Raw genomic sequence first — 144,179 nt, 5'->3', positions numbered from 1 at the left:
TACCTCATTGTATATTCATTGATAACATGTAAACAAAGATTGTGTGGAAATAAGGGTTACTTGACTTCTTACACTTAAATTACAGAACATTTCTTTTGTTGAAAAGTGAGACCCCAGTATCTTCGGGGGGGGGGGGGTGTGGGGAGGGAGGGGAACCAGTTGGCGCTATCTACCGGTACTGTGCCGAGTGGATAAAGGGGGTGGCAATGAGGCTTAGCAATCAGGAGGTTCAGCGTTTGATCCCAGGCTTGGTCATACTCATAGTAAGGTAGGTTTTTCATCCAAGCACAATCTATGGTTTTCCCATCTGAAACAACTTTCTAAATTAAAAGATTCCAAATTTGAACTAAAATATTGATTGGAAACCACCTGATGTGAAAGTTGTAATCCATCAGCCCTTGCGGAATTCTCCCATATTCGCTTAAGCGTCTTAAAAATAACTGCCTAATTATTATATTGCCCAATCATATAGTATTTTCGGTGAAGAGTGAGACTCAAGTGTCAGGGGGGGGGGAGTAATGTACTAACAAGAGTGGTTGTCTAATGCCAAATTGATACCTTAATTCTACATTAATCAAAATATCTTGAGAAAATTGGGACAATGATAACTGACAGAAGTCTGTCAATTGCACTGGTCAGATTGCACTGGTCAGATTGCACTGGTCAGATTTCATTTTCAGATGTGTAGAGCTACAGTACTTTAAGCTACAGTTTTTATTTGGTACTTACTCAGTCTGTATGTTCTGTAGGTAGTAAGCCTAAGTTAGGCATAGTACCATGTTTCATCACGCATTTATCCATATGGGGGGCACTCGGTGCCCTGAATTCAAATTACTTGTTATTTGTGTAAATCCAGTAAGTTATAAAGGTGTTCAATCGTAAAATTCTCCTGCAAAAAAATCTGAAAGGTGTAGACCTCCAAATTCCATTTTATATTTATCAGTTAAATGCCAATGTATTCTGCTTTTTGCTAGAAGAACGAAACAAAGGCATAAGTTTGCCATTTTCAGCCAATAGACAATATAGGAACTTAAACAAATATGGTAGAGTCGGTTATCAATGGTCAATCAAAGAGTATTCGTGACTTCTGTACAGTAACTGGTGTGTTGTAATTCAGGATAATGCCTGTGAGCTCTTGCTTTTGCCCAATAGATTTTGAAACAAGGAGCTAAAATTTTGAAACTCTAGGCATGAGATGAAAATGCTTTTTGAAAAAAAAATATAAGTGTATTGAACACTGTTACTTGAAAGATACCTAGACAAATGCTGTTCAAGATGTCCTAAAGCATATCAGACTGTTTTGAAAGGTTTTCTAATTCAATGGCATTATTGAACTAGAGATACAGTATTCCTTTTCTACAAAGAATTAACTCCTTTTGCAAAGAATGAGCAGAGTGAAAAGTTGTTGTATAAATTTATAAACATTTTAAAATGAAAAATGGACACAGGCATGTTTGGAAACACCACTGGTTGGACAGTTAGGGTTTTAAAGCCTGTATGAATTGAAATAGCTCATTATTCAAAACTTTGCATAGAGTGTTGACAGGTCTACGTATACATGCAATATAATTGGCAATTTATGTATTAATCTTGATATTACATTTGCTGCAACAACACCTAGGAATTCAAAGCGAGAACAAAGTGTAAAGAAAAAGAGTGGAAAGAAATCTCAAATGGTTGGAAAAACTTGGCCATTTTCTCAAAAAATGTTTCACAGAATATAAAAAATGTCATGTACTAACTCTCAACTACTATTAAAAGGATTTGTAATAGCTCGAGCAGAATTGGTAAAATGTGTCTAGATTTCACACCTGTAGGAAAACTGTTCTTTCTGGATATATTGAAACATTTTGGTTTAAAATTAGAATAAATACTGTAAAATCCTTAGGAGTGACTCACATGGTAGATGCCCACATGTATGGGAGCACTACAAATCTCTTGTGGTTGTTCTCACTTAATTCTTGGACAAATTTAACTCACTTGCTCTACATTTATAGTCAGACAGACATTTTGAATATTGAGCAAATTGTATGGCAAGGAAGCTGACCGACTTCTGATCTGTAAATATTTGCTATTTAATGCTGGTTTTAATAAATTAAAAGGGGGTTCGATTTTAAAGTATGTTGTTTGTTTAAATTTCTACGTGTAAAATCAGAGTAAATGCAATTTATCACCATCATCCATCATTTGATATTTGAGATCTTTTTAATAAGGTTTACTCATATCATTGAATTAATTAACCAAACCCTAACATGTGATGGTTGTATCTCCCACAGGTCTTCATAGGTCTGCAAGTTTAAATTTTTATTAATTTTTTTTTTTATAATTAATACAAACATCATCAGTATTACAGTAGTCTACAGGACTGTATCACTTCCATTCATATTACTGTACATACTGTAGGTCTCCCTTACATAGCTGACAACAATGCACATTTATAAGATTTATGGGCTGAAAGCTGTTTTTAACTACAAACTGGTGAAGACAGAACAGTAACTTCTAGCGGGTATGTGAACATGAAATAAGGACACAAAACAAATAATTGATTTAAACAGAGCATATCAGAGCTTGATTGGTTAGATATCTAACTACTGAATACAATGAGTGCATGTGTCCGGGGGGGGGGGGGGAGCAGCAAGCGTGACTGAGCCGTGCAGGTTGAATCACCCCATACAATTGGTGAAAATTACACCTCATATACTATTTCACAATGGATTACAAAAGAAGGAACAGAAAGTTACCCTGCCCACATATCTTACCTTTCTCTTTAAACAGAGGTAACTAATCTTCTATGCTATTGAAATGACAACAATGCAGACAGATTGGGAATGACATCATGCTGAGGATTTACTTTCTTGGAAGAGATACATCTGAAATTAGGTGCACAGACAGGGGTGGGGTTTCTGTTGTATATATAGAGAGTTACTGTGGAAGCCTGGAAGGTCCAAGTAAATTTAAAGTGATCTATTAGGACTTAGAAGTTGGAAAGTATATTATTATGTTCATGGCTTATAAATAGAAACTGTGAGTAATCTTTCTGGAAAATGTGACGTAGCAGTCTATGATTAGTTGACCAGAGGTCCAGGAGTTTCAGGGACGGCCCCTGATTCCAATGTTTCGTCCCGGTTAACTTGTGTCCCTGAAACTGTCCCAGATATAATAAGACATCCCTGAAATTTTAACATACGACATTTCATTCACAACAGATTTAGAAATCTTCCTGTCTGTTATACTTGAATTACACGTCATTAATACACCATGCAGATGTACACAAATACCTCGCACAGACAATGGCATTGAAACAAGAGCTACTTTAATGTTGGCTATCGGCCTATCCTACTATATATACTCTGGATAATGTACTGTACAAGCGAGACATTGTTTGCTACGACATCGAAGTCTTTCTCCTGTGCTGACCTATACAGTAGGCCTACTCCTGATTAAATGTCATGTCTGCGCTCAATTAGATTAGCACATTCTTCTCAAAGAACCCTGTCCCCTTAGAGTCCTTCCCCATGCCGCACATTCAACCTTCAACATTCTGTCCCAGATTCCTATTTACAAAATATGGTTACCTTAGTCTAGGAGGACTTCATGTTTGTACTACAAGCTAAGAGATTGTAAAGGTGAACCTAGAGCTAGGGCAGGAGGAAAATAGTGGTAAAATGGTTATCAATGCTCTCTGTTATAGTACTGTAATATCATACAGTGGTGGGGGGGGGGGGCAAGAGAAAGGCAGGTACATACTTTGTTATGTGAGAGTGCACATGGTATTTATTTTATTCTTGTGCTGTTTCTACAGTAGCTCTTGTTATTTATATATTTGTTATACCTTTTGCTACGGTATTCCTTCGTGATAAAGTTTGCCATTGCAGTGTTTCATTTGAAATTGTTTTTACTGGTAATTTCTGGCATTAGGCATGCATGCAATTGCTAGGCACATACTGTATCTATGCTTCTCTGCCTTTTGGCTAAGATCATGTGTAGTATCTGTTCCCTTTCGAGGGGAATGGTGATGCACACCCGACGATGATCACACAGTCTCGATGCAAGGGGGCTGCCCAGGGTTGAGAGCGGATCAGTCGCTCGATAGTTTGGTTTTCGTGCCCAGGTTCTTTCTTGGGTGACTTTTCTTAAAAAGTACTGTATCAATGCAGTCGAATTTTTTCTCTTCCATTTAGGACGAAATAAATTTCTCGGACCACGTCCTGCAGGTGGTACGGAAGGTAGTTTATACAATACATCTTTAGTATCTTGAAGCCTCAACTTTATGGCCAAGGTCATATATAATTTCAGACTGGATTGATATAAACATACAGGATCAAAATAAACACATAAACTCAATGTTTATTACAGGTGTTAATACAGACTGACCTAAGATAAAACAGTTTTTCTCAGGTTTTTTGCAGAATTGTGTTCCATTCCATTTTTGTTTTGATACTTTATAGGTGACATAAATCAATCAAACCATAATTTTTGGCTTATAGGACAGATCTTTGTGAAAAACTATATATTCTACCTGACAGCCAAGAAAAATCTTGCTCTATTTTGGGAGATCTTAATACCACATTTAACGTAGACCAATAATGATGGTTGGGCTTGTGACTGCTCTAGTTTTGGTCTTTATTTTTCTTACATAGCAAGTACTCACTGTGAGGGTTGTCACTTTGGTGATATAATATCCTTTTTGTCAGAATTTGAGGGGGCATGAGGTGGAAATTGCCCCCCCCCCAAGATTTCCCTTGCCCCCAGTTATGCCCTCAATCAGATCTGCTACTTATCTTAAATATATAGAACTAAGCTAATCATTAGTATTAGAAATGTTCAGCTTTCAATTGATGCAATGCATTAATGTGAAAAATTGTCAAATGATAGCACCACTTTGTGTCTTAGTCACTTGACTTGTAAAGAAACTTCCCAAAGGGGAGAGGCAACCTCTCTCTCTCATATCAGTGAACTTATTTCCCCTCAAATATATGCCTTGCCCTTAGTTGCCCCCCCCCTCCCCCCGCCCAGATTGCCTTGGCCGGTGCCGCCAGTCCGCCACTGTCTACCACTATCTTCTATTCACAGGTACCCAGTAGTCTCGCAGTAGTGATGAAGTTTTTATTAATTGCCCTATACATCCATTCCCACTACTTCCCTCTCTATTGTATCATTGCCACATTTGGTTTTGTATTTGGCTTAAATAACAGACTAACAAAACAGAGTAAAGATTAGCAACAGATCGAAGAAATTTTTGGCTAAAGGGGGATTCCAACCAGAGACTTGTGGGGTAGAAAAAAAAAAGGCTTGGAGAACAGTGCAGCACATAAGTTGCTAAAACTTGCTCACATGGAAGACTAGTGAATAAAAGTATATAACAGTAGATGGAGTGGCATATACTTGCAAGAAAGCATCTTCTTCTGTGTGTTTTAGTTAACATTCTAACATTAATGTCCTAAGGATTGATCTCTATCTTTCTCTCTTTTCGTCCAGTTTCTCCTTGCATCGACAAAACTACCCCTAAAAAGCAGAACCGAATGGCTTTCCAAGCAGAGAGATTCAGTATCCTGGGCTTTGCCATCTTTGAGATTCTCCTCTTTGGTGGCATATTCTATGGATGGCCAGCGATGGGGTTTGTTCTGAAGACCAGCGGCTACTTCTTGCACCTATGCCCTCTCGTGGAGAACTCCACTTCATGGTCTGCATCGTCTTCTGAAGTCCTAGTGGAAGAAGCACAACGAGAATCGTGCGACGAGCAGGATGCGATGTTGTCCTTGGTCTTCACCGTCGGTCTGTGCGCGTTGCAATCTCTCGTGATCCTGGGAGGACTCATCCTTGATAACTATGGCACAAGAGTTCTCCGACTGATCGTCAAGTAAGCATGAGTAATTAATTACATTTAGGCATCATCAAGTGTCTCTCGTGAAGTAATAGATAAATCAATCCTTCAGTCAATAGGACGATTTGGTCAGAATAGAAATTTGATTCCATATTATATACCTATAGGAACCACTGGCATGTAGTGTTTCTCCAAGAATTAGATTTCTCTTTTACTTGCGTGTATCTCCTCAAGTCCATGTTCTGTATTGTGTTCAAATGTGCCATCTAAAATGAGACCAGTTTTTGCAAGTTAGATCTGATGAAAAAATGCAGGATTGGAGTGGAAGCAGGGATGTAAAGTACCATCACTCGTAAATATTACAAGGAAGTTTTATATGATTTCACACACAATACAAACAGTCTTGCACCTAAGACCAGTACTGAATTTCAACATACATGTTGATTCCATTGTTATCCTGTTAGGCTTGTTAGCCTAACCACATTTTCACCAATAAATCACATCAAAGTTGCATAATTAGCTGGCCACTGATAAGACTTCAAAATGGAGGACACACCAATGAACTGCTGTAGGACATGGCATGACAGCGTACTGCATTAACCTGGCATGGGTTGCTACAGTTGTTATAAGTGATGTTGTAAAGCTTGTGGGGAATTTATGCTGTAGTTGCATTTTCTTTTTCATTCCCATCGGAAATTTCTCTACTTGAAATTAGGTGCCATTCACACACTACCTGAGTTGATATTATTTCCTATCTTGCAGTCTAACATAATGTGAGAAAATTTTCCCTGGCTAACACTAAGTCGAAAAATGCAAACAATCATATTTCGTTTGTTTTTGTATGCTGGTTGGAACTTGATGAAGAAAAACAATGATAACAAAAGAACAAAAATATGATGGATTACTGTTTGGAAGTAAAAACCATAACATAGCGCTTTCAGAGTTTAAACTTTTATCGCATCATATTTCAGACTTTTAGGATTTATTTATATCAAGGGATGAGAGATTTAGAACTTCAAAGTCTTTGGATTGCTTTGAGTCTTTTCTGTGAGATTCCCTTAGGTCTGTAGAAAATTGGACATCAATGTATTTATAGGTTTGATTGGCTTCTGCTGGATAAGGTTTTTTGTTGTTGACACTTTTGTATTTCTTGTTTCTATTATCAGTTAGCTGGAGATCAAATAGTTGACCTTTGTACTTATCACATAATTCTAGCTAGTCTGGACTGAGAAATATTCTTGTTCATTGTTATTAATAAGAATCAAATTAGGTCAGAAAAGGAAGTTGAACCATTATGCAGCCTTGGATGTGTCTGGCTTGGCAATGAAAAAGAAATTACTATTCATTAAGGCAGAGTTGTTTTCATTGAAGTTGCCAATTATAACTTTTCTAACTGAATTCCTTATTTTTAGCAAACTTTGTGAGAATCACTGAAATATGGCAATGATGGGTGATGGAATGTGTTATGTGACACATTGTGTTGTTGTATTGAACTGTATGATAATCCCACCACATGTACAATACTGTAGCTTGCATGAACTCCTTACTCGTTATTGTACGTACAACAGATGCCCTGTACTGAGTTCTGGTAGTTACTATATTGCTTTTGTCGGAGTGTTGTCCTTCCTCTCAAAATGCTGCTCACTTTGAAAAGGAGAGGCCAAAAGACTTATATATATATCTCTGTAATGTTAGTAAGTCTCCAAAGACCTGGTCAAAGTCTTTCTTTGCAATATAATGGCCAATTTTAGGAGGTGGTTTTGGTTCATTCGTTAGCAAAATAAATATAAATAGTTCACTGTGAATGGAATATGAATGCCATGTTTATTGCATTCATCAAACACAATTGTTAAAGCCCGGGGTTATTGACAAAATTGCTTGAATTAACTCAATCGGGTTAAGAAAACGATGTCTGCACTTGGCAGTGCATGTACAGTAATATGTGACAAAATTCCACTATCAAAATAAAATAAAACTGTTAGCAAACTGCTTATCCACTAGAGAGCCTGTGTAGGAGAATGTGTAAAAGTAAGTTGACCTGACGTTTCCATCCTATCAGGATCTTCTTCAAAGGCTAAATGACAAGTAACAGTAACAGAAGGGACAAAAACATGCACAGAATACAGACAGGTTAATGAGCATGGTGTGCACAAAGAGATAGATAGATGTAAGGAGATTAGTAGACAAGGGATGGAGAGAAGAAAGAATTTACCAACAGGGGAAGAGGAGAGGTAGGAGATAAACAGTGGAGGGACAAAGAGAGGATTAAGGGAAGGGGGAAGGGAATAATCTGGTGAAGGACAAAGACAGAGAGGTGTGGAGCAAAAAAGGAGGACTTTTGTGCTGGACACTGCAAGATGTTCCTCACAAGAATGATCTTGTACTACTATCCTTCTTTACCCAGTGACTTTATTGGCTGGCTTTCACAAGTAAGAGTAAATAAATACTTATGCAATGGTGAAGAGAGCTGGGACTCTCTGATCTTTGAGTTATGACTTCACGTGTCTCCTATACGTACTGTACATGGACAAACATATCTGTACATAACACATTTATGTCTGAAGTCAGTGGTGTACACTGTACATGACATTTAAAGGGTGTGAAGACTCGCGGAAAAAGAAACGTCTAATGCCGGTAATCTGACCTACTGTAGTTTGGCAGCCAAATTAGTCAGCACTGACCAAGGAGCTTCTCACAATATTGACTGAAGTTAGGTTCATACTACAGAATATATGTCATACCAACCGTTATTATTCAACATAATATTGATTCAACTATTTAATGAGTAAAGAAAACATACGTGCAACTATTGAATACATATTGCTGGTATGAATTAGTCCAGTTTACATAATTACAACAAACATTTAAAACCTCTTTTCAAATTAGCTGCTGTACTACTGTAGCTGTCTGTTTAAAGTTCATAGATCTGTGGAGGAGACAAATATGTGAAACAGGTTTCAAGCTTTCCAAGTTCATTATATCCCTACCAGCCTTGAGCAATAAGGAATAGGGATTACATGTCATTAATTCCTTAGTGGTAGGTATACACAGTAGTTGCACAGCTTTATAGTAGCTACACAGTAACTGACATACTGTACTTTAAACATTACCAATGATCATTGTGTGTTAGCATTTTTTGGTATTTGTTTGGGTTGGGGGAGGGGGTAGGGGGAGATGTGATCGGATGGGATGGAGGAGAGGAATATATCTAATTAAATATATTCAAACTATGGAGAATGTGCTAGCGATAATTGCAAGTGGGTTGGAATCCAATTTTTGGTACACTAAGCTGTGTGGTAAAGAGAGGATATCGGAAATGAAGAACCAAGTCATTCCATCCATCACACGCTGCTGAATGTGATTGGCTAGGCTTTAACTTTGGTTTGCTAGTTTTCCATTGAAAGCCCATCCGTCTGTCACCTGTCCTTGGACTGAACAATGTTGCGGTACGGTTGCTATGGGATCATATCACCGTATCTTAGATGGGTAAATGATAAAACGGTACAGTATCATAGACATTGTACAGCTGGACATATTTGCCTAGAGATGTACAGTAGAATGATCCATCCACAGTCTTAACAGTATAGGATACACAGAATAGCCTAACACTGAAGCTTATTATATAAATATCTATGATAAAGTGTATTCAATTGTTTTTTTGTATTTTGTATTTGTTTTGTTAAGCGCATTGGACCCTGGGATTTTGCACTATATAAGCACAGGTGTTATAATAATAATAATAATAATAATATATGGTTCAATGTTCTGTAGTTCTGTACATATTCTGTTGTTTGCACTTCTGTACGGGCTGAACAGATGGCAATGGTCTATAATAGCTGGTACAGAGATCATCGTGTTTAGTGCTGGTAAAGACTAGCTGTAAAGCTGGACATATTTGCCTAAATGTACAGTAGAATGATCCTTCTACAGTATCAACAGTATAGGATACTCAGAGTGTGCTTGTGCTGGTAAAGACTGTGAAGCAATTAATGTTGAAACTGTCTTATACATATAATTTTTTTCTATTTAAAAGAGATGCAAATGTGTCGTGACGTAACAATTGTGTAGTAAATAATACATTTTTTATCATTGAAAGCCCATCCGTCTGTCATCTGTCCTTTGACTGAACAACGTTGCGGTACGGTTGCTATGGGATCATAGCACCGTACCTAGAGTGATGAAATATAAAACGGTATCATAGACACAGCTGGACATATTTGCCTAGAGATGTACAGTACAGTAGAATGATCCATCCACAGTATTAACAGTATAGGATACACAGAATAGCCTAACACTGAAGCTTATAATATAAATTGAGTACCATCATGGATACAGACGCATTAATACGGTTTCAATGTACATGTTTTGTTGTTTTACATTACTGTACAGGTTGAACAGATGGGAATGGTCTATAAAAGCTGGTATAGAGTTATATTATCATTGTGTTTAAAGTGCTGGTAAAGACTACAGTAGCTGTGAAACTGTCTTATAGATATAATATTAATAAAAATAAAGAGAAAAGAAATGCACTTGTGTGGTGACGTAACAATTGCGTAGTAAATAATACAATTTATACATCGTCACTGTTCAAATTTTCAAGAAAATTCATTCCTCCTCGTAGCAGTGGTTGCAAACCACAGGCAGATCAATAATCACTTTTGATCGTTATTTCTGTGTTTGTCGGGCTATATTTATTTTGCAGCTATCACCTTCGGTAAATAATGACATAGAATTCTCGTCGAGAGTGTAAACGACGATGTTTCATATTGTGATAAAAGAAGTGGTTGTGCCATTTCCCCTACAGTGTGTACAGGTCTACTGGGGTTCACACAGTCACAGGGGTCAAATCGAGATTATTGAAAATGGGTTGTACAGTACATAGGTGTCGCGTTATGTATACTTTAACCGTGTGCAAGTACTGTAGTGTACAGATTGCATAATTATATCCCACTACCTTATAACACACTCTAAATAGAGTCTCAAAGTTAAAGAAAGTTTTCTCTAATCTATAAAAGTTGTTGTTGGAAGTGGTCATTAATTAATTCCTCATTGTCTATGTGTTGAAATTTCTATTCAATCTGTTCTGTTTTCCAAAATTTAGGGAAGACTGTTCCATTTGTTTATTTATTAAAGTTATCTACAGTACTCTGTCATCAATCTGTGTCTTGAAGTAGGTCCTGCTAGGGTCAAAGATTCGGCCCTCATATCTATTGTGTAGGTCTGTAATCTAAGCAGGCTCTATGCTGTAAATTGGCAGTTTTATGTTAGATAAAGAGTAATTTTATTTGTACTTTAGATGTGATTTGGCTGACATGAGACTTCTCCTTAAACAGAGTGAGTAATAATAATTCTAATAATTATATAAACAGCCAATAAACAGCCATATATTTAAGTTCCCAAACAGACTGAAGATTTGTTGCATTTCATGAAGTCTTTAATTTTCATAGCAGCAAAAAAGCAATAACTTTATATATATATCTGGTTATCCCGAATCACAGAAACTGAATATAGTGCAAGGTCAAAATCAGTAGAGTTCACATTGAATACGTTGACTCAACGAGATCAATATACAGTATAAAAAAAAAAGCGTGTTGGATAAGTGATAACAGTATGCAGAAATGTGTTATATGGACGCATAATACATGTGAAGAAATGAATGCTCAAATTTCGTACAACACCTCCGTCAAAGGATGGTAGTTGTTTCTTTGGGACCGTACACCTTTCACCCTGTTTTTTTTTTTTATCCAAAAAAGAAAGTTGACCTTGAATGTGTTGAGATCATTCAGGCTGAAAACATGCCCTTTGTAATTTTGCAATCGAGTATATTATATACATGTCGTATAATCGTATATACAAAAGAAGCTGTGATTTTTGGTCCGACTCAAAAACTATCAGGAATCATAAAAAGTGCACGGTTAAACGCGTCCCTTTGTGCGTATTATTGTCAGTCAAGAGTTGTGTTACGAGGCATTGATTGATTTGGATTTCTCCATTGTGATTTTCCCCGCCTCCCTTACCTGTCCCCACTCAACAGAGTGTGTATGTCTGTACTACTTTTAATGCTACCAATGATACAGTAGCTGACACAACTGAAAAACAGAAAGAGGTCAAGGAAATTGTGTATGCAGCACTCGAGCGGTGTGTAGAGCAACCTGTTCAGTGTGAAAACAGCTGAAAACAGTCAAATGAAAAAAAGTGGTGATTCCTGACATTGCAATTTGGCTTCTTTACTTCACGCATGGTAGAAGGCAGAAGACCTTTGACCCAGAGGAAGGTCAGTGGGGATGCAATGCTAAACTGTTATGAGTTGTGACTGGTCACCCTCAGGTAGATCGGAAAGTGCAATAGTAGAGTGGTGCCAGATAAGGATCGTTGCTTGTAAATACCCCAAACAAGGGAGTCTTTGGGGTAACATTTCTAATGGGCTGTCCCATCTTGTCAATCACCACCCCTTCCTCTGAGATTTAAATTTAATAACATTCAGGAGTACTGTATTCATCTGTGTCCTGATGTGAAATTGTGTACACGTATATTCATTAATCTATTTGATTTTGGAAGTTTTTGAAGTCCTGTTTAAATACTGTTTATCATAAGGCAGGGAAACAACGTAGTGGGAACAAGTTACATCTACCAGCAGGTTTAAAACTTATCTTTACCACAAACCTTTGAACTACATTATCTTCTGGAAGTACCAGACGGCTTGTCTGTCTCAATCAAGCTGCTAGACAAGATTGTTAATTGCATAGTCAGTTTTGTAATGCTTTTCGCTACACAGTACTCTTGTTCAATTCTAGGTACTAAAAACCACTCAGCAAAGTGATTGTGGATGACGCTGAAGTATGTTATCATCAGCTGCCGATATATGTCAAGAGAGAAGATAATTATGAGTTACCATTCTTTGAAGTAGCTCTCGAGTTTTGAGTTTCAAATAACAAAGGGCAGGGTCAAACATTTGGCAAAACCCCAAATGTACTGTGTTTACAATATTTACAAACCTTTAAAATGAAATGAGTCTTGGTACCAACAAGTTTGAGAATCAAAATGGAATCATTATCAGGGGCGTATCCAGGATTTTCTAAACCGGGGGGCGCGAATTACTATCTAAGCGGAGCGCCACCATCGGTTGGCGCACAAGAAATTTCTGGTTTTGATACCCCCCAGATCACCGGAAATGGCACATCTTGGGCTTGAAAATGACCAACCAGATGTACACTTTTGCCTGAGAACCAAGTGTTTTCCCAATAGTTTTTTTTCTTCATCCATAACCTTTTGGAAGATTTGTCACCAGTCACACATCATGTTCGACCTCATCGCATCTCTCGTGGGTCATTGCTTTTGTAGGTGATTCTACGTCGCGGCCCACAATACCCGTTAGCCACACTTTTTAATGTTTTAAGCCATTTATTTGTTCAGAATTTGAAAATTCACATTTCTCGTGAAATAAATTTACTTTAAAACATACCCAAAATGTTGCACAAATTTTCATCTATGGACAACCAATATAAAAAAAACCTCCTTAAATCCCTAACAGACCGGTCAAAATTGCACGAGTAGAGGGAAGTATATATGTTTAAGAATGATAGGGAATTTTCGAAAATTCAGACACAGTTAATTTGTTGGTGCATGGGAGCTGATCAGTCTTGGATAATGGTGGGGACGCGTGTCTGTTCTCTGATACTATCTAAGCGGAGCGCGACCACGGGTTCGCGCGTAGCGTGCAAGATTTTTTTTGGCAAATATACCTCCCAGATCGCCGGAAATAACACTTCCCAGACCCAATGATGCTCCCAAACCTCCTTAAGTTTTAAATCTCATGGGTTAGAAATTTAGTTTGGGGAAATACATGGGCGTCTGCAGAAAAACAATCAGGGGACAAATAATGCAAGTAGACTTTTGTATACGATGGGTCTGGGGTCCTCTCCCAGAAAACGATTATAGACTGCCGCAAATGCGATTTCTGTCCTATATTTAACAACTGTGGATAAATATAATAAAATGAGAACTGGACATGAAGCTAGCTCAAATTGGCAACACACAGTGTGAGTTTTTAACGATTGTTTTGTTCGCACTCAGTCCGTTTTGCTGACCACAAAGGAAAAATGGAAACGTCAAAAATGGAGTTGTAGGTGTAAGGGGTAGGCTGAGGCGTACGACCCTTCCGAAATCCGAAATCCGCCACTGGCTACCCTATCAGCGCTGTAATAATTTCACTGTTCCTCTATCTCTTCCCGGTGTCTTGGCGTTTTTCTTCTACTCCCTCCTTTTCTCCTTTTTCTCTCATTCTTCTTTTTCTTTTCCCTTCCTTCCTCCTCTTTCCCCCCTCTTTTTCCCCTTTTTTCTTCTCTCTTTTTTTCTCTCCTCTTTTTCTTACCCGGGGGGCGCGCGCCCCCAACGCCCCCCCCCGGATACGCGCCTGATTATAATCTTGTCTAATTAAATTCTACATGGTGAAGGGATGTAGGAGGGGTAACTGTGTGGTTTGAATTAGTGAGCATATCTTACTGCACATAACTGCTTTATTAAAGTGGAACTAATGTAAGCACATAACTGCTTTATTAAAGTGACATACATACATACACCCATGCATACACACATACATGCGTGCATGCATGCATGAAAGTTTTACAAAATGTTAAGTTCCAAGTAATAAATCACAGTGATTTCTCTCTCCTGTCAGTTTTTGTATCACCCTTGGTTTCCTCTGCCTGTCGCTGAGCTCTCCTGAGAGGCCTTACCTTCTCTTCCCAGCATCAATCTTGATGTGTATGGGCGGTATCCAGGTCCTTCTGTGTAATCTTCAGGTATTTCATTGACTTTGATTTATTTTTGTTACTTGTTGAGCCTGTCGGTGATAATGTTCAGTTTATATTCATAATTTGTTCCTGAGATACATGGGAAAACCCTAATTTTGTTTATTACAGTATCTGTGAGAAGTTTCTGTGTGAGATCAGTAACATGAATTAACTGTTCATATCCATTATGTAATTATGTCGTGGGCACAGCTTATCCGAAGATACTCAGAATTGACTTTGCAGTGGTGCAATTTTGGACTGTTGCTAAGGAGATTGAAATGAACAGCATAATTTTTTGAAAGTTTAGGTTTGAAGATATGCGTATAGGAATTAAAAAATAACCTACATTCCCTACAAGATGATGAATTTTCTCTCAACAATAGTTATTTTAGTTTGTTCCCAGACCCCCTGGATGCCTTATTGTGCCCTAAATCTCTGCAGATATGTGTCGTAATCGTCAGGGACCCCCAAATCCGTGCTCACTCCCCCTACTCCCTGTGTACCCTGTAGCGCCCCTGAGACTTCCCAACGCCCACAGGGGGGGCGGCAGGGACCACTTTGAGAACCACTGTTCTATGGTTATGACCAATGTACACTTACAAAGTTATAATGACCGTCTCATAGGAGTACTTCAAGCAGATCATAACAACTGTTTGTTTTGTTGTTTCTCAAGGTTGGAAACCTATTTGGGCGCCGGAAAGGAACAGTGGTGACAATGCTGAGTGGTACTTTTGATTCATCAACGGTGGTAATGTTTGTCATCAAGGTACAGTTATGCCGTCTAGCTACACCAGTCAGAGAATTGGAGAATGCCATTGCGAGAGAGAGAGTTCGTCCTCACTGTATGGAATGAAGGGTGTGCTTACCTTAAGTACTGTATGTAGCATCTTCACTGTATGTAGTGTTACCACTATTATGTAGTTCTGTTTGTTTTATCAGCTAGTGTGTTGTTTCTTCACTACATCAATTAACTATGGTTACTGCCATACTGCCCTCTGCATGTTGACCCCCTCGTCTTGACTTCAGAGAGTAGTATCTACACTGTCCTTGTTCTGGGATGTGGTAGGTTTGCGGGTATCTCTGTGTTTGGTGGTGGACCATGTGCCCTAAGGATGAATGGTGACATGCCTTTAGTCCCTGCATCCTTCGTACACTGTATGTAGTGTTACCACTATTATGTAGTTCTGTATGTTCTATCAGCTAGTGGGGTGTTTCTTCACTGGATCAATTAACTATGGTTATTGTTGACATCAGAGGGTAGTACTGAATCTACACCGTCCTTGTTCTGGGATGGGGTAAGTGTGAGGGTATCTCTGTGTCCGGTGGTTGACCATGTGCCCTAACGATGAATGGTCACATGCCTAAGTTAGTGCTTGTCCGAATTCAACCTTTGTCCAATATCATGAAATATCCAGAGCGTGTTTACAATTTGGGAATTTTTCTCAAGACATTTGAAACGATTTGTGTACATTTCATGAAATCAGGGTACAAAGTGAGGGGATACATTCAATCTAGCAAGGATACCTACAATCCAGGGACTGTCCTCTGGGGTAATCTGGTGACCTCATCCTTTTATTCGTTCTCCCTAACAGATTCTGTACGATCAGGGTATCAATGTTGATATCCCTCTGTACATACTGACAGGGGCAACCCTACTGATGCTCATCAACACAATGTTCCTGATGCCTAAGGACCATATACCCTGGCCGCTCCCTCCAAACTACAGACCATCCAAGTACAAGCCGCTAAAGGGAGAGGAACCTCCCAGCGAGAAGGGAGAGGAACCTCCCAGCGAGAAAGAAGAGAAACCTCTCAGTGAGAAAGAAGAGATTGCAGAGGAAAACAAGGAAAAAGCTGAAAATAAGATGTTAGAAGCTAACCATGAAGGAAACAATACCAGTGGTGGGTAGTGCTGGGCACTATATAACTATCAGAATGTTGTTTAATTTGTTTGTTTGTATTAACAGATCTTGTGGTTTGCCTTTGAAGATTGTATTGAATCATGCATGGTATAGATATGATAAGCTATGACAATACCATGTTAGCTATGATAAGCTATGACAATACCATGAAGCATGATAGCGCTGAAACATGGGTCATACTTTCCTAGTTCAACACAGGATTCAACTTGCTGTTCAAGTGAAGGTTGAATATTAGCCCTGGTCTCACTGAAAATGCATTTCAGCACATGATTCAACCATCAGTAAAAAGTGACGATTGGAAACAGTCTAGTCCAACACAGGATTCAACTTGCTGTTCAAGTGAAGGTTGAATATTAGCCCTGGTCTCACTGAAAATGCATTTCAGCACATGATTCAACCATCAGTACAAAGTGACGATTGAAAACAGTCTAGTCCAACAAAGGATTCAACTTGCTGTTCAAGTGAAGGTTGAATTATAGCCCAGGTCACATTTTAGCATTTCAAATTGTGACTCAACCAGTCAGCGCAAGTATATTCCAATGCAGTTGTTGATTTGTTTACCGTCTCCTCTCGTACATACTTTGATTCTTTCTGCTCCACTCACATGTACCTCACCTTTGACCTCTATCACACCTTTCATCGTCTCCTCGTAGATTTTCATATGTTGGAGGATAACCCGCCAGAGAGTAACCAAGATGTCATTGAAAGAACAAAATGGGCCAACTTTCCGACAGCGAAGTCCTGTCTGTCTAATTGGATGTATCTCGCTTTCATATTCTGGCAGACGGTGTTAAACCTCCGCAACAGCTTCTTCCTCGCTCGATATGGCGCCTGGATGAATCAGATGGCTGACTATGATGAAGAAGTTGGTAAGTTTACAGTCTTGGGCTATGTAGAAAGTTCATCCCGGACGTTAGACTCTACTGCAGTTTGGTGAGCATTGTATCAAAAGTCAGATCGACACACGTATGTTTTTAAGAGCATTCTTCAACGGTCTGTGGTGGAACTTAAAGAAGTAAACCACCCGTAGCAAGTTTGAGCCTTTCTTTCAGAACAGCGCAGTTTCTGACTGCTAGGACAGAATTTACTTTGCTCCTCGCTTACCTGTCTCCTCACAACCTTTGCACCTCATTCTACCGTGCCTAGAATGCCTTGGTAACCTTTTATCACTGTGCACCCTCAACAACCGGCGCAGTTTCTGACTGCTAGGACAGATGCTGGTCTGCATATTCCAAGATAGATTGGTGCGTGTGTCTGTTGGTCTAGTTCAATGCCATGCAAGTTTTTGTGATTGCCTTTATCGTCAACGGTGACCATAAAATATCTTCTCGGGGAATGTCAATTATCTGTTGAGGTTGCCAGAAGGATTTAAACCTTAATAATTCACTTGGTCTTTTCATTATTGATTATTTACTCTGCTCTCCTCTTACCTATCTCCACTGAACAATGCACTCCAATCGTCCACAGTGAAGGCATGTTAGTGTTGTGACACCACTAGTTAAGCACTACTGCATCCTGCAGATTTAACAGTAGAGTAACGAAGAGCCAAACTCCCTCAAGTTAAACATTCTTTCATTTGTTTTACAATTAATTCTGTACAGCCCATTGTTTATTTTATAGAGCAACTTATTATAGTGCAGGGCCAACAAATATTAAAGTAAATGGATACATGATCAAAATGAGATGGAAATTTGAAGATGAAAAGAAATGGCAAAGAAGAAAGTAATGTGGAGGGAGGGGGGGGGGAGGAGCTGGAAGTTGATAAGATGCAGTATCTGTGCCCCCTCCCCCCCCCACCCCAGCAGAGGTTTTCTGTGCTGAGTTAGGGCTGATTCCATTTTCTAAAAACCTGTCTTTACTTTTGTGAGTGTGGTATTTGCCTTTGAGGATGTGGTGGATGGAAGTATCCTGGGTAGCATGCTTGGCTGCTGAAAGTTGCCTCAAGACAATGTCTGTTGCCAAATATCAATCAAAATTTGCATTGTGAAGTGATGTAACAAGGCGAGAACTTCATATGTTTGTAAATGAAATATTAAAATGAGTTTACATTCAACCTTTTGGGAACACAACATCGTCTGTATTGAGATAATCGTTTAGTGTAATACAGTAATAGCATAGACCTTTTACTAACATCAGTGTAAGTGTAAGTATTTCATGTCTCGGTCAAACTTACAAATCTAAAGCAAAATACAGCTATAAAATTATATCATATCTGGTTTGGATTCCAATTGCTGATGGTGATATCTTAAATTGTTTCACGCAAAATGATGTTTTTTTGTTGTTTTTATCTATTTATTTTTGGAACTTTTCTTTTCACTCAGTGAGCAGTTACACGACAGTGTTTTCTTTCATACAAATTTCGGGCATCCTCTTTGCACCTTTCAATGGTATGCTCTATGACAGGAACAAGAAGAAACGAAGCAGTGAGTAAATGTTTTCATCCCCTTTTGTTTTTTTTAGTTTTTTTAAATACAACAGTTATTAAAAGGGTTATTAAGAGGGATTAATACATTGCAGACACTTTCTTCTACAAGAAGTGATTACATCACGGTTTCATCTATATTTCAAAACCTCATTGTCGTAGCATTTTGTTTTGCGGAGACATGAATCTTTCAAATTTGGTGGTATTTTTTGTGAATGCATCTGGTAAGAACAATGATGTCATCAAGGTAATTCAGTTAAAATTTTTGTTTTTGGTTTTTGGTTCCTTGCTGGAATCAAAGGAAGCTATGCAGTCAGGTTGGCGTGTGTGTGTGTGTGTGTGTGCGTCTGTGACACTTGGGGGCCACAATAACTTAACAATGGAGTGATGGATATTTGTCATACTTGCTTATGTATAAGTAATTATATTGAGAAGTCGTAACCTATTGTTTCGGCGCTGACCTTATGAATATTAAGGAGTTCATGGGGTCACCGTAAAAACCTTTACATTGCAATAACTCTGCAACCATTCCGGGCCCATTTTTGGGCTGGGTGGGCCTAACTTTTATTTCTACCTCAAATGCATTTTGGGACACAATCTTTTGGCCCAAATTTGTGGGGCCCAATATTTTTAGGACCATTTGGGCTTAATATGTTTACAGGGGGTGTTAAATATTAAAATTGTAATAACTCAACAACCTTAAATCAGATTTGATCCAAACTTGGAAAACATGTTGTTGGTTAATAGCTGGTACATGTAGGCCTAAATATTATGGTATTGGATGATGACATACAACATTTTAATATTCCACTAAGCAAGGAACCATAGTTCCCATTGGGCTCTTGTTCTTTATAATATTCAACTCACCTACATTGGAAGAGAAAAATAACATTTGTACCAAAAAGGTTCATTTTGATGACAATTCTAGAAATAGAGACCCTTGAAAGGTATGTCAGCATTCCTAATTGATCAGGTTTCAATAATATATCAATAAGACCATTATGAAAGGAAAGTAAAGCTTTTTGAAGCAAATTTACCATTATGACTTCACAGGCCACACGACCACCCACTGTGACCCACTCCAGGGAATAATCTCAGGTTTTAGCCAGTCAAAATAGGTTACATTAGATCAAGTATATCTTGAGTTAGGAAGAAGATGTTCAGAAAATGGGCTTTTTCAGCTATTAGTCTGGAATACTTTTCTTTTCCATATCAATGGCACATTGTTTTCTCTGGAATGTTCCTTTGCTAGCATTGTTAGCTCTTTACTTGTGTTGTAGACCATTTGGCTCATATAAATGAAGTGAATTTGTGGGAGACCTGCGACCAAATAATCCATTTATGAACGATAAAATAAGTGGCTCTTTGGAGTCTTCTTGGATGTCTTAGTGCGTTGGCGTTGCTGAAAGTGACAAAGATGTTGAGTAAGTCCCGACTGTAAGGCATAGGTTCAATTTCCTCTTTGGAAAACACCTGCATATAAGCTCAATAACATATTTATAAATTATGACCTATTTTCACCTCATATACTCTCACTGTTTTTTAATCGTGGATAAGCCAACGTTAGAGAGCATATTTTAATATCAACAATCACATTATTTATGAGTTACATACCATGACGTAGTCTTTTAATGTAAACATTTTTATCACTCTAGTAAATATTTGTAACACTCACTTGAACCAGGGTCCCCCCTCCAATAGGTTTGCTTGTTCGAGTTGTTCCCCATTGTTGCTTAACAATCACAGTACATTCTTTGCTTAATTTATTGTGATCCCTGAATTTTAATTGGCACCCCATATCACCCCCCCCCCTCCCAGTCTTTGTAACCTTTACATTTACACTGTTAAACACAGAATAACAAGGGCAATAACAAACATGGCAAACTTGATCACAATGGAGTTAAACAACTTTGTGAACCACCAATTGTTCTTGACAACATCAAAATGTTTGGTTCAAATTTCAACTGTTACATTACAGATCCTGACTACTACTCAAAACAAAACAACGTTGGAATTTGATTAAAGAATGGCATCTTCTAAGAACTGTTTGTTTTTGTCAAACGAAGGTTAAAGGTCATTCAGTGATCTAATGAGAATCTGAAAAGAGTAGACATTTAATACTTCTAAAGTAAGAAGTATTGACAGTCTGACTGATGTACATTATTCAAACCTAACAAAACAACTGTGTATAGGATCAATATGTAGCATATGTGTGTAACCAAATATATCACACAAAATGATGCGCTGTAGTGAACCCTTGTATCAAATCAATTTTGTTCGTTGATCTTGATAAGTTTTTCAATTGGTATGGATACGGAACTCACATAAAATGCATAAGTAACAAGTTTGGCTAGTTTACTTTCGGTTCGATTGTGAAAGTGAAAATTATTTTTGAAATTTTCCAACTTGCTGTCTAGTGTTTTCGGTAACACTGTGAACAGTGACCACAGCGTTTAAATTTTGAGAGAATTTTGAGAATCATATTCGTTAATCACTTGCTCATTCATACTTAGTAAAGATTCCTAAATCCTATTGGTCCATTCAGGTCAGCTGACCGTGGTTAATCCTGTGAGTAACGCACGGTAAAAATACGGGGCATCACTTTAATAAATCTTTGGTTATATGTAACCAAAAATGTTTTGTTTTACGATTTTTCCCCCACACAAATGGTAGTGTATGAATGAACGGGGTTAATCAACGGTCTAGCGTGCGTTACTCACATGATTAATGCACTCCGGGTGTTAATGCTATCGCTGGATGCATTCGGTCTCCGCTACGCTCCGCCCTCGTGCATCGCTTGCATTATCCCCCGATCGTGCATTAATCCTGTGAGTAACGCACGCTAGACCGTTGATTAACCCCTTACTCATTAACCTGAGGTCATGTGCGGGATCCATTCCATTCCGTTAGGAATGACTAGTGATACTTACTTGATCTAACACTATCATGGTCATATGGTTAAGGGGACTGTGGCTGATAGTGCACTATCATGGTCATATGGTTAAGGTGACTGGGGCTGATAGGGCACTATGATGGTCATATGGTTAAGGGGACTGGGGCTGATAGTGCACTATCATGGTCATATGGTGAAGGGGACTGGGGCTGATAGTTTGCTATCATGGTCATATGGTTAAGGTGACTGGGGCTGATAGGGCACTATCATGGTCATATGGTGAAGGGGACTAGGGCTGATAGTGCACTATCATGGTCATATGGTGAAGGGGACTGGGGCTGATAGTGCACTATAATGGTCATATGGTTAAGGGGACTGGGGCTGATAGTGCAGCAAGAAGTTGTTTGGTTTTCATGCTCAGGCTCCATCTTAGGTGACTTATTTTTCTTGAAAAGGATGTTAAAGTAGTTGATATTTCTGTAGTTTGGTCAATTTTGTGTTCCCACTCAATAACATGATCCTAAAAAAGGCAAAATGCAGTTCAGGTAAACCATTGTGTGAGTGATGTTTCATATCAACTACATGAAGAAAAGATGTAAACAGTTGACTAAATCTGACCTGATTTATGCTGTAATTGTTTCTTTTCAGAGAAGTCTGTTATAGACCCTTATGCGGACATGAAGGATGCCTTGTTTCCGGTTACTCTGGTGGTTACAATGTGGTTAATCTTCTCCATAGAAGTTCTCATTCCTGTGCTACCTCTTCACTACTTCACGTTTGTTTTTCAAGTTATCATAAGAAGCTTTTTCTACGGATCATTCGCTCTCCTGCCATCTGTCATGTGAGTTTCTTTACTTACACTCTTTGAAAACAGCATTTTGAGTTTGGTCAGGAATTTTTTTTCCCAAACATATGAAAAGTATTTTTTTAAATAATATTGCAATATAAACCAAACTAAGACATTCTGCTGGATTGTTTATTTCCCCGTCACTATAATGATTGTCATTGAGTGAGTAAATTAATGAATTTCAATCCCAACTGGACACTTGTTATATAGACGTAGTTTTATAAAATACATCTAAACAAGCAAATTTTCAGTAGTTCTAAATTTTCGACTTTTCCTCGCAACTTTGAAATGATATTTGACAAAACAAGCTAAATGAGTTTATTTTGTTGTAGTATTTTACTTTGGACTAGTGACAAAATATTTGATTTGAAAGCTGCTGCCACATTAAAATAGCTGGTTGCATTGGGAGTGAATTTCCGGCACCATCAAATGCCCTTCAAAGATACTATTTTGTTGCTCACATCTTTGTCCTTATGTCACAACTGATTTGAAAATCTTCACAATTTTTGGGGCTTCACCTTTGAAAGTATAAGCATAAGCATGTAGGCCAGACCTACCACACTTTGATAGGAGATGTCTCTAGCCTAGCCTACTTTTGCGTGTTAAGGAAATAATTTTGTATGTTGTTATTGTTAATGAAACTGTTCCTGACAAAATACAATTTAATTGAATCTCTTGAGAAAAAATAGAAAAAAAGGTGAAATAATTTCAGAAGCCCTGAGGTACAGCTGTCCTTGACAGTCAGGCAGAGTTGTTCCCGAGGTTGGTAGCATCACTTGTGACGTGGTGTGTTGTAATAATAATTTCTGGATCATTCAGACCCACTCATTCTTGACAAAGTTTAAGTGATTTCTGACATTTGTTACATACCCATTGTTGATTTTGTGTTTCCCTTTTTTGCCATCTCTTTTTCCAGATGGCCCATAGAGTACATGGGTACAACATATGGCCTGTGTGCAACCATCGGTGGCATCTGTGTGGTGCTGCAATATCCTCTTGTTAAAATCGTCCAGGATGTGTTCAACAATAACCAAGTACCGGTAAGTTAATTTAGGAAGGAATTTATTTGTATTTCATATATATATATATAATATATATATTTTCAATATATCACTAAGTATGAATGGGAGACCAGTGTAGGGAAGGCCATACATCACAGAATGTAACCATGAGGACATTTGATCACCCAGCAAATGTGGTCTTTTGTCTGTAAGTTCATCATTTCTTCACCTAAAGTTGTGCTAAGGAACCTGACATATTGCGTAGTATAACCATCTGCCCATGTTGGAAGTGAGAGTTGGAATGTTGATCTCCAGGCCATTGAGAGGTACATAAAATGAAGAATCGGTGACAGGAGGAAATGCATGGCAGGGTCAACCGCAACTAGGAGACATCAATTGCATACTGCTGATGTTGACAGTAGAGATAGCTAAGCAAGTTGCAAAGGCTGACAGCATTTAGTATCCAGTGGCTAAGTAACCTAAGATGTCATCTTTGTGATGTTTTCATATTCCAGCTTTTGTTTGAAGTAATACAAAGAGAGAAACCAAAGTGTTGGTGTGTGGATTTTGCAAGCTCTTTAAGTACTCTACAGTTATAGCAGTGTACAAAATGTACTTCAGTCAACAATCACAATAAGAGAGATTGTTTGCAGGGCAAATTTTAAATGGTAGTCCAGTGGTCAGATATGACCAAATCGGACAACCAAAATCAACTGTGGAGGTTATCAGGTGGACGACCAGTTTACATCAAACTCAAATAACATTGTAACTAAATACCCACAAATAGGTAAACTGATAAACTGCTTTCTTCCATCCAACCCCCTACCCCCCTCCCCTTCCCAAACACTGGTAATTTTTATTCACCAACCGACAGTGTACATTCTACAGTGACATACTGGTCATTTAGCTAAACTTTTTGGGACAAAAACATTTGCAGTTGGGACAACCCAATGAAAGGCCTGGTTGTCAGAGGTACAACCAGAAAGAAAAAGATCCGATAAAATTGCCCTGGTTTGTGGTACAGGATGTATGATACTATCTATGAGATTATCAGAGAAGAAGGAGTCACATTCTCGAAACAAATTTTGATATCTCAGAGAAATGGCCAGGTCATGTGGAACTAGGAATCCACCCCCTCGTGATGCTTGGAGCATCTTAATGTGTATTAATGTGTATAACTAACGATACAGCTTTAAGTTCTCTAATTTGAATGCACTACTTCTCCTTTAAGTCAGCAATCTGCAAACGTTAGGCCCATGACTCGGTTTCTTCCACCGTGGACGGGATGTTAAAAAATAACTTAATCGATCTCCGAAAAACTACACCAATATTTCCCAACGTCTGGAAACATGCACCAAAATGATTTTTCATGACCCTCGTTTGGGCTCTGCCACATACGTTGTGGACTGTCACTCTAAGTGACAGTCAAAACATGACTTTAAATTTTTTTTTTCCCTTCCCCTCCAGGTCGACGTGGCCTTTGTAGTCCTGGTAGCTCTCACCTACACCTTTCCTCTTAGCATGTATCTCTTCATCCGAGGTAAAGAGAAAGCAGCAAAGAACGACAACACCATCCACTGATAACCTGGACGAGGCAGGCGGAAAAAGGATGTCATATTAATTGTAAAAAGTACTGATTGGGAAGTCAGGAAAACAGTATGGATAGAAAAGGTCTGCTAGGCTCCGTTACAGCCTCGGTTCATTTGGTGCTTAAAAACGAAATGCGTGCAAAATATAGGTTTGAACCTGCGATGTTCTGTTGTTACGTTGTGTCTGAGGTGTGGACATTGGTCAATTGCAATGCAAAATTTCCTTAATTTATGAATATACTAATCTTTGATTTATATGAAAGATAATCCTGCTATCAAAGAAGTCAAGATTACTTGGCCAAGAGAGCAAACTTGTCTGCCTCTTTCTACTTGACTGTGGCAAGTTCCAAGTCTCTACCGATCTTTGACCGTAAATTCGGTTTAAAAGAGACGGGAATCCATCCAAAATATCTGATGCTGTCTTTCGCAAGTGTCTGTTTTTCACTTCTTGAGAAGTTCATTCAATTTTGCTTTTTGCGTCTTCTTCGAAACAAGTTGGTTGTGAATTTATAGCATTCCTCGTAGCCTCGTATCAGAAGGACATGTATTCCTTACGTACTCATCCCGAGCGATGGATGGGACATTTGGGGAGTATTCACTATCTCATGTAGCAGTACCTCATCCCCATAATTGGAACTACAATTTCATGCTCCGCCAATTTCAAGGTTATTCAACCGTCGTAGCACCGATCGTTTGTTTTTCAAGGCCATCATGCTCGAGACTGTTCTGTGTAGATTGGTCTTGTTCCCTGTATTAGGACTTGTTCCCCTATTATGGGATAGGGCTTGTTGTATAGTTTCAATAACTTTTAGAAATTCACTTTCGAGAAACTCATGATCGTTAAAAGGTACTCTGACTGCTTTGAAAATTATTTATGGATTTTAACGAACCCATAAATAGTAAAAGCCACAATATCTTTTCTTTTTCTTTTCTTATTCTCTTATTTTTGATTGGTTCTTTTATTTTGCTCTCTGTGTTGACAGTAACCTGTACATAAATATGTCTTAAATACCATAGTTTGTTCGTCGATTCAATCAGGAAGACTTTGTCGGAGATGTCCCTCCAGATGGGTGAAGAGTCAATGTTAATTGTTGCTTTCTGATCCTGTTGTGGTATATTGTTAATATGGTATATTTTGCATTCATTTATTCTAATTTATTTATAGCTGGATCAGGAGCTTGTAATGTGATCATATCATATCCTATATTATTTAAGGTGTCACTGTAGCTAATTATCTAACAATTCTATTCTCTTCTATTCTCTCCACCCAAGGGTTAAAATGGGTACCTGTGAGGTAACTTGTCATTGGGCGCAGTATATAACTGCTGCCGACTGGAGAGATTGTCTCTGGGACAGGTTATCATTGACCAGGGGTAATATAACTTCTGTAAAGCGCTTTGAGACCTATCGCTGGTGTAAAGCGCTATATAAAAATCAAATATTATTATGATTATTATTATTATTATTTGATTTTTATTATTATTATTATTATTATTATGATTATTATTATTATAACAAGACACAACACCACTGACTCAATAGTAGCATTAATGGATCCCAATGCCTTGATGTCCAAAGTATGTAGCAGTATGCATTTGAAGTTTTCTTTATTTTTGCTTTTATTTATTTGCCTTTTGTATTGTTGCACCCAGATAGTGTGATTCTCATGCTGGTCTAAGAAACCCAACTCCTCCACCCCCCCCCCCCACCACTTGTGTCACAGGGATTAAGCATCTAGATGTACGAAAATGAAAGTAACACATTTGGTCACTTGCCTGAAATATACCGACAAGTATTAACTTTGTAAGAAAGTTAACTATCTTAACAATAATATATTATTCCATTGGTCTTTTAAAGGTTGTAAGAAAACATATTGTTTCAATCTTCTGTTTTCATTTGTTTGACAACTTAACTCGTACTTCAAAAATCACCATTTCAGGCACAAATATTTGCAATACTTTGAAGAGTATTTTAATATTTTTTTTTTATTATATTATTCAAATCACCTTGCCAACCAACAGCTTTTATTATTCAGTTGAACTTACTTTTTGTATGCAACATATTGGACAGAATATTTGCTTTGTTTAAATGAATTGTATTGCAGAGTTTTGTAAGCAATTAAAACTGTAATAATGGTGATTACATAATTAATTGTTCCTAGTACACTTTTGGCATCATATTTGTTTTCCCCCTGGAAACCTACCTCATCCCATCTAGCAGCAAATTCACAAAGAAATTAGAGATTGAAGTTAAAAGTTTTGTAGTTATTAAATGAATTTCCTGACAGTTAGTATTTCTTCCAAATTTTGAAGTATGGAATCATTTGATGAGAGATGAAGTTTCCTTTATCCTTGGACTTGAGTTTATTTGCTAAACCACAGGTGTAAATTTTGTGAAGATTGATATTTACTCCTGCCTTCACAAATATTTACTATTTCTACGATTGAAAAATTGAAACAATTAAATTTTATTTGTTGTTGTTTTATAGTCACAACAAATGTATTGTATGGTAAGATAGTTGGTCCGGAAAAAAAGAGGGAAAAAAAAGTTGGTCACTTTTCAGAACCAACAAAATCACTCTATGCTAGATTGTCAAGAGCTTTCTTAGCAGATATTTGGCTTGGGTTCAAAAAGTACACCCTTGTCGATTTTGGTGTGGTTTGGAAGGGATGAGAGCCAAGAGATTATCTCCACATTGAAAACATTTGGCTACTTATATATTTGTATGATGTATTGCAACCCTAGAGTGTATTTATTATCCTTTGGCTTCTGACATTGATGTGTTACCAGCTTCCTCCGAGCACTCAACAAAGTTACTGAGCGCTCACAAAAGTTGTTCCTATCGGCACAAGACAACAATGGATGGGACCAGATATGCTCTGTCAATCTCGCTACTAATTAATGAAGTCAGGTACATCATTGTATGTCTTTTGTACATTGTTTTTTTTTTCATGCAGTTAGTACAAATATTAATTATAATAATAAATAATCTTACAGGCTCTGCAAAGAAGATGAAGATTCTGTGTTAAAATTTTTGGTGTTTACTGCTGACGATGTGGATTTGAATGAAAAATGTCACCCTTGCCCCTCCCCAATTTCTTCGCTTCCTATACCCCTCCTCCCTCCCCTCTATTTCCAATATCCAATCTGTGTCTTCTGTCACCCGAATACTCTACTTCCGCTGTTGGCAATTGAAGAACCGGGAAATGAGAAAGAAAATAACACTTGATAGCTTTGTATAGTTTAACATCTCACCTCAATTCTCACCTCATAGAAAAATTCTGTTTTGCCCAAGGCAAGAAGAATCTATGCCATGGTGTGTGTGTGTGTGTGTCTGTTACATCCTCAATGTTTTGTCCAAAACAGCTGAGCCGAGTTACTTTGAACTTCGTAAGAAATGCACCATGATGGTGGGCTTCTGTCTTTCAAAGACTCTCAGAATGAAAGGTCAGATGGAGGTCAAATAAGTAAAAAAGTGATTTTTGTTGTTATTGTAACAACTCCAAGGGAAGAAGCCTTGAATTGATATGTAACCTTCACATGTATAATGGGTGTCTCAAGAACTATCAAACTATGTGGTTATAGTGGTAACAAGTAAAGTGTCAAATATATCATTTTAGTGATTGTTCATTGAATAAATCGTTTTAATTGCACGACTAATAGTCTTCTGAATATGGTGGGAAGTTGCCTTGTGATAGGGACTTCTGCCCCCGAAGACTTACAGCTTGAGAGGTCAAAGGTCGAATGAATCGAAAAGTGACTTGTTTGCTATCAATAGTATAAGATGGAATTGAGGAATATTTGTTTGTTCAAAGTTGACTGTTTTCGGAAGAACTGTTTTTAACTTTCACCAATATTGGGTCAAAGCCTCCCATACTGATTGGCTGATCAAATGTACTTCAACGAATAAATATATTGGTCATTGTGAGAGATGTAGTGCCCTTTCAAGTAGTTTATACCTTCAGGAGTATAGGTTATGCACTGTTATATAGGTTATACATTATATGACTTTACACATTTTCGTTTAGGTTATTGACCTCCATGATCATAAACGTTAATAAATATATAGGTTATGGACACGTGACGATATCACGGGGACACGCCAACGCGCTTGCGCCATTTGCGTACGCTCGCGATAGATGATCATTTCCTGTACAGTTATAAGAGATATTCCTATAACTGAAGTTGATTGCTGCATTAAAAAAAAGTGTCTGGAATTTGTCTGCATCTGTAAGTCCAATTGTTGAGCTACAGGTGCCATAGTCTACCACAATTAGAGAAGTGTGACTCCCGCCTGAAAAGTTAACCATTGTCGAGAAATATTCCTTAATGGACCTACTGACGTGACTTCTGTTGGCATTTTTTGTTAAGTCATCCGCATCATCTTTATGCTTGGACGAAATAAACTACTGATGGTTTAAATATCGGGAGGATTGAAGTTGATTTTAGGCATTTGGAAATTCCTGGGTGAAACAGTAGGATTCCACAGCGGGAGCTGGCAGATGGGTTGGGTATTACTATGCTTAAGATCTAAACGGTCTTGGTGGCAAAAATTGAATGTTCTATGATATGCCAAGGCATTTACTATCATATAGTCAGTCAATGGAACAATTAATTGTGGTACGACACATAGCAATCATATAAATTTCGGTCGAACGCCCTCAATTTGGTTGGGCTATATCGAAATTCACACGGTGTAGTTATGGTTTAGCTTGTACTGCAGTGTAAACATACTCATCAATTCTGAAAACACGTCGCCTCATTTTAACATTTACACCGAAAAACGACCACCATCTCTTCAACCAAAGCCATCACCGTCAGTCGTCCGGGGGGGGGGGGGGAGGGGGATGAAGACATATTTAACGGTCGACAAGATGAAGTTTGTAACACTGAAGCGTTTACTGTTGTTATTAGGCCAGAAGCCTCAACATCCCCCCCCCCCCCTAATCATATAGAGTACTGCCCAAAAGAACGTTACAATTGATCACTCTACGGAACACAAGTGGGTTTTTTCACCATACGGATGAGCGAACTATTAATGAATTTGAATCGGTTCTCAAGAGTTCGTCGCTCAGACATATTTCATAGTTGTAGTAAACACATTTTCGTACTTTTACCCTCTCTTCACTTTTGCAATTATGAACTGTATAGTAGCCGTTGTTATGGGATTTCAGTATCGAACAGCGTTCAAAATGTTACAAAAAATCAGCTCGCACAGATATTTTTTTAATAAGGCAATCCATTCACAGTCAAGGGCGGCGGAAGCACTTTTAATCTGGGGGGGGGGCACCAACGTCGAAGGGCACTTTGCAGAAATTCGATTGGACTGATGCAGCCTGATATTTAGTACCCTTTATAACTCTAATTGTATTATCTTATTTGCGTATACACATCACTCCATCAACGCCACCCCCACCCCCCCCCCCCTCAAGGAAACAATGCATACTAGCACTGCAATATCTAATGTGCAAATTGGGAAAAATATAAAATGAGGTGAAATCATTATAAAGTCCAAGTCCGTGCACACGCGATCGATACATGCATGAAAGCAAATGAAATATGTGAAAATACTGAAAGAAAAATAATTTTCTATGTGTTTTTCAATGGTTAAACTGATATTATTATGATGATTATTATTGTAACGACTTTGCCAATAATTCTAACCAATTTGGAAGGGTTATAACACGGCAAATGATTGTATGTTATTGGCATGCGATGTAATAACCTACGCATGCCAATATGATATGCACATTAGCATGTTGAACGCGCGCGTAGCGCGCGAAAAATTTTGGTAATATTTTTCGGGCAAGTCGTTACAGCCCCCCCCCCCCCAATCAAATTGGGCTCCTACGCCTGTGTTAGTAAACATTTAAAACTTCCCGAAATATTTCATTCGACGTGGGTTTCGCTTTGTAAACTCTTTTTTATTTACTAATTTTTATGTAGAAAAAGGGCACATTTTTAACCTGAGGAAAAGTGGGGGGGCACGTGCCCCCTGTGCCCCCCCCCGGTTCCGCCGCCCTTGTTCACAGTTGTATGATTTTGGTACTCGATTTGCTTTTGTATATTGCACCGAAAAGGACTCACGAGACAGGGTAGGGGGGGGGGGGTTGGCTGGGTTAGGAAAGGAATGGGTAGTCTGACTGCCAAAACTTTTCAGAACAAAGGGCAACCTTGGCCCCACTGAACATTGTACTGACACTGACTCCTACCCCCCTTCCCTCGCCCAAGGTTTCTCCCAAATGGCCAAACCTGTCTCGGGGTCCGAATAAGGATCTCAAAGTTGGTGACTACTGTTAAAGTTAGATTTACCCAACACGTCAGCATACAGAAACGTTGTGCTCAAAGCCGAAGCGAATTAAGCAGGTCAAACATCCGGAGTTTAAGCATCCTATGTTCTTCAATACCGCCCTCATTTACTTTCGGGGGAAACATTTCATACCTGTAGTTTAGGGTAATGGATGATAAAGGTTCATTTGAAGTTGCCATCTCTCTGCTCTGTCCAGTATTTCCTATTCCATATTTATCACTGGCCACTTATCTAAAATGCTTTATCACTTTATGGCGAGTCATCTACAAATGCTATATCAATGGGAGGCATCTAGTGTTGTGTAGAGGATTTCCAATGCCTCTCGGTAAATTCAATGATAATCTTCAGTATTTGTGATTGATTATTGATTCATAATTATGCAGTATTGTGTATGTCACGACTCCTGCAAGAGCCAGCAAAGGTCCTTCCAGAAGCTTCGATCTGGGTCTCTTGACCACATCACGTGACATACACAATAATCAATAATAATGAATCAATAACCAATCACAATACTGAAGATTATCTTTGATTTTACCAAGAGGCATTGAAATTCCTCTACACAATACTAGGATGCTATATCTATAGCGAGTCGTCTACGATGCTATTTCAATGGTGAGTCATCTACGATGCTTTATAATATGGGGGGGGGGTGGGGGGGTATCTAAGATGCTATCCAAGCCGTTAATAACATAGTGAACAACCAATCGGAAAGCAAAAAAAAAAGGACGATGACAAAAGAATATATTTCTATGCTGCATTGTAGTATATTTATTTCAGGTCTCTCAGATAACTCTCAAACCCGATATCTCTATCTTTCAAGTTCTTCTCTTATTCACACTCTGTCAGGATAACTTATATTAACGTAAACCAAATTAATTCTTAACAAAGAGTGACAAATGAAACATGCTTCTTAGCATCCTACACTAGAACTGTTAAATATCTTACTATACGATATAATTCTTGTTTACCTCTTTACTTTTTACTGTTGCCATTAACGGAACAACAAGCAAGCTTGGCGCCACTAAAGTATGAAAAGTTAAAACTCACAGAAAAACTCATCTTCAACTAAGTATACACATTCGAACCTCTGAAACAACATTATTCAGAGATAGGCAGGTTCAGCTAAATGGTTCTGTTTGATTCAACTTTAAAAACTAACACAAGACTAAAATTATTATTACCTTTTAAGAGACGTTTCAAACAAAGTTTAGAAAAATAAAAACTCTGACATCCTGAAACCCTTTCAAAGATGATTCAATTTTAAATAGACTTGTTTTTTAATGTTTAATACCGAAATACCAAACAGATCACACACATATTTTTTTATATTTTTTATTATTGTCATCTTTAATGAGGGTAGTCCTGCTCAGTGCAGAAGCACTGCTTTGCAGAGGAGACCTCATATCAAAGCAAAGGGATTTTATTTCATACAAACTTCATTACCTATAGTGAGGGAGGTATACCATTTTATCATAGGCTCTCCCTTTATTGTCCCCAGATATTTACGAAAGTCAAACAATGGTCGGTTATGTTACACATCATTCTTTCTCCATGAAACATTTATTTTGTGTGACTGAGAACTCTCTGACCTCATGATTAGAAACTTTTTGGAGATGATACCGGTGATCTTAAGTTTTAATTTTGAACATCTGCCGATTAAACTATATACTTAAACTTGCAACAATTAAAGGAAGCCATTCTTTTACGTAAATCTTAAAAGTTTTTGTTTTCTTTTTCTTTTATGACTCTTAAAGAAGAAACGATAAAAATAAAAGAATATATTGCACATATTTGTTTCTCTTTTTAAAGATTTAGGTAAATCTTCAGAAATTAAAGAGTTTTTTCCCTTATTGAAATGTTACAAACACTCCACTACATTAATACTGAAAAGCAAGGCATAAAGCAATGAGTTGTATAGGGTACATAGAGCACTAATAGAAAGCTGTTAATTTTGAAAATGATAATGTCCCAAAATATGAATATTTATAACTATTTTTAATTCCTGATGGTAAACTTCCATTGATTTGTGAAATAGTTATTTGGTTTAAGGAAAGAAACAAAGCTTTCAAAAAAAAAGGAGATTTCTTCATCATACTAATTTTGAAGCTTTTGGTTTCACTTTTTGGTTTCAATTTTAAAGCTTTTTGAAAGCAGCAAACTTGAACAAAGAAAATATTGACTATTCCAGATGCATCTGCCCAACTGACTTTGTAGGTTAAAACTGTTCCAAGATAAGAATTGTAACGTTCAATGAAATGAGCGATGAATGTTTCTAAAACCAAACACATCCAAATGATACTTGACAATGGTAAGGCCTTTTGTATCTTCACATCCACCCTATTCTTTCGGCCCTTTCACCCCTCATCGGAGGTCCTAATACCTCAGCTGATGAGTAATGCCCATCTGACATAGAACCACGACCACAGAACAAGTCAAGTTTACTGGCAAAGTCTGTCCAACTCTCTGATATTGCAATGTATTACTTCATTGAAATTAAAAGAACTGTACAATTTCAAATACATTTATGGTACAGCAAGTTATGAGTTATCAAATCAAGATTCAAAATCAAGCTATCCTGATCAACACCTGATTTAGGATATCCATAATAAGACTGTATTTATATATGATCAAACATATTCAAAATGCCTGTACCCATAATGCACACACTTTTCTGCTCTTCAGTATTAAACCACGAATCACACACTTTTTTTTCCCTCTCCAAACTAGTTGATGATGTATCATATTACCTTCTCCTGACAAAAAAATGCCACCAACCTTGACTTGCTTTCTCAAAATTTATCACAAAAGAAGTTGAAAAAAAAAGAAGAAGAAGTATTGTTTATATATACTGGGCCTTTAGAGCAACCCAGTTGTCACACATCTCAACAGAAGGCCACAAAATATTTGGACTACAATGCTAGACGGAATGTACTACGCTTTACTGCATCAAGCCACAAATAATATTAAAACCACTTTCTTGGCTTTATTTGAATGACTAAAAAACACATTCAACACATTTCCACGGGTGGCCACGGTCAGTCACCTTTTCTCTGACTAAGCTTTAAAGTTAAATCTGACTATGGCTAGACTTTTGTCTGTGATGAAACCCGCTAACATCAACCATGCACAGAATGTCAGACTGACAACGACTAGCTCATCGGTTCATTTTGGAAGCTAATGGCTAACCTGTCGATCATCTCATCGTCTCACCATTTGGATCGTTGAGTTTTTATCTTTCAGCGAGAAACGAGCTCATACAGAGTTGAAGCCACCATTAGGAGCAAACACGTCGTCTTCTGGAACCGACGTGAGCTGAGGTGCTATAATCTGTGACGGCCGGGAGAGCAGCGTCTGTTGGTCGGGTTCGTTCTCCTCTCGGATTTGGTCCCGCCTCATGTTACGACTTCTCGTGAACATGAAGATGGGGAGGGCGAAGCAGAAGATGGAGAGACCCAGTAGCACCAGATCCACCTGAAAAGACAAGATGAAGAGGAATAAAGAAAGTGTTATTCAAGAGGTCCTTCATTAAATTAATATCTGGCAGTGTTTTTGTTGCTATGGAGATTGGATTATATCAGAAAGCAATCCACTGATCTAGTGCACTGGGATTCAATCATAAACCTGAGTATAATAAAATAATTGTCACCTTATGACTTCCTACAAATTAATTTTTTATGTTTAAAAAAAAAGAAAAAGGAAAGTGAAACCTATTCTGTGTTTTTGTTCTTTCTTGCTTACTGGCATTTTAAACGAGAGAGGAAGAAGCATCAGATGACCTGTTACATATTGTCATCACATGATCAGCTGACCTGTTTTATCAACGGATACCATTAACGGTAATACTAAGGCTTCCTTTGTTTCTCTTAACTATCGAGTCGAGTGCTGCAGCTGCCGGGCATATACGGCAGAGAGCATACCATATAAGGAAGTCTTGCAACAAAAAACAACGAGTCACATGGTGAGGATCTGCCCACTCTTCGTCTTCCTGTTTTGAAAACTTTGCACTCTTAGTAGGAAATTGTTCCCATTCATCTCAATAAACATGCAGCAAGAACAATGAAGTTTGTTCCAAACTTCTCACTGATGACTTCCTGTTGATCTCTATTAACTACTATCTCACTTCCCGTGTCACGGGATACCAAATGACCTATCACTAGGAATGAATCACTTTTCCAGCTATGAGGCTAGTCGTGATGCCCGAGCATTGCATGTGAAAAAAATAACCATTTGACAGGCAAATCGATCGGTGACTTAAGTGGAAATCCGATTTAACGATTTAGGACAAAGATCATGGGTAATATAGTATTGTCCTGTCTTTGCACGATATTGACAATTATACAAGTTGCCATTTGCCCAGCTGCCAATTTCATGGCAACATCGGGAAACGGTACTTCTAACCACCAATGGAAGAAAGGTTAACACATCAAGACATTGCCCCAATGGCTCACGGGAGAAGCTCAAGCACTTCAAAGAGGAAATGATTTTGTGACGTACTCAAGTCAGAAGATAAGAGAGTGATAGAAAGTAGATACAAAGATCATATGACCACCAAAAGGTCAATATTTCTTGTCAATTTTCCAATACGACAAAAGGCTGGTTACTTACATAGAAGGGATCGTTCCCGAGCACTCTTTCTATGAGAACAAATATGGGGTACTGGAGGAGAGCTGTAACAGCTGCTGTTAACGACTGTAAACCGATTAGACTGCCAACTTGATTAGCAGGGTACCTGCACAAAAATGAAAAAGTAGTAATAGTTTCTTGGGTTACATGAAACACAATTCTCAATCCTATAATGTGACAAGACCACAGACAGGCACAACTGATGAGGTTCACTTGGGCCTTTTTTTTACTCTTTTTTTTCAGGTTTCTGGAAGAAATATCTTGACACCAGTGTATCATCTTTAGACAAATAACGTTCTCAGTGGGCTTTGATTTACCCACATTGGAAATCAATCCGACCGCACAAGCAATATGTATTTTCAAATAGGTTTGAGGTCAATATTTTTATGATCAGCATCAAATATTTATATTTACCAAGGGTCAAATCTTTTATATTACCACTTAAAGAAGTTAACCAATTCATTTGTAAACAATTTTTTTTTTTTTAAAACAAGTTTGTAAACAAGTTTACTTATTATATGACTCTTTCCTGATTAAATCCAAATTGATCATATATGCAAATGTATTCATTTAAAACACCTTATTCATACATTAATCATAATCATTAAATTTACAGATTGCAATGATCCCAAAGCAATGACATTCATCGGGATAAATAATTTACAGCAAACCATTTTTACGGCTCTTGATTTGGTTACAATTTTCCTACGTGCTCTTCGAGGGGTATTTACAAAAACTGCAAATCGTCATATACAATGGGAGTTGAGTGGACTTTGAGCCAAAGATGACGTGACTTACATGATAGCGTAGAGACCGCAGGCTGCAGCATTGACAAAGCCCCTGATAACACAGTAGAGGATAAACGTGACCAACTGCAGACATGAACAATGAAAAAAAAAATACATATATATATATATGCGTATACAATAGCGTGGATTAATTAATCTCATCACAATATTTATTGCTGATAATTTTATGCATTTACAAATATACATTCCATGCAATCTTGTTTCTACACTTTATTGACAAGTAAATAAAAGCCGATGTAGAGAGAGAGCCAAACTGCACGGTCTTATCAGCTCATTGTGAAACTAAAAAAGGTGTCTATTTCTCACTGATGTTTTTCATAATTCAGCAGTGCATTGATTGTACGGTTTTAATTGTGAATGACACCTTCATCCAATTTGTGACTGAAAGGGAAACCTGTGCCCAATGTGTGACCTTCAAGAACCCTTTAAAAGGTCATATCGCAAGACAAGTGCATATGATAACAATGATAGAAACAGACAGGCTTCTCTTTCACATATTCTGTGCAATTTTTCAAACCATCTGCAACTTTTTCAAACTCAAAATGCTTAAACGCTATACAGATTTGCAAATCCAAGTTGCAATGATTAGATCACCAACTGTCATGAAAAATTCCATGCGGTTTATAATCCTTAGTTTATTTTACCGTTTGTTTCTCCCTCAATTCTTTTTAATTTTTATAAAGTGCATCAAACTTTCCAAGCTAGTGAGTTCATTAACTAATCGAAGAAATTTTTGAAAATAAAATAGCCAAAAGAAGGGATGGAAACCAAAAAAATATTAAAGAGGAATATTAAAAAAAAGAGACTTCATTCTCACCTGAATTGTGAGGAAAGGGATGAGTGCAAATATACCAAAGAGTACTATAAGGACAGCATTGATCCCAAAGGCATAACTGGAATTCCTGAGTTTTCTGATCCTGAGACCCATGGGGGGTTTGCTCCCATCTGCGTCCGTGCTATCAGTACTGGTGGTGCTAGAGTGGCGACTCTTGTTGGAATCGCCGTTCGGAATGAGACCGTTGGTGGAACTCGACGAACCCTCCCGGCGGAAACCGTTGGCGGAACTGGTCTTACGATAGATGCTATTTTTACGATGTTGTTTGGTCTTTTGTATTATTTCTTTGATCTTGTAGTCCATGACCAGACCGATGATAGGGCAGGCTATGATACCCATCATCTGCATGTAGCCGAAGATGTTTGTGTACATGTCAACTGTACAGAAAAGAAAAAGTTCACACAATTTAGCAAAGCTGTAAAGGCAAAAAGAAGAAAGCTGGAAATAGGTTAGTACAAAGAACATGGCAGGGTAGATAGTGGAGAGAAACGGATCAAATTGTTTGTCATAAATACCTCCTCAGAATGGCATGGTTGGATGTATTGCACGACAGGAAAATTTGATAGGACATTTAGAGACAATTTTTAGATGGTAGAGTTGGATGGCCAAAACCTTAGAAGTATTTATCCTTGGTGCTACAGGGTGGTTTTACAAATGTTGCACATGACAGTCCTGGACTTCTTCGATACTTTTTTTGCAGTTAATAAAGGAACAAATTCTACTGGGTTCTGTAAGCGCTGTTTTTCATATTTGTTGTTTTGAAAAAAAGGAAGTTAGATGCTGGAAAAGGAAGCAGATTTACATACCTTGCTCTTCATCGTTGCCGGTGAGGTTGTTCAAAACCTGGTTTAGAGATCCGATAAAGATATTCAACCTCAACTGAGCGATGGAAAGGACAAATAAACTCAGGAGGTAGATAGGTGTAAAGATGGAGGACAATAATGTCGGACTCTTGGTTTTGGGCTTAAATTGAATTTCCAGATGAACCCTAAGGAGGAGATGAAAAGATGCAAATAAAACGACAAGGTTATTCATGGAAAATAGTATCATTTTAAAAATCATTTACATGCATCTCAAAACTAAAATTCATGTGATTTGCAGATATTATAACATATTATAACCTTGAAGTCTTAATGACATAAAGAACAAAACAGATACATATATTTGTATACGTGTGGAGACATACACGCTTAGACAATGACATTTTTCCTATTTGTAACAGAACAGAATAATTAGCAAGAAATTTAGATGTTCACAGATTTAATTCTGACAGGGCATGATGTAGCATTTAGTGTACTTGTATATTTAGTTCTGAAGAGTTTTCACAGACACTGCAGCAGTGTGGGATTTGGGTCTGTTAGGCTAGAGGTATAGTAAAAGGCATATCATGATAGTTATACAATGAACACACTATGTATGTGTGTGTTGAGGTGGGCATGGTGATCAGAGGTTCAGTGTGAGATGGGGCGTAGTATATGAGAACAGCTCTCAGTGAAAATCCACCCTACAAAGTAGGCTTAAGCATATTGATTCCAAGGAGAAGTAAAGAATTGGTATTTTAAGGAAATTTAGCAAACACTTACTGAGATGAATGGATTGTGCTGCCTTTCCTCATCATGGTTTGCTTAGCAACCTCTGCCTGCTCATCGGTAACACTGAGCTTCCTCCCAACGTGACTGACCATCTGGTAGAATTGTTTACCAGTCACTTTGTGTTGAGTTCGAAATATATTCCAGTGCATTCTGTGAAGAAACAATGATAATAAACATGAATAGGTTTATTAGTCGTAATACAAAACCTCAAAAGAAGTTAGCTTTTGCAAATGTACATGTATCTATAATAACATGTATGTATAACTATCAATATATACAGTTTGAGGGGTGGGATTGGGGGAAACTTCTAGTAAAATAAGACAAATTGTGATGAAGATATTAACATTATTGCTTTGTTAAAGGTTACAGTTTGAACTTGGATAATGGACATGATTATTACATCGAGAGAAGATTGAAACCACACTCGATCAATATTCATCAGTAGGTACAGGTATAACATAATGGCTCGGGAGGGCAGTTAACTTAACTGTCTTTTCTTTTTTTCTTCTTATTTTTGGTTTTACCGTCAGATTACTGGAGAATGAAGATCATATTATCATTACATTTCAGCATCCATTAGCCCACAAAACCACTACAGCTGTTCCCTTGATAGAACAGTTTCACATACTTCAGCGGGCGGGGAGACCGTATGGAGCACATTAACATCAGAGCAAAGGAGGTCTGCTATTACAAGACACCCCTGCACCCCTCGCATTGTTAACGATGGGAGTTTTACTATTCAGTTCAGACAAAACAAAACATATAAGACATATCCCAAATGAAAACAACTTTGCCATCCGTTCCGCATACCTAGGGCACCCTTGCGTGCAAACCAAATTGAAAACACAGCATGTGGAGGGGGAACAAGTTCTGACACCTGGCAGGGGGATAGATGATGGGGTCATGCGAGGTGTTAGGCACAATGGTAAGAGAATACATAGGGACCAAGCAGCAAGCAGTGGATCACATACATGTAGTAAAACCAGACAGGTGTGAGTCACCTGAAGGAATGCTGGGTCTTCAGTGGGATTTGAGGAGATGATAGGTCACAGGATCATCTAACGATTAGTCTTACTTTTAACTTCAAGTCACATAACGATGATACCATTGATTTGATTGACTATATTGTTAGGTTTCATTTCAAATACAGAAATTGTAAAAATTTGAAAGTTTTTATCTTTTTTGAAGAAGAAGTTTGTTGATTGGATGCTGCAAGCAATGTTCCTCAACAATTTCTGTCATGCTATGTATAAATTATACAATATCCTTACTTTTGGATTAAATTTTCAAACAATACTATCTAGTTTTTTTTCTGTTAATCACAAACAAACAATTACCAGATGATGTCCTTCCTGTTTTCACTGATACTTTAATACATATTAAGCAATAATGTAAACAGGGTTTAGAATTGACTGAGATAACTTTGAAGAGCTGCCAATTTACCTCAATTTTACTGCTTTAATGTCACAGACACATGAACATATCGGCCCAGTTTGACATGAGCTCAGGGGATTAAGTGAAATAATGGCTCCCTTGGTACCTTCGTAAACATAAACACAGGAATGCCCCATGTTCTCAATAAATTTCAGCGAATGTGAAAGCGATGTTTTTATTTGAAACGAAAATACCACATTGTCTCTTTCACAGCATGAGTGTGGCATCTCTGTGGTAACAGGATGGGGGGGGGGAGGGTCCCTTATGTTTACCAAGTACAGCAACAGAATGTTGCCATATTTATAAATGTGCTAGATTGGCAGATGTGTAGTGGAACATAAACAGCTAAGTCTGCCAAAAATGATAGCTTTATATTAGTATTGTTATTGTTTGTCCCCTGTTTTTGTATCTAATTAGACATTCAGGTATTGATTGACCATTTCAACTTTTAAAATCGAATCACAAATGTCAAACTTTCTCTTTATTAATCTGTCTCATGTAAATCTTTAAGTGTTTTTGGCTATATAAATATCATGATATTGATTACACATTTATATTGATATTTTAATGACCAGAATTGGGGGAGGGGGGGGGGGGGTTATCACTGTACTATACAATGAAACAGCATTTGGTTTGATTTTACTTGTGTATGTAATGTTTCATCTTACTTTTAAATTCCAACCAGAAATGTCCACAGAAATTGAGGTTACAGTTGCATTAAAAAAGTCTCATAATTTACTTAGCCAAACCTACCCACTGTGAGTCAAACGAATGTCCTATTTATAAGGAGGTTTATACATGAAGAAAATACAGAGAGGGCATGAATCCCAATCTACTCCCGTCTTTTAATTACTAATTAACGATTCTGCAATGTACTCACTCGTATTTGGAGTCTTCCGGGTCAGGGATGGGCTCAGTTGGGACATTAAAGAAACAGTTGATGATTACAAAGATTTCGAGAAGTCCAAGTACTAGAAATATAGTCTGTCTGCTAATGCCACTATCATAAAGAAGCTGAAAGACAAAGAGGAAAAAATATCAATGATAATTCAAACAACTTTCTCATTTTACTGTAACCTTAAAAAACCTCATTTCAGCATTAACTTTGATTTTTTAATTTGTCAGATTCAATTCCTCTCCAAAAGTCTTTCTTCCTAGAAAACTATATACTATCTATTTCATTTTTTTTTCATTTCAATTTGTCCAAAAGAACATTTATCATGGACCATGACATGGATTTGTTTTTCTTTTTTCTCAATAGTTTTAAGACAAACCTTGCATATGAGGAAAGACACGCCAGCAGATGCATAGGCACCGATGTTTATACTAATAACCGTCGATCGTTTCCCTGGAAAGAGATTGGCAATCTGGAAGAGAGAAAAATATTTATAAATGAAAATGAATTAATGAAAGCGAATGAAATGGAAAATGAAGTACCATTATGCAAATAAGTTATCATAACATTTATTTTTGAAAAAAGTTTTATTTATATGTAGAAACAAAGAAACCAAAAATAGAATGAAAATGTTGGTTAATATTAAAGTTGTATTATCAGTAGGCCATATGAGTGCACGACGTCGGGGCGACATTCTTCATTCCGATGCATTGCTTTCAAATTTTATGGGTGGTTTATAAATACTGCCAAAACATCATTAGATTGGATGCGGGATGCCTATGAAAAACCTTTTCCTAGAGCCTTTTAGAGTGTCAACTCGACTAAGAAGGATTACCCAGTGCTAAGAAGATAAGTACTTTGATTTGTGAAGAAACCGGCTGGAGAACAAACTTCACAATGAAGTGATAATTGATGACATTTCTAACTAAACTGTGTTTATGGAATCTCTAAGGAGTAGGACACTATATTTAACAAAATATGATCAATATTTGCCATATAGTTTTGACATTGCATAGCTGTAAAATGTACCTGAAAAGCTGTGAATGTGTGTAGAATTCCACCAACTCCATTTAAGGCTACTGCAGGAAATAGAAGCCAAGATTGCTCGACCGTAGTATAACCGAAGAGAAAGCAGGAACCCATGAACATTAGGCTGTGAGATGAGAAAAGAGAAGAAATCTGTGTCAAAATCAAATTAAACAACAGAGACAATTTTTTTTATAGTACTGTGCTTGTTACACGTACACAGAACTTGATATCACAACATTTTGATGCATGATAAAGGACCAAGGAATCTTAATGGTTACTTTGTTTGATCGACTAACAATAAAGATGGCATTTTGTGCTCTAGTACTACACTAGGTGTAAATACAAGTGTGGTGGATGTTGGCTGAATTATATCATTTGGTTCTCTCAAAAGTAATGGGATGTGAGTGGAGTCCAAAGACTATCCTTGTTATAACAAATCTTGGCTTCAAATGTAGACTTTTAAGTGAGGAGGGGGGGGGGGGGGAGGGGGAGACAGGCATAATGTGAGAAAGGGGAACAACACCACTCCATTAAAATGTGTTTCTCCCATACACCCACCCTACTGAATGGCTAGGTGAAACTTGATGTAAGTAGTACTGTCAATCAATAAACCATGATGACATTTCTGATGTTTGCTTTTATTTAAACAATGGCTTTGTTGCAAATACTCTTATCAGTTATCACTTTTATCTGTGATCTTTAACCAGGCTTTACTATCAACTTGTCTAACTACAAATAGGCCTACTACTACTATACACAAACAATGTTTGACTTTCATTCTGCATCAAGTTTTGTGTACTCCAACATACACTTAGGTTATAACACTTGACAGTTCTGCTTAAGTTAACTCGGTGTTACTGTCAGGCTGTTAGTTATATGACAGATGCCCATGTAGGCCTAGGCTAGGTTATGACAAGACATCATATTGCCTATGTTACTATGTAACCGATTTTGCAGCAAGGTTACTGCTCGGTCAGTACTACTAAAACTTAGTGTTTGCACATTTAAAAACGAATCACTTTTGAGCCAGTAATTTGAATTACTCACGCTCCGACCATGCGCAGCATTCTTGATCCAACTTTATCCATCAACATGCCAATTGGGAATGTAAGACCACTTAGCAAGAAAAGGCCAACAGTCAGCGCTAAGTTTAGCCTTTCTGCTTGCGCACTGCAAGTCTCATAAATCGGTCTCCCATTTTCATCCACGGACTCGATGATTGTGGTAACCAGATCACCCTCTGTGAAAGCTTGCTCGTCTTCATTGAAATCAATAGTACTGTTATCTGTTACAAGAAGAAAACAAATTTAAACGAATATTATCATTTCGATTTTCGACTGACTGTGTTTTCAAGACATGATTCTCAATACGAATATTACAGGAAGACACATAATCATAGAAGCACTAGTACGTACAAATAGCACTACACATGCACGGACGCAAGACCATGCGCGCTTTGTATTCACGCGTTGCATCAATCCGAAGCTATCATTCACACATACGTGATATCATACATACGTGATATGTATATTTAGAATGTCATTTAGTTTGCAATTACCCATATCGTGGTTTACGAACGTTTCGTCCCCCACCCTGTAACTCCCCCACCCACAAAGTCGATGATTCTTTCTTCGGAAATGTTTAGACCTACTACAGGTCAATTAAGCCTACCATCATTCTTTATTGGAGAACTACCTAATAAGTGCTTTATTAAATAATCACTGATTCAGTTTGATATCGTTACCAGGTGCGTATCCAGGGGGGGGGCGTTGGGGGCGCGCGCCCCCCGGGTAAGAAAAAGAGGAGAGGAAAAAAAGAGAAGAAAAAGGGAAAAAAGAGGGGAAAAGAGGAGGAGGAAGGAAGGGAAAAGAAAAAGAAGAAGGAGAGAAAAAGGAGGAGGGAGTAGAAGAAATACGCCAAGACACCGGGAAGAGAACGAGGAACAGTGACATCATTATAGCGCTGATCCCTATTATATACACAGGGTATGCCAGTGACGGATCGAGGATATCGGAAGGGGCGTGCGCCTCACCCTACCCCTTTCACCGACAACTCCATTTTTGACGTTTCCATTTTTCCTCTCTCACTAATGTATCTATATATATACTATATATGGTCTACCATAACGCGTGTGTGTGTATGGATGCCTTAAACAATTGTGCTATGAAACCAACTGTGGCTGGTCTCGAACTCGACCGAGTCGTCGGGGAACATGACGCATTTCTGGAAGGGGGCGATTTTTTTTTATGATATCGCTAGTAATTTCAAAATAGAAAATGCTTAAATGCAACTTACAAGGCAGTGGAAGTGTCATTTCCAGCGATCTGGGAGGCATTTTCGGCCAAAATTTTCTTGTACGCTTCGCGCCAACTCGTGGTGGCGCTACGCTTAGATAGTTTGCCTACAGGCTTCACCCCTCCCTTGGCAAAGTATTCGCTACGCGCCTGTTCGAATTTGTAAAGCAAACAGCAGATATCACATCATATCAGTGCGCATGAAAATCGAGGTTCCAGGATGAACAGCCTCAAAACTGTCGATGTGTGTAGTCATAGTAACCCATTTGATTTGGGGGCTGTAACGACTTACCCGAAAAATATAACCTAAATATTTCGCGCGCCGGCCCGCGCACGTTCAACATGTTAATGTCAATATCATATAGGTAAGCATCGGTTATTACATCGCATGCCATCGTGTACCGTACGGTTCGTGGAAATTGCGCAGTATACCGCGGGATGCTGTAAACCACGAAATGTCTTATGTAGATGGAGAAAAAGCATGGAGGTCCAATTATGTAAAATTATCTTTTACATTAGTAAGTCGAATTAGTCGGCCAAGCTTACAACTTTATTTTAATTATCAAGGAGATATTTTTTAAACTATTCATTTCCTTTAGCTACATCATTGCAATTTATTTTTCTTTCAGTAGGAGCCCCCGCCTCCTACGCCTATGTGTGTAGTGTTCGGTTGAAGGAAATATCTGCTATTTTTTCGTCTCCTTCAACCAAGTTTTATAATAGCCGTTATAAGAGGTTTTAATATTTGTACACCAATAAATTAGTGTGTCTGAATTTTCGAAAATTTCCTGACCAACATTCTTCATGATACTTCCCTCTACTCGTGTAATTGTGACCGGTCTGTTAGGGGTTCAAGGAGGTTTTTCTATATTGGTTGTCCATAGATGACAATTTTTTGCAACATTATAGGTATGTTTTGAAGTGAGTTTATTCACGAGAAATGTGAATTTTCAAATTCTGAACAAATAATGGGCTGAAAACTTTGAAAAGTGGGGCTGTCGGGTATTGTGGACCGCGACGTAGAATCACCTACAAAAGCAATGATCCACAGGAGATGCGATGAGGTCGAACATGATGTGTGACTGGTGAAAATCATCAAAAAGGTTATGGATGGAAAAAGAACTATTGGGAAATACTTGGTTCTCAGGTAAAAGTGTACATCTGGTTGGTCATTTTCAAGCCCGAGAAGTGCCATTTCCGGTGATCTGGGGGGTATCAAAACCAGAAATTTTCTTGTACGCTGCGCGCCAACCGATGGTGGCGCTCCGCTTAGATAGTAATTCGCGCCCCCCGGGTTAGAAAATCCTGGATACGCGCCTGGTTACAGTTAATTGTTTTCAACGGCACCTAACGCCGATTTTCCATACGTTCTGATTTTTTCAGCCCGGCCCATCCATATAGGGGTTTCGAATTAATTTTGTACTGAGGGCCACGGAATAAACAATACAACTAGAGTAAAGTGCCAGCAAAGTGACAATGTGCAGGGTAAGTCGGTAAGGTGTTCAAGCCGCGTATCCGATTAATGCAAGGTTGTGGGCAGACGTTTTATTTTGGTGGACCGGATTTGGCGGTCGGGCCGCCTGTTGAATAGAACATGGTTTATACGCATCACTGTCCGAGTTTAAAGCTTAATTCCCACAATCCTATGTAAAAGTATAGTACAAATTAGATTATGGTAATGTATTTCTCTTTTCTATAAGGCTGGGTTGACATTACACATGTTCTTCTTTATTGACTCTGTTGACATCACACCAGCGTTGTAATTTCTTGCCTACAACAATAGTGCTATGAGTTTTGTATGGTCCAATCAAATTAGGACTACGCAACACATTACATAATGAATTCTCGGACACGATAACCGTTATGTGTTCTCACTTCTGAGTCAATATTTTGTTATCAGTTCAAGCCAACGCACTGCAACTGATTGAGCCGGGTTTTAGCTTCCATGAACCATTAGCGTAAACGAAGCATAGTTATCAATAAAGCGCATGCGTCGAAAAGGCAAAGATTGGAGAAAAACACGTTGTCGGGTGGTATGATTTGAAACAGTGATGATAAGATAATGATATAACAAACTAATTGCGTTTCGATGGTGTTTTTAAACTACGACTGGTGAAAGGCAGGCCACAACATTATCAACAACAACAACAACAAAAGTATACGTCTCAATGACTCCGTAAACGTTTCATCAATGCAGTGGGAGTTACTAAAAGATCATATTATGAATGGGTCAGTGAAAAATGTCATGGGATAAGGGTGGAAAGGAGTAAAAGAGGTTCTAACAATGCGTTTTCTTTGTAAATTACCTTTTTAGTCCGCAATAATTAATATGTAGCTTAGTGAGACCATTTTAAAAGAGTTTCAAATTCATAAGTGACCTATCATACATCGGTTCTCAAATCAGTGTTTGATAATGGAAATGCCTAAAATAAATATTTTCATAGGTCAAAACTGAGCACGTAAATTAAACATTGTACCTGTTTAATTTGGTGAAATCTAGTCATTGATTGACTTGAAGCTACACGAATTTTGACCTATAGACCCTGGTGGTGGAAGAGGGTCAATCTCGGGGAGGGGGCAGCATGCCAAAACTTCACCCTCAAATGCCAAACAAATGGATCCCATGTGCTACAGTTCCAATGTCTTCATATGGTAGCAATAAAACAGCACTACGGTATTTGATTAGTTTAAAAATATATATATATGGAAAAGGCGTTTTCTAACTTTAATCAACAAAATGGAATTTTAACTAACCACACTCGATCCTTTCATTAACAAAATGAGAAAGGGTACGTTATTAACACGAAAGGGGCACTTACTACGGCATACGGTATATTGATTTTGCTTTCACAAAGCTGGGGTGTGTACCCCTCTATACTAACCCCCCCCCCCCCGGCAGTCATTGCTGTGCATGAGTTGGTGATTGGTATCAAGTACCGTCACAACAGCATATGTAAATGCACTTTGCTAGTGTATCCAATCTCTGCCAAGTCAATCACAATCAGCGTTCATGCTTCACTGAACGAAATCCGTCAACCAACTAAAATAGTAGAGATTAATATTTCAAACCTTAATATTATTTGGCGCGCTATCGTATTCATTTCGTCAGCAACGGATAGTCTTTAGAAAACCACAACCGACGCGCATGGCAACAGCTGTGTGTGGTACAACAACCGATTGTATGTAAATAACCACAAACCCATGGATACAGTGAAGCATTGGTTGGGAGTCATAAAGTATATAGCCATTCTATTGTAAAGCTATAGTTAAAACAACATGTGGGCTATTGTACCGAGTCTCGTGATTCCTGTAGGCAAATTGTTCTTTCCCCATTAAACTAACTATAAAATATTTACCAGCTCTGATATTTGTTATCTCCATATAAAGTGCTTAATATAGCACTATACCCTAGATTGTTTGTGGCTTGGACGCGAGAGAGATTGAATAGGGAAAGAAAGGGAATTAACTTAGGGTCGAATATATCTCCTAAAATGTCATCGTATAGCCTACGTGCTGTTTATTCCGAGAGAAAACAGTTTTAGCTTTCTATAGGTTGCGCAAGGAATACATGCTAAATTGAGATATATACTGTTTGCATAATATTGTCCTATCACTATAGAGTCGCCGTAGAGGGATCAAGGGAATAGGTAGGAGAAATGGAGAGGGTATGAGGGGTTGGGGGGGGGGGGGAAGACTTAGTGTCGAACGTGACGGTTTTGGTGGAAACGATCTAACCACTCCGGCATTCTTCCAGATTAGATTATACACATTCTCTCTCCTGCCCTGACCCACATGGAGTCGAAATAGCTACTAAAATACAAGGCGCATTATTCATCATTATTTCAAATGCCTTTGCGGAAAGTTTCGTATCAGAATTCAGAGATGAGGCCTATATCTGATTCGCAGCCTAACATAGATATAGAAATCATATTAACGATTTCAATTTTAAGTGGAAAAAGACATCATGAGATCATCAAAGACGTGTCTGATAGCCGTCATGCAGGTGATTCAATATTAGCAAAGCTTAGTGAATAAACTAGGATACCGGCAATACAATTATATGACCAAACAATCGATATTACAAGCGAAAGTCGCCCATATCTGAAAGTATTATTTCCGCCACATATATAGACAGGGGTCTGACGCAATGTGGGCGATGCACAATGGGTGTGATGCAATGTGGGCGTGATAGGCAAGTGCTCGGCGCCTCCGGATCGGTGCGTGTAAGCCTTTGTTAACACAGTGCAATTGAGTATAATATTAACTCAATATAGCCATTGACTTAGATGTAACAATGACTTTGTGTGCACATTCAAAGATATTAGTAAGTGGGGTTTCAAGACAGGGCCACAGATGGGTTTTTTTGGGGGGGGGGTAGGGCGGGGATGATAAGGGAAGGGGATTGATGTAGGATGTAATAACTTGTCATTTATTATATTTAAGGTTTCATTGATGTACCTATTTAAAATTAGAAAATTGCAAGAAATGAATAATTTAGGAAAATAGGCATATCAGAACGTTCAAAATGTGCCAGAAAGAAAGGGTATGGGGAATATGGTTGATAACAATTAAGACTTGTGTTAAGTATAAGGGTGTATTGAGGGGGATGGGGGAGGGGTGACTGAGTGGCAATTTTGAAAGAAAGTGGCTGTTGGCGGGAATATTCTGACAGAAAAACCCATATGTGCATATTGTGAATTCTTATCTTTACAATCCCTATATGGGCAAGACTCACCATAATCACAAAGGTTACTGAACAAACCCTCAGTCACAAGGATTGGTAGAAGTGAACTCCATCCAAATAATGCAGCAGAGAAAAACAAATTTTCAAGGACCATCGTCCCTAGCAACCAGAATCGCCTCTTCTCCGCTTGTTCCATTGACGGTGCCATATTTCTTGTGCTTTATGGATCCCTCCAAAAAGAGTTTACTTGAATTGAATTAAAATGGCAGCCTCTTGGGAATTCTGGAAGAAGAAAAAAATCATACCGTGACGAAATGATAGATTCCATCAGAATTTAATTCAAGCAAATCATGCATACACAATAGTATAGCATCTTCTCCTTTACAGGATTAATTGGGGTTTTCTTTTTGCCAACATCTAGGCACATAGAAAACAGTAAATTTTTGTGAAACACCCAAATCTTCTCTTAGGCATATACATATTTCATGACGTCAGAAATATAATAACTCAGAAAAAAATGTGAGTTTTGAAATAATGTTGAACCCATTGAACAATTAAGAGAAAAATACACCAGGAATACAAACCAATTATATTTCTTCTTAACAATGATTTACGTCACGTTTAATGATTGAAACTGAGCAAATAAATGATGAACTGTTTAAAACGCAGTGGTTAACATTGCTCGCTTTGACTATATATATATATGTTCTTCAAATCCTTTTTAAAATTATGCAGTATACTTACATATTCTCTCAACATTTATCCAAGTGTACACAATTAGATCATTTAGATATCACAATGAAAACCAACGGTAATTCTGCTGTACCTACATGTCCTTATGGTTCATTTTAATAATGGCATGTAAGCGGAATTTGATTATCTTCTACAATCTGCACATGTGCGTGTTGTAGAGTATAGGTACTAACATTTGCATACGTTATTGCATCATTACTTCGGCGTATAATAATGCGAAAAATCATGCTCAACCGGATCGCATTGTTAATCACGGAGACAGCATTGAGGACACGGATCGAACGATTTTGTAAACCGCAAACCACAGTGTCTATAGCGCTCAGCCGGTGTGTTATTTCGCAATATCGTTGCTCAGCATGTAAAATCGTATATTGCGCAATTTTTCGGTAAACGCCTTTTGTTCACGTGCAGTGCAAATGCATGTAGAATATATATATGCAAGTATTATCCTCCTAACACAATGCTCTAACAGTATCACACAGTAGAGCTACCGCTCAACAAAAAAAAAGTGAATTTTGACGGGCGAAAAAAATTGCGCTGATAAAGTATAAGAATAAATATCTGCTAGAACACTGGGTTAGTTAGAGAGCATAATTTGAATATAATAAGAGGTACTATATATAGAGTAGAAACATGCAAGTCTGTGTTGGGAGGCAGGGCGGCACGTTTTCAGTTTTTCAATTTATACTGGCAATTAACTGAGGGGAATTCAGAGAAAGTAAAAACTATATACTTATTTTTCCCGACACAAGAGTTAAGTGTGGAAACGTGCAAATCGAAAAATGATTGCGGTCAATAAGATAGCAACACATGTTAATTAGATGCACGGGGTGTAAAGCTGTTAGAAAACTATAGACGTTAATAAATAAAATAAATTGTAGTGAAAGAGACAGCAAAGAAAATTAAAAATAAATTAAAAGAAAGTAAGCTAATTTGAAACTTACGTTGGCCTATAATCGCTGCCTTCCTATGGCGCGAACAAGCTTGTGAAAGACGTTTGTATCTTGTGTGATCGCGATCGACAATGAGCATGCCAACTACAACATGTGTAGTAGAACGACCAGGAACTATGCAGGTATTCCCCACTCAAAGTATGACACATCAATTGCGTCATAATGCCATTGCGCAAGGAAACGTTCTTTCGATTTACGCAGGGTGTACTGAACAAAAATGATTGTATCGGTTAGTCATGCTTGGGCTGCATGAATAGAGGAATATTGAATTATATAGCCAAAGGCGTGGGTTGTTGCATAGTTCTATTAGGGTTAATGTCTGTAGGCTGTAGCAATATTTGCGTTACTGTTAAAAGTTAATACGTCTATTTGTATAAAGTGCATCGCTATCAAGTGATGTGATAAAGACATGTGTCAAACACCACGACAAGCAACAGTGAATGGTAGTCAACTAAACTTGAAAAAAAGATACGATGAACAAACTAGAAGTTAGTGTAAGGGCGTACAGCGGACGGACCAGGATGTTTCGCAGTAGCCAAAGGCCACCATAAAGTTGCTAGAAGTTTTCAAAATTGGTTTTCTAGAGGCGCTGATTTACCATTTTCCCCCTTCTTGTCCTTCTTCGTATTTCATTGGGCGAGGAGGGGGGGGGAGGGGAGGGGGCGAGTAAACGTCAAGAAGAGAATTAACTGTATGAAGGACTGCACCAGTATACCACTCGATCGCTGCTCGTCTGAAGTTTCACACCATTTGGCATTTTCTAGCCTAACATGTTATACTATTACAAGTAATGACTAATTGGTGTCATATAATCATTTCCCCAATACATTAATGTTGATAATGGATGGAAACAGCAAAGCTTTTCTCTCATGAATGCCAATATAATGAAATATATTTTCTAGGGTCATAAACTGCTATTGACGTCATACATCACAAGACGCACTCTAAAAGTGTTGCGTTCTCGATCGATGAATGTGTAATTTACAGATTTTACCATAATTTGTGCAATCATGAACTTAAACCAATTTACACTTTTGGAAGTCCGCTCGAAATATATTCACTCTAACTTTCATACCCCGAAACTATTGATCGCTGGCCTCCACACAAATCTTATGAATATAGGCCTATTGTCTTAAGTTTACGAAAGCCTGTATCACCTTGAAGTCTACACGAGGCGGCAACATGCTATTGACCGTATATGTTATGAAGTATACGTATGTCACAAATATAGAGTAGAGATCACGTCTCGCGGTATCAGTTTGTGATTGCATCACGTTGCTATCGCTCGATAATAATGTTTACAATGTGTCTGAAAAGTTGCATGAGTATGTCATTGTCATTTATGCTATATTATACGAATCGATAAAACATGTCAAATGCCATCCGCGGTTTGACATAGGCCTACTAAAAATGTGTGATTATTTATCGCATTTTGTTCATGTGCGGTATATGTTATTGTGTAGGGTAACACAATACTACCCTTGTGGCACTATATGTTACAATTTTAGCTTTTTACCATATAAATGTAAATTGGGCATTTATATTTGTCTATTAATCGTCCGCAACCCCCCCCCCCCCCTCTCCCAAGAAAATATGAAAATGATATATATATATAACATAAGAGGAGACGGCACCTTCCAATTAAAGATAAACTGCATATATATTCACTTATCATACATGGTCTTCAATCCTGTCGTCAGTGGGAAATGTTTAAGTATAGACAGGTCACAGATGGATGCGCACAACACAGCCTGAGTGGCCGCTGGGATATTTTATGTTGCTAAGGCATTATGTAACGCGCAGAATTCATTATCATATTGATGACATACCTTAAACATGTAATTTCCTATCTCGGGGAATAGATTACTTTTAACTTAATTATAATAAAACGAAACATCCTGTGTGATGGATACTTACATTACTAGGTGAATAATTTACGAAGATGATGCACATAGGCCCTATAAGAAGGTCTATATAATTACAGTTTTGTTTGTTAAGTATTCTGAATAATACCTATAGGTCTATACGGTATGTTATACTATAAATATACAATATAATACGGATTCTAGATCTGACGTCCCTGTCAGCTATAGGTGAGATTTCATCAGTGGTTTGAAACAAGGTCGTGGAACAGACTATGGAGTCATTATAAGTTATAGTTGTGGTTTGAAAGACGGCAGCCTGTCTGAAAGGAAAGGGAGAGGGGGGTCGGGGGGGTACAACCCGGTAGGGATAAGGGCAGTGGGGATAACTGCGGTACAAAGAATTGCATGCATGTATTCTCACTTCACTGGGTGACGTAAATGTCACTTAGGCAAAAATTGCTTGAAAGCAGTATAACACATGCATGCGACGTGTAATTTAATGCACAGGGTTATGAATTACAAAACTATATTTACATGGAGTATTTGTCCGGATATTATGTTCAGCAAATTCAGTGACATAGATATAAATTGCGTTTAGGCTAGCGATCTGCTATAATTTCTACTCACACTATAGAACAATTAGGGACCATATACAGTGTGGGCAGGCATAACAGAAAACGTATACATATAGGAACCGATTAATGTTATTCAGTGTTCGCCTTGTATTATACTATTATTATTTAATATATATCCCCTGCAACTTCAATTCACAGTAGACACTTGACAGGCTATACAGCTCATCAAGAGATGTAAAAGTCGTACTGCAGTGGCAGGTAAAGGGAACCACATAGAAAGAAAAACTATAATGATATTCCGTAGAGAATTGCCATTTGAGACCCCTAGCTGCATAACAGTGATCTGATGTTAATTGTAGCGGTTAATTGACAGGCACAGGGAACTATATAGAAAACCAGTAGATCATATTAAGCAAGTAACTCCATCCATGTTTTGAAACAAAAATACAAAGCGCTTCTTGTGAGGGTAACTTTAAAAGGTCATTTCGTGTGTATACCGTCTTTATGTAATATAAAATTTATTTGAATTATTATAATGTGACGTTTATTTCACAATGAACATGAATGTAGGAAAATAAATATTATTCGACATGTTTCATGCAGCCATGCATACGTGCCTGCAATATAGACCTAGTCAAACCTAAATGGATTATTATCACCGTACGTTAGGCCCATTATGGTTAAAGGACGAATTGTATCTACAGAGTTTAAACGGATATCATTGTCAAACAATGGCCTAATACTAGATAAAGCGCATACATCAATTTACCGAAAATACGGTAGGTCTAGCTTGCAGTATACCTCACATATGGATTCAGCCGCACTGTATCTTAGCATTCAGTAATCATCGCTATCGAGGAGTAAATACTCACAAAAATAGAAAGAAAAATTCTCTTACCTGTTAACTGGATCAACTGCTTAGCATGTATAGAAAATGCAGCCAAGGAATTGAAATTTATCCGATCAAGTTAGTCACTCGGCAGTGCATGTTCATACTCTCGTACTCAAAGAGGACAATGCTAACCAAGTAAAGATTTTATGATAATACTCAGTCATTTTAAACAGCTGATTGCCTTGTTTGTTCGGAAACCCTGGATTTCATGAATGATGCCGAGCAACTTTGATTTGTAAATTTTATCAAATAAAACATCTACATAATCATCAAAATAAATAATTCAATATGCATATGCTATAAAATAGTTGTATTTGATTTTAAAAATCCTTAAGTAGAACAAATTTTCCCATAAATATTATCAAGAAAATTAAACTAATTTATATGTCGGTTTTAAAATCATTTGGCAGCGCTATCACCATGCAGTCAGCTGGCTGTCAGCTGAAAGATCGCAACGCCTTCAGTGTATCCAATCAGAACAGAGAATACTTTGGTTAGTCCACTTGTCGTTAGGGGGACTATTTTGACATTACAGTACTTTTGGTACATTATTTATTGGCATAGTGGCCAAAAAGTAATGCGTTTGCTTCAAAAGTCTATAATTGTACTATTTCGGGCCTTGATGTGATAGTGCATCCTTTATGTTAAAGTTTACAGACGTTTTATTTCTTGATTAATTTTAAACCCTCTATTTTGAATGGAGGGAATTGCGGTTTCAAATCAGCGAACAATTGAGTTGCATACACAATTACACAGGTTATAATTGCTCAACTATATTAACAAAGTTACTATGAACAATTTTTGATGACAAATTTGGGCGTTAAAATATTATTAAAAGTAAACATAAAATGATTTAATTATGTTAATGGAACAATGAATGATTTCTGAACTACTTGCAATCGATTTACGAGATACTATAGCAAATATAATCCTCAATTATAGTGGTTGATTCCACTCAAGTCACCTGAGCTGAATCACTTGACAGGCAGCTAGAATAAACAGCTAGTTCTTTGTTGCACGGTATACGTACTATTCATTCATAATTTTTTTGGTGTGGAGTTACGCATACATGGATGGTTATCTTGAAGGGAAAGTCAAATTGCGCAATATCAAAAGTGAATACCTCTTACTTGGAAGATGTTTTCGGACGAACCTGATTAAACCAGTTGAGGCAAGCAAGCGCGCGATGAGGGAAAACAGTACACGGCAACCACACGGCAAAGGAGTGCCCAATCGAGAAACGAGTAGAGGGGGGAGGGGGGGGGGGGCGTGGGTAGGAGAACTAATAAATGAGGAGGGAGATGATGTACAAACTAAAGACAAATCAGGCATGAGATTTCTAAAATGGGTGCCCATATGCCTTTTGTTATTTGTCTTTTACCTCCTGCTTTAGCGAGACAATACCATGTTACTGCTTTTCCTTAAAGGCCCTTCCAAATACCAAGAAATTCTTAAGATTCACAAATGTACCCTGAAATATAGAAGATTAAACTATGCGGGGACGGAAGCAAAGGTCGTTCGTTGTACCATAAGTATATGTCGTTCGAGTTGTGTTAAAAAAATCAGTTCTTTACACTGACCGAAAATAATAATAACGATGATGATGACGACAACGATAATGATGATAAAAAAAATAATAATAATAATAATCATAATAATAATGATGATGATGATGGTGATTATAATAATAATAATAATAACTAATAATCTGTTTTTTAAGTTTTAAAAGTTTGTGGACTATGAATAACGAATACTCCGTAAGAAGTTATATCAGCTTTTGTGCTATCTAGCGGATACAGATATACATCCCAATTCCGGATTGGAAGTACTATCCTGACGTATATACACGGTCAGTCCCTTATGAGTGGGAATATACAAGAACTATAGCTAGAACGTTAACGTGTTCTGTAGCGTTGGAGGGGCCCGTCCGTCCCATCTTACTTCATTGCCGCAATGTAGGTCGAACCGCAACTATGTCGCGCCATATCTAACCGCAATATAAATTAAAAACAAAACCCACAATATTTGCCAGCATTACTCAATCTTATATGGACAATGTTTCTGCATGCACAGGAAGGTTGTGTACCAATATGTGTACAACCGCAAACATGTACACTCGAGCATTTAAAATACACAAAGGGGTTTATCCGTACGTGTGACTTCAAGGCTATACCACGATTACCCCCGTGCTGGATAAACTCACCCTTGGCAACCGGCTGCACACACGCCGAGCCAACTGTCATTCGTGACTATTCGTGCGTACAGAATAATCCGTTGTATGCAAATTACCGTTATAACTCTGTATACAATAACAAGGAACTATACATGATGTGAGGAGGAGAGTTCCGTGAATCATTGAAATAAAGATGATTGTGGATTATAGTGAAAGAAATACGCATTCATTTAGAACTTGTTAAACCTTTCGTCATCGATTTGTTAACGGTTAAATGGTATCAACATTTTAGGAGGCTTATACTGGACTAAACTGACATTAAAAGTTATAGTTTGAAAGTTCTCGTATTCTTTTGTAAATTATTGATAAGGTGAGCAATTAGTACTGAAACCACGTTCAAGGTGGGAGTCGATGGTCCCTGGAGCAGGCACGTACACACGGTTACTCTGGCTGCGGGCCTGTCCTTGAATACTATAAATAAGCCCCAACTTCCGTCCTAAATTTGCGACAACACAAGGGTGGTTCGTGCATGAGAGAGGGTTGGGGTGGGTTGGGGGGGGGTGTTGAGCGAGGGAATCAACTGACAAGGAGAAAACTGGAAGGTTGATATGCCATGGTATGTATATTGAATTTTGCAGGTTAACAGGGGACCGAGAGTGAGGCGGTATGGTCCGAGTTGGCAGGAACGGCTACCGTATAGCCCAAGTGTAAAAAGGGGGCTCGGGAATTTTGGGATAAATCATGCGCGTTCTAAGTTCAATATATATTATATATATATATATATATATATATATATATGGAGTATTAGAGAACTCAATTTAAGCGGTACGTCACGTGCTTAAAACAGCCTATAATTTGCATATAAGACTACATGCTATATATATATATATATATATATATATATATATAGGGGAAAGTATGTAGTCTTATATGCAAGTTATAGGCTGTTTTAAGCACGTGACGTATACTGATTAAATTGAGTTAATCCTCTAATACCACAGAGGCAAGTACACTGCCGCAACACAATCCTTTTAGATATACTTCACGTATAAACCATGCAACCAGTTGGCACAGATAGTGACGGTACCCAAACAGTCGAACATACGGTAACATACAAGTTTAGCCTACTTACTTTAAATACCGGTATACCAATTACAAAGTTCGATGACAAAAACACAGTAAACCATCAAACTTAACCGTGACTTTCAATGTGTATTGAAACCAGCATGAGTTTGCTGTTCGATGCGGTAAATCAACGGGGAACCTTAATGAGCATAAAATTGTTTCTCCGCATGGAACAGACAAACCCAGTACACACCCTCCATTCTGACACCGAACCAAGTTCAAAGGTCATTGCTTAATTAGGGCTCGAAATAACTTGTGATAATATGGTACAACACAAAGCAGGCACGCAACGACACGACTGGATACCATGTATTTTAGCCATATTTTCGTACAATGGATTTTCAGACCGAAAATAGCTCGAAAATGGAAATAAACACACTATGTGACAAAAGTAAATGAAACTGACTGTTGATACTATATTGTTATTGACATAAATTAATGTAACCTTGGCTCCACGAGTCATAACCTCATTCTTATAAATTTTGAAATCATGACACAATTCTCATGAAGAGTTGATAGTTTTTGCCTTGACATTGTTTACAGCCTATCGACTCCGAATATGGGCTACAGATGTATAGGTTTAAATCATCACGTATTTTACTTAGCCTAGCATTTGTTGTTGCGTTAATATGACATAGGGTATTGACGATGCATGGGGCGAGGAAGACTAGAAGTTAACTTTCTTAAAAATAAAGCTAAAACTTGTGATACATTCCTTCCGTCATCCGTAATAATTCGATGTAACATATAGTAATTGGTACCTAAAGACGCACCATCTTTACAAGAAGAATGCAAAATTTGGGTATCACAACATGATGGTAAGAATGCCAACTCCTTAAATACCTTTATACGTTTTATTCAGGACTTTTACTTTCTTATATGTTGTTATTTTCATTCATTGATTGTTCCATGTAATATTTTATGCCAATGTCAATTTTGTATGTACTTTTATCTTTTTTATTGCCGTCTGATTGGTAACGTTTGTATTATATATTACTTCTATGATAATTATATTGTTTTTAGTTTTTATATTTCAGGGCCTCGGCCGGGTTAGCTTTACGCTAGCCGAGTATACCCTTTAATGTAACCAAAATAGGACGACTCTATCAGCGTTTGGCGGTGAAGCCTGTGGAGAGGGGAAGAGGGGAAGGGGAGGTTGGGGTGGGGTCGAAGTATACAGCTCCGGGGTCAATAATGGGGCACGACAAAAAATTAAGGGGCCCCGGAGAATATAAGGAAAAGAAGTGTCTTCTCATTTTCATAATAAAATTAAGGCAATATGGAAAGTGTAAAGCATGGGTCCGATGACGTAATTGTTCCAGAGTCTGACCTGGCCTCCGACGACTCTGGTGGTTCCATCACTAACAACTTTGTTCAGAATTTGATGCTCCTCTTCGATTGGTGAAAGAAATTCCATATGTAGGCTACATGGCCTCACAAGTAAATGTATTTGAGTGAATTCAAAGAGATAGGAAACATACCGACGCTAGAAACCTCATAAGCTATAGCAGTGGCGGCGGAACCGGGGGGGCTTGGGGGGCTCAGCCACCAATGAAAAAGTTGAGGGGGCATGTGCATGATAAGCCCCCCCCAATATTTACATACGAAACGTGCATCTGTCCATTTTCAATGCATACTTGTCGATCTGTCCGATGCACACGTATACTATATAGGTGTAATAATTTTAGTAATTGCTGGGGGACCCTCGGCCCGTTCCCATGGCTATAGACCACATTGTCACCCCAACCGCGTCTTCACGCCCCGTGAAAAGTGGAAGCAGTGAGTGTGAGTATACCAGTAAGCGTAACACAACTTCGTCTTATAGGCCAATGACTTGCCTCATTTCAGCCAGTTCTCCAACATCCCCTTACTTAGTGGCGGAGCGTCCATATATACAGTCAGGGGGGGGATGCCCCCCCCCTGACAGACTCAAATGGACTGCTGGCGCCCTTTTCAGCTTTTCACTATACTTTTTACTTATTCGCTATTATTGACTAATTTATTGCGCTCTCATATACCTATTGACATTTGTCATATTCTGTTGGTGTAATTTTCCGACAAAATGGCGACGACACCTATTTATTCTCCGTTTATCTGCAAATTAGCAAGGCCCGGAAAGGGTCATTTCCTGCAATCTAGGGAGTATCTTTACTCAAAATTTTTCTGTACGCTCCGCGCCAACCTGTGGTGGCGCTCCGCTTAGATAGTGTCAAAAGCGCCCCTACAGACCATTCTTGCCCCCCCGACCAATACCCCTAGCTCCGCCACTGCCCTTACTACACTCAAAAACGTCTTTGCGAGTACACTACGAGTATAATAGCTACTCTCTTAAAACAACATCGAATATACAAATTACAATGTTTTTACAGACTTTTACGTGCAATCTGAGATTGCAGACTTGAGACCCATATTTTAGGGCTAGGTATTCGCAGCATAAAACACACGGGAAGTGCCGTTTCCGGCCATCTGGGGATTTGAAATAACCCAAAATTTTCTTGTACGCTCCGCGCCAACCGATGGTGGCGCTCCGCTTAGATAGTCTCCACACATTAGCCCCCCCCCAATAATTTTTCCGTTCCGCCGCGCCTGAGCTATAGAAACCTACAAAAGCTTACTGGAAACCCTATCTATCGTAGATGAGTCATCGGCTCATATCAAGCATTCTCTTTTAGATAAGTGCTGATCTGTAAGGTTCCTGATTCACGGAACTATACAAGTCATTTGAACACATGTACAACTGCAATCTAAATCTGTTCAAAACCGATACGAACAATCCACATCGCAGCAATTGGTTCCGCAATTTGTGTTTTGGTTGGAAGGGCGTACAGAGTTTTTCGTGTATTGCCCGTCGGTCCCCATGGTGGAAAAGTGGCGATACCAAATTTCGGTTAGAGGAGGGGAAACCTGTCCACGCAGGTTGGACTTTTTCTGACTTTTGTTGGAAAATCATTTGTGACAAAGTCAATGAGTTTGCCGAACAAATTGACGAAACGGCTTGTGAGTAGCGTCAACCTATATAGAGACGATTAACCTATGTAAGCGCTGAAGCCTATACCGAAGTTTTTGTCCTCGATCCTCCGGTAGAAGTGATAACGGCTTAAATCTATACTTTACCACATGATGCAACGGACACTATCGGAAAATGTTATCTGCTCTAATCGTTAACACGCACATGCATCGACTGATAGAGGAATCTCGTTTTGACAGTGTTTTGGATCATAACAAAATCACCCCGATTCACATATATAGTTTCGTACGATATAATATAAAACATCCACAATAATATGTTGCATATAGTATTACCCGTTTCACATAGTTGTCATAATAATGCAAGATAAAACATCGACAATAATATTGTTTGCATATAGTATTTCATGGTAGAATGATATATTATAATAACAATTAATTTGTTAATTTTTTTAATAGTACAGTACAATAGTATTGTATGGGCCTACTATGCATGTGAATCGGCTGACAAAGTACCGAACCTTGACTTTGACAGGGTTGAGTAAACCCGCAATGACATGTGATGAGTTTTAATTGGGACTTGGTTTGATAACAGTAACGACTGGAGAACTGTATGAGAAGGGTCACATTAAAACCTCTGGGGCCCATGCTGGCCCTCACCATTTTTAAGTTTGTTGGGAGAAGCTGAATTAAAAAGAAAGGGCTTGTATTGTCTGAATGGGTTTACGGAGGCCCAGAGACCTTTGGCGCCCCCAAGTTACTTGGAATATATGCCTACTGAATAATTCCCGTACTGGGAAGGGAAGGAAACCATCGGTGTTAACAAGGCTGCACTAGAGTGAAAAGAATGAAGGGAGAGGGAAGGGGTATTTGAGAGAATTGGCCAAGTTATACGTAAACAGGGATGCCCACATCTTCGTACATAACAACATTTTGACCTCTGTGGTAGGTAATCTTATGTATAATTTCATGAGATTAATAATAATAATAATGGAAACAGAAATCACTAGTATTGGTACCCCTCTTCTTGGTTCGAAATTAGGTGGCAGAAGAAATATTTGAATGCTGTAGTCTATAATACGAAGAAGCTGACACGTTACTAAATGAATCTAGTTATGATAGGGTTGTTATTTTCTTTACTTTTTTTCAGTGTCACTGTATGTGTGTCAAGTGTACATTTTTTTTTTCCAACAAAAGCCGCTAAAAGTAGATTTTATCATTTACCCAATCCAGGCATCAAGTGGTTGGAAGGTATGATTCACAGGTTATGTTATTTACATAATGTGTGGATATTAAAATAAATACGACCTTGTTATGAAACCCACTTCATATCAATGAAAGCAGTCTCTGTAGTTTGCCTATAAAGCGTTGAGGAGCAAAATTGCTTGTTTTAGACTGGGTGAACAAAACTATCCCATAGTTGTTATTTTCAAAATGAGAGAAAAACGAGAGAGAGAGAAGAAGGAACAACATCGAGAAGGAAACATGCAATCATCCTTCCTCCTCACCGACAAGAGTACGGACGGCAGCACCACCAGACACTACTTACTAGCATTCCATCAGGACAAACTTTGGGACATCAGCCAGAGTTGTGGATACTGTGCAGATACTTGCAGACATTGGAGTGGTGGTTTGGGGAAAGGCCGAGGCAGGGGAGGGGTAGAGCGGTGGGTGGTGAGGAATCAAGATATTGCTGATCACACTATGATGGATCAAGATATTGCCGATCACACTATGGCGGATCAAGATTTGCCGATCACACTATAATGAATCAAGATATTGCTGATCACACTATGATGGATCAAGATATTGCCGATCACACTATGAAGGATCAAGATTTTGCCAATCATACTATGACGGATCAAGATATTGCTGATCACACTATAACGAATCAAGATATTGCTGATCACACTATAACGGATTAAGATATTGCTGATCACACTATGACTGATCAAGATATTGCTGATCACACTATGACGGATCAAGATTTTGCCGCTCACATATGTATATTTTTCAATATCCAATAAACATGTGGGACATGACTAATAGATAACAAAAGAAGCGATACAGGGTTCACTGAAAATTACAAATTTTATTCGCCCTTTTCCATATCTGTACATGCAACTGAAGTAAATGCTACAATTCATTTTATTTCCACCACGTCAAGAGTAACTGACAAATCAAAATGTAATTATGGCACTCCATGTGCGGTGTTCTTAGACAAACGCTCTCCAATCCTGACTACAAAACTTGTACATTTCCTAAATAACATCAATTTTTCATGAGAAAGCTTTAAAGTATCTGGTTACATTTGTAGCTTTGTTTCTCTTGCCATCAAACATGATACAACATAAACCATGGAAGTACTACCTTTTCATGCATACAACTATCAGTTAAAATGCTGTATTATTAATGCCGAAAATGATGTTGAAAATCTTGAGAAAGTCTGTTTAAAGTATGATTGGGTAAAGTACAACAAGAGATAGCCTAGACCTACCACTCCTCCATAGCAGAAGTACCTCCTAGACTAGCCCACTTTGCATATAAGAATTGGGGCTGAAGCCATTATGGTCATTACCTGTTGAACTTGAGAGCAATAAACTGCAGACTGTCCTTTTTCAGACCCAAAGACATACTAAATTTATGAAATATAAAAGTATTACTATTTCATTGGGCTACTATTTCACTGAAGCCATTATGGTCATTAACTATTCAGAGAACATAACTGCTGATCGTCCCAATACTTCACAGGCTCATAGAGAGAATATTGCTCCAATATAACTTGAAGGTGCAACTTCAAAACTTAGTAGTTTGGATATTTACGAATGACGGTACTAACCAGTCTCCTATACATGCACACTCCGGTCTACACTACCTTTAAATACTGGTAATATTCTTGCACTGCTGCCCCCAATGACTTGAGGATTTTTCGCTTATAACTCGATTGTTGTAGGAAAGGTAATCCTGCTACTTTTAGCTGCATTCATGAAATACGAATACTCTCTGACCTTGACGTCAAAAGACATACAAAGGCTTGGGAAAATGTTAAAAGAGAGTGATGTATTTATTTAGATGAAGTTTTTGATGGTATTCAAAAACTGAAATCCTATCACGATGGATGTCATTACTTTGACTAGCACAGTTTCGCTACTTCTAGAATTATTTCAAAGTCGACAGTTATGACATTTCATACTGTGCCTTATCTCATTATAAAGAAAGTATCTGGGCAACGAAATTCTGAGAATCGAATCAGATTGGTTAATTACGTGCTTTGTTAATCTTCAATTAGTGGGATTTGAGCAATTGTGATTCTCCCTCTAAGTAATACTTAGTGGGTTTGGTAAAATTGTCGACCAAGGCCAAAGAAAAAAAAAATCCAAAAGCAATGCCTTGATCATTTGAAGGCTGACAGATCTCATCGTCAAGATACAGAAGTTTATCCTTTTGTCTTTGGCCTCATTAACCCCTTTTGAATATTTATTTACAAGGAATGAACAAGCTGGTTAAATCACCCCTGCAAGCCAAACCTATAAATCATCAATTCACACAATTCAAAGAGTTGCATAAATTGCTTTTGTAACTGGCTGATAATTTAACTTTTTATTGATAACTTTGTTTACTTCTCAAAGTTTTACTAAAAAATAGGTTACAAAAACAAATATGATGAGAGAGAAAGAAGGTCATATTTCTGTCACTATCTTGTTGTCCAGCTGTGTCACAGGTATTACGTTTTCGAATTTGATACTTTTGAAGAAAAGTCACCCAGGAAAGAGCCTGGGCACGAAAAACCAAACGACTCTCAACCCCAGTCCCCTTGCATCGAGACTGTGACTGTGTGATCATCGTCAGGTGTGAATCACAATTCCCCTCGAAAGGGGAACAGATACTACACATGATCTCAGCCGAAAGGCCGAGAAGCGATTCAAGTTTTCCAATTTGAAAGGATACAATGTGACTTTGAGTCACTGCATTCATTATGAGCAATACCGTATCCAGTTAAACATAGTCTTTGCAAAAAAAGTATGACTTTGTGAGCCACCTTAGGGATCACAGTATGCATTATCGACCTCAATTCAGTTGACGTCTCTTCCAAATATTTACACAGTATATTAATAATGACCAAGTTTGGTAGGAGGAAGTGCGCAGCAATCCAAAACAAGGACGAGGCCACAGTTATACAAAACTTTGCCGTTTGTTACTATGGTAACTTGGATTCTTTCCCCCTATGATCGTCCTAACGACAGAGTTGGTTATATTACAAAAAGATCAAATGTTTGATGCCATGTACTGGCGGAGTGATTTTTTTTACTTTAAATTAATTGATAGTTTGACCTGTGGTTGACCTGTAGTTGTAATTTGTTTTAATAATGATACCTTAATCTGCCTCTGTGGATCAGACAGACTGGGCTGGCTTGACAGTTTCAGAGAGGTGTTCCAAATAATAACAGTCATCAGGACAGGCCCCAATATATGCTAGATAATCAAAGAATGGTCACTCACGGTCAAACTTACACAAGAATGTTACCAATTTGTTCATTTAATTTCACCCTCTGTGAAACTTCCAACTACCGAATGAAACACTCTTTATTGTCTGGTGATAATTAGGAGGGCAACAAATTGAAAGGAAAGGAACGTCTGGAAACTTTGAGCGTTTTCTTGCAAAGCTGATATTTTGAAGCAATTTTGATGATCTTCGAAGGATGGTCCATCGAGCATCTCTACTCATCGTCATCATCGTCTTCTGCATCGGCATCAGCCTCTTCCTCCTCCTCCTCGTCCATCTCGACATCTTCTTCCTTTTCTTCTTTCTCGGAGGCCTCTGCTTCCTCTGAAACTTCCGATTTCTTCTCCTGAGAGAAACAAAATAAAAAGAGAAAGAAAGAAATATGAGGTTCACCTCTTTGTTTCTTTTGCAGATTATTAAATGACTAGTCTACAGGATTAATAAGGGTATCTTCATCAAAGGGTTAACAGGGCACTTATAATAATTTGATAAACGTGATAAACATTTGTCAATTTTATCCATGTCTTGAGAATCATCAAAATCGGCATAAAGTTCAGACCAAGCGAGACATTAATTATTCAATATCCATGAAGAGGAAGTTGAATAATCTAGCAAAGCATGAACGGCTTCAGTATTCAATGAGTACAGGCTAGCGTGTAAAGTAAAACAAACTTGAAAGGAAACCATAAACCAGACTAGAGACAAACTGACCATGTTAACAAAATCAATGGAAGCAGTTTATTGTCAGTATATATTTTTAACAGGCTTCATATTCCAATCTCCCTACCATTTTGTGGAGTTCATTTCAAAATTCAAAAGCAAAATAGTGATTTTTCACAGCTTTTACATATATGGGAATACGTTTTTTGGTAGTAAGTAGCTGCCGGAGGAGAAAAGACGTATGTATTTGCATATTTGCATAATATGAATACAGTATTCGTCGTTTTATCACTCTCAGGATGACAAATTCAAACAAACCCTTTTCACATGGTCGTGTAGCATATACTGCGATGATAGCACTAGTATACAACTGTATTGTAGATTGTACAATTGTTTTACAATGGTAAACCGTGTGTTCCCCTGGTTACACTTTCCTTTGTCAGGGAAACTTTAATGAGAATGGAAAGGCAATATATGCCTGGAGCTTTGCATTCAAGTTATGAGATTGATGACGAAAAAAAACAAACATTATGGTAATACTTTGGGGAAAGTCCGTGATAATGGAGAAGGAAGTTTGAAAGCTGACAGGCAAACCCATAAATCCTCAAGTTAATGCAAACATTTTTACCTCCCATTTCAAGTTTCAAATGTTTCATATGATTGACCACTACCTCAGTGCCTCTGTGAACTTTCACCCAGATTCTACAAAATGTTAAGTACTGCAGAATGATCACCATGGTTTTGGGATAACTCTATGACTATTAATATACTGTAAATACACTTTATAGGACACATAGAGCATCATCTTGTATATGGTGAACATGAAGTTATCATTAGCCATAGAATCCAACAGGTTGTAGTTTAGTAGTTCTTTGCCACATTTTATAAGAGAAAGTTTAATGTAACACTGTAGCTTTATAAGATGTGTCCATGTTTTGTTCGTTTTTGACTTCAAGAGCTCTGTAGAGGCTTTTGCAATCATATTGGCCAACAGTTGGTCCATATGGTGGTGTTTACATTGTCTTCTAAACTAAATGTTGACCTCTGTGAAGCTCAAATGACCTTGATCTCCACAGAAAATGACAAGGGAGATTGGAAAGACTGAGGTACAAAGTATGCAGTTTAACATTTAAAGTTAAACAAATATCTATGAGGATTTTTAAGGACTTGACCTGGGTTCACATCAAATGACCTTTGATCTAAGCACAAACAAAAAGCAAACGAGAATAACAAAGACAAAAAACCCCCCCCAAAACTAAAGGCTCTTGAATTCATAAAGGGTGGGGCGACATACAAGTATTACGTTTATCCGAGTTTTCTATTGAAGTTATAGTGTTCACAATGTTTTCAGACTTTAACCTCTATTATTTGACCTCAAAGTACCTTTGACCCGGACCAAAACAATATCCAAATGTCTTAATGTTGATGGGTTCGCATTGAAGAGATCTGCAACAATACACTGCACCAGTAATGGTTGGTATTTAATGCTCCCTAGTCACATGGTCACGGTTTCTTGCTGATTTTGAACTCACTCCGACCACTTTGTAAGGAATTTTGAGTTGTACTGATTAAAGAAAACAACACTGCTATTTCACAGATGACCCGAAGGTTCAATTGAATAGAAATGTAATAGCGATGCTTTCAGTGTCTGCGAGCGTGACCACCCTTACAGAGGGAACAGTCCGCAGACTGGGGAAAAAGTTGTAAACACTAGCTCAGTGATTAAACTGGCAGTATTGGAGCCTTGTAAAAAATAGTGGCAGAGCTAGCACTTTTCACCACCGAGATGGTATTAGCAAATCCAGTAATCCTGTACGTCAGTCCTTCCCAAAGGAGTGATACTCTAGTAACAAAACCAAGTTTATAGAGAGGGAGAACTTACTGAAGTACAGAGACTTACCAAGCAGGAAAAGCAAAGTCACGTTTCCTTTGACCTCCAATAGCTCAAAATATCAAAAGTTTTTATTTTCCTTTGTATCTTTTATCCATAATAAGCCCACTCATCCACCCCCCCCCCCTTTAGAATTTTTTGGGTCACCATGCCAATACCTTTAATACAGTAGGTTTAGAAAGTTAACAATATCAAGTTTTGAATACAGCAATCCTAAAAAATATAATCACTTTCATGTATGACCTTACTTTTGGAGAGGTTTGCTTGGTACATAATGTGAAAGTGAAATTTAAATATGACTCACATAAATAACAAATTGAAGCCTTGTTGCAAACAACCAAGACTACAATACTTGACAAATGGATGCCCATAGCAACAGGAACTAATTAAGTCGTAATTGATGACTTGTTGACCTACCTCAATACCGTAGTTTATATACTGCAGTGTTTTGAAAACAATCTCCTTAACCACTGCTACCAGCAACATGTCTCTTTTTCTATTTCTGGAGATGAATTTGAACACTCTACTTGAAGACTACTAGAATCTCACGATTTTAAGGAAAGAAAATATAAACAGGGAAAAACTGTAGGAAGCTAAAATTCATAGACATGTTGTCTAAATTAAATTGGTAGCAGCTGCACTGACTGATATCCATAGCATATCTAAGGGCCGATTGTCAATATGGAATATAATTTCTTCTAATATCTCCTAGAAACCGATTGGAATGTTGCTTTATTGGCAAAATTGATATAACATTACATCCTAACAGAGACGCTCAAGTAAACCTCTCCATTTGTTAGAATTACAGCATGAGTCATAGAAAAGAGATAAAAGACACATGCATCCAGGACGGCTACTGTACCGGCAAACTACATATTAACAATCTACAGTAGTTAAAGAATTACCAAGTTGACTAAGTTTACAGTTCCAACTAATTTTTACATTGGAAAACTATTTTCACTTTTAGCAGTCTTAAAGGGTGTGAAGACTCGCGCAAAAGGAAACGTCTAATGCCGGTTATCTGACCTAGTTTCGAATGAGGTGTCACAGAAGTGTTAGACACCATCATCGATCCCAGAAAATACACACACAGCTTGCTACCGTCGGTAATTAGACACTAGTGTACAGTCAGTACATACAGCTGCGGTCAATACCCACAGCACAGTGTACAAACGATACAGCGATGGACATCTCAGGTCCAGCTAAAGATAACAAGGTATCACGTTTCATTATTGTCTGCATTTTGTTGCAACAAGCAGTAAACTTCGTTTGCAAGCAACGGAAAGTTAACTTTTTCAGAGCGCGGCATGCGGTTTGGGGCGAGTCTTCAATGCCTTTAAAGCTTTTAAAATTTGTAAGGTATTTCTGTGGCTGTTATTTTCCCACAAGACTTACCGGCTTGGGGAGTTTACTGTATTATTTGTCTGATTGAATTTGGAGATGATTTATTTCACTGAGGACAAACGCTTGATGACACTTCTAAAATATTATTGCTTTAAAAGATATGTATGTTATACAGGAAACCTGTTTGTGTAATATTCCACCAGTGGCAGCAAAGGACAATTTTGATGGATTGAAAATATTTGGAAGATGACATTACGATGCACCCATGAAATGTTCCGGTCCTCCGGTGCAATCAATGCTTACATTTTTGGAGTCTAGAAAAGAAAAGGCCATTTTGGGTCGTTCTATCATCTTTTCAGTTCCAGCTTTCAGCTCATTAGTATTTCTTTCTTATTCAGCCTTGTAACTGTATAGTCTACAAATCTGGAAAATCTGGCAAATTAGTTTACATCCTGAAGCAGAGATGAAAGGAAGGGAAGACCCCCCTCCCCCACAGCCAAGAGAAACATTAAACACCAAAACAAAACATATTGATGTGCTGTGCACAAACTATCAGAAAACATGTTTACACACTGTTTTCCAGATTTCTTTTGTTGTTGTTGTTATGATGCATTTGAACTATGAGGTCTGATGTTTAACTTTCTGCCACCACACTGAGGAGGTTTGTAATATCCAACAGTGTAGGTAATTAATTACTGCTGTGTGGGGCAGTGTACAAATTAAGAGACAAGATTTCAAGCTGTTACCATGGAAGCAAACATCGACGGCTGCCCAAAATGGTTAGATCCGTTGTGCAGTGGTATGTATCGCAAACAGAAACTAGTCTAAATCGTAGGGTCCCGTAACCTTGCAGTTTGTTTCTATGACCGGTGACTCCGATAACATGATAACTGCATAACGAAACGATTCTGCCTTTGATTACAGTCGATACGAAGTATATGACAGCATAGCTTGCTATCAATCAAACTAAACTATCTCAAACTAAACTTTGCCCTACTTTAGCAGCTGGAAAGCTTAGCAGTCAACATAACTTCCAGAGATCCTTCTCACAAACTAGCGGGAGGGATGAACATTTGCCACTTTACAGATAAGATCTGTCCCGCTGCTTTGTTGCTGTGTCTTTGTGGAACGTCTTTCTCCGTTCATACTGCTTACCGTGGTAAATTCATGGAACCAGTACAAGATTATATTCACACGTTTTATCATTAAAAATCAAACAGATCTTCTTTTTAGAAGAAAGAATTCCCATCGTACTCTATCATGAGACTGACAAAATGAATGGCATTAAATTCAAGACTTTGGCGATTGAGAATCATTTAGTGGTGAACAAAAAAGCAAATTGGTATCAGTACCATTGGCCTGTAAGGTAGATGCTTGTGGTATTTGGGTATTTCCCTTAACAGATATTAAAGAACAATTTCGTATTTGTTTGTATTTTGTTTATAATAGGAGGATATCACGCTTTTAATCATTATGGTCAAGACTGGAGACTTCATGCAAGTCTAAAATGACATATTTGTGCTGAAAGTATTAACATTTTTCATTGCATATTGAACTTTTTTCTTGATAGCTATATATACGTTAAAAGTTAACCAAAGATGATTCTTATATTGACATTAATATGACTTAATATTGCCATTGGCTTTTATAAGTAACACTGTTTGGATTCTCCTTGAATATGTGAAGAACAACAGGGAAATTACTGTGAAAAAGGCTCCAATCGCCCAAATACCCCCCCCCCCCCCCCTTCAAATAGTGGCACTGTTTTAGGACATCACATATTGATAAAAAGGCAGTCTCCTTGCAGATATTGCTTTTTGAAAATGTTTTGTGCTCTGTTTCTATAGAAACTGTTACACATCTTTACATAGTGCCAATCATGCGTACCACTTTACTATGCAATATCACATTACTTATTTGTTGCATGGGGGTGGGGGGGGGGGAACATAGGGGCTCTATGGGGTAAAGAGGAGATAAGTAAGAAATGAGCAAAAATAGCAAAGTATACTAATTGCTGATAGTAGTCCCAACATAGATTTAAGCCCTACTAAAACTATCATCCCGCAGTCAGGTTAGGATGGGGCGGGGGGAGGGGGGGGGGTGAGTGTGTGTGAGAAGAAGAGTTACAGAAAGGAGTTGGTACGACAGGGAAGACAAAAGCGACCGCCTCTCCTAACTCTATTGACATGTCCAGTGCTGTCATGCAGTCAGTGGTATGGATACTATAAAATACACAAACATCACCTTGAAAGATTTGTTGACTGAATTTCTCCGGGGACTCTTTTAATCTACAAGTAACCAATTAACAGGGTACTAGCACGAAAATAGCAAGATATATCTGAAACACTGCTCGATTTAATTCTGTAGCTCAACATGCAGGTAGACCAGGCTCTTGTTAGGAATAAGTGGAACAACTATTGCATGTTCTCTTTCTCAGAATTTCCTGACAAGCAACCATACCTGGGAAAAAAGCCAAGTTTTTGGTCCGTGCAACATAACAAAACCCTAGAAGAAGTACTTAATACCAAACAGTGGACACAATGAAAATGCAGCTAAGTTTGTTGACGGTGGTAAAGAAAGATGAAAATACCTGCACAAACATTTAAACCAAGGTTCTGAATGGACTGAGGATGACAATGAATGGATTAACGATCCCGACATAAGATGAAAAAGGACAAGAGAATGGGGGCCACCCTTGGAATCTTGCCATCATGTTTGGTTTTTCATGCTCTGTTTATTTTTCTCAATGATATTTCTTAGAAGGATGAGTATTAAACTTAACTACAATCCTGTTTTAACCTATAACTGTCAATCTAGAGATGGCTAAATAGTGAATAAATGCCTTCCAAACAGCTTACAAGAAATAAGCAAATCAGCTTGAGGATTATTATACACCATGTTACAAGTATTTTTTTTTCCCTATTTTTTCATGTGGCCTTGAGCAAGTTTAAATATGACAATAACAGACAAAATAGGGGGCCACTGCCGCTTAACTTTAAATTGTTTCTAACTTTGAGAATAATGGTCTTGCAAATGGAGAGGTCCCCCCCCCACATGATACGACAATGAGAGAAAGGTAGAGGAGAAGTACCAAAAATATTTAATAGTTTCTTCTTGTTATATTATAAAATAAAGCAGTTTTGTAAGAATGGTCATTACTGTCCTTGGTTTTACTTTAATCAGACTTGTTATCCAAAATATCACAATACAATCTCGGCCATTGATTCCTGAGAATTCTTAAACAGAGTATATATTATTTATTACAACCTTTGAGGAAATATTCCTCACTGGGACATTTAGTCAGCTTGTGTGTTCCTTAAAAATGTATGAGAACAATTTGGAGAGTAAAGACCTCCAGGAAAGTACTTTTTGAAAACTTCTAGCAATTATAGCGTACTATAATTTGGGGCCTATACTGACTACCTTACTAATTTTATAAGAAATATAATTCAACACTGAGCACACAAAACTTTGAAAACTAATTTACATTTTCTTGAGTTCACAGTAGCAGCAGATATCAACAAAATAATTGAATAATCCTTGACCTACAAAACTCAACAGTGAACCAGTAGTGAATAAACTATATCAACATGCCCCTGCAGTTCTCAGAATGAAAGCTTTTAAGAATACCTAGAAATTGCTCAATTCATGGTTGTAACTCTGTTGATATTATCTGTTACCTAGCAACTTGCATATTGTCCTAGCAACTAGCAGTCTGATGGTCAGTATTGTGTCAAGGACGGGAAAAATGCACAAATTACAAAAACACAGTTTTGTGAGGCAAACAAGAACTTTCCAGGAAAACTTTAAGGTCAAACGAGGAGTGAAGGTATTAATTGGACAATGAAAGTATGAGATACAAGGCCGTTTAAATCACTTTCCCATTGCTTTATTGGTCCTAATGTTACATTTTAGTATTCAGTTTTAAGATGCAACTTACCTCCTAAACCTGTGAACACTCAGAGTAAATGCTTTGACAGAGCGTGCCAAATGTTACCAACAAAGAGAAGAATGTGATTGTCAAGAATATGATTAAATTCCAGGAAGATTATAACTCCAGAGACTCATTGCAATCACCATCTGGCACCTGCATTCTCTACCTATTTTCTGACTAAAGCTACTGTAACTCACGAGTGAATGGGTGAGAGGTCCAAGGAAAGAGGGTTTCAAAACCCTCGTTTCCACCAAAAGTATTTATTTACACAGTCCATACACATACAGTAGTTAACTTCTGAATGGTAGCTTTGTGGAAGGAGGAGAGAGTGGGTGGTATCTTGGCAGTGGAGTATGAGGGAGGGATGGGAGATGAGGGATGGGAGAGGAGGGATGGGAGAGGGATGGGAGATGAGGAATGGGAGAGGGATGGGAGATGAGGGATGGGAGAGGGGGAGGAAGGATGGGAGAGGGGGAGGAGGGATGGGAGATGAGGGATGGGAGAGGGGAGGAGGGATGGGAGAGGGGGAGGAGGGATGGGAGATTCGGAAGGGGGGGGGGAGGAGCGTGCACAGTGCTAAAACATCACTAAGCATGTAGTTTAGGTAGATGGGAAAGTATTAGAGGTATGAGACATCTAGGTAAAAGCTTGTTAGTTAGGTACACTATTATATATCTCTCAATGGTAGCATGGACACTTCAAAGTTCGGACACCTAAGCCTTAAAACACCACAAAACTATATCTTCTGGTATAAATCACCTGAATATATACTTGATATGGTAGGAGAATTGTGTTATATTACGATACACGGCCAAACTTAGGTTGTCATGGTGAAATCGTGTAATTCTTAGGGATGTCCGAACTTCGCAATGTTCCGAACTTCGCAGTACTGACTATACAATAAACAATTTCATTTTCTCTATCTGAGTCATGTTGAAGGTGTCCATCTTTGGCAGTGCAGAAAGCTTACATACCGCAGGGAGCTGCTATTTCTAACAGCTCCCTACATACAGTAAGTTCTATATTTATTCTGCATAAACAGGAAGTACCATTACATCACTGACTATTGGTTATTACTAAATGCCTTCCAATTGGATTTCCATCTTAATAATGATGTGATATGGAAGCAGAAGAACTCAGCTAAGAGCTTGAACCCAGATTCTTCCCAATTAAGTTTCACAAAATTACAGATATGATTAATTGTTATCTGCATCACAGAAGGTAAAACTGATTCTTAGAATCCTGTTGAGGAGTACGTCCAGACTGTATGTAGTATTAATCTCTTCATATGGCAAGGGACAAACAAGGGACAAATAAGACTTGCTGTGATAGTATAAACACAGCACCACAAAAATGTGTCAGTTGTTGTCAAGATTTGACGTTATTGTTCACATGACAAGTAAACAAATATTGTATGTTTTATGTGTGATTTGAATTAAGTGTAACACAGCATTCTGTTCCATTCCACAATTTGAAATAAACCTGTCCTATTAATTTAATTTAAGAAGTCAACATATATATCCGTGGTTCTGTGGTTTATTTCAAGCTGAGGGTATCTATCCTACTGTACTACATTAACACAACAACTTGATAATTTGACAATTTTGGTCAACATATGTCATGCTAAGTATAACTTGAAAAATTGATGGTTATAATGTTTCCAGATAAGTGTAACTAACGACAACTTTGCAAGTTTTAACATGATTCATGTTGATATTAAGCTTTAAAGTTTCAAATTTATGATATGTTGTCAAGTTACAGTAGGTGATACATAGCAATTCAGTTCTTCGCCAGTTTTCATCAAGATGTATGTTACTGAACTTCCATAACTTGACAGAAAGTATGACAATTTGTTTTAAAGTTAGGATACAAATGAATAACTCTATCATACCAAAAACGAAAGATCATATTCTGTTGTAAAAATTACGAAGGTTTTCCATGCAGTCCGGATGACAATTAAATATAATGCAACTGAGTGACCAGAATGCTGCAACATTTTGACTAACTCATCTCTTATTCGACTTCTAAAGAGATTGCTACTCATTGATTGAAACAAATTGTGCCGGCAATTTCAGTCCAGTTTGTGATTTAATATAGTGTCTCACAAACTTGCGGCCGACAATTCGTTGACATCAATATTATGAAGTAGAAAAGTAATCATGGTACAGTAGGCAAATACTTCATCTACCTGAGCCGGTATTTGTTTCCTCTGTTTCATGTTTGAAGTTCACTTGAGAGGTGAAGCTTAGTTCAAGTGAATTAATGAACATAAGAAATATATTTTCCCACATTTTTTGGTACAATGGCAGGCCACATAGTAAATACGAAAATCCGTCATGGAAAGCTGTTTTAAGTAGACGTATCAAAAATGTCCTTGCGGAGTTCAGAGCGTAACCTGCCCTTCAAATTCCCTTTAGGACATTGTGTTGTTACCTTGGATACAAAACTTCACTTTCACCCACACCTACTATAGATCCACCATTACCCAGCGGGAATCTTTGAACGATGCTTCAGAAGCAAAGACAAAAGGAAAGGGCGAAAAGGAAAAAAGAAGAAAGAAAGAAAAGAAAAGAAAAGCAAACACCAGCATTTGTGAATTCGCTTTTAAAATGGTTGCGTGCAAACTTGAATTCTTAATAGAGTGAAAAGGTGGCAGGGTTATGGAAACAATTTCAATTCTCAGGTTTCTTTATTATTGTTTTGGTATTTTACCAGGAATTGAGAAGTAAAGGCTGACGTCACGTCGTAGTTACCAACCTGTGCGGACCGTTTAGTAAAGAGCAAACAGCTGTTTGGGCCTTAAGACCTCACAGCAACAACAGAGTAGAGGGATGGTAAATAAAATCCACAAAGAAAACAGAACTAGACAATAGCTTTCCACAAAAAAGGGGAAGAAAAAATGGTCCTTTGAGAGGGGCTTATAATGGCCTGGAGGTGATCACGCTGGAGTGGAAATGAAAACAAGTCGAGAGGGAGAGAATTTAAAGGAAAGAGAATACCATGTCAACATGCAGTCACAAGCATTGGAACAGTGAGCTTTGTCGAATTTGTGCTGAAAATCGATTGGTGATATGGAAGGGGGAAAAGAAGAAGAAAATACTACAATAAAATGATGATGAAAGTGAAATCAGATTAGTGAACTTGACCTAGGTTTACTGATGAGGGGTGAATCAAAGTTTAATTTGGCTTGAAAAATATTGGCGTGGTTAAGTTAGAAACCTCTACTGCTGTTTTATTTCACAGGGTTACAAATCATGGTCGTATTTAATAAAAACCAGTATTATTACATGGGTACTGTTCAAAGATCAAGAATGCTTAAAGTTACACAAATTACTGGATTTAGTGCCCGGGCAAAGCTGTAAAATACATATTTCAAACTATTCTATACTTTTTAGAATTTTATGACCCATGACATAACATAACTTATGGTAAACATAGTTAACTTTGTAGCACTCGATGTCTGTGACTGGTCAATGTTCTAGGACAGGGTTTATCAATCTATTTTCTACAAGGGCCAGGAAGTCAGCCAGAGAGAACCAATATTTCACTTCACTTACTGTTCTTTGAACCATGGAGGTAAAACAGAACCTCCATGATTGAACGATGTACAGGGCAAGCCAGAAGGGTGTACCTACCTGATAAACCAACTGTACAAGATTGTGGGCTGGGTACACAAAGGCCAATATACGCAAGGATCTTTTCAGCTCTATAGAGTGCATAACTAGACACTGGTTCGTGGAATGAGAAGGAGGTAAGGTTGACCGGAGGTGACTGGTCAATAGCGGAGGTCAGTGTCAAAGAATTACCAGGTCACACTTCTGACATCGGTAGAGAGAGGGTACAGTTGTTGTGGTGAGAGTAAGCAAAGTAAATTTGGCCTGTGTGCCACCTGATAAGAATCCCTGTTCTAGCATCAATGCATTATTTCATATTTGATAGGTGTGATTTGAAAAATTCAGCGCTAACTTTGGTTAGGCCGCCCTGGAATATAGTAGTGATCAAGCTAAAAGAATGCAGCTTGTCAGTTTGTTGGAGTTGAGTTTGACAACTATATTGGCTAACCATGAAAGATATTGTGTTATCTGTATCATTTCAACAAGGAAAGATTGGCCCGGCTTTAAATCACTTGTAAGCGCTGCAAAGTGCAAAGTTCTTGAATAGTTTACGCTGAAGTTTATAAGTGGCAGACACTTCTGATCAAGTTCAAAGTTTAAACTAAAAAATATCAAATACTCTGATTCTCTATTTGTGTAAAAGCTTACAGGCTCTGAAGTCAACAATTTACTTGTTACTCAAGAGTAAACTCAAAATATGACAGCCTGACACCAATAAATACAGATATTATGTATGGCAAGAAGAAAGATACAAAGAAGAATAATTCAATCTTGAATCGAAAACAAACTTGAACAACAAATGTGCACACACACAAAACAACTAATGCACCACCCCCCACCCCCTGAGCCCTGGTTGGATCTAGTCATTGGCAAAGACAAAAGTGAACAGTTTGAAAGTCTCAAAACAGAAACAAAATTGTTATTTTGAAAACTGGGTTAAAATTCTGAGTGTCATCAAAAGTTTAATGGTCTGAGCTCACGCTTTGAAGATCTAAGAATCAGAATACTGAATAGGCATCATCTGACACGCCCACCACAAGCAATCCACCAATATAAAACAAATAAACAAGTTGACAAGCTGGCTTCGAAAGTGCCAAAGTCTGACAAACATATATGACAGGTGATTCTTTACCCAGGGAAAATGTAACAAGTTATCTAGATACTAAATTGATATCAAGTTTATTGTCCCTCATAAACCACAGAATAGATCATCAACAACTGTTTAAGTCAACACGTTTATGAGAAATCATTTATTAAGTCATAGTTCTCTAGTTTCATTTTCTGAAACATGACATTGAATAAGTTTAAAATTGAAAGACACTTCGACTTGAAAACAGCATACAAATATGTTCTACCATCGACTGAGAATTCAACATTTGCCCCCCCTTTTTTTCCTTCTTTTTTTTGATTATTAGAATTTTGCGGGCAAGGAAAATGATGGAACTAAAGTGCAAAGACAGTGAGTGGCACCTTATTGAACACACTCTATCAAAACAACACTCAAAGTATACGGACGTATTTTGTCGGCTTAAAACTACAACTTATTACCATAATCATAATCTCAAATCTAATGATAATTTGTAACAAATTTGGTTGTGTAACCTTTCCAAATCGATTGGATTTTGTTTTTCTACTGACAAGCAGTGAAAACCACTGGCAATTAGCCAGAAAATAGCCTGAATTTCGGGGCCTGAATTATGCAGCAAAAAAAACCCCCAAAAAACAAAATAAAAAGAAAGAAAATGATTCAGGACTCAAGAATTTATATTAATACCTTTGCCTCCTTTTCTTTTCAGTCAGTCATTGCAGTGATTATCTAGGGTAACCATGGTAACTACATAGGGTACATACCCATTATAAATGAACCAGGGAGTAATTTATACCTTATCGCATTGCAAAACGCTATGCCAAATGGTCAAGTTGCTATGCAAAATGGTCAAGATGCTATGCAAGTGTGAAGATGTGTAGCAGCTTTCTACACAGGAACTATGATGTTTAATGAGAGAACGCGATTTCAGAGAAAAGGCTCTTTGAAAATGCTTTACCAAAGTTAGAATACTAAATTATTCCTTTTCAAATGGTCAAGTTGCTATGCAAAATGGTCAAGTTGCTATGCCAAATGGTCAAGTTGCTATGCAAAAAGGTCAAGATGCTATGCAAATGTGAAGATGTGTAGCAGCTTTCTACTACAGGAACTATGATGTTTAATGAGAGAAAGAGATTTCAGAGCCTATGCTCTTTGCAAATACTATACCAAAATTTGAACACTAAATTATTCCTTTTCAAATGGTCAAGTTGCTATGCAAAATGGTCAAGTTGCTATGCAAAAAGGTCAAGTTGCTATGCAAGTGTGAAGATGTGTAGTGCACTCTTTCTACACAGGAACTATAGTGTTTAATGAGAGAAAGATATTTCAGAGCCTATGCTCTTTGCAAATACTATACCAAAATTTGAACACTAAATTATTCCTTTTCAAATGGTCAAGTTGCTATGCAAAATGGTCAAGTTGCTATGCAAAAAGGTCAAGATGCTATGCAAATGTGAAGATGTGTAGCAGCTTTCTACTACAGGAACTATGATGTTTAATGAGAGAAAGATATTTCAGAGCCTATGCTCTTTGCAAATACTATACCAAAATTTGAACACTAAATTATTCCTTTTCAAATGGTCAAGTTGCTATGCAAAATGGTCAAGTTGCTATGCAAAAAGGTCAAGATGCTATGCAAGTGTGACGATGTGTAGCAGCTTTCTACACAGGAACTATGATGTTTAATGAGAGAAAGATATTTCAGAGCCTAGGCTCTTTGCAAATGCTATACCAAAATTAGAACACTAAATTATTCCTTTTCAAATGGTCAAGTTGCTATGCAAAATGGTCAAGTTGCTATGCCAAATGGTCAAGTTGCTATGCAAAAAGGTCAAGATGCTATGCAAATGTGAAGATGTGTAGCAGCTTTCTACTACAGGAACTATGATGTTTAATGAGAGAAAGAGATTTCAGAGCCTATGCTCTTTGCAAATACTATACCAAAATTTGAACACTAAATTATTCCTTTTCAAATGGTCAAGTTGCTATGCAAAATGGTCAAGTTGCTATGCAAAAAGGTCAAGTTGCTATGCAAGTGTGAAGATGTGTAGTGCACTCTTTCTACACAGGAACTATAGTGTTTAATGAGAGAAAGATATTTCAGAGCCTATGCTCTTTGCAAATACTATACCAAAATTTGAACACTAAATTATTCCTTTTCAAATGGTCAAGTTGCTATGCAAAATGGTCAAGTTGCTATGCAAAAAGGTCAAGATGCTATGCAAATGTGAAGATGTGTAGCAGCTTTCTACTACAGGAACTATGATGTTTAATGAGAGAAAGAGATTTCAGAGCCTATGCTCTTTGCAAATACTATACCAAAATTTGAACACTAAATTATTCCTTTTCAAATGGTCAAGTTGCTATGCAAAATGGTCAAGTTGCTATGCAAAAAGGTCAAGTTGCTATGCAAGTGTGAAGATGTGTAGTGCACTCTTTCTACACAGGAACTATAGTGTTTAATGAGAGAAAGATATTTCAGAGCCTATGCTCTTTGCAAATACTATACCAAAATTTGAACACTAAATTATTCCTTTTCAAATGGTCAAGTTGCTATGCAAAATGGTCAAGTTGCTATGCCAAATGGTCAAGTTGCTATGCAAAAAGGTCAAGATGCTATGCAAAAAGGTCAAGTTGCTATGCAAGTGTGAAGATGTGTAGCAGCTTTCTACACAGGAACTATGATGTTTAATGAGAGAAAGATATTTCAGAGCCTAGGCTCTTTGCAAATGCTATACCAAAATTAGAACACTAAATTATTCCTTTTCAAATGGTCAAGTTGCTATGCAAAATGGTCAAGTTGCTATGCCAAATGGTCAAGTTGCTATGCAAAAAGGTCAAGATGCTATGCAAATGTGAAGATGTGTAGCAGCTTTCTACTACAGGAACTATGATGTTTAATGAGAGAAAGAGATTTCAGAGCCTATATGCTCTTTGCAAATACTATACCAAAATTTGAACACTAAATTATTCCTTTTCAAATGGTCAAGTTGCTATGCAAAATGGTCAAGTTGCTATGCAAAATGGTCAAGATGCTATACAAGTGTGAAGATGTGAAGTAGACTCTTTCTACACAGGAACTATGATGTTTAATGAGAGAAAGATATTTCAGAGCCTAGGCTCTTCGCGAATGCTATACCAAAATTTGAACACCAAATTATTCCTTTTCAGATGGTCATGTTGCTATGCAAATTGGTCAAGTTGCTATGCAAAAAGGTCAAGATGCTATGCAAATGTGAAGATGTGTAGCAGACTCTTTCTACACAGGAACTATAGTGTGTAATGAGAGAAAGATATTTCAGAGCCTAGGCTCTTTGCAAATGGTATACCAAACTTTGAACACCATTTATTCCTCGTCACATAACTTGTATGTAGTTATGTCTACTACAACAGTGTAAGTTACTAGATCTATCAGACAAGGTCATTTATAGTTTGTCTATTGTGTAAACAAAATGTGTAACAAAGGCCATATCGACCATAACTCGGTTTTAAACTTCAACCCTCCATGGTTCACAGAGATACTGCAAATGACCTGATTGTACTATTGTACATTATCTTTACAGTTCACAATGCAATGAGAACAGACTGTCCGACCATGCAGAGGTCACTGTGAGGTCTCTATTGTTCTCTGGTTGACACTCAAAGAGTAACAAATATCACTGGCTAAAAAATCTGTGATTGTTCAAAGTCGCTGACAATGAACTAATGTATGCATCCTTGAAGATACTACAAAGGGAGTGACCATATCATTAAGATAGTTATAGAAGATTCCTCTATTGTCTGGAGGAGTAATTAGTAATTACTACAAGATTCAGTGAATAGAATATATATATACCCTTCTCAAAAGTTCAATCTGTGAAGGATATTTGTAACAGACCACAGTACAAGGAAATGAAGACAATTGTTGGAAGAATGGAACAGGGTGTTCTATCTTAACTTTACAGCCATTAATCTGTTTAAAGGCAATAAGAACCACATAGGGTTTAATACACAGAAATACATAAAGATGTATACACACAGTCATAGTTAAGGAATCTTGAGGTTTTCCAGAGTAAAAGTTAAGTTGATATTTATATATATATGTCACATTGTGACAACCCAGCCCTTGCAAAAGCACCACAATGGGTGCACTACACAGAAAAAAATAAACATGTAGACACACATCATAGTTAAGGAATCTTGAGTTTTTCCACTGGAGGCATGATTATGATTATTTTGATATTGATATTCATGTCACATTGTGACAACAGTCACAACACAGCCCTGGCAGAGAATGCTGGGAAACTATAAAGTGATGAACATAGTTAATGAGTCGTTAGGAGTTTTATCTCACATGATACGGCTTGGCAAGACCGTGTCATAACCATTAGTCATCGACTGGTGTTGTTGGAATAGACTAGTTAGGTACTTTCTGGAATTACAAATTCTTAGAAATTATTTACCGTTGGTATCATAATGCAAACATCATCCCATCGTGACATTGTCTTTCCTTCTGATCTAGCGTAAGATGATTGCAATGTGTCTATGTTACACCGCATACCGAAACGTTCACTTATAAACTTTACAGAAATCTAAATCAATCTTACTCGTAAATAATGATTTGCTTTATAAACTTTATGTATGGTATTTACTTAACAAATTTGACTGTCACGTAGCCATCAACGAACGTGCTTCCATACACATTGAACCTAAAAGGTAATCAGTATTAGTTTGGCATCAAATATGCTATAAGGTCAGATAATGGTCACCTATATTCAAAAGTCCAACAAACATATTACTGCCCCTCCAAAAGTAGTTTATCCCTGGCACTCAGATATTTAAAATGCCAATTTGAATAATTCTCTATAGCTGAAAATAATACAAAGGATCAGTGCCTGTAGGAAATTAGTTTGCATCTGAGGCCTATATTGATGTTCTTGACTGATCTTCAGCCCAATTTTGGTTTGACTGGCAATTGCTAACATTGTCAACGCATAGAACACTCTAATACATGAAGATTTTGCAGACATGTTGATACTCAAATGATTTTGACAAAACAAACGAATTGTGTTGTTTGAATAATTGACAAGTCAAAATACACAATCCAACAAGATTTCCACCCATATTCCATACTTTTGTTCCCTTTCTCAGGCCAGTTATTTAGGCAAAAGACGAGTTTGCCACACAAAAACATCATTCCATACACCAGCTTTACTACTCCCAAAGTTATTGCAAGGTACTGTAATGTGCTGTCAGATCCATTTGAGAGAGAATTGGTTGTTGAAAAACAAAACATTGTTCACCTTTAAAGAGCTCTAACCGATGGCAGTAATTGTGCTTTATTCATAATAATAATAACAATTTCATATTTTATATAGCGCCTTTCCTAAAGGCTCAAAGCGCTTTACAATATTACCCCGGTCAATGAAAACCTGTCAAACATAGAGACAATCCCTCCACATTTCAGCAGCTAAACCGCTCCCAGCTGACAATTTTATCTCACAGGTCCCCATTTATACACCATACTTGGAACTCTTTTTTTTTGGGGGGGGGGGGGTTTGTTAAGCCATCAGCACACAGCTGAGCTCTGCAGGCAACAAGATTTCCTTCTGATTGGTATCAAACTGTATTATACCTTTCACTACTGGGATGTTATATAAATGCTCTACCACCACCTGTTCGACGGAATTATTACATGGGCTGATGCCTAGCTGGAGTACGCTCAGAATTTTGATACATATATCTCAGATTCTAGCAACATAAACAAAAAACAAACATCTTTCGATTCAACAGGTCACAATAATGCCAGACACATACACAGAATCCACTATATCTACCCGGCTAGAACTTTTGTGAACTTTCAAAGGTCAACAGTATTTGCCCTCCATATTAGCATGCCAAAGTTAATATGCTTTTTTCCTAGAGACGATCACCCTTCCAAACTATTCCCAGACAATACTGGATGCTAATTGAGGCAATTAATGTCTCACTGAGGGGAAGGCGGGGGGGGGAGGGATTTGTGGGTGGGAGCATACTTAACACATGCATGACCCTAACATGACATTTTGGCATACTTGAGGTCAATACCAAAGCGAATGAAAGGACTAAAGGCATTGTCCTCCAATATGCTAGAAAAAGAAATCCAGATATGGTCACTGATGATGAACCTCTTACAGATGTTCTTTGACATAGTCAGGGGTTATTTCTTCCTGGGATGTTGGATGGTACTCTTCAATGACTTTCAGGATTGACCGAGGGTTTCATGACTCCAGTCATGTACTTTGAAACATATCCAACCTGAAGATTTTACTTTGATTGCTAAAGCTGCAATGTCAGTCTTTATTTCTGTAATAATACTAACTATACCACGGGTTACTTCAAAAATATAATATGATGAAAATTGAGATATGCAAAATCTTACGAGTGACGAGCTTACCTGTCTCCTAACAACACCAAAAGTTATCCTAATGGAAACCAGTAACAAAAATTTGTACATGTACTAATGAGGTTACCTAGACATGGTAGAGGTATGGGACATGATGGGAGTTTTCTTTAAAGTCAAGGGTAAGCGAGAAAGCCTAGTTACTTGCCTGTGAGCGATTAGTTTCATGATTATATTCATTTCTGACAAAATGAAAGCAATCATCCCAAATACTCTTGTTGCAACAGTTGCCATCACAAACAAGTTCAAAATTGGAGAAAGACTTAGCAATGAACTTGTGTGATTATTCTGTCAAATCTGTCAAAATGTGCAAAATGAGCAGTTAACATAATCAGCTGCATTGAGATGGAATTATGACATGGAAGCAGTCTTCAGTGTAAAAACAAACAACTGTTTGAAACCAACATAACAGTACCTTCCCTACCCCCCAGCAGGTCCCTGCCCCTCCCCTAGCAGGTACCTGCCCCTTCCCCTACCAAGTACCTGCCCCTTCCCCCAGCAGGTACCTGCCCCTTCCCCCAGAAGGTCCCTCCCCTTCCCTAGCAGGTCCCTCCCTAGCAGGTCCCTCCCTAGCATGCCCCTTCCCCAGCAGGTCCCTCCCCCATTCCCCCAGCAGGTCCCTCCCCCATTCCCCAAGCAGGTCCCTCCCTAGCATGCCCCTTCCCCAGCAGGTTGCTCCCCTCCCCTAGTAGGTCCCTCCCCTAGCAAGCCCCTTCCTCCAGCAGGTCCCTCCCCCATTCCCCAAGCAGGTCCCTCCCCCATTCCCCCAACAGGTCCCTCCCCCATTCCCCCAGCAGGTCCCTCCCCCATTCCCCCAGCAGGTCCCTCCCCCATTCCCCCAGACCCCATTCCCCCAGCAGGTCCCCCCCTCCCTAGCAGAAATAGTGCTGATCTAATTTTTGTATTCAAAATTTTGTCTTACTCACATAAATCTGTTAACACACTTTTGATACGAGTCACGCTGAAACGTATATATGTCACATATCACCCCACCCTTTCATAACTCAATTAACAATGCTAAGTAAAACACCATAATTACCCCTACAACAACACTTGAACTTTGCTTCAGTGTTTAATAAATTTCATGACAATTAATGGACCATTAACGAGTATAAGAAGTCCAAAGAATCCTCAACATGGTGTGTGATATCTTGTTGATCCCAAAACTAAATAACTTAATCATTCAACAATAACTTCTTATCTACAAGTTTTGTTGTCTCTCTTTTTTTCTCTGTAAATAGTCGCCCAGTCAATATTTGTCACTCATCCAATGGCATCACCCCGTGGACTTTAAAAGATATATAACTGGTCTTTCTTTCTTTCTCTCTCTCTTATTCTTTCTTCCAGCCTGGGATGTTCTTATGTGACCATTTTACATTGGATAATATCACAAAAATCTTGGCTTACTGTGATCAGTGTGGGGTAGATCTTGTTAGCATGAATGAACAACTTTGACACCTGTCTGTCTGTGATAATGTTATCAGTATTCTGTGAAAATATGCCTTGGGAGACACAATTCTGAATGTTGTCAAAATTTCGACAATTACAGTACCTCCATCATAACACATTGTTGCATTTTAAGGCATTGCATTGAACAGTAGAACAACTATCCCACATAGAAAAATCTTGTTCCGTTTGGGAGGTATCCTAGCTTAAAAGTCATGTCTGGGGGCTGCCATTTTGTAAACCTGTGTTGTCATAGGGACAGTAGGATCTGAATCCATTAACTTCCTCTTTGTTATATATTACAAAAGCAACAGTGTTTTAACATAAGATCCCAAACTGTTATGGGAAAACTGTTATTGCAAACGTTGAAACTGCTTTTGATGGTCTTCTCACCTAGAGTAAGACAGATGGGTTACTGTATGGAGGAAAGCTGAGGCAGACACTGTAAGAAAGTGCAATCTCTAAGATCTCTCTTCTCAAATTTCAAAAAATTGCTTTCAACAGCTATCAAACAATCGTTTCATTTTTAACTAAAAAAAATTAAAAAACCTTGAAAACTGTCACATTAGAGTGAGTTGGCAACAGGAGAGGCAACAATATGCCAGGTAGTTGGTACATTTATATCCTGCGTTACCATAGTAATCTACGAATGTTTTGCAATTCTGCATTTAAAACAAAGAACTGTGCAATAAAAACCCAATCGGTGGTCTCTCGGTGAAACACTGACATCGAACATGATCAGAGATTGAATCAAGGTGGTCGTGTTGAACTAAACAAAATTGTTGCTTTGCGGAAGCACAGCTAAGACTGCAGGCTCAGTCAATATGTACATTCCAAATATTTTGCTGTATTTTTTAAATTAATTCAAGATGCTACACCTGCTGAGTATTAATTCTGACAAATCCAATCTCTATCCAAGGATTTATAGAGACTTCAACTTGTATTATATGAACAGAGATAAAATGTTTAAAAGAAACAATAAAGTCATAGAGTTCACACATTCAACAAGTAAAGTAAAATAAATACTAAGCATTAGCTCAGTCGGGCATGTGGTATAGGCCTCACTTAATATACAGTAATACCTAATCGTGTACCACTGCTTTCTGTTGGTTGGGATTTTATTATAAAATTTTCAAATCATGCCAGGCAAGCTAACCTTTGACATCACAGCTCAAAAGTATATCCCTTCACCAAAACACCCTACAACCTTTTATTTATAACGGTATTGTGTAAATAGGCTCAGATACGAGATCAGGCCACACATTTAAAGGACAAAGGGTTACTTGTTTAAGAAACAGAGGGCGCTATAAACATATATGGAAAGTAACAAATTTCCTGACAAAAAAAAAGGATTGTATTTTCATGCTTTTAAATTGTCTGATGTATCATACGATTTGTCTTTGCTGGAAGAATGGGGAGTGGGGGGCAGGGTTGGCCGGTTTTTACCGGGCGGTATTTACCGCCCCGGGAAAAACAAGTTTCTTACCGGTTTTTACCGGGAGGTTTTTCCCACCTATAAGTGGGAAAAACTGGGAAAAACCGGGAAAAACCGGGAAAAACCTCAAATTATATAGAATTCCTAAAAACTCATGTGGAACTTGTGGAGGAGCATGTAGAATCTACAAGAAAATGGCATCTTATGGTAGGGGGTTGGGTTACATCCAAAGAACAGCTATGATCTATAACTTGTGAGTTTACCGATTAGACTATTATAAATAATTCAAATAAATAATATATTGGATGCTCAAATCAACCAACTTTATTTTCCTATCGAGATGCATAATTCCATTATCTAGAGAATGGACTCGTATCAAACTGTTGGTGCCTCCTAGGGCTATGGTTCGTCATATTATACATGCCACATTAGTCCGCTCAGATCCAAATGATGATTCACATCCAAGAACGATCACTTCATGTCTGCGATAAATTGTACTCTGTTCACACTTCGCACTAGGCACTGTACTATGCTTATATTGCTTATAGGCACTGTACTAAGTGACTGTTGTGACATCAACTAATTTGAGATAAAAGTAACAATTGGAACAGTTACTTGTGTTGTTGATACTCCTACCTCTTCAGTTAGCCTATACACAGGAAGTGCCCAGTATCACCTCACCTGTCCACCTCAAAGTGTTTAATCACTCATGCATGAAGTTGTATAATAATTGGACCATGTTTGCATCAAGGTAAACAGTTTGGTTGTGTGAATGGCTCCATAGGGCCATTGTGCGTTTAATACTTTAATTGGGCCCATGTGCCTTACAAAGTTTCAAAGCAGTTTCTATTGAGCCCCCTGGATTGAAGTTCACCTCAATAGACTGTTGCCTACTGTATTAATGGAATGGAATGAACTGTCTGAGCACATAATATTATATTATTATATGGTTCCTTGTCCCTTTGAGGCTTTGGATGCCATGGTTCGCCACTACGTTCTATCCTCCGCTGTTCATGCCACATAATAGGCCTGAAGAATTTAGGAGGGGTGAATGTCCCAGTGTAGACCTATAATGGTTTGGGCAATAGGCAATGCATACTGCTAAAGAGATCGTGACAGAATAACTATACATGTGCAATACGAAAAATACTCTTTTTTCCACAAAAAGTAGAATAAGAATGTGATAAAATAGCTCAAAATGAAGCTAAGAAACTCCCATATTCAATAAAATATGCCTGTCATGAAACAATATCGTGCCTACTGATGACCCTGCATTTTACGGACAATTAATACTAGTTTTCGAGACGGAGGCAGTTTTTACCGGTATTTACCAGTTTTTCCTGGTTTTTACCTGGTTTTTACCGCTTAGTGGGAAAAAAAGTTTTTTTCCCGGGAAAATGCCAACCCTGGTGGGGGGGGGGGGAGGATGGTCACAAAGTTCATGTGTTTGCTTTACATTAATGAGTTCTTCAACATGTATTTAATGGTGGATTTGCTGTAACAAAGCTCATGTGTGAGAATTTAGATAAAGAGGTGGCTATACTTGTAAAAAGATGGTAACCAAGTGTAATAATAATAATACATTAATTTTTATATATAGCCCCAATCTATGAAATAATTCTCGTGGCGCTTAAATGCTAACCATAAACAGTAGCTCACGTTTATTCCAAATGCATACTTTTTTAGGAAACCTTTTTTTTTTTAGTTTTCCCCAAGTGATATATGGGAATGAATTGTGTGTTAGTGAGTGAGGCCTGGAGGTGGACATTTCTACTCTAAATTTATCCAACGCTGACCTACGTTTAGGTTAAACTGAATTGTTTCAGAGCTGTCACGATTGATGAGACTAACAAACAAGGCTAAAGCTTGCAGGAGGTTCCTCAGTTGTCTGTCGTGATAGCCGCATTAAATCATTTTAGTGAACTCTGTAAAATAAGTCGATGCATGTGACCAATCTTAACTGTGTAGCGGCTGGCAGAGCATAATATCATAACCAGTTTTTTTTCTTTTTCCATGGTTCACAAGAAAATTGTGTTTTTAGACTAGCAGTCTAGTCACTTTGACAAGTAACTTTTGCCACTGTTAAGTTTATATGATGGATACTGGTAGAAAAGTAATTTACTCTTTTTTATTTTTATACTATTAAATTTTTGTTTTGTAGTTTTGTTACCTTTCACCAATTTCTCTCCAGTATATGTATATAGTTATGATATTCAAATGGGAAAACATTCATTCTATAAGCATTGCGCTTCTTTTTCTCCTTTTCCAAGCATTTGTATAGCTTAAATATTATATATCCATTAACATGATGAATGTATTTTTTTCTTTCTTTGTACCTGTCTCTCTAGATTGTATTGTGTATCAAAATATTCGTTTTTACTTTGTTAAACATTCATGTACTGTACACAATTGCTGGACATAAATTGTTGTCATTGTCATTTGTCATTGTTATTGATCTAAGAAAAAACAGGAAAGAAAATGCTACTAAATATTGATATATTTAACACAAACAAGCAGACTTTCTCAAGTTTGTGAGGTCTAGAGAGAGAAATGTCCTTGATCTGACAAACCATAAATCTTTACCCCCAACAAATAAGTACATGTTAAGGACAATTGTACATTATGAAAAGTGAACTTTTCCTAGTAAAATCCTTTCAATCTTTCCATCAATGCTATACAATGTACCTGCAAATTTACTGACTGCTTGCGACTCTCCAATAACAAGATGCCACTGATAATTTACAACCTTGAAGAGAATCGATTGTTGAATGGAATAGCATTGTCTGGCAAATACATTGATAATTGTTACCAATTTATATATGGAATTGCACCAGTGTGATTTATGCAGGGTTGGCATTTTCCCGGGAAAAACCTGTTTTTCCCACTAAGCGGTAAAAACCGGGAAAAACTGGTAAATACCGGTAAAAACCGCCTCCGTCTCGAAAACTAGTATTAATTGTCTGTAAAATGCAGGGTCATCAGTAGGCACGATATTGTTTCATGACAGGCATATTTTATTGAATATGGGAGTTTCTTAGCTTCATTTTGAGCTATTTTATCACATTCTTATTCTACTTTTTGTGGAAAAAAGAGTATTTTTCGTATTGCACATGTATAGTTATTCTGTCACGATCTCTTTAGCAGTATGCATTGCCTATTGCCCAAACCATTATAGGTCTACACTGGGACATTCACCCCTCCTAAATTCTTCAGGCCTATTATGTGGCATGAACAGCGGAGGATAGAACGAAGTGGTGAACCATGGCATCCAAAGCCTCAAAGGGACAAGGAACCATATAATAATATAATATTATGTGCTCAGCTCAGACAGTTCATTCCATTAATACAGTAGGCAACAGTCTATTGAGGTGAACTTCAATCCAGGGGGCTCAATAGAAACTGCTTTGAAACTTTGTAAGGCACATGGGCCCAATTAAAGTATTAAACGCACAATGGCCCTATGGAGCCATTCACACAACCAAACTGTTTACCTTGATGCAAACATGGTCCAATTATTATACAACTTCATGCATGAGTGATTAAACACTTTGAGGTGGACAGGTGAGGTGATACTGGGCACTTCCTGTGTATAGGCTAACTGAAGAGGTAGGAGTATCAACAACACAAGTAACTGTTCCAATTGTTACTTTTATCTCAAATTAGTTGATGTCACAACAGTCACTTAGTACAGTGCCTATAAGCAATATAAGCATAGTACAGTGCCTAGTGCGAAGTGTGAACAGAGTACAATTTATCGCAGACATGAAGTGATCGTTCTTGGATGTGAATCATCATTTGGATCTGAGCGGACTAATGTGGCATGTATAATATGACGAACCATAGCCCTAGGAGGCACCAACAGTTTGATGCGAATCCATTCTCTAGATAATGGAATTATGCATCTCGATAGGAAAATAAAGTTGGTTGATTTGAGCATCCAATATATTATTTATTTGAATTATTTCTAATAGTCTAATCGGTAAACTCACAAGTTATAGATCATAGCTGTTCTTTGGATGTAACCCAACCCCCTACCATAAGATGCCATTTTCTTGTAGATTCTATGCTCCTCCACAAGTTCCACATGAGTTTTTAGGAATTCTATATAATTTGAGGTTTTTCCCAGTTTTTCCCACTTATAGGTGGGAAAAACCTCCCGGTAAAAACCGGTAAAAAACTGGTTTTTACCGGGGCGGTAAAAACCGCCCGGTAAAAACCGGCCAACCCTGGATTTATGCGGTTTAGCTTAGTCTTCAGTAAATATTTGGTATAGTTAGACTCAAAAGAGTTTCTAACTTAGTAAAAAGCTAACATGTCGTTTTCTAATTAGTTACATATGATGTCGTTTGACTCACCAATATCATGCCATGTTCTGTTGCTAAGGTTAAGTGAAATTATGTAAAATAAGGTAAGGTAAAGTGAAATCAAATTGTTTAATTTGAGGAGTGCTGCGGATATCTGATTCTGAATCAACAACCTTTTGTGTGGTTGAATTTTGTGCTTCTGTTGTCTGTTCAGTTTCACACAGTTAAATTAGCCGAGAAAAATTGTATTTCTGGAAGCCGGGTATATTACTTTATAGATAAAGTACTTTTAATAACAATGGAAATCAGGCAAATAGTCAAACCTGTTTTAATGGTCCCTCAACCACCCCCTTGCAACCCAAGCCCCCAAATTGATGAATGCATTCAGCAAACTTAATGTACAAAAATTTACTGATTTTCTGAGCATTACGATAAATTTGATATTTTAGCAGCAGAAGACGAGTAGCATGGGAGGTGGTACATTACGAGTTCAACCTGGTGAGTCCTCCGCTTGGTTTATACCCAAAAAAACCCATGAATTTCCGGGTATCTGGTGATCTACGAAGTCACCAATGCTGTCTTCATTATCTTACTCCTCAAGCTCTTTTGTCAAAGTTCGTTCCTGCTGCAACTGCTTCATTAAATAAGACAAGGAAAACAGCTTTGGTTACTTCGTAGATCACTAGATACATGGAAAATCGCCATTTTTTCCGGGTATAAACCAAGCGAGGGTTAACCACGTCGAACTCGTAATGGATACCAATGGGTTTTATTCTCAAATTTATATTTTATTGAATTTGAGACTTTGGCACGACTCCACTCCTATAGTGAAAACTTTGGACTTCACAGAAGAACAGTAATAATAATAATACAACAAATTTTAGGACATATTAAACATCACTCTCCCTGTTAATCTTTTTAAATTCTTGAACATACCTCCTCCTCTTCTTCTCCTTTGGATTTGTTTTCCTCTTCACTGGCTGAGCTGTCCTCACTAGAGATGTACTCTTTACTCTTAAAAGAGCCCTGTTTCTTTGGGCTCACCGTCGTAGTCGGCGGCTTCTTGCTCTTCTTTTTCGGTTTCTTCTCTGGAGGTCTGATGGCCAAGCAGATTCAAGTAACTTAGGTAAATAATAACTTAGGTAAATGATAACTTAGGTAAATAATAACTTAGGTAAATAATATTTCCAGTCTAATAGGGATTATATTTGCTGAGTCGTTAATCACCAGATGAATTCATGTTACACCTACAATTTCTTAACTTGAAGGTCCAAAATGCCTTCATAAACTATGATTGTAAGGGGAAAAAATGTGTTTCTCATTAGAGTTGATATGCTCACATACTTTTGAAGTAAAGGACTGACAATGCAACACAGAAAGGATGTATATTCACAAAATTGATTCAAACATGGTGTTAAATAAGATACATCATACAAACCCAACAAACTGATAGATAAAATTACAGGCTCTACATCACCTTCAGAAATCTACAGTATATGAGTCAGTCTTATATGACTACAGTCTATGACTATCTGTCTATCTGTCTATGACTACAGTCTATATGACTACAGTCTATATGACTACAGTCTATATGACTACAGTCTATATGACTACAGTCTATATGACTACAGTCTATATGACTACAGTCTATATGACTACAGTCTATGACTATCTGTCTATCTGTCTATGACTACAGTCTATATGACTACAGTCTATATGACTACAGTCAATATGACTACAGTCTATATGACTACAGTCTATGACTATCTGTCTATGACTACAGTCTATATGACTACATTCTACATGACTACAGTCTATACGACTAGTCTATATGACTACAGTCTATGACTATCTGTCTATCTGTAAATGACTGCAGTCTATATGACTACAGTCTATATGACTAGTCTATATGACTACAGTCTATGACTATCTGTCTATGACTACAGTCTATATGACTAGTCTATATGACTACAGTCTATATGACTACAGTCTATGACTATCTGTCTATGACTACAGTCTATATGACTACAGTCTTATATGACTACAGTCTATGACTATCTGTCTATATGTCTATGACTACAGTCTATGACTACAGTCTATATGACTACAGTCTTATATGACTACAGTCTATGACTATCTGTCTATATGTCTATGACTACAGTCTATGACTACAGTCTTATATGACTACAGTCTATATGAGATTTCACACTGACTTGAACACAACCCGACGACAAGAAGAGTAGATGTATTTTGCATGTGCCTCCTCTTGTTCAACTTCATCACATGTACTGTTAGTACTAGATTAGCTATATAGGCATTTTGCTGAATGTTTCAGTTATCTGCTGGTCGTTCATTTACAATTACTGCAATGATATAGTTGCCTTCCTAGTTGTAAGTAATTTTGGAAATGGGAAATTGAGCCTGTGAAAATGAACTCAAATTTTACCTTAACCAGGGAGGGGTCTGCAAACTGTTAGACCCACGACCCAGGAATCAACCACCCCTCTGCATCGGTTCTCAACATGCATACAAACTGAACTGAACTGAACAAAGTTTCCGATGTGTAACAACTCCAATGAACTATTGCATCTTTTGTGTGACCGTTTTGAGTCGTGCCCATTAGTACACTAAAGCCAGCCATGTAGTATATGCATGTCGCTACTATATAGGTATTTGTACTCACTCATCTGGCCTGTTTTCGTTGTACACCTTCATCTGCTCCTGATATTTTTCCTTCAGCACGTTTGCCTTCTCCTTCCATTCTTCCTTATTGTCTAATTTATTCCATATCTCTCCTGCTTTCTTGGCAATATCTGCCACTCCAAAATCTGGATATTTCTCCTTCAGTTTTGATCGCGTTTCGTTCAGCCAGAGCATGTAACCTGATGCGGGCCTCTTGGGCTTGTTGGGATCTTCATTCTGCTTCTTTTTCTTCTTCTTCTGTGTCTTACGAGAAAAGAGGAAATATCCTCAAGCAAATGTCAAGTATCATCCCACTCTTTCTTAAATTTCTTTTATTTGCGGCTAAAATCTAATCTCTGCCCTCAAAATCATGAGACAGATTCAGACTCATGATTTGAGGCCAAAGGTTAAACTCTATCACCATGGAGATGAGTATAAAATACTGCAGACAGAGTAAGATATAAGAAACAAGGAAGAATCCATGTTTGACCGTGGAAGTATTTTAGAGATAAGATTTACCAGCAAAACCAACAAAATTAATCTCTTTTGGAAACAACTTCAGGACAATCGCGGGTCCAGATGATAGTATAAGTTTCCTCACAATTTAGTGTGATCAACAAAAACAGGTAAAGTAACTTAAGTTGCCGTGTCATGTGACTCATCATCACTCATGGTAATAATAACCTTATGTTTCCTGTTTGTATAAAAATCTATAGACAATTAACTTTATATTTCTTTCATGTGCTTCATGGTAACTAAGTGAGGGACCCTTCTTCATGTGATCCATAACTACAGTTATTTACCTTAAATTCACTTCCTCATGTGATCCAAAGCCACAGCTAGCTAGTTACCTTGGTTACCATTCATCATTTGATTCATAGCTGTAGTTTATGACCTTAAGATTCCCCTTCTCATGTGATCCAAAGCCACAGCTGCTTACCTTAGCTACCATTTGTCATGTGATCTGTGATAACAGTATTTGTCTTTTTACCTTAGGTTTCCTTTCTGAAGTTGCTTTCTTCTCCTTTTTCTTCCTCTTCTTAACTTCCTTCTGTGTCTCAATCTCTCCCTCTTCCTTGGCCTCATAATCTTGGTCCTCCTCGTCAGATTTCGTTCCTCCCGTCTCCGAGCCAGAGGATGGAGATGGATTGCTGTCGTATCTTAGAAACGAATGAAAAATAACACAATAAACCAACCCCTTGAAGCAGATTTGTGGGTTTCCATGGTAGCAACTCTCACCATGCAAGTACAACTAGACCATAAATTATTATTAAAGCTGTTTCTTTTAACTAAATAGAATTTGACAACAGATGTTAAGTCCAAATTCTTGAGAAACACTGGTAAATTTATGCACTTCAGTATATACCTACAAATTTCATAGTGGATGTTTTCAGGCTTAACATACTTTGCATATGAACATTTGGAGGGGGCTACAAGATGCTCAAGTCTTGTTAACTGCTAAAAATAAAAAGGAATTCTTTACTGCTTTTACACAGGAACGTTGCGCCAGGAATCCGAGGTTTGACTGAGCTGCAACTTTGGTGGCAAAATGTAACCAGTTGCTGAAAGTATATGCTTGTTTACTTTCGGGGTAATTTTAATCAGTACGTGTAGAACAAAATTGTCTACCGCATCACCCAAGGATGGGATTAGCAGTTCCAAAGGTATACCACCCTCTGAGCTACCTAGATAACATATCATATACCAAAACACTTAACCAATAGGGTTGCTAAAGGACAAAAAAATATCAGATCTATTGAATCACATTTCTGGTTATTTTCTCTATACCATTAACTGAAAAGCCCATTTCTGAAAGCTTGAATTATCAAAAAATTAAAAAAGATAATGCGTTTATTCTCATAACATGTACTGTTTAATGTCATTAAAAGAATACTTTGAACTTTTGTCTATTATAAAACACTATGGTCCCTTTGTACATAAATTATATAAATGATTCCCTGAATTGATTAGAACAGTTGACAAATTCGGGTGAGAACCGGTACACCAGTAAATTATAATAATCTGTAATGGCCCGCACACAACCAGCTGCTGTGAGAATGTATCAGTTAACAGGTTGCTAGTGGAAACGGAAGCAAGATTTTATGAACGTGGAAAGTCAAGACTTACTCTTCAGCGACATCGCTGGCACTCTGATCGGGATTGAAATCTTCATCTAAGGAGAAGACAAAATAATGTCAACAATTTACAATATACAGAGGCAAGGGAGATTAAAGTTTATACAAATATAACCAAAAATACCACAACAAAAAAAGGGTTACATTATTCAGAGGTCTATTTCAGGGATGATTTTAAAGGAAATTTATACATGTATATAAAACTTTACCCTCGTGAGACAGATGGACTTGACATATTCCTTCATCACACAAAACCTTATAAAATGCAATATTTATCTTCCAATTTTTTTTTCTTTTTGAGGATTCTAAACTGCATCCCACAGATAGCAACACCTGTAAAATATTTCTGCTCAGAAAAACATGCATCTCTTTGCAACTAGTTGGCCATTAAAACAAGAAGTTCCTTCTGAGAAGTATGTTCTATTTAGGTTACATACTGTCCCATTCTGACACACTGGCTTGCGTAATGGTCAGATGGGAGTGTTTTCTCTAACAGTATACCGCACAGCATAAAATTACATGATGTAACTAGGTAACAAAAATAACGACTGTCTAGTTATGCAATGACCACAAATCCAGTCCTGAACAAGTTGCAAATCCAGGAAGTGAAATGCTAGCCAAATTGATGTAACTAGGTAAAATAAAAATAACGACTGTCTAGTTATGCAATGACCACACATCCAGTCCTGAACAAGATGCGAGTTGAGAATCCAGGTAGTGACTAGCTCGACAGCAAAATGCTAGCTGATAAGTTTTCATACATAACCATGAAATGAGAAAGACACTTCAGATATAAAATGATAGTATCCGAAACAACAAAATGGCAGCTTCCTCCCATGAGAGATGGAAATTCAAATACAAAATTTATTGAGAGCAAACCGTAGTTAAGTGTCAAAACTCATGACATTGCGATTAGAAAAATGTTCAGATAATAGACAATAGTATCTGAGACAAAGAAATGGTGGCTTTCTCGTCAAACATGCCCTAACATTGTTTACCTGAAGAAGAGTCTGAATCGCCGTCATCGTCATCGTCTGCCTTTTCTCTCCCTTCTGCCTTCATCTGCTCCAAGTATGCGTCGTGCATTCCTTCATCATCGCTGTCGAACAGTTCGTCGTAATCTTTAGCCTTTCCCTTGTGCTTCATGCCACGGTTTTTCACTCTCAGCTTTTTGTTGCTCACAAACTCATAGAGGGAGCTATAATCATCCCTGTGGAATTAATTCAAACGGTTTCAGATGGAATCTTGTACATCTGTCCCACAAAATAGATACATGATTTTACATCATTTTATGATGTCACCAAAATTTGAGCTTGACGTTTCATGTTATGATATTTCAAACGGATAACACAAGGACAAATAACAGCCGTAAAGAAACTTCTGCTGCGACCATTTAATTTTTGTGGTGGGATCTTGTATATCTGTTGCACAAATAGATACAATTTACATCATTTTATCATGTCACCAAAATTTGAACTTGACGTTTCAGAATAAGATATTTCAAACGGATAAACACAAGGACAAATAACAGCCGAAAAGAAACTCGATCGTGTACTTTTGTTGTGGGTATCTAATTGAAAATGTGATTCAGTAAACGTAAATAAAATAACACATTGTTCAATGCGACAGCTAGGTGACACCTCCAGTTGATCTTAGCGTGACATGAAAATATCAGTCAAATTCCATGTTTTGCATAGTTGGAGATTGACTGTGACCTACGTAGATTATGATAGATCTACAATGACAGTTAAAATTGACCAATTTTGAAAGCAATCTTGTAATCTGAATGAGAGGGCGATGTGGACCATCGGAGAGGGATTTATTGCTCATAAAAACAAGGAAGTATATTCGACAAAAGAAGTTTATATCATAACAGTTTAACAACATTTCCTCACCTATAATTTTACAGACAAAAAACACAAACAGGCCTTACCAGGTAGTACACAACATTCCACAAATGGAGTGGCTATATTTGAGGATGTTATCCACTTTATTATCAAAGCCGTTGACTTTAATTTATGTCTCCATCTGAGGTACACATCACTAAAGTACAAACTACAATTCATGTTTTCAGTGAAACCTTTGTACTTTTACAGGATGCTTTCTTCTGTTCCAATACCCAATGTTCTCAGGACAACTTAGTCCAAGCAGTGATTTCCACAAACGTATTCACAAACTTAGCCTACAACACCATCAAAGTTCTGCCCTTTGGGTCTTCTGCTGCGTAAATCTCCTTCAAAATTGACACCTAACAGAAGTCATAATTGAAAATAAACAATAACAAATATCGCTTCTATTGAATGCAAACAGCATTATCACATGGAAGTGAGATGCAATTGTTCATTCAAACAGATGTTCCTTTATGTACTGTCCAATTGCCTGGATTTTTTAGAGAATTCGGGTGATGGTTTTACGGTTTAACAAATACTATTACGGACGGAATGGCTTCATGTAAAGTTTAGACTTTCTTGTGCAATCAATCCATCCATCCATCCATCCATCCATCCATCCATGCTTAGTATCGTATTTCTTTAACAATTACTTTATTGGAGATGGCTTACTTACTTTTCAATGGAGCTGAAGACAAAGACATCACCATTTTTCCTCTCAATTTCAAAATCAAAATATCTGGTGCTGCCGGTACCGCGGGCAAAGTTCACGCACGCGACCTCATCGAATCGGACGTGGATCGGTGGTTTATGAACGTACATGAAACCTCTCTCCAACGGATACAGGTACCCGCTGTTGGACTTGTACGAACATGTTATGGCCTGATGACCCTTGGAGCTGAAAGAGAGTACGAGTAAATCTTGAATAGAATGTTAAAACTTCAATATCAATAGCTCCAGATCGGGGGAAGAAGATAGCAGAAATGGCTGTCGTCTAGCTGTGATATGGTTAATAACATTGATGTTGCTTTCAGGAAAGGCAGTAGAATATTTTATTCACATAAAGTAATACAACCTATAAAATCTGCTCATTTTAAAGGTGTTAAGTGGCTACTGTAATAATATGGTTAAACGGAAGATAGCACACTTAACCTGTTTAACAAGAACACTTGCTTTTAAATACAAACAAATAGGTACGAATACTGCCGACAGAATTAATACTTTATCATCTAAAAATTGATGTAAAACTGGCAACTGCAGAAATTGTGGTGGTCAAAACAAAGGCACTTTCTTTCCACTCGCCCAGATTTTGGGGACCCCAAGGATGAATTCAGAGTTCAAAGATTAATTCCATCACTTCATTTCATGATGCTGTCACCTGTTCATAACTCAAGTTGTAACATTTTGCAGAATGAAAAGAATCAAACAAGTTTGCTCCCGACAGCGATAACACTTCAGTCAATGCCTCCAATTGCCTTATGATTATTACTATAGATGAGTACAACTCTCTACCACCTCAAAGCAACCTGAAGCATACAAAATCAACTACTTTGTAGACTTTATATTGGATATGAGGGCATTTATATATTTTTGTACGCTTTAATATTTTGTAGGTACATTTTATATTTTGTTCATCTTTATATTTTATAGGAACGTTTTCATATCTATGTATATTACTATACGTCTTATATGTTGTTTACAATTTTTAATGTTTTGAGCTCTTGTTATCAACCAATTTCCATTGTATTTTTATATGATTGGCTGACTAAATATCTATCTATCTATCTATCTAGTAATTATGTAACTTCACATTAACAAAACAGAAAGAAATATCACTGTATGAGCTCTGCATTACATATCATTTCCCAAATATTGTTTTTTTTTGTAATGTCTTTAGAGAAGAAATTACATGATAGCTTGATGAAATGTACTACTGTATGACTTACTCTTTGAATGACCCTGGAACTGTTATCTTTCTGGCTACTAATGCCTTCATCAATCTGCTAACAATTTCAAAGATTGGTCCAACCATTTCTTTCTGAAGTTTGCCATCGTACTTCTGTTCTAGATCTTCCCTGACAGGAGACAAAAATGGGAAGTTAAATATCCTAAACTTGATCAGCTACTACTGGCTAAATCATCAACTTTATGCTAAGCAAAAGACAATCTTGCTAGAAAACTGGCAAAATGAATATTCATGGTTATCGTCAACTATTTTCTTAGATATGACTGAAGCATTCATGACCTATCTAAGACACATGCATTGACTATATCATCAAAAGCTATATGAGCTAAGCAAAGCTAAGCAAAAGACAATCTTGCCAGAAAACTGGCAAAATAAATATTCATGAGTATCACCAAATATTTTCTTAGTTATGACTGAATCATTCATGACCTATCTAAGACACATCCTTGACTATATCATCAAAAGCTATATGAGCTAAGCAAAGCTAAGCAAAAGACAATCTTGCCAGAAAACTGGCAAAATAAATATTCAGGAGTATCATCAAATATTTTCTTAGTTATGACTGAATCATTCATGACCTACAGTATCTAAGACAAGTGCATTGACTGTTAGGAAAGGCTTATTTGTTTAAATAGTACATTTCCTCTACCAACATGTAGGACAAAACTAAAGATGATGTTATTTGTATTTCATTACTGCCACCTACGTACTCTCAATTCTCTGCTCCATGCATGACCAATATGAACTCACTGGTATTAGCTAGGAATGCTTCTATTCTTCCTTCACTTTTGCCAATCATTCCTTGCCTTTTAACTCAATGGAATAGCAACTCTTAAAAGTAACTTAGTTTTTATATTCATTCTGCTTATGGCTTCCAGGTAGTTAAGAAAGCCCCCTAGTTTGACTTCTACAGGGAAAAACTTAGTGTAGCATTTTTTGAAGGCTCTTTAAGTTTTTCTCTCAATGAATACTATAGTTCCTATGTTGAGAATTACTTTTCATCTTTACACTTGTATAGCAACAACTTGACCATTTTGTACAGTATTTTGTGATGTGATACCACTCCCTGCTTATGTTTATACCAATGGTATTTTAAATCAAGCCCAGTGTTCTTCTTCTCTTACAAAATTACCCTTCATGTTTGCTTGGACAGAGAGAGAGAGACAGAGCATTCTCCCCTAAACTATTCTTGCATGAGAAGAGCATAGTGGGTCAAATAATAATATTTAATCATATTTCCTTTAATATAGCGCTTTATACCAGTGATAGGTCTCAAAGCGCTTTACAGACGTTATATTACCCCTGGTCAATGATAACCTGTCCCAGAGACAATACAGTCGGCAGCAGTTATATACTGCACCCAATGACAAGTTACCTCACAGGTACCCATTTAACCCCTGGGTGGAGAGAGGCAAGTGAGATAAAGCATCTTGCCCAAGGACACAACGTAATGAACTAGGCAGAAATCGAATCAGCAATCCTTGGATCACGAGTCCGACGTGAAATGAATATTTTCAGTATTACACACAGAGTTAAACTAACAGAACTGCAATGATCAGCAATTATTTAGAACTTACTCTGCGATGTTGAGGTCCAGGGAAATGGTCTCTTCTTTTGAAAAACTCATGATGAGAAAGTGATATCTTGTCTGACCCTGGACAATTGGAGGATCAAGACTAACCTAAAAATAAAAATAATTAATAAAAAAATAATAAAACAACTGAAACTTGATATTCCGTCACCAACCCTTGTTTACTACAATTCAAAGAACCCACTATTAACTATGAAATTTTAAATAGTTTGCAACCCATGATAGAGTGATCAGATTGACAACAAATTAACAAAACTCACACAAGAAGCAAAATAAAGCATTGTGGTAAAAATACTTAATAAAAGCAGGACTGTGAAAAACAAAGCCAGCGTCTGTGACTTTTCTTATTTACAAGGGAGGGATGCCGGTGCAATGGAGGGGCGGGGGGGGGTGGGGGAGGAAGAGGAGGGGAGGATTACACATGTTATATTCAGTGTATACCACATTGATTTACTGTAATGTTACATACCACATACATTATTACAAAACCTGATTATCTCTTAGGTTAGTAAGGAGGTCAATCATAAAATCATCTTCTTTTTATTTTTTATTATTATTGTCATCTTTAATGAGGGTAGTCATGCTCAGTGCAGAAGCACTGCTTTCCAGATCTTAACCACACACACGTTTATTGTTATGGCTTGCATGTTTCCTTGTATAACTAACCAACATTCTATGCCTCACAATATTTAATAAGTAAATAATGAGCAAAAAAACTGACTGACATAATTTAAATGAATGTTGACAAAGCAAAGACATGATTCACTAGAATGGGGTTAAACTAACACTTGTGCCCCTCACCAACCAAATGCAATCACCAACTTTCTTATCCCGATCAGATTCAATTTCTAGAAGAAGCATTTCAATTTTGGACCGGCCTTGATCCCAAATGAACTTTGATCTACATTTTTGTTGTGAACACCCACGATATGGGCAACATTTTGGACCTCTTTGAAGCACATTGATTAGACTTTCTCTACGCAACAGCTTTGGAACTGAAGTAAACTGACAGACAGATATTGATAAGATGCGTTGCCATGGCAATGGCTTCCAGGAGTTACGAACCCAACATGAAGGGAAGAAGTATGAACTTACCACAAAGAGCATTTGTCTTTGATCTTTATGGGGTAGTAGAAACAATCTAAGAACGGTAGTGTAAGGTATCTTGTAGTCAAATGTTTTTCCGTGAAGTTGAAGGAATGTAGGGAAAATCTTGATGTCGTATCTTCCCCTGCAAAGCAACAAGAAATATTGAAAAAGTATTGGCTTGATACTGGAACAGGTTACAATACAAGGGGCTAAGTAATCAACACAAATAGTGACACAATACCTTAATGGCTTAATACTGGAACAGGTATGTATAAGGGGCTAAGTATTCCACAAAATCAGTGACAGGAATCACGTAAAAGTGTGATGATATGAATTGTCAGACCACTACCAGTGGTCATTTTTACATTTTCAGAGAGTTAATTTTCCCCTTTGGAACTTAAATGGCACTAACCAAGGTTTACATACAGCAGCTCCAAGTAGGATAGCTTTTCCTCTATTTGGTTAAACAATCCTCCAATCACCTTTTCCAATCCCTCCCCACTTCATACACATACACACACACCAACATTCCTACACACAGCTACAGTACCAATACAGTCTTCAATCTTTTGTAAGAAGAGGAACCAATTCAGTTTAAAGAAGCAGATCATGAAAAGTATGATCAGTTTGATGACAAGTGACAATCTGTCGGTCACAGAAATGGAAAGTTTATTTCTCTCCCTCTCTCTGTTAATTTCTTCCATCAACGACTCACTAAAGATAATTCCATTTCTGGTCTTGTTGCTTCACTAAAGAACAGCTTCTATTGTTACAAACATTTCTCACGACCATTTTCCCTTTCTGTTTCTACACTGCTTCTAGAGCAGGCGTGCAATATAGCCACGTACCTTGGGGTGAGGCATGGTATCTGGTCCAGCGATGTAATAGCATCACCAGTAGCTTGGATGATGTCAGCCTTGGCCATAACGTTCTGGTGAAATGTCTACATAGAAATATGTTGAAAAAAAGGACCTTTTGATACATGAAAAAAGTTGGAAACATCTTTAAATTTTTTCTGAAATCAATGGAAAATATTTGGGTGGTTGAACTGGATTGTGTGCTCTTAAGCGTTTGTATTCTTCTTAACACATCTAGCCCAACCAGTTTACACTTTTTCTAAAAGTTGCCATTTCCCACCTTTCTCTTCTAAGAAACAACATAACAATCAATATAATCTGATTCAGAAATGTTTCTGGCTTGCTTGCAAAATGATACCTTTGATTTGCAACTGATTTGCAAGTGATGCAAAAACATTTCAAGATTTCAGAACAGCCATTTTGTGGTCAAATCTTATTGTGGAAGGATGAGGCAGTTCCAATTGACGAGGCTCCTTGCCAACCTGCCTCTTTCCCACCTCATCCACTATCATCCCACCCCTCCCACCAGTGGTTATAGAATTTTTTTTTTCACTTTACCCTTAAAATGACAATTTTCTTAAACCTGCCTTTGCAGCTAGCCTGCATTGCTAAGGCACTGAGCCATCTGCCCTATATATTGTGTATAACATTCACAAAGTATAGGCTGTGACACTACACAACACTAGTAACAGTAGGTCATACAATAAACGCAATTGGTGTTCGATCGGGACGCAAGCGTTTTTTTACGGGACGCAAACTTTTTTGGGGGCCTGCATCCCTGGGTTGCAAAGTTTTTTTCTCTAATAACATTACTGAGGGACCATAGCACACTTGCCTAGGTCATTCTTTGAAACTTTTTACTGACCTCTAAAGATGTGTCACTATTCTCAGAGGGTGGAATGTAAAACCGCATCTCCATCAGGGACACCTCAGCATCGTCGTTCTGATGGAATTCCAGGATGACCTCATTTTTTCCTGTGGTGGTGTGAGACACATTACCCAACGGCACATTAAATGCTGACCTGCTGCCAATTCTGAAATCTAGCTCCGATCCTGTGTGAAAGACGGTGGAAAATGTTGACAAATATTTGTACTTGCTTACCTCGGATTTTAAAACCTATAGGAACCAACTACAGGACGATCAGACAGGAAACAATGACAATTTGGCGATTTTGCTTTAATCGAGTGACGAAGAAAAACAGGTGACAATCGGGCATCATAAAAGTCATCTAACCTTGAACGATGTGATCCTCTCACAAATTAGATATACCGAAAGGAATTGCAAAGGGTAACCAAATTTTGCTAAAAATGTATCAAATAGAGGAATTTTTGAATGTTTTACTATTTCTACTGCTCTACAATCCCCCCTCCCCATCGGATTTGAAAAACAATACTACCTGAAGAGCTATTTTTGTACCTTATTTTGTTACTTTGAGAGTTTATACATCATTTACAGCTACAGTAATGCTTATAACTTGTGCATCAAAGATTTCTTAAAATCTTCTGGTCAACGCAAGGTCTCAATATTTACTTCGTCTTGTGGACTCGACATGAAATAATCATCCCACTGGACCAAAGCCACATTCATTTTGGATAGCCAATTGTAACCCCAGATTGTCATTTCATAATAGAAACAACTCTTTCTCAATGTGGACATTCCATGACTATTACGGTCTCAGAGCAACATCACAGCTCTTTTACAAGACCAAACTCACAACATTGTTTAATTCCAGAATCTCTCAGAAGATGTGTTTCTACTTGGTCACTGACCATTGAACTGAGCTGATCCCCAATTCCAGCCTTTGATGGAGAGTTCCACATCCTCTAGTTCCACGCTGTACTGCTTCTTCAGAAAGTCTGCTAGATCTGCTCTATCCTGTAGGCAAAGCGTATGTGTAAAAGTAAGTTGGCCTGACGTTTCGATACTAGCAGGATCTTCTTCAAAAGCTAAATGACAAGTTACAGTAACAGAAGGTACAAAAACACACACAGAGTACAGACAGGTTAATGAGCATGGTGAAGTTGGTGAACACAAAGAAATGGATGTAAGGGGATTAGTGGACAAGGGATGGAGAGAAGAAAGAAAGAAACCAACAAGGGAAGAGGAGAGGTAGGAGATAAACAGTGGAGGGAAAGCCACATAGTCACACATTGTAGAGCATACTGTACATGGTCATATATGGGAAAGCCTACCACACTATCAACAGTACTACTGTCTGTGTCAGTTTCACAAGCCTAAGCAATTTGAAAATGTTGTGATAGAAGTTTGTGGCAAAATCGTTTTCCAATGACACAATTTGTTGAAAGAAACAGAATTGCCTGGCAATAATGTTCGAAGGTAGAAAACTAGAGCATTTTACTTTGAACAATAAGTATGTATCCAAGTGATCCACACACGTAATTATAGCGAATTTTTGCTCTAGGAAATCTGGGGCAAAAGTTAGCCAAGCTAGGTGACATAGATGCCACTCTTATCTCCCACTCTGGCAGCTAACTGTGATAGTTAATTACATGAATTTTCTCCCTGCTGACCACAAGATCAAATACCCAGCTACATCTGCCTGGATCTATTTTGTGGAATCAATGAAATGAAAATAAAATGTGAAGCTTAATTTGGCAACTTACTGGCCTCTAAGCATCTTGGACCTGAATGCTTAGGCATATATGATTGGGTTGTATGTGTGCCCGATTAGCGTAGCGCAGGAAAATATGCTATGAAGGATCCCTTACATCTTCACACAAATGTTTTGTGATCAACTAATATACTTTGTTCCCACAGAATATCACAAAAACAAGTCTTACATTGACGATATAACTTCGATGACCTTACAAACTTGCAGTACATTGCTGTTAATCCATAACTACTATAGGCTAGACTGTCTGCTTACCGTGTCTTTAAAGCCGTCATACTTGAAGACTGTTCCATTTTTCATGAACAGTTTCAGTTCGTATCCTCTCGCTGCTCTGAGCCATTTTCCAACTTCAATATCTTCCGCACGAATCTGTTCAACAATTCCCGTCTTGTTATTCTTGAAAAGGACTCCCTGACTGCTCAGTTTCAGTCGGCCTCCATTCTGGAAAAAATGAGGAGAATCCAAGTTTATTAAAGATATAAAGCATTCTTAAATTCATCAACACTTTTCAGTCCCAATGAGTCACACAATCAAAAATGTGATCACAAATTAAGCTTTCTCAATGCAAAACTGTCTGATACACTGTAGTGAAAAATTATAGTTCACAGCAATTAACTTTGTGTTCTGTACATATATGTCACATGGACGGTTTCAGAATATTTTGAGAAAACAATAGGAGACATATAAAGCAAGGTCAATTTACAATCCCAGGTTTTGATTGTTCTAGTTTTAGTTAGCTGACAGCTAGTGACATCTTCTAGTAGTCCTAGAGTACGGACAGGATTACTAGGTTCATCTGTAACGATTGAGAAGTTGATAAATCAAAGGTAAAGAACTTTTATTTTGGCCCCTCAAAATAAATTAGTTGATTCCACAAAAATGTTCATTAAAACACAGAAAATAAACCCATTGAGACAAAAAAAGAACTCTCCCAGTCACTGCTAACAAGAACTTGAAGGATCACTTCTTAAAAAAAAGGCATGTGTCAAACTGTCACTGCAAGGGAGTTATGCATGCCAACTTGGGAGCGCTCAGATTTGGCTTGATGTGGTAAGACTAAGTAAGAGACCGCATTTAATCTTAAATTCATAACAAGCTGTAATATTGATGTTTGTCACAATGCATGATCACCATCAATGTGAAATAAATGTGCATGTGTTTAACTTTAAGCAGTCAAACCCTCAAATTGGTAGCAACCATGTTATATTGGTTTTTAACATGATAACACATAGGACAACTTAAAGTTGGCTCCAGGTGCAAGTTACATACCAGTAATACAAATGATAGGATACAGTAGTAAAAACAGGATATCAAAAGAATTAAAGTATGCCAAGGCCTTAACTGAAATCAAGCAAGGCTAGTCCTTGCCTAAGGCCTAATGTTATACTGTAAGTAGCCTAGGTTTAGGTTAGGTGCGTCAATACAGCTGCAACAAATAAAACCTACCCTAGGCTACCTAAATCCCCCAAAATATGACACAAAGGCTAGCCTAGAACACAGTGAGTCTTAACAATAAAACCAGACTTACCATTGCTCCTTTCACCTCTTGTGCGATATCAGGATATTCAAGTACATCACCAGCCATTTTCAAAGTGAGGACTGGGCTTTGCAGGCAAGTACAATCTTCTAAGTACTAATATGTAGTTCAAAATAACCAAACATTGACTAACGTTTGGCTAGGCTATGTCTAGCTCCCTAAGTAAGACCTAGCCTAAGTAAGGTTAGGCACTAAGATTTATTCGTATTATATAATTAATCCGATTCGGAAAAGCATTGCGTTGTAAGTAATGGTGATGTGACGAATCTTTGGTGTTACTACAGAGAGCTCAAATGCAACCGAGTGACTGTCATTATCGCAACAAAATGATTAACATGCAACGGTAGTTGGCTACACCATAGAGTGGCAAAGTTACTACTTCGTTGTTTGTCAATGTACACCACAACGCAGGCCTTCCTTTGTAACTTTCTATAGAAAACACATGGACGTGATTCGCGATTGCACAGACGGCGCGAAATATTAAACTTGACCAAGTCGTTTAACTTGTGCAGACGATCTGAGGCTTGACCACAGTCTTGAATCTATCTCGATGGCCAGATCACTGTTAGCGGAAAATAACACAGATGGCAAGGAAAAGGCCTTGGTTGAGAGTTGCGACACGAAAAATGAAAGCTGATGCAATATTTTATCATACTTCTTGCTCTAGTTCGCTCTTATTGTTTCTCCAAGTGTTTACTGTTTTACAGACATTGCAAACATACTATTATACTTTGTATACCCCATCGTACCGGGAGTGTGGGTGATATTGGCCGCACCGACTCAATGAACTTCAGAACTGCAGAATTGGTGATTCTCGTATGACGAACGAATAACACGGGAAAGACGTATTCTAGCCGGATAGTTTCCTGTCACAGCAGTTACCCAGCTCTCCTCCACTCGTGGTAAAACAACAATAGAGAACATGTTTCTATGAGACTGTGTTTGCATCAACATTTCGACATACAACATCGAAATTTGTATAGTAAAAAGTCGTGGAACAGAGTCAAAATGACGAGAAAAATGTCCACTCGCCGAACGAGAAAAGTAGTCACGGACTTTCGACATGAAATAGTCGAGACAGTGCGTCCCCTCCCCAACCCCTCCAGAAAAAAAGATATGCCGGTAGTAAAAATCTCCAGATGAATGTCAGAATTTCGACAAAACAGTTGAAATCATACAATATGATAGTCGAAATATTCAGGATGCAATAGTCGAATTTGTAGTTTAAAATTCTATCAATAAAAACCTAGTCAAAATAATCAATAATCAACAGGCAGTTGTTTTTTACGACGCTTAATTTAAGCGACACCGAATGTGGGAGAAGCCTACAAGGGCTTATGGACTACAACTTTCACGTCGGGTGGCTTCCACTTCTTCTTCTTCTCCGGTGCTGTGGCCGAGTGGATACAGGCGGTGGCCTTTGAAGCAATGAGGCTTAGCAATCGGGAGGTTCCCTGTCTTTATCACATCTTATACACATCACTCCATCAACGCCCCCCCCCCACCCCTTTCATAGATGCATACTAGCTCTGCAATATCCAAAGTTGTATGCACGACTATCTGAACGGAGCGCCACCATCGGTTGGCGCGGAGCGTACAAGAAAATTTTTGGTTTTACAAACCCCTCAGATGGCCAGAAACGGCCCTTCCTGAGTGTTCATTCCGGTTCCCTGGCCTCTTGCTAACTTGAGACACCTCAATTTTTATGTAGAAAAAGGGCACATTTTTAACCCTGAGGAAAAGTGGGGGGGGGGGGGGGCACGTGCCCCCTGTGCCCCCCCGGTTCCGCCGCCCTTGCCCACAGATCACCGGAAATGGCACTTGTCGGGCTTGAAAATGACCAACCAGATGTACACTTTTGCCTGAGAACCAAGTATTTCCCAAAGTTTTTTTTCCATCCATAACCTTTTTGAAGATTGTAACCAGTCACACATCGACCTCATTGCATATCCTATGGATCATTGCTTTTGTAGGTGATTCTAAGTCACGGCCCACAATATCCGAAAGCCCCACTTTTCAAGGTTTTAAGCCCATTATTTGTTGAGAATTTGAAAATTCACATTTCTCGTGAATAAAAATCACTTCAAAACATACCCATAATGTTGCACAAAATTCAATCTATGGACAACCAATATAGAAAAACCTCCTTCAACCCCTAATAGACAGGTCAAAATTGCACGAGTAGAAGAAAGTATGATGAAGAATGTTGATCAGGAAATTTTCGAAAATTCAGACAGAGTTAATTTATTGGTGTAGAAATATTAAAACCTCTTATAATGGCTATTATAAAAGTTCGTTGAAGGAAATGAAAAATAGCAGGTATTTCCGATATCAGGTATATCGAAACCGAACACTACACACATAGGCGTAGGTCCCGTAGGAGGCGGGGGCTGCAGCCCCCCCCCCCGCAACCAAATTTTTTCGGGCACCTACTGAAAGAAAAATAAATAGCAATGAATAGCTTAAAAATGATCTCCTTGGTAATTAAAATAAAGTTGTAAGCTTGGCCGACATTACTACTGTAAAAGAGAGTTTTGACATAAATGGATCTGTATGCTTTTTCTCCATCTACATAGGACATTTGGTTGTTTACATTAGCATCCGGCGGTATACTGTGCAACTTTGACGGACCGTGCGGTACACGATGCCATGCAATGTAATGACCGATGCTTGCTTATATGATATTGGCATCGATATGTTGAACGCGCTCCGCGCGCGAAAAATTTCGCCTTTTTTCGGGCAAGTCGTTACAGCCCCAAATCCAATTGGGCTCCTACGCCTTTGACTACACACATAGACAGTTTTTTGAGGCTGTTCATCGTGGAACATGCATTTCAATGCTCACTGATATGATGTTATATCTGCTCTTTGCTTTACAAATTCGAACAGGCGTGTAGCGAGTAATTGCCAAGGGAGGGGCGAAGCCTGTAGGCAAACTATCTAAGCGAAGCGCCACCATGAGTTGGCGCGAAGCGTACAAGAAAAATTTTGGGCGAAAATGCCTCCCAGATAGCTGGAAATGACACTTCCCAGGCCTTGTAAGTTGCATCTAAGCATTGTCTATTTTGAAATTACTAGCGATGTCATAAAGAAAATTTGCTCGGGGGGGGGGGGGCGGTCGCCCCCTTCCCGAAATGCGTCATGTTCCCCGACGACTCGGTCGAGTTCAAGACCAGCCACAGTTGGTTCCATATAGCACAATTGTACTACAATTTGTACAATTGTTTAAGGCGTCCATACACACACACGCGTTATGATATGCCATATATAGTATTTATATAGATACATTAGTGAGAGAGGAAAAATGGAAACGTCAAAAATGGAGTTGTCGGTGTAAGGGGTAGGGTGAGGCGCACACCCCCTCCGTAATCCTTGATCTGTCACTGGCTACCCTGTGTATATAATAGGGATCAGCGCTTTAACTATGACTGTTCCTCTTTCTCTTCCCGAGGTCTTGGCTCTCTTCTACTCCCTCCTTTTCTCCTTTTTCTCTCTTTTTTCTTTTTCTTTTCCCTTCCTTCCTTCCTTTCTCTCCTCTTTTTCTTTTTTTCTTCTCTTTTTTTTCTCTCCTCTTTTCCTTACCCGGGGGGCGCGCGCCCCCAACGCGCCCCACTGGATACGCACCTGATATACATCTATGATCACCATACAGCCATGTATACCAACTGCATACTATATAGTGTATAAGCACAAGAACCGCCCCACCAACCCCCAACCCCGTCATTGGAGTGGCCATTATGCCAAACCAGATTCAGAACAACTAAATTATACATGGATCAATACAATAATTTTATGTCCTAATGCACATGAAGGTTATGTAAAGATAAAGAAATATTTAACTTGAGTGAAGTAATAGCAAGCAAATGTGGGATGAACTGAAAAGAGTAACTAAGCTTACTGCAAGATGAAAAGGAAAAGGAAAAAAAAAAAAAAAAAGGAAAAAAAGATAGAAGAAGAAGGAATCAGCAGCTGGTGGTTACACTATGAATAGAATGAAAGACGCTAAACCATAATACCAACCCCATTGAAAATTACCATGTATATTTACTCTCAGTGTTGCTATACACCATGTAATAAGAATAAATCGTGCAATAACCATTAAAGGATATAAATCGATTGCACTTTTTGGTGGTTCAGTTTTATCGCAGATGTATTACAAATTGTGTCATGTATATTAACTTGCAGTATTGCCATATATTACTAAAGCGATCAAAACCTTTCATGTTGATGATCACAGCAAAACTGAAATGAGTTTTATTAAGTTGACTTAATCTATTGTTTTTTTTATATTTTCAGTGAAACCGTAATTGATTCATGGAAACATTTGTGGGGCATGTACACATTGAAAATGAGCCACGTATATTGACTCTCGGTGTTGTCATTTACCATGAAATATGAATAATCGTATACAAATACAAAAGGTTTATCATTGGTTCTCTGTAACTCATACATACTCATTTGATTCTAGTCAGCTCCAGATAATCGTATTCATTAATATATTTCAAGATATTATGATCGTAGGGTGTATTACTAGAAGCGCAACATCTAATACACACAGTCAAACTAATCCTCAACGTAGAATATATAGAGGCAATTGAAGCTACGAACTTAAACAGCATAATGAAGATTAACATACTACTCGTGCAGCTTTTTCTTTTGAAAATAATGATTATCATCGGATTGACAAAAGCCGGAAGTTAGTATTTACGTCCATTTGTTGGAAATAATAACAGTTAATAATAATGATTCACTGTGGAATATTCTTAAATTCCCGTCTGTAATATGTGGCTTATGGCTCATGGATGGCTTATCGTGCACTACCTTCTATAGTTTAATCATGTTTTTGTTTCTTTCATTTCGTATTCGCAGGATTGTGTGATTTTGCTTCGAAGTTTCCATGTAAAGGAGATCATTGTTACCCTTTGTCTGAAGAAAGTTAGTATCATTTACGAACAATTACGAAAATAGCTTAACAATATTTAATTGTATTTATGTTATAGAATCATTTCACACTTTTCTATCTTGTAGATAAACGAAAATTGACTTCATAAGAAAGTGATACTTCATTAAGTTGTTTTCACTTAATCAATCTACCTTTGTCTTTGTCAACATTAATCATCGATTCAGCTTCGATGGGGTTTTTTTTAGTTTAGTTTGCTTTAGGAAAGAAATATTTAATTTGTCTATGCATTAGTATCTAATTACATTCATATTTGATCAATATTAACTTTATTTATTCCTTGGTGTAGATGTAGATGCATGTTTGTACTGTAAATTGTACATCAAAGGCAAGTAGAGTTGTTAACGAGTCACATCCTTTGCGGACAGAGTCAAGGAATTATACAAGTGATTGTCCTGTCGCAATCGAGTCATTGCATCGAGTCACTTTATTTTGCAGTAACAGTAACAGAACAGAACTGCTCTGTTATTTTATTTTGATTTTCTAATGATCAATAGTCTTGAATTAAAATTATTCATCTATGAATTTAAGTCAGTTATGTCGAACGAAGGCACTAAATAGCTTTGCATATATTACTACATTAACTCTTGTCAATTCTCTTAAATATCAGCAAAGACATTGAAGGCCATCAGCAACACTGACTTACAAATATCTAGATCAGTTGGTAAAGTGCGATGTCAATGATATTTCCCTTGGGAATATTTTATCATTCTTATGTTGTGTAGAAGTAACTTTAAAGTGTTGATTGAACAAATTTAAGTCAATTTAAATAACACCGAACGAAGGCGGTAATTGGCTTTCCTAATACTTTGACTCCTGAATGATTATGTTTTCAAGCTTAATTTCTATAATATAATAATGGAAGCGATAATTGGAATTGTGATTTGCTAAAATTAATACATCTGCTCCCCCATGATTATGTTTTCAAATTTTAATTCTCTAATAGGTACTAAACAAACAGAAACTGCGAAGCCCATCAGCACCACTGACTTACAAGCTACCTCTTCAGCTGGTAAGTTCAATATCAAAATATGTTCTTTCATTCTGATGTAGTACATTAAGTTCACAATAATGAAAGTAATTTATGCCAAACGGAGGCGATGATTGGAATTGTTATTTGCTAAAATTCATACATCTGCTCCCCATGATTATGTTTTCAATTTTTAATTCTCTAATAGGTACTACACAAACAGAAACTGCGAAGCCCATCAGCACCACTGACTTACAAGGTATCTCTTCAACTGGTAAGTTCGATATCAAAATATGTTTGTTTATTTAGATATATTACATTAAATTAACAATAATGAAAATCATTTATGCCGAACGGAGGCGATAATTGGAATTGTTATTTGCTAAAATTAATACATCTGCTCCCCCATGATTATGTTTTCAAGTTTTAATTCTCTAATAGGTACTACACAAACCGAAACTGCGAAGCCCATCGATACCACTGACTTACAAGGTATCTCTTCAGCTGGTAAGTTCGATATCAAAACATGTTTGTTTAGTTAGATATATTACATTAAGTTAACAATAATGAAAATCATTTATGCCGAACGGAGGCGATAATTGGAATTGTTATTTGCTTAAATTAATACATCTGCTCCCCATGATTATGTTTTCAAGTTTTAATTCTCTAATAGGTACTACACAAACAGAAACTGCGAAGCCTATCAGCCCCACTGACTTACAAGGTATCTCTTCAGCTGGTAAGTTCGATATCAATATATGTTCGTTTATTTAGATATATACATTAAATTAACCATAATGAAAGTCGGTAATGCCGAATGGAAGCGATAATTGGAATTGTGTTTGCTAAAATTAATACATCTGCTCCCCCATGATTATGTTTTCAAATTTAAATTCTCTAATAGGTACTAAACAAACAGAAACTGCGAAGCCCATCAGCACCACTGACTTACAAGCTACCTCTTCAGCTGGTAAGTTCGATATCAAAATATGTTCTTTCATTTTGATGTAGTACATTAAGTTCACAATAATGAAAGTAATTTATGCCAAACGGAGGCGATGATTGGAATTGTTATTTGCTAAAATTAATACATCTGCTCCCCATGATTATGTTTTCAATTTTTAATTCTCTAATAGGTACTACACAAACCGAAACTGCGAAGCCCATCAGCACCACTGACTTACAAGGTATCTCTTCAGCTGGTAAGTTCGATATCAAAATATGTTTGTTTATTTAGATATATTACATTAAGTTAACAATAATGAAAATCATTTATGCCGAACGGAGGCGATAATTGGAATTGTGTTTGCTAAAATTAATACATCTGCTCCCCCATGATTATGTTTTCAAATTTAAATTCTCTAATAGGTACTACACAAACAGAAACTGCGAAGCCTATCAGCCCCATTGACTTACAAGGTATCTCTTCAGCTGGTAAGTTCGATATCAATATATGTTCGTTTATTTAGATATATACATTAAATTAACCATAATGAAAGTCGGTAATGCCGAATGGAAGCGATAATTGGAATTGTGTTTGCTAAAATTAATACATCTGCTCCCCCATGATTATGTTTTCAAATTTAAATTCTCTAATAGGTACTAAACAAACAGAAACTGCGAAGCCCATCAGCACCACTGACTTACAAGCTACCTCTTCATCTGGTAAGTTCGATATCAAAATATGTTCTTTCATTTTGATGTAGTACATTAAGTTCACAATAATGAAAGTAATTTATGCCAAACGGAGGCGATGATTGGAATTGTTATTTGCTAAAATTAATACATCTGCTCCCCATGATTATGTTTTCAATTTTTAATTCTCTAATAGGTACTACACAAACCGAAACTGCGAAGCCCATCAGCACCACTGACTTACAAGGTATCTCTTCAGCTGGTAAGTTCGATATCAAAATATGTTTGTTTATTTAGATATATTACATTAAGTTAACAATAATGAGAATCATTTATGCCGAACGGAGGCGATAATTGGAATTGTTATTTGCTTAAATTAATACATCTGCTCCCCATGATTACGTTTTCAAGCTTTAATTCTCTAATAGGTACTACACAAACAGAAACTGCGAAGCCCATCAGCACCACTGACTTACAAGCTACCTCTTCGGCTGGTAAGTTCGATGTCAATATGTTATCAAAATATTTATATATATTTATATTTTATTATATTTATTTTGTATCTGAAGCGAATCACCGATAACAGTCAAAGCCTCATCAGACAAATTAGAAGCACTGCTCTTAACCAGGGAATATTCGGAATGCATTAGTAAAATATAACAGTTGAATCAAACTGAAAGTGATTTAAAGTATGACATTTGATATAAACAACAGACCACCATTTGATAACATTCTACATCATTCGTCCTTGACACATTTGTAACGAAATTGTAAATATATCACTGGAGACATTCTGTTTTGTGTTTTATCTTAGGAATCATATAATACTATAGCTAACATTGAGTGAAATTGATTGCGTCCGTATAGGTTCGACACAAGGCACAGGAAATCCTGCAGGTACTACTGAATTATTAACTGCTATTTCACCTGGTAAGTTTACTTTTAGCAATGATGCAAAACAATCAGTTCAACTTTAATTTCGTATATAACTTAAGGTAGCTGTTGGCGCTAAATCTGAATTATTTTCTTCCATGCCACTTATGTGCTTAAAAACTGATATATAGTAATAATTGGAACATGATGGAACGAGAAAGATGCTCCTTAATATCTTTGGCCAACTTTCAAGTCTCAAATTGTTTACAGATGAATAGGTATAGGATTTTTTTTACAAGGGTTGCCTACCATATGAAATTATTTTTGTGCGTCAAGTTTTGTACACAGACTGTCAGGATGTCTACGACGCTGATCATATACAAAATGGCGTCTACGTTATTCTACCACCTGAATGGCCAGGTTCATCATTCAGTGTTTACTGTAACATGGATAATGGTGGAGGATGGACAGTAAGGAATTTTTATCTCTCTCTTTCTTGAATTCCTAAAGTCGTTATGAAAGCTGGGAGAGAATTACACATGCATCGAATTAATGTTGTAATATGGATAACGTGATGATTTTATGATACTGCCATGATGTTATTTTCATACAGCTACATGATCAGTTACCGCAATACGTTCTCTCAACTTGTAATTTTCTAGTATTAATTGCTACGCTTTTAATTAAATAATAATAATAAGAATACTGATTTACAAAAGTTAATCAGAACGTTTCATGTGAGTCATATAGCCTTGTTCTAAAAATCTTGTAAACTGAGTAAGTTTCTGTCTTATATAGTTTTACGCTTCTCATGTGCAGGTTTTTCAACGTCGTATGGATAACAATACTAGTTTTTACCAAGACTGGATTGCGTACAAAGAAGGGTTTGGTGATAACAGTGGTAATGTTTGGCTTGGAAATGAAAAACTCCATTATCTGACAACAGGGAAAAATTTCATGCTTCGCATTGATATCACTACTGCAGACGGACAACCTTTATATGCTGAATATACAGAGTTTGCAATAGAATCGGAAACCACAAACTACAGGATGAATAAACTTGGCACCCACAGTGGTAATACAGGTTCGTTACAAGTATTATTAAAAAATGCATTTATTTTTGTTATAACGGTCACATTACTGTATACTTCCGTTTAAGTCCGGTTGCTATACTTTTTTTGTCATTTGAAAATGCGCCCTTTAATACCACTGCCATAACAGTTTCCCTGACTCAGGTACTTTATTTGGCTCTCGTGGTAGATCACTGGAAATTTGAGCTGAGGAAGTTACTTTTCCAAGCTCGTTTCCTTTGTTAGGCTTGGTGAATTGATTAAGTAACACACATGCTAATGTTTCAGACTATTAACCTTGAAAGTGGCCAGTGGCGAAAAATGAACGTCAGTCTTACTAAAGGGCGGATTTTCATGTCTTAAAGATCCGTAAAGGAGATAACATGACTATGTCCATATCAAAGGACAACGACAATTGACAGTCCAGCCACCCATTTTCGTCTACTTAACACAACTTGCAAAAAGTGGCGGGAAATATAAAAATAGGTGCACTCGTCTGAGGGAAAGCAGGACCTTCTCAACTTTTTGCTGTTGATTGCATTTCAGATGTTCTGTGCGACTGCTTTCAATGTTGAAAATATATGCTTAAAAGCAGTTATGAAAACTTCAAAGGTGGAAAAACGAAGGAAATATTCAGGAAGTCACATAGGTCACCCGTTAAACTCCGGTGGTATTATATAACGATGTAACTAAACAGCAGTGCTGTAATCAGTTTTGTCTAGTCATTTCACAAGTCAATGTTTGTCAAGTCAATTCACAAGTCAATTCTTTCCCCATCAAATCCAAGTCAAGTTAAAAGACATATGAGTTTGCTAAACTCATTGTAAGTCACCTTGCAAGTCAAATATAGACGCATCCCGTGACGTCACACTATAGGTATATATAGGCCAAACGATACATCAACAGCTAAGTTCTAACAATGTATTTTTGTGTGTGTGAAATAATGCGCATCCGTCGAATTACGTGCATCAGTAAATATACTGCTGGATTACTATGAGGCGAGTAAATTTATCAACAGTAATAATCTTGCAAGTGGACTGGACAGCAACTGAAAATACTACTTCCAATAACATATATAAAACTATGGCACATATGACAGTGAAATGATGAGATAAGGCAATTCAATATTCAGAAAACCTCGACTTAATGCAACTACTTAGTCGTATCTAGCCTGCACACAAGGGTGCAACCATCTTTTTATGGGTGGCCTACTTGTATCGTCGTGAGGGACAGGTCTAAGTGACAGGGAAAGTTGAAAAACCTCGGTAAATGGACGGTGCTCAGTTATAGTTTGGATGTTTCGCCCCCCAAAATGATAAACGATCTTCAACTGTTCAGGTTTTACTGTACATTTAAGATACATGTGTATGTACAGTACTATAGGAATTGTTTTTCATAATATCCTCTCTGTGGGGAGAAAGAGGGGAGCCCTTGATTTATTAGCGCCCCCTCCAAGTCTGCTTGTGTTCCAGCAAGCAATCTTCTAACCAAAATTTTCATACCACCATTAAAAACAATCAAAAACTCAGCAACTAGATTTCACACTCCACATTATTAACATAAAACCGTTTTAACCGATTAAACCGTCTGCATACTTCCAAAAAGAATATGTAACAAAGTAACTGTTGGCATTAATGCTTAAAGTGAATAATGTTATCATTTGAATCACTCGTGTAACAAACTACATGTGTCTTCCTTTCGAAGTACAACGTAATACTGTAGTTCTAAATAAATAAACTGAATGTTTGTTTATACTGAGGGCAGTATTTTTTCATGTTTGTAACAACAAATTGGTATCGTCTACTCTATAGTAATGTTAAGAAGCCAAATAAATGTAAGTCACAATTAATTTATCGCCAAGTCATGTCAAATAATCTGACACAATTCAAGACGGCAATAGGTGTGCATAACATTTATTATACATTTTTTACAAAATTGCCACACAGTGACATTTCTGATCTGATTTGGTATTTGATATGTTACATTGCATTCATCATGCACACAAAGGAGCCCTCTGGTGAACATGGCAAAGTATGTCAGCAGTAGTATAGACAATACCATTTTCTGGTTGACAACGTTCTTCTATTGTTGATTCAAATATTCACTTTCATTATCCAGGTAATGCTCTCTCCCGCAATAAAGGGAAGTATTTCAGCACTCACGACAACGATAACGATGGCTGTACTGCCTTCAACTGCGCTGACAGGCACAGGAGTGGATGGTGGCACACCGATGCATGGTGTTTCATCTGCTGGCATCGAGTCTGCTCAGGTTTCGAATCGGGTAGCTGCTATTTTTCTTGTACGGGTGAAAACTTGAATGGAGATTACAACGGCACAAGTGGAGAAAATATTTTCTCAATTGACGATGTTTACTGTAATATCAGTTTTGTGGAGATGAAAATTCGACCAACCACCTAAGGAAAAACGTTCTTTGACGCACAACGACTTCACAGCAGAAGCAAAGTTTGCTCTCTTCTCGATGTTCGATTTTTCGATATATATATATATATAATTAGAGAAAACCAGAGAAATAAGATATGACTCATAATTGACAAATAAGGTGTAAGTTTTAGAAAATATGTTGGGAATTTTCGGTCTATCTGGGAACTTCGTCAGCAATACTTGGCAGTCGAATGAAAAGTACAAAATGTAACACAATGAAAGTATGACGCTAGATAAGTGTAAGTTGCAATGATGGAATTAAAACCAAATAAACCATGACTATACAGGAAGCGGATTAAGGAGCAAAGAACGGATTACATATGCTTGTAGAACTGATAGTTGTTAAGTTTCGCTCAAAGTGCTTGAACCCGGAAAGAAAAGCCATATCCCTATTGAGACAATGACAGTGTGAACGTACTTTAAGGATCAATTCGACTTCCTTCAAGTTTCTTTTATTATGTTCAGACAAATTACCCAGGAGTATGGCAAACTTAAGACAGTCGATATTGTGTTGTGGAAGATTAAAATGTTCAGCCACTGGAAAACTGGTTTTGTTGAGTCTGATTGTGCTTTTGTGATTATTAAGTCGTAAACGAATATATATATATATATATATATATGTTCAGCCACTGGAAAACTGGTTTTGTTGAGTCTGATTGTGCTTTTGTGATTATTAAGTCGTAAACGAATATATATATATATATATATATATATATATATGATATAGATAAATAAAAGTTGTATGGTTCAACGTTAAGATAGGAGAACAACAAATATGTCAAGATATAACCCTTACTTTGGATTCAAACAAGAAAATGTTGTTCTTTTTCGTTGCTATATTTGGAAAAAAAGTTAGAACGAGGGTTATTTCATGGAACAACTTCCTGTCGACGGTGATTCTGTTACAGACGGGTTTAGCAGTATGTTTTGGCTTCATTACTAACCACGTATTATAATAATCTGCACATACACCATCACAGAACCATTCGATTGAATAGTGCAAGACATTAACAACCGTATGAAGTGTGACCTACTGAACAGTGCTTCTCACATTGGATTCTAAATCAATAACTAAGCAATATCGTCTGCTATTATTCGTCTTTAGTTTTATATACATCAAAGAAGAAATAAATTAATGTATTCTCTAGCGATATCAATCTGTCTGTTTCATAAGTTTCTCAAAAAGTACCGCTTTTAGAATGTGATATTTAATTTCCGTTCGAACTCTTCTCTCCTAAGCCAACGTTTTCTAATTACCTTTCTTTATTAATATTCTCTTTATGAGACTGCTGCTTGCTGTGCCTTTTGTTCTGTTTCTCCTTATCTATCCCTTTCTTTCTTTTCTCTCTCTCTCTCTTTATGTCCTTTTTTGAGTTTCTTCCTCTTTAAGAAAGAAAAGAACTATATTATGTTTGAATAGTCAAGCGTCTATTAAACCTATTCATGAACGATTTACAGTTAAATAGATGTTAATACAATGGATATCTGTGTAACATGAAGTTATTAACAATTAAATCAATGCTGCTTGCTTTACAAAAAAGAATTCGTATATAACAGTTATCGCTCACGTTGGCATAAGTAATAAACACGCCTTTTCTAACAGATTTTTTTTTCCCCTTTTGAACGATACCATTAATGAAATGACAATAATGGAAACTTGAGCAAGGCTAGAGATATAAGTATTATATCATCGAGTCACTTTTGATAGGATTTGTTATGTTCTTTAATACTGACTGTACTGCTTATTAAACGATATAGATGTGAGTTTTGCCAACGTGCTTATTCCTCAATATAGAATTTTTGTGTGTATGTGTGAATATGACTAAACCTAATATTGGATTCATAACCACAAATCTTGTGTTCAACAAGCAAATGCTTTAACCTTCAAGTGGTACTTTTGAAATCACATATTTATTTTGACAAAATGACAGCCTCTGACATGACTTTGAAAGCATGATGATGATGATGATAATAGAGATTATGATAATGATTACAGAAATAATGATGATGATTATGATGATGATGATGACGATGATGACGATGATGACGATGATAATAATGATGATGATGATGATGATGATGATGATGATGATGATGATGATGATGATGATGATGACGATGATGATGATGATGATACCATTGACCTTAAATGTACCGGAAGTGAATTCCATAAGCACAGAAGTGTGTCTTAGAAACCGCGATCACCAATCTTCTTCACTGTCACCCATAAATTTGCATATTCTTTGGCGTTAAAACATGCGATTATTTCTCGGAGTAATATTAGACGTAAGGTATATTCACTTTGTGTAAAGCTATATACTCGATAAATTAGTCCACCTTGACATTTAACTAGAAAACGTTTGATGAATAATTACAAGTCTTAAGTATCTATTAAGAGGATTCCATGAATATAATTGCTAGGGTGTTTAACGCAAAAAAGAGTCGATAAATAGACGAGAAAGAAAAGGCTCCAATGGAGTTGGTAAGTCCGATAACTTACAATCTGTTTATTGAGCGAAACCGTCTTCTATCTAAACTACATTCTGTGTTTCTTTAACGATGAAAATAAAAACTGATAAGACACGCATTGCACATGATATAAACCTCAAAGATTTACACGTGCAAAACAGAATAAAAAGCCAAACCTTTGCTGTTATACTGCGCTTACACGAATGCTGGGTAAATTCTTACACAATGTGGTTAAAGTATAGGCTATTAACAGTTTTTACCCACATGACATATCTGTGTAGAGCCAAAGGGCATGATCAGATTAGATCTCATAGACCAAGTTGTACTCTAATATACAATCTCTGATATACATATATTAATAACATGGCCATGAAAACTTCTCGTTTACCATTCATGTTGTTATTACACACAGTTAAGGTGTTTCCCTCATAAGCTCACTACTTCCTTCTCTACCCATCTTTAGGTACACTCAATTGAAAATTTAGAAATTAGTGATTATAGTTAAGCCGTAACAGCAATATTCGTGTGTAGGAAAACAAAAACTATTATTTATTCCCTTCCTGGTTGTTGGTTGCTTTTTTATGTTTTTTTCATTCTGAATAATTTGCTTAGCTACTTTACACCTTTTAGAGTTTTACCCATATTAGTCTGCTTTATATACACGCCATCCTGCAGGATCTTTGCGATAAGGCTTGTCCCTCCCTTCCTCCCTCCCACCCCCCTCCCCATTGAAACAGACTACAACTGTAACTTTGTGACTAATATTTATTTCTTCCGTTTGTCAAGATAATCGCATATGAGATTGTGTTTCAAGAGTACAAGAGAGCACAAAAATAGAACATCGATAAATAGCAGCTTTTTCAATAGGTCTACGTCCAAACAAAAAAACGGGGGAGAAATTAACTTTAATATGAAATGATTGTTATTTGATCATAACATGTTAATTTAATGACATCATTGACCATGTTATATACCAATAGAACTGTGTATACACACGTACAGATGAAGATATCTTCATTTATTGCAGAAAGGGAAAATTTTGAATAGTCCAATGTAATTTTAAATTGATCAGTATAATTAGATTAGTCGGAGTTGCACCATGCATCCATGCACATAGTACAAAAGTCTCTGGTACAATTTTTGTCATGAAGCTTCCAGTTGTCATTTCGTTTACTTGCCACACACTTCTGCGAGTTTCCATAGTTATTAGGTTGATTATTACGCCACCAACTGCAGAAATAACAAAAGCAACAACTGTTCAAATAGAATACTCCTTTCAAATTGATGAAAGATGGAGATGATGAAGATGGTTTGCAGTAAATGACTACAATCGTTATACACGTCGTTACAGGTTCCCTCTATTTTCGACTGTAAAATTAACACACTGCTGCTACCGGACAATAGGAAATGATCTTCTACTCTGCCAAAACAATGAAAATCAGCTTTTACATTTTTATTATAGTGTATAATTTTAATTATTTGTTATGCATCCTGTAACCTATTAGCGTTCGTTTTGTCGTCCTCGGTGTTGTCCGTTTGGCGTTCCATAAACTTCATCAGGTTGGTTAGAATATGTTGTTCATAAAATACATTTCCAGCAGGACAATTCTTTCATGTTAAATTGAAAATCAACGAACTAGCCTGATACATTTTGTCCGCTGTAGCTGTCAAAACATGGTACGTGCAAAAATGATGATGCCTTCGTAAAAACATGTACCTGGTGGTAATAATATCGCGGTAGGCCATACCTACTTAGACTATACATATTAATATTGAACAATGGGATTTAGGCTGAGCAATCTTTGGTATGGAACACAAAAACGGATTGAGATTTAGGCTAGCCTGATACATACCTATCACTATCGACAAAGTCTGGACCGCCACTCCATTCAAATTGATTATCATCTTTTCGAATAATATCAACCCACACATAATAGCAGGAAGAAGATTCTGCATGTGGACTCATCAGCTCCCTGAATGTCTCCTGATGAAAGAATAAAATATCGGTTAAACTACAATCACAAGTTACTGATATTACACTGACGAGAAACAGATGTGTGTCTTTAACTAATAGTAATATAAAAAATATATATATGGTAGATATAATATATGTTAAATTGATACCCTAAGATCTAATAATGTCTTTGAAATCTCTGACATATTAAGTTGTTTATATATTAATATCGGCAAACTATAAGAGGTGGAGATACTAGTTACAGGCTATCAAGAACTTGTTTGTTTCAGTGAAAGTCTACATATATTTGAACTTTACAGAAGATTCCAAGACACTCTGTGTAGTTTCATTGGCACCAATCCCTTCTCCCTCTCTTTTACCAATCCCATGTAAGCACACCTAGTTCAGCCAGTCATAATGATAATCAAAACAATAACAGAGGCAGGATATTGGTTTTAATGTATCGCCACATAAATCATCCGTGCTTACCTCTGCTTTTTCATTGGACTGCACATGCTCATAACCGAACATTTTCCCTCCAATTTCTCCACATGCATTCTTTGCCATAGAATAGTTCTTTTCCAGCAACAATTAAAGAGTTGCAACCTTGAAGATAAATATTCAAATTTAACAAAATAAAATAAGAACATTGTACCAAATTATCATCGTTATCGTCATAAAGATCATCATATTTAGTTATTAATATGTCTGTTGTGATATGTTATACTGTCGAATGTGTGATCTTCACCAATGTACACATATTAAGGATCGTAGTGAGAACACCAAATGTCATTCGAGGTCAGAAAGAGGAGAATTATGAAAGGTGTCTGTAAGTTATTATTTATACATGCTATCGAACACTGGCGTGATTTTTAGACTGGACACACTACTTTCTTGTTAATTCTGTTGTAAAATGATTCATTAAGACATTATTTTTCTTCTTTCATTTTCTAAGTGTATGGTTGTTTCAAGCTATTCTGTCATGCTAAAGGTGTTTTTGTTCTTATATTGTTATTAAGCTATATAAGTACAATTTTAAAAAGGGCTGAGAAAATAATATTTACGAGGTGCGTTTTCAATAGTCTCTGAAGTGGAGGGAGGCACGTCTGTAGTGCTGTCGCTTTGAGCTTCCTGTGAGCTGCTAGGTGTGTTACCATTGGTTGGTGTCAGTCCTTCAAGTATAAAAGAACGAACAAAATCTTAGCTGTAAAATCGTGAGGTTTTTTTCGGAAAACTGCATGCATAACAACAAAGTAAAAAACTTCCAAACCTTGAAGATAAATATTCATATTTAACGAATTAAATAAATAAGAACATTGCACCAAATCGTCATCGTTAATGTCATTATATTGTATAACATACATAAATGCATATATATATATATATATATATATATATATATATATATATATATATATATATATATATATATATATATATATATATATATATATATATATATATATATATATATATATATATATATATATATATATATATATATATATATATATATATATATATATATATATATATATATATATATATATATATATATATATATATATATATATATATATATATATATATATATATATATATATATATATATATATATATATATATATATATATATATATATATTGTTACGATCAACTCGATCAAGGCCAGAATACACCTCCCCTTGGGTTCACAACTCAAATGACTAAACAGCACACTGTAAAATTTAACTTTAAATATAACAATAAGTATTTATTTAATTGTGTGTTCAAGGTAGTTAAAATCAAACAAAGTTCATTTATCAATATCTAAGCAGTTTACACTAAAACAGATTTAATAAGTTATACTATAATTTACTCACGACCTGGTGTGTGCCGCGACGCGAGCGCAGTGACAAAAAGTCCTGGCGAATATTCCAGCGAAACTTGTAGACAGACGAATGTCCAATATCGAAGAAATCCAGCTCCCAACTTGATGACTTCCACTTCGGAGGTCGACTACTAATGAATGTCCAAGTTGTGCTTGCAGCTTGTTTATCCTTGGATTCCTGTCCTTGGGTAACTCAGAGGCCACAATAATTATTGCTGACTGGCACAGAACCGAAGACGGCTACACAACGATGGGCGACTTCGAAGCCGGTATATTTTTAGCAAATCCACTAAAAAAAAGACAGCTATAACTTTACTGTCAAACTAAGTGAGTATTTACTCACACTGGAATTGTAGGATTCACTTGAGCGAGAGGTTATTAAACTCCTGGAGCCAAGATGGTTAAAACTCTCGATCTCAAATTATCAGGTGCTTATATAGCCTTTTCACAAGTCCAGAAAGATCTTGAAATGTCCATCCATTCTAGAAGCATCTTACAGTAGCTCCAGCTCAGTTCAACCAACCCAAAAGGTCACTTCACCTTTCCAGGAAATCCTCACCTAGTGTTCTAAAAATAGCACAGGGGATGTCCCCTTGGCAGCACTCCAATATTCTAGCATGTTCCAGTGTGTACCTTGTTGAGATGTTCTACATTGTTCTCAAATGTTCTAACTCTTCTAGAAGCTTCTCAACTTTTCCAAATATTCTGCACACAGCAGATATGCACACACACACACCAGGCAGTTCTATACTATGATTCTTGGATTAATATATAATATTCTATGATATTGATTTATAATACAACTATTTGTTGCAAAATCATACAAATTATTGAGATTACTTAGGGGCCTGTAACAATATATATATATATATATATATATATATATATATATATATATATATATATATATATATATATATATATTACATATAATGGTGGCCAATATTCACAAAGAGTGCTCTATGCCAAGGCAGAGCTAGAATATCACATAATAGACTCATCAACCCCACGAAAGCCGAAATAGGGAGAGCAAGCAAGAAAATCCTTGACAGGGTAAATACCGACATCCGACGTAAAACAGAATTGAACCAATGGAGAAACACCTCATCTGTCCTCAAATGGTTCACCGAGCTCCCAGAAAAGAACAGGTTATCATTCCTTGTTTTCGACATAGTGGACTTCTACCCCTCAATCACTGAAGATCTCCTCAACAAATCTCTAGCCTGGGCCAAGAAGTACAGCCCCATCCGCAAAATTGACCACGAAACAATAATTCATGCGAGAAGATCAGTACTGCACGACCATGATGGCAAGCCCTGGGTGAAGAGAGACACCACAAAGGTATTTGGCGTAACGATGGGGGCCTACGACGGCGCAGAAATATGTGAGTTGGTAGGCCTTCACATACTACACCAACTAGAAGCGGAGCTAGAGGTGGCCAGCGTCGGTCTTTACAGAGATGACGGCCTTGCCGTCATGCGAGGTTACTCTGGCAGACAGGCAGACCGCACCCGCAAAGAGCTAGTCAAGATTTTCCAGGCACACGGACTTAACATCACGGCCAAGACGAACCTAAAGTCGACTAACTTCCTTGACACAACCCTGGACCTAGAATCTGGAACCCACAAACCATATAGGAAGCCCAACGATGAGCGGCTATACATACATGTCAAATCTAACCACCCACCCACCATCACCAAACACATTCCTACAGCCATTGTAAAGAGGATCAGGGAACTCTCGTCGAATGAGAGAGTATTCTGCATGGCAGCACCGCCTTACAACGCAGCGCTCATGGGCGTCAACAGGTGGGGGACGGGGGGGACATGTCCCCCCCACTTTCAAAAGTGGAGGGGATATCATATCATTTGTCCCCCCCACTTTTCAGAGCAGTTATTAAAAAAATCACATGCATATGCGCGATTTTCTATCACAATTGCTGAGCTGATTCAAGTAGAATCTAACTTAAGAATCATGATCAATAAATTGCACTGGAAATTAGAACAGTGCTTGGCCCTTTATCCCCCTTCCTCCGATATTCACCCTCCCCGCTTCGTCCGAGACCTCTGATAAAAGTTTGTGCGATGTTTGAACGATGTTTTAGAGTGTTTTGTGGAAGCACCCCTTCTCGCCAGAAATGGAATTCCCCTTGCCCTACACTGTGAATCAGAGAAAACGACGCATTTCAACTTGAAAACAAGTCGAAGACCCCACCAGGAAGGTAATATCATATATTTTAGGCCCTGCAGACAGTATTCTGCCTGTATGCAGGGTATTATATGATACCAAACTACCGAAAATATTTCGTTTGAGATGGACGCTGTGTAATTCGTTTCCCTTGGTGTCAGAACGGCATCTTTCTACCAGTACTTTCTGTCGGAATTTAGTTTTGTGAGACAAAATTTCTCCTCACAGATCTGGTTCTGATGTAACTAAAAACGACTCAGGAAGGCCGTCTCCTGCGATCTAGGGGGTCTTATGTACCCAAAATTTTCTGGTACGCTACGCGCCAACCAATGGTGGCGCTCCGCTTAGATAGTATAGTGTCCACCCCACTTTCTGAAACCTGCTGACGCCCATGGCAGCGCTAAAGAAAAGCGGATACGAACGTACAATCTCATACGACGACGGGGGCGCACCAACAACACCAAAAAAAAAAAAGAAGAAAGAACCGCCAGAGGAAGATCACGTGGTTCAACCCACCATTTAGTAGGAACGTGGAAACCAACGTGGGGTCACAGTTCCTCAAGCTCATAGATAGGCACTTTCCACGTGAGAGCAAGCTGAGGAAGATCTTCAACAGAAACACCATGAAAGCGAGCTACAGTTGCATGAAAAACATGGATTCCATCATCAAGTCCCACAACGCCAGAATAATGCGGCAAAACAACACAACAACAAACGCCACCAAAACTTGCAACTGTAGAGATAAAAGAGCCTGCCCTCTGCATGGAGAGTGCTTAGCCGATTCAATTGTGTACGAAGCCACCGTCACTTCCGGTTCCGATTCGTAGTCATACGTTGGGCCACCGGGGCGAGATAGCCTATGTTGTTCAGTTGCCTGATGATCGGTGCGTGAGCCGTACCCGTGAAACTCCGAGTAGCAGTATGATGATAGTTTAGTTAAGTGTATATTATGTGATATATATATATATATATATATATAAATATATATATATATATATATATATATATATATATAGTTTGTTAAAAAACATTTAACCAAGCTGCTTATCTGTGTTTCTGCGACAATTATTGTCAAGACTGTCAGTTTAAATCTAGCACAATCAATAACAGTTTTCGCAACCTACATGCTAAATTAGACACATTGTGTGCTTACATAGGCACCATAACCACCTAAGAGTTTATCGCCTACGCAATTTGCGGTAACACCTTTACAATGAACACGCACGTTGACAGTTTGTCCCGATGTATGGTACATTACACAAAACGGTAATAAAGTGTAATGGTGCATTCATACAAAGGTTACGTAATAGGTGTAATTTATTTTATCCAATAATATATATATATATATATATATATATATATATATATATATATATATATATATATATATATATATATATATATATATATATATATATATAAATATCATTTAACCAAGCTGCTTATCTGTGTTTCTGCGACAACTATTGTCAAGACTGTCAGTTTAAATCTAGCACAATCAATAACAGTTTTCGCAACCTACATGCTAAATTAGACACATTGTGTGCTTACATAGGCACCATAACCACCTAAGAGTTTATCGCCTACGCAATTTGCGGTAACACCTTTACAATGACCACGCACGTTGACAGTTTGTCCCGATGTATGGTACATTACACAAAACGGTAATAAAGTGTAATGGTGCATTCATACAAAGGTTACGTAATAGGTGTAATTTATTATATCCAAAATTAGATCTATGTTCTTCTTTACTTACCATTATGCAATTAAAAGTGCATTCAACTGTAATTCTACAACGAATAGCGAAATGTATAATTCACGGTATTACGGTACTTTTACCTTCAGAACGTTCTGTTATATTAGAGAACGGACAATGAACGTTAAATAACGATGAATTCACATTCTGTACGAAGTTATTTTAGCTTAAAACACTATTATGTATGTGTGTATGTATATTTACGTAATTTTACGTCAATATTTCACCTCTAATTTAAGGGGTTTCCTTTAACAGTGCTGCAGTTGTATGTTATACGTTATTGTTGTAGTATCATTTGCAAATGCCTTATTCAACCATACAACATCAAACATTAACGTAACAAGTATTTTTTATTAGTCTAACTATAGAACTGAAGCTTAAACATGAAGTTAATTATAATCATGTTGTCCGGCATGGGCGGAGAAACAAGGGGGGCTGGGGGGGGGGGGGTTGGGGGTTTTAACCCCCCCACTTTTTGAAGAGGGGGGTTGGCCCACACAATCAACCCCCCTAGTTTTTGCCAGTAATGTTCTGTTATAGCCTATGTTATGTGCTCCAAATGGCATAATAAATCAAATTATTTAATTTGAAATTGTTAAATTCATTTCAACCTTTTACCTGATACATCAACAATTAACGACCGAAAACCGAGTTAGAATTGACCCACACATTATTTATAACCCCTTTCCCCACCTTGAGCATTGGAACTTGAAGCTCATAGCGCTAACTTCACCCCACAACAGACATACACAAAATAACGTTTTGTTGCTGTTGAATAGCTTTGGAACTGTATACACTTGCCAACTTCAGGTAGCATACGCCCATTAAAAGCCCCATTGACTTACACACTAAATCACAAAAGTAATGTGGTCTCTAAGTCTAGATAGAAGTTTTCACTAGCTTAACGCTACCCATCACCGGATAGCTGACAAGTTGGCCTTTCATGGCATCATCAATTTTCCGTACCATGACCATGAAAATTTTTTGCTATCCGAGCCGGAAGTTTTCGTCACTTGTAAACAAACCTCTTCACTCAGTGGTAAACAAATTTCCTACGCTGCTCCTGGGAAGCCTAAAGGGGTCTAAAATTGCCTCAATTGACCCAATTTTTTCACCACATGTACTTCCATTCATGCTCTTCAACATGAAAGCCACAAAAAAACTAGATTATGATTGATAACAGGTCACAAAAGATGTTCTCCTGCTGCTTTTTGGCACTTTTCCTGAGGGAGAACAATCGAGCGGATTGATATAGACTCTAATAGGAGTATGCCACCTTAAGTGAGAGTTGAATTTTTTTTTTTTTTCCAAAATGATACTTTTCATAGTCGTCACAATATAAACCACAACAGAATTATATGCAATTATCATTTTAGGTCCATAAAGATGTATTTTCAGAGATTTCAGTATGCACGGTGCAGTGTGTAAATACACATATGAGCAATACTGTGTAAGCAGTAACCAGGTCTATGTCTGCAACAACACTTCCAGTCACCAATTTTGATAAGCTTGACCAATTTGGGTGCATCTATGATTCTTGCAGGTATTATTGGTATCCCTGATCACAATCCACTTGGTCTGGCTTGCCCTACCTGCAGAAACATCATCCATAGAAGGGTTAGCGGTGAGGGCTTTTTCGTCTCTGGCTCTGAAAAGTGATGAAAACTACTTTTGTTTAGCTCAGCAGATTCCTCACAAACTGACCCACAGGACACACCCCAATGTATTCCTGAACTGTTTGGAACATGTTAAACTGATATTGCATGTCACTCCAGTGCAACTGTTAAGTTACTAAGAATAAAAGACGAGAATTGAAGGTGTTCTTTGCCAAAACTGGATCATCGGGATTTGTAAACAACAGCCTCACTGTAACAGTATTACAGCAGTCAAAAGGAAAGCTTACTGGAATGCTATCTAGATACACTGTTCACCTCAATAGCATATCCAGTCCATTTAAAGGTTTGTGCATAGGTTGTTACAATGTATTAAAGACAGTTATAAGAGAAGAGAGGTGGATAGGGGGGCATATTTCATGATAAAACATTCAAATTTGTTGCTCGGCAGAGAACAACAACGTCAAATTACCTTATTCTCCATTGGTGGCAAGCACTGGTTCCTATAGTTACTACAGTAGATCTCCCATGGAAGCATCAGGATATCTCTTTCTGCTGTCAGAGTTGTTTGGGATTTGTTGTTACCTCATCTAACCAGTTGAGTCCATTGATACCACACCCATTCAAAGTATATCGCTGTGCATGCTGAGGACTTAGCACATCAACTTTCTCTGAAATTGACAAAACAACAGAAAACTAATGAGGAGTGAATAGGCTCAAAACCCCCTTGATGCACATTGGCAGAAGCAGAATATGCATACCTTTGTGGATTATTTGCTAAATAAGACTCAAAACATTCTCTGTGCAAGGTATTAGCCCTCAGCAGCCACTCCACTTAGGATACAGACCTCATACAACATTGTGCTACAGCTGGTGTAGACTTGGTCTAGGATACTAACGTAGCGCCATTATGAACCTGAGGCCTAGGCCTAAGCTAACAACATTAGGGGTATTTCATGCATTGAAACTGAGTTTTTGTCCTTAGTTAAACACCAGGTACTTCCAGCTTTAGCAAAAATAACCTAAAGTATGATTACCATGTAATTTAGGTGCCCACAGATGTCAAATTTCACTGAACTTAGTCGTTCATGTCACACACACTGCAGGCTTTTTGGTCTGATTCTGAAGGATTTTGAATTTCGTGCATTTGGCACCTACTTAGCAGATTCAAGGCAGGAATCATACTACGGAAGCTTTGGTAGGTCAAGGCTTAATGACCCAATAGTTTATTGGGGAGGAAAACTGGTTAGAAATGCTCAGAAGGCTGTTCTAGTCTAATGTATGGACACGCACATGCTCTTTGTGGTACTTTAAGGCTGTAATACTAATTTATGCGTAAAAATCACCCAAGCGTGAAATTTTCTGACGTTTGCTTGAAAACCATTTTTACACACCATAGCAACTACTTTGATCCAAAATTGGGACTTCTAGCACTTAAAATGAAAAATTTGGCATTTTTGCTTAAGGTAGCATACGCCCATTAAAAGCCCCATTGACTTACACACTAAATCACAAAAGTAATGTGGTCTCTAAGTCTAGATAGAAGTTTTCACTAGCTTAACGCTACCCATCACCGGATAGCTGACAAGTTGGCCTTTCATGGCATCATCAATTTTCCGTACCATGACCATGAAAATTTTTTGCTATCCGAGCCGGAAGTTTTCGTCACTTGTAAACAAACCTCTTCACTCAGTGGTAAACAAATTTCCTACGCTGCTCCTGGGAAGCCTAAAGGGGTCTAAAATTGCCTCAATTGACCCAATTTTTTCACCACATGTACTTCCATTCATGCTCTTCAACATGAAAGCCACAAAAAAACTAGATTATGATTGATAACAGGTCACAAAAGATGTTCTCCTGCTGCTTTTTGGCACTTTTCCTGAGGGAGAACAATCGAGCGGATTGATATAGACTCTAATAGGAGTATGCCACCTTAAGTGAGAGTTGAATTTTTTTTTTTTTTCCAAAATGATACTTTTCATAGTCGTCACAATATAAACCACAACAGAATTATATGCAATTATCATTTTAGGTCCATAAAGATGTATTTTCAGAGATTTCAGTATGCACGGTGCAGTGTGTAAATACACATATGAGCAATACTGTGTAAGCAGTAACCAGGTCTATGTCTGCAACAACACTTCCAGTCACCAATTTTGATAAGCTTGACCAATTTGGGTGCATCTATGATTCTTGCAGGTATTATTGGTATCCCTGATCACAATCCACTTGGTCTGGCTTGCCCTACCTGCAGAAACATCATCCATAGAAGGGTTAGCGGTGAGGGCTTTTTCGTCTCTGGCTCTGAAAAGTGATGAAAACTACTTTTGTTTAGCTCAGCAGATTCCTCACAAACTGACCCACAGGACACACCCCAATGTATTCCTGAACTGTTTGGAACATGTTAAACTGATATTGCATGTCACTCCAGTGCAACTGTTAAGTTACTAAGAATAAAAGACGAGAATTGAAGGTGTTCTTTGCCAAAACTGGATCATCGGGATTTGTAAACAACAGCCTCACTGTAACAGTATTACAGCAGTCAAAAGGAAAGCTTACTGGAATGCTATCTAGATACACTGTTCACCTCAATAGCATATCCAGTCCATTTAAAGGTTTGTGCATAGGTTGTTACAATGTATTAAAGACAGTTATAAGAGAAGAGAGGTGGATAGGGGGGCATATTTCATGATAAAACATTCAAATTTGTTGCTCGGCAGAGAACAACAACGTCAAATTACCTTATTCTCCATTGGTGGCAAGCACTGGTTCCTATAGTTACTACAGTAGATCTCCCATGGAAGCATCAGGATATCTCTTTCTGCTGTCAGAGTTGTTTGGGATTTGTTGTTACCTCATCTAACCAGTTGAGTCCATTGATACCACACCCATTCAAAGTATATCGCTGTGCATGCTGAGGACTTAGCACATCAACTTTCTCTGAAATTGACAAAACAACAGAAAACTAATGAGGAGTGAATAGGCTCAAAACCCCCTTGATGCACATTGGCAGAAGCAGAATATGCATACCTTTGTGGATTATTTGCTAAATAAGACTCAAAACATTCTCTGTGCAAGGTATTAGCCCTCAGCAGCCACTCCACTTAGGATACAGACCTCATACAACATTGTGCTACAGCTGGTGTAGACTTGGTCTAGGATACTAACGTAGCGCCATTATGAACCTGAGGCCTAGGCCTAAGCTAACAACATTAGGGGTATTTCATGCATTGAAACTGAGTTTTTGTCCTTAGTTAAACACCAGGTACTTCCAGCTTTAGCAAAAATAACCTAAAGTATGATTACCATGTAATTTAGGTGCCCACAGATGTCAAATTTCACTGAACTTAGTCGTTCATGTCACACACACTGCAGGCTTTTTGGTCTGATTCTGAAGGATTTTGAATTTCGTGCATTTGGCACCTACTTAGCAGATTCAAGGCAGGAATCATACTACGGAAGCTTTGGTAGGTCAAGGCTTAATGACCCAATAGTTTATTGGGGAGGAAAACTGGTTAGAAATGCTCAGAAGGCTGTTCTAGTCTAATGTATGGACACGCACATGCTCTTTGTGGTACTTTAAGGCTGTAATACTAATTTATGCGTAAAAATCACCCAAGCGTGAAATTTTCTGACGTTTGCTTGAAAACCATTTTTACACACCATAGCAACTACTTTGATCCAAAATTGGGACTTCTAGCACTTAAAATGAAAAATTTGGCATTTTTGCTTAAGGTAGCATACGCCCATTAAAAGCCCCATTGACTTACACACTAAATCACAAAAGTAATGTGGTCTCTAAGTCTAGATAGAAGTTTTCACTAGCTTAACGCTACCCATCACCGGATAGCTGACAAGTTGGCCTTTCATGGCATCATCAATTTTCCGTACCATGACCATGAAAATTTTTTGCTATCCGAGCCGGAAGTTTTCGTCACTTGTAAACAAACCTCTTCACTCAGTGGTAAACAAATTTCCTACGCTGCTCCTGGGAAGCCTAAAGGGGTCTAAAATTGCCTCAATTGACCCAATTTTTTCACCACATGTACTTCCATTCATGCTCTTCAACATGAAAGCCACAAAAAAACTAGATTATGATTGATAACAGGTCACAAAAGATGTTCTCCTGCTGCTTTTTGGCACTTTTCCTGAGGGAGAACAATCGAGCGGATTGATATAGACTCTAATAGGAGTATGCCACCTTAAGTGAGAGTTGAATTTTTTTTTTTTTTCCAAAATGATACTTTTCATAGTCGTCACAATATAAACCACAACAGAATTATATGCAATTATCATTTTAGGTCCATAAAGATGTATTTTCAGAGATTTCAGTATGCACGGTGCAGTGTGTAAATACACATATGAGCAATACTGTGTAAGCAGTAACCAGGTCTATGTCTGCAACAACACTTCCAGTCACCAATTTTGATAAGCTTGACCAATTTGGGTGCATCTATGATTCTTGCAGGTATTATTGGTATCCCTGATCACAATCCACTTGGTCTGGCTTGCCCTACCTGCAGAAACATCATCCATAGAAGGGTTAGCGGTGAGGGCTTTTTCGTCTCTGGCTCTGAAAAGTGATGAAAACTACTTTTGTTTAGCTCAGCAGATTCCTCACAAACTGACCCACAGGACACACCCCAATGTATTCCTGAACTGTTTGGAACATGTTAAACTGATATTGCATGTCACTCCAGTGCAACTGTTAAGTTACTAAGAATAAAAGACGAGAATTGAAGGTGTTCTTTGCCAAAACTGGATCATCGGGATTTGTAAACAACAGCCTCACTGTAACAGTATTACAGCAGTCAAAAGGAAAGCTTACTGGAATGCTATCTAGATACACTGTTCACCTCAATAGCATATCCAGTCCATTTAAAGGTTTGTGCATAGGTTGTTACAATGTATTAAAGACAGTTATAAGAGAAGAGAGGTGGATAGGGGGGCATATTTCATGATAAAACATTCAAATTTGTTGCTCGGCAGAGAACAACAACGTCAAATTACCTTATTCTCCATTGGTGGCAAGCACTGGTTCCTATAGTTACTACAGTAGATCTCCCATGGAAGCATCAGGATATCTCTTTCTGCTGTCAGAGTTGTTTGGGATTTGTTGTTACCTCATCTAACCAGTTGAGTCCATTGATACCACACCCATTCAAAGTATATCGCTGTGCATGCTGAGGACTTAGCACATCAACTTTCTCTGAAATTGACAAAACAACAGAAAACTAATGAGGAGTGAATAGGCTCAAAACCCCCTTGATGCACATTGGCAGAAGCAGAATATGCATACCTTTGTGGATTATTTGCTAAATAAGACTCAAAACATTCTCTGTGCAAGGTATTAGCCCTCAGCAGCCACTCCACTTAGGATACAGACCTCATACAACATTGTGCTACAGCTGGTGTAGACTTGGTCTAGGATACTAACGTAGCGCCATTATGAACCTGAGGCCTAGGCCTAAGCTAACAACATTAGGGGTATTTCATGCATTGAAACTGAGTTTTTGTCCTTAGTTAAACACCAGGTACTTCCAGCTTTAGCAAAAATAACCTAAAGTATGATTACCATGTAATTTAGGTGCCCACAGATGTCAAATTTCACTGAACTTAGTCGTTCATGTCACACACACTGCAGGCTTTTTGGTCTGATTCTGAAGGATTTTGAATTTCGTGCATTTGGCACCTACTTAGCAGATTCAAGGCAGGAATCATACTACGGAAGCTTTGGTAGGTCAAGGCTTAATGACCCAATAGTTTATTGGGGAGGAAAACTGGTTAGAAATGCTCAGAAGGCTGTTCTAGTCTAATGTATGGACACGCACATGCTCTTTGTGGTACTTTAAGGCTGTAATACTAATTTATGCGTAAAAATCACCCAAGCGTGAAATTTTCTGACGTTTGCTTGAAAACCATTTTTACACACCATAGCAACTACTTTGATCCAAAATTGGGACTTCTAGCACTTAAAATGAAAAATTTGGCATTTTTGCTTAAGGTAGCATACGCCCATTAAAAGCCCCATTGACTTACACACTAAATCACAAAAGTAATGTGGTCTCTAAGTCTAGATAGAAGTTTTCACTAGCTTAACGCTACCCATCACCGGATAGCTGACAAGTTGGCCTTTCATGGCATCATCAATTTTCCGTACCATGACCATGAAAATTTTTTGCTATCCGAGCCGGAAGTTTTCGTCACTTGTAAACAAACCTCTTCACTCAGTGGTAAACAAATTTCCTACGCTGCTCCTGGGAAGCCTAAAGGGGTCTAAAATTGCCTCAATTGACCCAATTTTTTCACCACATGTACTTCCATTCATGCTCTTCAACATGAAAGCCACAAAAAAACTAGATTATGATTGATAACAGGTCACAAAAGATGTTCTCCTGCTGCTTTTTGGCACTTTTCCTGAGGGAGAACAATCGAGCGGATTGATATAGACTCTAATAGGAGTATGCCACCTTAAGTGAGAGTTGAATTTTTTTTTTTTTTCCAAAATGATACTTTTCATAGTCGTCACAATATAAACCACAACAGAATTATATGCAATTATCATTTTAGGTCCATAAAGATGTATTTTCAGAGATTTCAGTATGCACGGTGCAGTGTGTAAATACACATATGAGCAATACTGTGTAAGCAGTAACCAGGTCTATGTCTGCAACAACACTTCCAGTCACCAATTTTGATAAGCTTGACCAATTTGGGTGCATCTATGATTCTTGCAGGTATTATTGGTATCCCTGATCACAATCCACTTGGTCTGGCTTGCCCTACCTGCAGAAACATCATCCATAGAAGGGTTAGCGGTGAGGGCTTTTTCGTCTCTGGCTCTGAAAAGTGATGAAAACTACTTTTGTTTAGCTCAGCAGATTCCTCACAAACTGACCCACAGGACACACCCCAATGTATTCCTGAACTGTTTGGAACATGTTAAACTGATATTGCATGTCACTCCAGTGCAACTGTTAAGTTACTAAGAATAAAAGACGAGAATTGAAGGTGTTCTTTGCCAAAACTGGATCATCGGGATTTGTAAACAACAGCCTCACTGTAACAGTATTACAGCAGTCAAAAGGAAAGCTTACTGGAATGCTATCTAGATACACTGTTCACCTCAATAGCATATCCAGTCCATTTAAAGGTTTGTGCATAGGTTGTTACAATGTATTAAAGACAGTTATAAGAGAAGAGAGGTGGATAGGGGGGCATATTTCATGATAAAACATTCAAATTTGTTGCTCGGCAGAGAACAACAACGTCAAATTACCTTATTCTCCATTGGTGGCAAGCACTGGTTCCTATAGTTACTACAGTAGATCTCCCATGGAAGCATCAGGATATCTCTTTCTGCTGTCAGAGTTGTTTGGGATTTGTTGTTACCTCATCTAACCAGTTGAGTCCATTGATACCACACCCATTCAAAGTATATCGCTGTGCATGCTGAGGACTTAGCACATCAACTTTCTCTGAAATTGACAAAACAACAGAAAACTAATGAGGAGTGAATAGGCTCAAAACCCCCTTGATGCACATTGGCAGAAGCAGAATATGCATACCTTTGTGGATTATTTGCTAAATAAGACTCAAAACATTCTCTGTGCAAGGTATTAGCCCTCAGCAGCCACTCCACTTAGGATACAGACCTCATACAACATTGTGCTACAGCTGGTGTAGACTTGGTCTAGGATACTAACGTAGCGCCATTATGAACCTGAGGCCTAGGCCTAAGCTAACAACATTAGGGGTATTTCATGCATTGAAACTGAGTTTTTGTCCTTAGTTAAACACCAGGTACTTCCAGCTTTAGCAAAAATAACCTAAAGTATGATTACCATGTAATTTAGGTGCCCACAGATGTCAAATTTCACTGAACTTAGTCGTTCATGTCACACACACTGCAGGCTTTTTGGTCTGATTCTGAAGGATTTTGAATTTCGTGCATTTGGCACCTACTTAGCAGATTCAAGGCAGGAATCATACTACGGAAGCTTTGGTAGGTCAAGGCTTAATGACCCAATAGTTTATTGGGGAGGAAAACTGGTTAGAAATGCTCAGAAGGCTGTTCTAGTCTAATGTATGGACACGCACATGCTCTTTGTGGTACTTTAAGGCTGTAATACTAATTTATGCGTAAAAATCACCCAAGCGTGAAATTTTCTGACGTTTGCTTGAAAACCATTTTTACACACCATAGCAACTACTTTGATCCAAAATTGGGACTTCTAGCACTTAAAATGAAAAATTTGGCATTTTTGCTTAAGGTAGCATACGCCCATTAAAAGCCCCATTGACTTACACACTAAATCACAAAAGTAATGTGGTCTCTAAGTCTAGATAGAAGTTTTCACTAGCTTAACGCTACCCATCACCGGATAGCTGACAAGTTGGCCTTTCATGGCATCATCAATTTTCCGTACCATGACCATGAAAATTTTTTGCTATCCGAGCCGGAAGTTTTCGTCACTTGTAAACAAACCTCTTCACTCAGTGGTAAACAAATTTCCTACGCTGCTCCTGGGAAGCCTAAAGGGGTCTAAAATTGCCTCAATTGACCCAATTTTTTCACCACATGTACTTCCATTCATGCTCTTCAACATGAAAGCCACAAAAAAACTAGATTATGATTGATAACAGGTCACAAAAGATGTTCTCCTGCTGCTTTTTGGCACTTTTCCTGAGGGAGAACAATCGAGCGGATTGATATAGACTCTAATAGGAGTATGCCACCTTAAGTGAGAGTTGAATTTTTTTTTTTTTTCCAAAATGATACTTTTCATAGTCGTCACAATATAAACCACAACAGAATTATATGCAATTATCATTTTAGGTCCATAAAGATGTATTTTCAGAGATTTCAGTATGCACGGTGCAGTGTGTAAATACACATATGAGCAATACTGTGTAAGCAGTAACCAGGTCTATGTCTGCAACAACACTTCCAGTCACCAATTTTGATAAGCTTGACCAATTTGGGTGCATCTATGATTCTTGCAGGTATTATTGGTATCCCTGATCACAATCCACTTGGTCTGGCTTGCCCTACCTGCAGAAACATCATCCATAGAAGGGTTAGCGGTGAGGGCTTTTTCGTCTCTGGCTCTGAAAAGTGATGAAAACTACTTTTGTTTAGCTCAGCAGATTCCTCACAAACTGACCCACAGGACACACCCCAATGTATTCCTGAACTGTTTGGAACATGTTAAACTGATATTGCATGTCACTCCAGTGCAACTGTTAAGTTACTAAGAATAAAAGACGAGAATTGAAGGTGTTCTTTGCCAAAACTGGATCATCGGGATTTGTAAACAACAGCCTCACTGTAACAGTATTACAGCAGTCAAAAGGAAAGCTTACTGGAATGCTATCTAGATACACTGTTCACCTCAATAGCATATCCAGTCCATTTAAAGGTTTGTGCATAGGTTGTTACAATGTATTAAAGACAGTTATAAGAGAAGAGAGGTGGATAGGGGGGCATATTTCATGATAAAACATTCAAATTTGTTGCTCGGCAGAGAACAACAACGTCAAATTACCTTATTCTCCATTGGTGGCAAGCACTGGTTCCTATAGTTACTACAGTAGATCTCCCATGGAAGCATCAGGATATCTCTTTCTGCTGTCAGAGTTGTTTGGGATTTGTTGTTACCTCATCTAACCAGTTGAGTCCATTGATACCACACCCATTCAAAGTATATCGCTGTGCATGCTGAGGACTTAGCACATCAACTTTCTCTGAAATTGACAAAACAACAGAAAACTAATGAGGAGTGAATAGGCTCAAAACCCCCTTGATGCACATTGGCAGAAGCAGAATATGCATACCTTTGTGGATTATTTGCTAAATAAGACTCAAAACATTCTCTGTGCAAGGTATTAGCCCTCAGCAGCCACTCCACTTAGGATACAGACCTCATACAACATTGTGCTACAGCTGGTGTAGACTTGGTCTAGGATACTAACGTAGCGCCATTATGAACCTGAGGCCTAGGCCTAAGCTAACAACATTAGGGGTATTTCATGCATTGAAACTGAGTTTTTGTCCTTAGTTAAACACCAGGTACTTCCAGCTTTAGCAAAAATAACCTAAAGTATGATTACCATGTAATTTAGGTGCCCACAGATGTCAAATTTCACTGAACTTAGTCGTTCATGTCACACACACTGCAGGCTTTTTGGTCTGATTCTGAAGGATTTTGAATTTCGTGCATTTGGCACCTACTTAGCAGATTCAAGGCAGGAATCATACTACGGAAGCTTTGGTAGGTCAAGGCTTAATGACCCAATAGTTTATTGGGGAGGAAAACTGGTTAGAAATGCTCAGAAGGCTGTTCTAGTCTAATGTATGGACACGCACATGCTCTTTGTGGTACTTTAAGGCTGTAATACTAATTTATGCGTAAAAATCACCCAAGCGTGAAATTTTCTGACGTTTGCTTGAAAACCATTTTTACACACCATAGCAACTACTTTGATCCAAAATTGGGACTTCTAGCACTTAAAATGAAAAATTTGGCATTTTTGCTTAAGGTAGCATACGCCCATTAAAAGCCCCATTGACTTACACACTAAATCACAAAAGTAATGTGGTCTCTAAGTCTAGATAGAAGTTTTCACTAGCTTAACGCTACCCATCACCGGATAGCTGACAAGTTGGCCTTTCATGGCATCATCAATTTTCCGTACCATGACCATGAAAATTTTTTGCTATCCGAGCCGGAAGTTTTCGTCACTTGTAAACAAACCTCTTCACTCAGTGGTAAACAAATTTCCTACGCTGCTCCTGGGAAGCCTAAAGGGGTCTAAAATTGCCTCAATTGACCCAATTTTTTCACCACATGTACTTCCATTCATGCTCTTCAACATGAAAGCCACAAAAAAACTAGATTATGATTGATAACAGGTCACAAAAGATGTTCTCCTGCTGCTTTTTGGCACTTTTCCTGAGGGAGAACAATCGAGCGGATTGATATAGACTCTAATAGGAGTATGCCACCTTAAGTGAGAGTTGAATTTTTTTTTTTTTTCCAAAATGATACTTTTCATAGTCGTCACAATATAAACCACAACAGAATTATATGCAATTATCATTTTAGGTCCATAAAGATGTATTTTCAGAGATTTCAGTATGCACGGTGCAGTGTGTAAATACACATATGAGCAATACTGTGTAAGCAGTAACCAGGTCTATGTCTGCAACAACACTTCCAGTCACCAATTTTGATAAGCTTGACCAATTTGGGTGCATCTATGATTCTTGCAGGTATTATTGGTATCCCTGATCACAATCCACTTGGTCTGGCTTGCCCTACCTGCAGAAACATCATCCATAGAAGGGTTAGCGGTGAGGGCTTTTTCGTCTCTGGCTCTGAAAAGTGATGAAAACTACTTTTGTTTAGCTCAGCAGATTCCTCACAAACTGACCCACAGGACACACCCCAATGTATTCCTGAACTGTTTGGAACATGTTAAACTGATATTGCATGTCACTCCAGTGCAACTGTTAAGTTACTAAGAATAAAAGACGAGAATTGAAGGTGTTCTTTGCCAAAACTGGATCATCGGGATTTGTAAACAACAGCCTCACTGTAACAGTATTACAGCAGTCAAAAGGAAAGCTTACTGGAATGCTATCTAGATACACTGTTCACCTCAATAGCATATCCAGTCCATTTAAAGGTTTGTGCATAGGTTGTTACAATGTATTAAAGACAGTTATAAGAGAAGAGAGGTGGATAGGGGGGCATATTTCATGATAAAACATTCAAATTTGTTGCTCGGCAGAGAACAACAACGTCAAATTACCTTATTCTCCATTGGTGGCAAGCACTGGTTCCTATAGTTACTACAGTAGATCTCCCATGGAAGCATCAGGATATCTCTTTCTGCTGTCAGAGTTGTTTGGGATTTGTTGTTACCTCATCTAACCAGTTGAGTCCATTGATACCACACCCATTCAAAGTATATCGCTGTGCATGCTGAGGACTTAGCACATCAACTTTCTCTGAAATTGACAAAACAACAGAAAACTAATGAGGAGTGAATAGGCTCAAAACCCCCTTGATGCACATTGGCAGAAGCAGAATATGCATACCTTTGTGGATTATTTGCTAAATAAGACTCAAAACATTCTCTGTGCAAGGTATTAGCCCTCAGCAGCCACTCCACTTAGGATACAGACCTCATACAACATTGTGCTACAGCTGGTGTAGACTTGGTCTAGGATACTAACGTAGCGCCATTATGAACC

At 37.7% G+C, this 144,179-nt stretch overlaps 5 protein-coding genes, 1 long non-coding RNA gene and 1 pseudogene across 14 annotated transcripts in view; 2 read left to right on the top strand and 5 right to left on the bottom strand.

The window, feature by feature from the left end:
* LOC139981663 (equilibrative nucleobase transporter 1-like) overlaps positions 1–28,302 on the top strand; it is a 40,083-nt gene extending 11,781 nt beyond the window's left edge. For all 3 annotated transcript variants that reach the window (XM_071994229.1, XM_071994231.1, XM_071994230.1), the window contains 9 exons: positions 5,479–5,860; positions 14,502–14,625; positions 15,290–15,382; positions 16,209–16,518; positions 17,192–17,407; positions 18,860–18,961; positions 22,502–22,694; positions 23,617–23,740; positions 25,169–28,302. In XM_071994229.1, the coding sequence (XP_071850330.1) occupies positions 5,479–5,860; positions 14,502–14,625; positions 15,290–15,382; positions 16,209–16,518; positions 17,192–17,407; positions 18,860–18,961; positions 22,502–22,694; positions 23,617–23,740; positions 25,169–25,282 (1,658 nt within the window). In that variant the 3' untranslated portion in view covers positions 25,283–28,302. The remainder of the gene's footprint in view (positions 1–5,478; positions 5,861–14,501; positions 14,626–15,289; positions 15,383–16,208; positions 16,519–17,191; positions 17,408–18,859; positions 18,962–22,501; positions 22,695–23,616; positions 23,741–25,168) is intronic.
* Positions 28,303–32,340: 4,038 nt separating this feature from the next.
* Positions 32,341–55,150, bottom strand: LOC139981662 (large neutral amino acids transporter small subunit 4-like). 3 transcript variants are annotated; one of them, XM_071994226.1, is made up of 12 exons: positions 54,840–55,150; positions 49,847–50,077; positions 43,865–44,102; positions 42,818–42,941; positions 42,168–42,260; positions 41,774–41,907; positions 39,451–39,609; positions 38,674–38,855; positions 37,850–38,244; positions 37,022–37,095; positions 36,206–36,329; positions 32,341–35,071 (listed from the first exon to the last, which is right to left on the bottom strand). In XM_071994226.1, exons 2-12 carry the CDS (start codon positions 50,001–50,003, stop codon positions 34,853–34,855), a joined length of 1,899 nt encoding a protein of 632 aa, XP_071850327.1. In that variant the 5' UTR covers positions 50,004–50,077; positions 54,840–55,150; the 3' UTR covers positions 32,341–34,852. The 3 variants fall into 3 exon arrangements, with proteins under 3 accessions (XP_071850327.1, XP_071850328.1, XP_071850329.1); XM_071994227.1 differs by lacking the exon at positions 54,840–55,150 and adding an exon at positions 51,493–51,641; XM_071994228.1 differs by lacking the exon at positions 54,840–55,150 and adding an exon at positions 50,540–50,680.
* Positions 55,151–63,165: 8,015 nt separating this feature from the next.
* Positions 63,166–108,532, bottom strand: LOC139980662 (FACT complex subunit SSRP1-like). Of its 2 annotated transcripts, none has more exons than XM_071992474.1 (15): positions 108,109–108,532; positions 106,836–107,021; positions 105,718–105,823; positions 104,813–105,000; positions 103,939–104,033; positions 103,097–103,232; positions 101,988–102,091; positions 100,391–100,519; positions 99,121–99,342; positions 97,554–97,765; positions 96,548–96,593; positions 95,412–95,580; positions 94,422–94,684; positions 92,675–92,834; positions 63,166–65,948 (listed from the first exon to the last, which is right to left on the bottom strand). In XM_071992474.1, exons 1-15 carry the CDS (start codon positions 108,163–108,165, stop codon positions 65,817–65,819), a joined length of 2,205 nt encoding a protein of 734 aa, XP_071848575.1. In that variant the 5' UTR covers positions 108,166–108,532; the 3' UTR covers positions 63,166–65,816. The 2 variants fall into 2 exon arrangements, with proteins under 2 accessions (XP_071848575.1, XP_071848576.1); XM_071992475.1 differs by having other exon boundaries at positions 94,422–94,678; positions 108,109–108,531.
* Positions 64,921–65,020, bottom strand: LOC139981716 (U2 spliceosomal RNA; annotated as a pseudogene).
* A 4,122-nt stretch (positions 108,533–112,654) lies between the features above and the next one.
* LOC139980663 (uncharacterized) lies at positions 112,655–121,845 on the top strand. Of its 2 annotated transcripts, XM_071992476.1 has the most exons (16): positions 112,655–112,813; positions 112,987–113,052; positions 114,024–114,089; positions 114,256–114,321; positions 114,489–114,554; positions 114,721–114,786; positions 114,952–115,017; positions 115,184–115,249; positions 115,416–115,481; positions 115,647–115,712; positions 115,879–115,944; positions 116,111–116,176; positions 116,550–116,612; positions 116,892–117,025; positions 117,375–117,639; positions 119,744–121,845. In XM_071992476.1, exons 1-16 carry the CDS (start codon positions 112,738–112,740, stop codon positions 120,043–120,045), a joined length of 1,566 nt encoding a protein of 521 aa, XP_071848577.1. In that variant the 5' UTR covers positions 112,655–112,737; the 3' UTR covers positions 120,046–121,845. The 2 variants fall into 2 exon arrangements, with proteins under 2 accessions (XP_071848577.1, XP_071848578.1); XM_071992477.1 differs by lacking the exons at positions 114,489–114,554; positions 114,721–114,786; positions 114,952–115,017; positions 115,416–115,481.
* A 1,422-nt stretch (positions 121,846–123,267) lies between these two features.
* Positions 123,268–144,179, bottom strand: part of LOC139981204 (uncharacterized) — a 28,582-nt gene continuing 7,670 nt past the window's right edge. Inside the window, exons 1-5 of one of the 2 annotated variants that reach the window (XM_071993411.1) lie at positions 126,354–127,107; positions 125,557–125,664; positions 124,982–125,098; positions 124,392–124,522; positions 123,268–123,768 (exon numbers count right to left, since the gene is read on the bottom strand). In XM_071993411.1, the coding sequence (XP_071849512.1) occupies positions 123,621–123,768; positions 124,392–124,522; positions 124,982–125,059 (357 nt within the window). In that variant the 5' untranslated portion in view covers positions 125,060–125,098; positions 125,557–125,664; positions 126,354–127,107 and the 3' untranslated portion in view covers positions 123,268–123,620. Of the gene's footprint in view, positions 123,769–124,391; positions 124,523–124,981; positions 125,099–125,556; positions 125,665–126,353; positions 127,108–144,179 lie in introns of those variants that run through there. The other variant, XM_071993412.1, reaches the window with a different exon arrangement.
* The window catches only part of LOC139981154 (uncharacterized), a 14,058-nt gene continuing 992 nt past the window's right edge, over positions 131,114–144,179 (bottom strand). The window contains exons 2-13 of one of the 2 annotated variants that reach the window (XR_011797795.1): positions 143,735–143,933; positions 143,242–143,297; positions 141,466–141,664; positions 140,973–141,028; positions 139,197–139,395; positions 138,704–138,759; positions 136,928–137,126; positions 136,435–136,490; positions 134,659–134,857; positions 134,166–134,221; positions 132,390–132,588; positions 131,114–131,952 (exon numbers count right to left, since the gene is read on the bottom strand). This is a non-coding gene — a long non-coding RNA (uncharacterized lncRNA). Of the gene's footprint in view, positions 131,953–132,389; positions 132,589–134,165; positions 134,222–134,658; positions 134,858–136,434; positions 136,491–136,927; positions 137,127–138,703; positions 138,760–139,196; positions 139,396–140,972; positions 141,029–141,465; positions 141,665–142,030; positions 142,158–143,241; positions 143,298–143,734; positions 143,934–144,179 lie in introns of those variants that run through there. The other variant, XR_011797796.1, reaches the window with a different exon arrangement.

Source organism: Apostichopus japonicus, chromosome 15 (genome assembly GCF_037975245.1).
Source record: "Apostichopus japonicus isolate 1M-3 chromosome 15, ASM3797524v1, whole genome shotgun sequence".
NCBI lineage: Eukaryota > Metazoa > Echinodermata > Holothuroidea > Aspidochirotida > Stichopodidae > Apostichopus > Apostichopus japonicus.
The sequence above is the reverse complement of the archived record's forward strand: the minus strand, read 5'-3'. Positions and strand labels throughout refer to the sequence as shown.

Coding starts and splice junctions, on each gene's coding strand:
- LOC139981662 (XM_071994226.1), bottom strand. CDS start 50,003: ATGGCACCGTCAATGGAACAAGCGGAGAAGAGGCGATTCTGGTTGCTA. Junction 37,096..37,849: donor TCCCTTTCCTCACAATTCAG/GTGAGAATGAAG, acceptor TCATGTCTGCAG/TTGGTCACGTTTATCCTCTA. Junction 35,072..36,205: donor TCGGGAACGATCCCTTCTAT/GTAAGTAACCAG, acceptor TTGTCTTTTCAG/GTGGATCTGGTGCTACTGGG.
- LOC139980662 (XM_071992474.1), bottom strand. CDS start 108,165: ATGGCTGGTGATGTACTTGAATATCCTGATATCGCACAAGAGGTGAAA. Junction 105,001..105,717: donor GGGATCAGCTCAGTTCAATG/GTCAGTGACCAA, acceptor TCTTTCACACAG/GATCGGAGCTAGATTTCAGA. Junction 65,949..92,674: donor AAGGAGAAGAAGAGGAGGAG/GTATGTTCAAGA, acceptor TGTTTCTCTCAG/GAGAAGAAATCGGAAGTTTC.
- LOC139980663 (XM_071992476.1), top strand. CDS start 112,738: ATGAAGATTAACATACTACTCGTGCAGCTTTTTCTTTTGAAAATAATG. Junction 112,814..112,986: donor CGGATTGACAAAAGCCGGAA/GTTAGTATTTAC, acceptor TCGTATTCGCAG/GATTGTGTGATTTTGCTTCG. Junction 114,090..114,255: donor ACAAGCTACCTCTTCAGCTG/GTAAGTTCAATA, acceptor ATTCTCTAATAG/GTACTACACAAACAGAAACT.